Genomic DNA, 140,403 nt, shown 5'->3' with positions numbered 1-140,403 from the left:
ACACAGCCCTAGTGACAAAGCCACTGCTCCCTGCAGCACCAACGCTGCTGCTCACCCAGCTCCTGCAGCTTTGCTGCCACCCCTCCAGAGCTTCCAAGAATTAACCCTCTCCCACAGTGACAGTGCTGTGGGGCCACAACAGGCTCCTCAGCTGGCAGCTCTTGCCACTCACCCTGTCCCAGCTCTGCTGCATCAACACACCTTGTAAACACTGCATAAAGAAGTGCCTAATGCCCCTCTCAAAACATCCGCTGAATATTCAGTAGTGATGGGCTTTGGCACACATGTGGAGGAGTTTGTTCAGATCCCTACATAGCCATTAGTCTAGATTTTTACAGGAAGCTGAGCTAAATCTCAGCTGAAGTGATACACAGATCCTTTATGAATATCAACCCTGATGCTGTACAAAAAGTGGCTATCACAGGGCATTACCGTCAGGCCACAGATATCTTCCTGCACCGTATGCTTCCTCTGTAAGAAGTTCTCCATCTCCTTTTGACGAGCTTGCAAAGCATCTTCCAGGTGCTTCTGCAGGAATGAGGAAAAGAAGGTGAGGAAACCACTCCACTAATCTGCTGTGATGCAGGAGCAACCCCAATTCCTGAAGCCAGCATTAGAGGGTGGCTGCAACAGGATTTCTTATAAAGGCAGTAAGGAGAAGAATGCACCCGATGCACAGGCTTGAGAACTATATTTGTGTGCGCAAAATGAAACAAATCTATTTTTGAGACTGGGATCTCCAGCCCCGTGTATCTTTGCAGAAGGTTTGACCCCTGCATGCTGTTAACTGGCACCTCACACAGCGCACCCAGCACAAGCAGCCCTCGCTCCTGGTTGTGTGGGGAAACAAATGCCAGAAAAGAAAGTGTGCAAAAGGCAGACACCTGGAAGGAAACAGGGAGAGGGAATGAATCAGGAAGAGACGCAGATGCCATTGCAGGGGGGTCAGGTGAAGCACACGCAGGGCTGCGGGAGGAGTGGTTGCTGGGCTTGCGCTGGCTGCACAGGGCTCACACAGCTCACAGCTCCTTCTCCTCCAGCCAGAAGCCTCTCACCTGCATCTTTTGCCGGTGCTCCTGAGAGCTGCAGCGCCGCACCTTCTCCACCAGCCCTGACAGCAGGTAGTGGGTGCGGAACGCCCGGCCAGGGAACTCGCGGCGGCACTGGGGGCAGGAGGGGACGCGGGTGCAGCTGTCCCAGTAGCCCTGGATGCAGGCCTTGCAGAAGTGGTGCATGCAGTCCAGCATGACGGGCTCCCTGAAGAGGTCGCAGCAGATGGCACATGTCAGCTCCTCCCGCAGGCTCCGGTCCTGGCTCCTGCCGGCCATACCTGCTGGCACACCGGTCCCACACTGAGTTTCCTGCCACCCCCATCCCCAAGGCCCTTCCCCTCCCGGCTGGGGCAGACCTCCACCCTGCTCATACCGGGCTCTGCTGGGCGCTCCAGGGCACGGTCCGGTCACGGGAGCACGGGCAGGCGGCACAGGAGCTGCCCAGGTGCCGGCCCTGGAAAACCCCAAACGCTGGGAAGCGCGGGGAAGCTCCGGCAAAGGGTCAGTCCCTTTGCAAACAACTTTCGGTTTCACATCGCTTCAGCGAAACTAGTCAGCGTTCAGCAGGGCCCGGCCGCGTGTCCCTGACAGGGCCCCAGGGCAGAACACGGCCGCCCCGCAGCCCGGGGAGCCTTGGGCTGCACCCCAGGCCCGGCGGCACCGTGTGCTGCAGCCCCCCGGCTGCAAGGGGCCCCAGCCCCGCGCTGGGGAGAGCCCGCTGCACCCCCCGAGCCTTGAGCTGCGCACCCGGACCTGCACCGCGCAGCCCTGGGCACAGCCCCGACCACCCCGGGGGTCCCGCCGGCCCCCTCGATCCCCCCAGTACCGCCCCCGCGCCACCGGACACGCACCGCGCCGCTCGGGGCCCCCTGTGAGCCTCCGCCCCGCCCTCGGATTGACGCCCGCCTCGACCAATCGCAGCGTGGATGCACGGCCCGCCCGTCCTCTCATTGGACGGAAGCTGCGGCCGGGGGACTGGGCGGGGCTCCGGCATGTGATGGGGTCATGTGTGCGCGGGCGCAGGCGCTTGGCGGGGCTTCGCGCGCCGCCCGGGGGGCAGCCTGGTGCGGTGGGCGTGGAGTTGCGTGGAGTTGCGTGGAGTTGCGTGGAGTTGCGTGGAGTTGCGTGGAGTTGCGTGGAGTTGCGTGGCACCGCACGGCACCGCGCTGCACAGCATTGCGTGACACTGCGCTACCTTGCACTGCACGGCACGGCACCGTCCCTGTACTGCTCGGCTCCTGCACTGGCCCGCTGCTGCATTCAGCAACGGCAGCCTGGGAATGTGCCCAGTGAAATACGTTCCTCGCTGTTCCCCAGTTTTCCTTCCCCAGAGGTCTGATGCTTGCAGGAGCTGAGCCAGCTCTGCGGGTCACCACACCTTCAGAGAGCGAATCAGACCAGTGCTTCAGGGTCAGAGCTTCAGGTTTTGTCCAGTTCATCACAAGGGCTGCAGGGTTGTTAGCAGAAGAAAGAAGGATTTTCATCCTTATCTGGTCACATGGTGGACCCTGAGATGTCGTGGGAAGTCGCAAACACCGGTGAACATGTGGGAAAAATCGCAAGAGCTTTCAATACTGGATGATAAATAAAACTGACAGGAGGGGAGGCATAGGGACAAGCAAGAGTTGCCATCTACCTCCTAACCCCTGCAGAAGAGCAATGTGCCAGGCACTGTCCATCTACTGCCCTCCTCTTGCTTCTGCTTTTCTGCACCCTCCTGCTCTAGTTCCCGTGGTGGCAGTAGGACAGGGGTGCTCAGCCCCTGCCCTCACCAGGCACTGGGGACAAGAAGCACTCGCTGGGCAGGAAGTGTTTCCAACAAGCTGAACCTGCTCCTGTTGCCGCCCTTTTCCCCTCTCCACTGCACAACTCAGTGCAGTCGTCCTGGGAACGTCACTAGGACGGTGGCACCAGGACCGAGGGATGACACAGGGATCCGGGGATAAACGAACAATCTCCCCTTAGCTGTGACTTGATGCAGCAAAACCTCATTCCCCACAATTACAGAGTTTTGTGCTCCCAGTCGGCTGGATGTCCCTGTTTGAACGGGCCGGGGTTGCCGGGAGCAGTGGTGGGTGCCAGCCCATGCAGCAGCCGCTGTGCAGCAGGGAGCGCCCGCGCAGTGGGACAGCGGCTGCTCTTACGTGTCATCCTTCTGCCACGCACCGGCAATCCCCGAGAAATAGCTGCCTTTGAACTGGCGGATTTTGGATGGGAGATGAATCATCTTCCTCGGTGCATCCTTTCGAGAGGGAAATAGCTTCATCATCCGTGTCCAGCCTCTGATCTCCTGGCTTTGCCACCGTTTCTCCAGGAGGCAATTATAGACTATGCATAGACACACACATAGCAGCAGACAAGGTGCCCAGCCCAGGATGCGCAGCGCGGTGTGAGCCAGGGTGCAGCTTCCTGGCCTGTTGCAGCTTGCAGCGCCATGGTCCATTATTGGTGTGGCTCCGCACAGAGGTAAAAGCACCAATAATTGCTTTTCAGTAGAGATCTGGAATGTGCTGTGGAAGGTTATGTTCCCCCAGCAGCTCAAGCTATCAGTGCTGGGAGATGTCCTTGTGAATCAGCATCTGTGCTGTGTTTGGAGAGCTCATGCCTCCCCATGGGGCTGGTGACAGAGCCCAGGGAGGTGACATCCCCCAGCCGGCACCTCCATGCATGTAGAGACAGCTGCAGGCCTGTTGTTTGCAGAAGGTGAGTCCCTCTATAGCCAGATAACTGAAGCTTCACCCTTAAACAGCAGAATTTGGGATTGTTCAGCTGATGGTGAGCTCCCCAGTCAGCTCCCCTTAGTCGCAGCAGGACCTTGGTCCTGGGCGTTCTGTGCAGTGTGAGCAGCTGGAGCATCCCCTGCTGCAGCGCTGGGCTGGGGCTGCAGCAGCGGACACGCTGGCTCTGGGCTGGCACGGGGCTGCGGACGCTGCTCTCACAGGAGTGGTGCTCTGTGCCAGGGCACGGCACTGTCACCTGGGTGGCACCCAAGGGAGTCCAGAACCACTGGTGTCTTGACTCAGTTTTCCCCAGCAAATGATACTCTCCCCAGTAACTCTCCTTGCTGCCAACAGGACCATGAAAAATTACTTATCTTTGCAGATTTGAGCTGCAAACACAGGTTTGGGAGCCAAAGGAGGAGCGGCACCATTTTGCCATGCACTGCACAAATCCATAAATCCCAGCAGAAAGTTCTAATACAAGCAGGGATGTCCTTGTCATGGCCATTTAACTTTCTGGGACATCAGCTACGAGGTCTCAAGCTAACAGCGAGTGGCAGCCATTTCCCAATGAACACATCTCCCATCTGCGGATTGAAAACACGCGCCCGAGCGTCTCCTGGTCTGGAATTCTTGTTTAAGTGCTCCTGGCATCTCCCTCCTTTCAGCACTCGCTTCAGTTGGCAATCTAATGTTTTTCTTTCTTTTTTTAGCATGTTCCTCTTGGGAGGCTCCAAGCTCTGGGCTGGGACCTGAGAACGCCGTGTTTTGGAGAGCCTGATTATGCACTGGGGAGATGAAGGATAACGTGGATCAGGAAGGGTCTGGATGAAAGCTCATGGATTGGCTCCAAACCTCTTTGTGGTTCTCCACCCCCTGCAGTAATCACGTATTCTTGGAGACGGGTGTCAGAGGCATGGTTTGGCCTTACAGAAAGAGGGGGATGAAAAGGGGAGCGCCGTGGTCCGGAGGGTTTCACTGGGCTCCCAGTGATACACAAGTGGAAGGGGCAGAAACTGCTGATCCACAGTATCAGTCCCTTGTGTCAGCTCTCCAAACACAGACAGAAAAGCTCAACAGGGCTTGAGGAGCTTTGCACTTTGATTTCCCTTTTCCCCTTTGTCCTGAGGACTCGATTCCTCTCGATCCCGCACGGCTCTGCCTGAGGGGTGCGTGGTTGTGGGGCAGAGGGGTAAATTGGGGCTGGAGCACTGGGGTCCCGCAACAGGGAGGTGCTGGGCAGCCTCTCTGTGGGTGACTCTGGTCTGGGCCCCCCTGCACCCACCAACCCCTTCCCTGCAGACTGGAAACCTGGAGGCAGAGGGTCCTCCACACACGGACATCTGGCCGAGATGGTGGTTTTGGTGTGGCTGTAAGGGAACAAAGAGCAGCAGCACTTGGCAGTTCCCAGCTCAGCTGCCCTCTGGGGTTTGAAAGCCCATGTGTGGGAGTTTGTTTTAAACACAGTCAAAAGACTTATCAGTGCTATCAGTCCTATCCTCTGTCCTTGCCCTGGAACGCTTCAGCAGTCCTTATTTCTACATTTCAGGCACTGAGCTGAAGTAAATCTGGTCTTTTCCACATGCTGCCCCAGACAAGCCTCAGGGGAAGGGCTCCATGGGGGTGAGGATGGGGCAGCCTGGAGCCCTTCCCACTGCCCATGGCATCCCTGATGGGGTGGGAGCATGGTGAAAATCTCCTGACATCCACAAAAGCATCTTGCAACCCAGGAGACTCCGCTTCGGTGGGCTCCTGCCTGCTCTCTCCTGCACTGAGACCAGAAGGCAGGAAGAAATGGGAAGGGAAAACAGCAAATAGAAAGGAAAAAAGTGAAAGAAGAAGGGATGAGGTGAATCAAGGTAACAGCTGGATCACCGTTAATGAACATTACACATCCCTCCATGACCTCAGCTGTAGGGACATGATTTAAAAGTCTCGGTTAGAAAAGTGAGCAGGAAATGAAGCAATGCTCTGAGATATGATATCTTCACATAAATAACTGGAGGAGGAGGGTGACCAAAAGGAATGCCATTATTTGCCAATATTTTCTTCCCAGGCCCAAATGACAGTGCTGTTTTGCTTAGGCCAGAGCCTTGTGCTCAGAAAGCATCCAGCTGGTCTCAAGTACTCCTGTGAACCAGCAAGCACGGTTCAGATGAGAACCAGGTAGAGATGGTGAGAGGTGTTGAGCAGGTTCAAACCAACCCAAACATGAAAGGACCCAGGTCAAGTAAGGCCAGTGGTCTAAAGGTTTGTGTCACCTTGTACCTCCTGTGTGCAGGAGCTTTTGGAGAAGGGTTGGGGACCAGCTTGGACAAATCCAGCTCCTACTACATGGGGGTTTGCACAATGGGACTGGGGTTCTGTGAGTGCTGCATGGCTCTGGGAGCACCAGCATTGTGAGAGGGTTTAACCCACAGCCCTATAGGAATGGGTGATTCCCTATAGGAAACAGGTCCTGGAGCAGGCTCAGGAGGAGCAACACTGCTTTAATCACGGCTTTTGTTTTTTTCTCAGGGATGCTCAAATCGCTCATTTCCTAGAGATCAGATCCACATGGCTGCTGAACTTCTCAGCACTGTCTCCCTCCCCAGGACTCCTCGTGTAACCCATCACGAGCTGCGCTGCCAGGTGGTCTGACACGGCAGGATGTGAGATTCCCCATGCTATCCACGCAGGCAGCCAGGAATCCACGTTTGCATTCCACCAGCCTCCTTCAGATCCCCACACCCAGGCACCAAAACCAGGAGATTTCTGCAAATATTAACATTTCTGGCTGCCGCTTGTTTGCCTGTTCATTGTGAGTGATGCATGAAACCGCTCTGATATTACACACAGAGCACAAGGCTTGGTCAAAACAGCTTTGTCCTCTCAGCCTTCCCCACGATGCGATGCATCATGATTTGTCTCCCCAGCCAGCCCGTTACCTGGTCCCCAGGTGAAGGATGCGCTGTGATGCTGCTCTGCTGCACTTGGATGCCTGGTTCATGGTGAGGCTGCAAAGCTTTCATAGGTGTGCCAAGCTGCCTCTGCAGGGCCTGAATTATGTGGATTTTGGGTTTTTTTGAGGTTTCTGACCTCAGCTCTGTACGGTAGGGATGTGGGAATGGTCTTCATGAGCTCAGTCTACAAAACCGGGCTGGATAAGCTTGGCTGCTCAAGCTGCTTGAGTCTTTTGTGGGTTATCATCCATATTCCCTGGTCAGGACACAGTAACTGTGAAATCCAGCCCTGTGGCCACATCACATGCTCAGATTGCTTTCACCTGGCTGGTCTGAGGCTGTTTGCTGTGTTTATTACTTGCATTAAAGATGCCCGCAGACCCCAGTTTTCTGCAGCACCCTCAAATGTCACATGTGAAAATCTTCAGCCTATTCAGTGCAGACGGAGAGGATTCATCTACCCTCAAAAGTCAGGGGGTGTTTCTGTAGAAGACCCTGCAAGAAGAACAAAATCTCTCAGTGCAGCATTTTCTGCAAAGCACAGGTCACTGGGCAAAAATCTTGTCCCTTGCTATTTTCCTTGGGCTCTGCTATCATAGAAAGATGCAGATGTGCTCCAAAATCTCACTCATTCTGGAGAAACTGAGACTCACAACCGCTGCAGCTCAGCCACCTCCTATAACCTCAGCAGGATTTAAAAGCAGCTCTTTGCACTTGGCTCTGCCTTTCCCCTTTCATACTGTCATGCAGTGAAATCTGGAGCCTGAGCATTACCAAAGTGGTCACCAGAAACAAAACTAGAGAAATTCCATTGCCATTGAGTGAAATAACCATCTCCTTTAAGGAGAAGAATTAAAGTTGCTATATCTTTGTTAAAAAATCTGAAAGATACTCAAAAACATTTTCCTTCTGGAGCTGTCACCATAACAACGAGTTTGCAAAGGATGTGATGGGAAGGGAGCAGGGAGAGACGTGCCCCCTGTAAGCACATGGTGCCATGCCCGGCCATGCAGCCGATGGCCGCAGGCGATGCTGAGGATGAGGGTCAGGCGGCCGAGGAGGACAGACAGAGGGACAAGATGCTATTGATGGGGAGGAGTCCAGGAGGAGGAATCCTCTGGTCCCAAAACAGGGGAAAGGACAGATGGTCAAACCAGCACAGTCCTGGGAATACTGCGCAGATCTTCTGGCCCGTTCCCGTGTCTGTACTGGTGAGGCTGTGACAGTCTCGGTTGGGCAGCTTGCTGCCGCCCAAGCCCTGTGCTGGAGCTGCCCTGAGCGGCCCCGGGGCCACTGCAGGAGCCAGCCAGGCTGAAGCTGAGGTCAGGGCCAGGCGGTGGCTTTCGGGAGGCTGCACTTTCTCCCTCCAGTTTTGACAGCACGGTGAACACCGAGAGGGAGGATCTTACCACGGGGATGAATGGATCTTTTTCAGAGCCCTGCTCTTTGCTCCCCGTTCAAAGTTCATAGACTGTTTTATCTGTAATAGAAGCCAGGCAGGCTCTTTCTCCCTCCTTTTCCAGGGGAATAAGCCAGGACACGGCCTTGCCCAGGACAGCTGTCAAAACAGGGAATAACCCACCCCAGAGACACGGCACTGTGGCCCCTACCACCTTGCCCCTCTGTCCGGCTACCAAGGCTGGCTGTGCTCCTCCACTTCGATCTGCAAAATGACAATGCACACCACTCTGGTCCTCAAACAAGGGTGCCATGGGAGGCTGTGCATCTTCAGCCCAGAGCAAATGTCACCCTGAAGGAACGTGTTTTTCCCCCTGGGAAGTTTAGCATGACATGTGGCAGCATTTGGAAGCCCTGGACGCTCACAGAGGTGATGCTGTATTTCCCTTGGGACCTTAAATACATTTAATGCCTGGGGATAAATAAGCCTCTTCTCCTTCCAGCATGAAATGGCTTTTGAAGTGGATTTGCAGGCTCCAGACTCACCTCCCTTACGTGTCTGGTCTGAGCTCTTCAGTGGAGTCTGAGTGGAAATGCTGCTCATCGAATAATAAATTGCAGGCACATGCTCCCATGAGCAGTTGTTTGGAAAGTGTCCCACATGCCTCGTGCCAAATTTGCTGGCCAGGGAAGCTCAGTGGTATTAGCATGTTCCAGTTAATTAGGGTTGTGAGCCGTCCTTTTTGTCGCCTGGAAGAGCTGAAAGGACAAACCCAGAGCGCTGCCTTTATAAGGCTTTGTGCTTTCCAGCACTGTCTCTGCTTGGCTTGTGCATGCTCCGCTTGTACCCTGGGGACGCCGCTCTTTCTCCTGGAGGACTTGGTGACATACCCCTCTCTCAGTGTCACACGGTGGTTTCTGAGTCACATTTCTGGGGAACATGGAGCCAAATGGATTCCCAGCCAAACGCCTGGGTTTCTATCAGGAGTGGATCTGACCCTCCCACCCCGGTAGCACCGGTGTGCACTAACACTGCCGCCAGCCCAGCACCGCAGAGCTGAGCACGGCGTGGATGAGCTGCTCCTTGCTGACAGCTCAAGTGGGTCCCTGCAGGACTGGGCAAGATGGAGCAAGGTAATGAACCAGCAAACATGATCCTGCTGCTTCTGTGGTGGAGCTGAGCATCAGGGCTCAGTCCTGGCAACCTGGTGCCTTTTGGCAGCATCAAGCCCGTGAAAAACACGCCATGCTCTGAGTTTTTTGCAAGCACCTGCATCTCCTTCAGTCTTGACACTTAGGTACAGTTCAAGCTGGAGCTGCCATCAGCCCATCCAGCCATGCCTGCTCCTGTTGTCACAACCCAACATTTACAGCACCGTTTGTCATCTCAGGAGCAATGAGACTGACCACAGATTTGTAACTTCGTCATGGGAATATGAAGCAGGCATCTCCATCCTGGGACAACAAGACCCTGCTTGCAGAACACGCTACCTAAATGAGATGGGCAACGTAGGAAGCAATCCCACAGGGCAGAAGCGTCATCCCTCAGCTGTCGCAGCAGGGACTGCGCATCCCAGCAGCCAGTCCCCCGTAGCGCACGTCGTCCACTGCGCGTGTGCCGAGGTGAAGCATTTTTATCACCTCTTTTACGTACAGGGAATTGAGATACATCAAAGGATTTGCCCAAAGGCAGGCAGGGAGTCTGTGACAAACGGGGAAGCACACTCCTACCCAAAAATTCAGCCAGATTTCTAGTTTATCTGGACAACTCCTGGTGTACAATGTATCATATATTTGCGGTCCTGGCTCTGAAGAGCTTATCTGACTGCAGTTATCCTCTTTCACAGAAGCTGTTTTCTAGCTGGCTCGGTACACAAACAGCAAGCAACAACCCTCTAATAAATTAGCAAAGCTTTGAGTGCAGTGACTGACAGAAATGGCAGCTGAATGCAGGGGCTGGCTCTGGGGTCAGAGCTGCTGGTGTCTGCCTGGAGGGACCCTGCTGAGCTCCCGAGTCCTTCTGCCCTGATGTGAGGATTATCAAGGGAATTTTGCATGTTGGAGCGAGATCCGGTGGTAGGAAAGGAGCAGAAAGGGTAAACCCTCCTCGGCACTAATCAACTTAATCAAATGAGCCCTGTGGGTTTGCTTCAACTGTCCCTATCTGCTCACCGCTCTGCCAGGAGCTGAAGCTCGGTGATGTGTGTCCTCTCCAGCACACAAACCCCAGTAATCTCTTTCCATATGATCTCCTCATTCCTGGCTCACTGATCCTTGTCCTGAAGACACCCTCAGTGTCCCCTTCTCCTGTCTGCCCCGAAGGAGAGCAGAGCTGCGGCAGTTCCAGGGTCTCCTCCTGCTTCTCCCATGCCTTTCATTGCAGTACCAGATTGCTCAGGTATTTCAGCAAAACCTTGTTGCTGATGCTATCTCTGCTCCTCCACTAATTCCAGAAATGCTCATATTGGGACAAAAAGCAGTTACGAAATGAGAACCTGCTTTTACATTCAGAGAGGGTGCAGCCAGCTTTGCATCCTCCCTCCCACCTTTGAGCAGCTTTGTGGCTAATTTAGTTCCCAAATGCATCACAGCCTCCCAAATCCATGGCATCCGTGAACTCCAGGGCTCAAATGGAAAAGGGGCTTTCATGTTACCACAACATGCTGGTGCTCCTGAAGCTGCTCAGCAAAACACAGGCTTGACACCACAGGAAGGAGCAGTGGAAATATTTTGGTTACACGCAGGTGGAATTAAACAGATGTTTGAAAAATGAAAAGCTGCTTTTTAAAGTACGTGAGTGTTGCTGCTCCAGATGAAGCAGGATGAACTGGAGCATCTGGAAGCCTTGGTAACAGATTTCTTAGAGATTTCTCCCAGGGAACAATCAGATAATATGCCTTTCTTTATGACAGAAGTTGAGCTACAGAGTATGGTTTACAGCTGCAAAGTGTTCTGACCGAGGATCTGCCTGCGTTCTGAGGCAGAGCAGATCATGGGCTGATGAAAAGGCAGCCCTCTGCCCCACTTCTTGGCCTTTTGACATCATTTTTGCTCCCTGGAGCATAAAATCCATTGTTGTATACTCAGAAGAGCAGATGAGCAGATTCGCTTTTGCCTAATCAAAACCCAACCACTGGGAAAGGCTTTTGGGCTGGAAAGGTCCTTTGAACGATCCCATTGTGTTGGAAAGGACACGAGGCTACCAGCACACCTGTGCAGGTGTTTGTGTGTACCTTGTGTGTGCAAATATCTCAGGGTTTGAGGTCCTGGCACCTCTGTTTGGGGCTGTGGAGCCTTTGACACCTTGGGATCGTGCAAGGGACCATCCTTGTATTTCCCCATCTTTGTACTTTGGGCTGTAGTTGCGGATTGAGGCTGGGAAGACCCTCAGCTGCTTTGGGATCTGCTGTTAATAGCTGCATGAGGAGGTCTCTTTGCACCTTGGTGTTCATGCTTCCAGACAGGCTCTGCCACAACTGCTCCTCTCGACCCACCAAGAAGAGAGAGGCTCTGCCACAGCACACCTGGGGGCCCCTTCGCTGCCGAGAAGCCGGGGGCAGGGCAGCATCGGGGCTATGCTGCCTGTGCTCGCTGCCGGCAGTGGTTCTGCTGCAGCTGGGTGAGATGAGGCAGGCTGGCAGGCAGCCCGCATCTCTGGTGCTGGGAGAAGAGCCTGGATCCCGGAGAGGGAGCTGGAGGGTGCAGAGGGAGCGGGGGCCAAACTTCAGCTCCGCGGCTGCCAGCTGGAGTGACAGGCGTGTTGAGAGCTCGACCTTCCCGTCCGGCACTGCTCCATGTCGCAGATGGATCACTTGCAGGGGGATGATTTGTATCTGCATGCATCACCATGGATCATGGGCAGCTCTCACTTCACGGGCTCTGCCTGTTCTGCCACGCACAAGGTCTCTTTGGCTAAGTTATCTGGTCGAAGAGGTGAGCTGATGCTTGGGAGCATCGTGGGTTTTGGTGCTGACCTCTCTGCTGGACCCTTGAGACCGTGGGAAAGGACGGTCTTGGGGACTTGCACTGACTGATCCACAATTTAAGGGTTTGCATTTGCTGTCATCCAGCAAATACCATGTGCCAAAAATGACTGGCCCTGATGAAGGTTCACAGCTTCAGGCTGCAGCGAGTTTCTCTCTTGTCAGTCACTGCCTTTTCCCCAGGCACCTTACTCCAGCCCAAGGAAGAGAAAAGTGGGGAGCTGTAGCAAAGTACTGTGGGGAATGGGCGGAAAAATCTTAAGCCAGAAGAGAAAGGTGGAAAAAAATCTTTCTCTTGAGCAGAAATCAACCATCCAAGGCTGAGGAGCCTAGAGAGGAGTATCCATCCACTGGGAACACGTGGAATAGCACACACCACTCACATCCCATTAGCTGTGCCTTGCCTCTCCCTGTGGATTGCTGGGACACAGCAATGGCCCCTTTCAAGCGTGTTTGTCATGTCCCGCTCCCCTCCATGCTCTCCAGAGCAGCTACATCAACAGCCTCAGGGAAAACAAAGACACAAGACTCCCACAAAAATCCAGCTAGTGCAGCTGTTGGATTTGCCTGTCTGTCGGCGCCAACCTTTCCTTCCTCAAGGGGAGGTGGGGAGAGGAGAGGGAAGGATGAGACTCATGAGGACCCTTGTCTGAGTCTTGGGTTCAAATGCCACATTTTGTGTGATTTACTTCAGGAATGTTCTCACTCTCCTTTTTCTGCCGAGCCATTGGAACATTTTCTTTTTGCTGGTGTATTGTGACTTCTGTGGCACATAAAGCTGATTGAAAACCCTCTCTGTTTCCATTCTCACAGAGGAAAGGAAACCAACATACACTGTGGGGCTGAACAGCAAGGCTCCTCTGATAAACTTCTAGTTGTAGATACTCAAAGCCGAGAAGTGTCCTCCTCCCTAACCTCTGGGAGCATCCCAGCCTAGATGAGCTGCAAACTCGCAAGTTGCCCATGGTGGAAATCCTATGCTGGGAACACACTTGACATCTTCTCTTTGAAGGCAAAACCTATGGCCAGGTAGGGAGCTGTGTTTCTCCTGCTTCCCTGTGCTGCCTGCAGGATGCTTCCCTGGACTCTTATGAGCTTGGATTTGGCACATGAGGATGCTGCTTTTGTGCCTCTCCCTCTCTCTTGCTCCAGACATGTGGGCAGTGCTGAGCACCCTAAAATAGAAACTCACTTGGATTCTTAGCTCCACACTGAATCTGGCTCTGGAACAGACCGAGCCATTGCCAAGTGGCTAAAACTTCTCACCATTACTTTTATGTGCATCCCAAGAGTGCCTGGGGCCTGTCCCACAGCAGCAGACTGCTCTGCGTGGGGGGCTGTACGAACACACAGGCAGAGGTGGATGGGGGGAGGTCTGTGAAGGCTCTGCGGAGCTGCAGGACCTGCAGACCTTTTGCTGCAGGGGAGATCCACCCTTGGACAATACCACACCAGTCCTGATGAGTTTAAAGCCTGAGTGGATGGGAGAGCTGTAGAGTGAGGGTGGATGGACACTTGCCCAGGTCAATGCCGCCGATGAGGAGGCTGCAAACCTCCAGCTCCCACTACCTTTCCCTGGAGAGGGAATTGGATGTGATGGAAAAGCGTCTCTCTCCTTGATGCAAGAAGCCCCTCAGTGGCTGAACACTGTATAAACAGCAGCAGCAGGCTCCCTCCCCTTTTCCATTTCTGTTTGTTAAACACACGCTCCCTGCCTTTCTCTCATTCAGGAGCTAACACAGCATCCAGCTTTATAAGACGGGGGCTGCCAGTCACCCTGCAAAGAGGCTGCTCTCCGGATGCGCAGGCTGGGGTACCAAAGCTACCCCTGGCGATAAAGCATCCTCTGGCAGCCCAGATCCTCGCCTGACTTCCTCGCTTTTCAGAGCACAGTTGCAGAAAAGTGCTTTTCACCCCTTTGCCACAGGTTGATTGCCAGAGAGTGGAGAGGACGAAGCGCTCCATCCTGGCCAGCAATGAGACGATAACTCGAGGTGAGCGGCTCGGTTCCCGAAGGAGGACGACACTCTGGCCTTTGCAGGTGGGTCGGGGAGGGCTGATCCAAGCGGCAGGGCTGAGATGGAGCCAGGTCTTGGCCGTGCCACATGGTTTGAGCAAAAAGGGTCTGAGCATCTTTGGGAAGCTGAATTTGGGGATGGACAGCCCTGAGAGCTAGAATAGAGAAAAAGTGAACAAGAAATATCAGCAGGAGAGTTTTGAACGGTCCCCAAGCAGAAGCAGGGAGTCCGGGAAGCAGGATGCTGAGTGAACACCGTCAGGAGAGCAGGTTGCTCCAGGAGGCTGCAGAAACCAGGCACGTACAGCTACAGAAGCAGCATGCTGCAGGTGTGGGGCTGAGTTGCGCGGCTATCTGAGAAATCCTGATCTCTCCCACAATCTGCCTCCTTGTGTCTTGGTACAAACCTCCTGTCAGCTCCTCCGTGCTGGGACTGCACACGTTGCTGGCACTTGTCTTGCTGCCAAAGACAAGTGCTCTCAAAAACAGAGATGCAAAGGGAGATAGGGGGCTGCATGAATAAAACTGGTTCTTGTTTGCTCTCTGCACTCATTGCATATTAATTCTTGAACAGAGAGAGCCTCTTATAGTCCTGTTGTAGCCTGAATTTCACCTACAGAGTTTCTGGTTTGTCCCAAAGCAGGATACTGGGTTTGCTCCCTTGTTGTTCTGTTAATGGGTTGTTATTTCCCTTTCCTCCCTTGTCTTATCTACCCCAGACTCCCTAAATTTCAGGAGGTAACAGACTCCCCAGGTTAGCCAGGATCATTCCACCAAGCTATTTCTTCCCTTCTACAGCCCCAACAACTGTTGTGTCTCCATCGCAGTGTCACCCACTGAGCCCTGTCCCTGGCACCCTTGCTCTGCTCTCATGACATGTCCCACAGCGCAGAGGGACTCTGCACTGCTCCCTCCTGCCTTTTGCAGGAAAAAACTCCAGGAGAAAGCCTGTATCCCTGCCAAATCTCTTCTCATCACCTCCTTTATCACCTTGTCCTGAGCTGAGTGACTAAGACATCCTCCTTGCCTCGTCCCCTTCAGAGACTTTTGTGGCTCCAGCCTGGGCAAGGATGTGCAGATATTTAGAACAAGGAACCACAAGAAATTCCTGGTGTATTTCCTCCTCCTTGCACTTTGTCTCCTGGTGCCAGTTCTACCCTGGGTCCCCTGGGAGCAGCTCCGAGGCCCCAGAGTTTTGCAAGTGCAGGGGTGGCAGTACGTGTCTGATGCTGTTAGGTTTCTTCACCAATGGGCCTGATCTGGATAGATAATTTACAAAGCTGCAGCAGATGATGGGCAGGCCAGAGGGTCTTCCCTTCTGCCATAGCATCATAGTGGGGCAATTACCCCTTCACCAGAGATGGAAGCACCTGGGACAATTTCTGTCTGCTCTTTGGCTTCAGAAAGTCATCCTAGAGCTGCTATTTGCCCTGAAACCAGCCCATCAAACAGAGAAGGCAAAACACGCTCCCTTCCATCATTCACATTTTGCATTTTCATGCTGCTCCTGAGATCTATGTTCAGGTTTTATCCAGAGAGATGCAGAGTCCTCTCTGGTGGTGAGTGCAGGAGGCTGGAGTTAGCAAACTCAGGCTCTGTTCCCAGCCTGAGGGAACTCAGGCATGTTCAGGGCTGAATGCTGCTGCCTCTCCAGTGCCGCAGGGGAACATGAAGGTGGTAAAAGGTGGCTTGCCCCAAGGTGACAACTGGGTTCTGATGATGAGGAACAATCTCAGACCTCTTTGCCACAGACACCTGACTGCTGCCAGGTGTGGGGCTGGGGATGAGATGGGTCAGTGCTCCAGACTGGGCTGCTGGAGGTGAAGGGGTTTCATGGAGCTGAGCTGCTTTGGAGAAAGGACACAGCATGGAATAAATCTGTGAGCGAGACATGAAAAATTCCATCAGCCTCTGCCCTCACACCCCAGTGCTGCAGTAGAAAGAGACTGTGGCTGTCATTAGCCAAATTCAGAGCAGAGAGCAGAGGCTGGGCCAAGTCCTTCCACTCCTTCCTTTTAAATCAATGATAACTCTGATAGGATTTTAATTCCTGGCTACGGTCTGAACAATTTTTGTCCTTACCTCCCTCTTTTGTGCACCTCTTGTCCCCATGCTGGCTACAGCGATCCCAGTCTCACTCCTTGGGACAAAAAGCGAAATTTTAATGAACAAGCTCTGTTTCCTCCAGCCCTCCTGCCCACTCCTCCAGCCCTGCTTTCTGAACCCTGCCAGGCTTTGCGGATGGCTCTTCCAGGCCTGGATGTACCCTGACAGATCAGGACCGGGCTGGCTGCATGCCTGGGGCTGCAGCAGGGACACAGAGGGACCTGGGGCAGCCCCAGGGAGCAGAGGTCGATCCGAGTCCCGAGGATCTAGTCCAGTCTCTCTGTAAACATGTGCTCAGCAGAGGGCTTAGATTTTGCAGCTCCTCTGTGCTTCCCCCTCCCTTGGCACAGGGCGCAGTGCTTCTGCCTCATCCGGAGCCATCCCTGGGTCCCAGCCCTGCCTCAGGCTGAATCCCAGCTGGAGGAGAAGGTGAGAGCAGGATCCAGGCAATGCCCTGCTTCTGCATCCCTTCATGGCAGCCCAGTGCAGAGGAAAGGGCCTAGGGTAGTATTTCTGTGTCCTCCTGGTCTGCCTTGTTGATTTTTTCTCCCAAAAGCAGCTGGCTCTCAGCTCCAAGGATTTTTCCATCTAGCCTGGCAGGCCCGCTGGACATGGGAGCGTGTGCCTGGCATCAGCCTGCACATATGCCAGCACTCCCATTTCTGGCTGGAATGGACCTCAATCCACTCCTAGCAGCATCTCTGCGACCTCCAGGAAGCCCCTGGAGTGGCAACATTTATTATGACCATTTTGCTGCTTAATTAAAATGCCTTAATTGATTTTTAATAGTTCCCCTTTGGAAAAAAAAACAAAGCAAACCAAATCAAATAATAAGTCCATTAAGGTCATTTTGTTAGGAAGCGAAACAGCTCAAATAATCATGATGTTCCTGGCTCCTCTCAGATGGTGGGTAGCTGCCAGTCTCCAGTGAGAGGAAACAGCCTGAGATGTGAACACGGGAACTGGCAGCCAGCTGGTGGGTGAGATAGGGAAAAGGGAAAGAAGTGTCCACATGACTTGGGTACCAAAGATAAATGAGACAGGCAAGCCATAGAAAAGAGGATAGTGATAAAGAAAGTGATAAAGAAAGTAATGCTAGACAATATGGAAGGTAGAAAAAGCCAGATGGAGAGGAAGCAGGGAAAGCACAGACACTGAGAGTGTGCCCAGCCCTTGATGTCTCCTTCATAGATCTTGCTCTGCTGGCAGTGAGGTTTGCTTTGGGGCCTGGGGCAGCATAGGGAGGCTCCGGGCTGGGCTGTCTGGGTCAGGCTGGGCTGTGGCTGTGCCACCTGCCCAGGGTCCTGCCTGTTTCCTTGCTCTGTTTCCCGCTGTCTTGGATGAGCAGGGTGGCTTTGAGCTCCTCTCTCCTGCCTTAGAAGGTGGGGCACCCTTTTATCTTTGGGGTTACCTTCCCAGGGCTGGGTGCAACTGTGTCATGGCGGTCTGAGATCACCCTAAAGCAAACCGTCACCCCAGAAAATCCACCCATTTTTCTCCTCCTGCTGCTTAAAAGCTTACCTTCCTACCCTCTAACAGTAGCTACAAGGTCTCCATTATCAGAGTGTCTGAGCCCAACAACTGCTTTTACAGGAATCATTGGCATAAATCAGCTGTCAGAATCCAACAACTTGGGCAAGCCAACAGACGTGAGGAGGGCAGGAGAAAGAAGTGTGCAGGGATGTTCTACTGCAGGCAGCCCTTTTGCTGGGTCTCTGCAGGGGTCTGGGTTTGCAGCTGGCCAGGCAGGTTCCTGGGAGCAGCTCCCAAAGGGCAATCACAACTCTTGCTCTGAGGAGCGATAAGAGAACAAGCAGCCATTTATTTTTAATTACAATGTAATTGCTGCCACCTTTACCATCTTGCCACCATTATTTTACGTGATTTGTTTAAGGAACTAGCTGAAATGCAGGTGTTCTGCCGAGAAAGCATTCTCTCTTCCCAAGGACAGGCTCTCCTTAAACATTTGGACCTGAGGAACCCACCAGCACCCAGTCAGTAGTGCTCCCATCTAACAGGTACAAACCCAGAGCGGTTCATTCCTCAGGGAGGCTGAGAAGGCAGGCTGCCTCTAATTTCCAGCTTCATTTAAGCCCTGTGCCTCCCTCCCTCCGTGGCAGGGTATTATCCCCCTCTCTGCAGGTCGGAGAAAACATGATGCTCTGCAGACCACCCTGTTTGGGCAGAGCGATGAGTTTCGCTCACTTTTGATCAAGTGTGCAGTGAGAATGGAGGCCCCACACACAACGCTGGGGAGATGTGAGGGGCCACATCCACCCCAGTAGCAATTCTGAGACACGGAGGCTGAGAAGGAGCCAGGAACAGAGCTGGCTTTCCTCCTGCTGTGTTTGGACTGAACAAAAACCCTGCAGCGACAACACCACGCTGTTACAACGGCACCGAACGCCAGCTGCAGGTTCCAGACTGAGTCAGTTCTGGCTCATCAGTCGGTCCCCCTGCTCCTGAAGCCACACTCACGCAGATGTTGGAGCACCACGTGGCAGGAGTCTCGCTAACACTTGGACTTTGGCTCCCGGGCCTGTTTGCGCCTGGACGCTCAGCAGCAGCTCTGCGGGAGGCTTGTTCACAGCCTCGGCGGTCTGTCCCCTCCACATGCACGTCCCTGCGGGAGCTCCCTCCTCTGCAGAGCTGGCGGATGCCCGAGTGCCACCGACACTAAGGGGACAGACAGGTTCATTTAGAGATCCTCAGCAGAATGATGATGGCACTAAATGGTGGTTACAATTAAAGCTTTGGTTACAATTAAAGCTGTATTTTCTTAACAAGCTATTATGAATAGTATAGCACAGAATTTATTATTAGAATGGCACAGGATTTCTACAAGGTGAATCAATGTAGTACAATCTATAAGCAGCACAATACAGAATTTATAGTACAACTTATTATTTCTAATCACCTAGACCATATGATTTTTAATCATTTAAGAAATACAGAATTTATAATACAACTTATGATTTCTAATCACCTAAGTAACACAGAATTTATAATAGAACTTAAATTACGATTTCTAACCACCTGGACCCCCTGCAGATTGGGTCAAATCTTAGTACATGGTTTGCTGTATCTATATAACAATCAGAATCTAGACTCAAAAGTCATTAAAAAGATGAGTCACTCCATCCTCAGAGGAAGCAGAGGACAGTGGCAGTGTCCCTGGCCACAGCAGGGCACGGGTCTCACTGTACTTAGGACTTGTAACTGCTTGATTTTATGGACAGGGCTCTGGATGCTGTTCAGCTTCCCTGTTCATCTGATGGGGCCATCAAAACCTGTCTGGTCGGGTGTTTGTGGCTTTCAAGGCCAGCAAGGAAGGGAGTAATCATCCTGGTGCCCAGGAACCTTGAGGCTGGCAGGGAGGGGAAGAATAAAACTGTTTAGTTTGTCTGCTTGGTTCACAGGACCTGATAATGAGGGAAAGGGTATGAATATGTGACCCGTTTGGCCACAGAGAATGGCTGCTTAACTCATGAAATGGCATTAGTTATGCTAACCATGTTACCTGGGGTCATGAGCAGGGGGTACTGGTCTTAGGTAGTAGCATCACTAGCAGGAGCAGTGGCGGAGACCCATGCAGAGACAGGGTGGCAGATATTTTCACCTGGAGATGTGAGAAATAAGAAACTGAAAAAAACCACTACTGCATGATTTAGAAATAAATCGTTATGGGTAGGTGGAGAAGAACACCTTGAATTTGAGGTTATCTTGTTGTTTTTCTCCTTTCCCAGTTCTAAGGAGTTATGACGCAGGGCATTTTTGTAGGCAAGTAAATCTCATTCAAGATGACTGATGCCATCATAAATTTCTTCCATTAGCCCCAAGAGGTCCCAAATTTTGGCTTGTTTGAAGCGACTTCCCTGTTTTGCAAAGCCTGTCCCGAAGAAGTAGGAGAGGCTGTGTGTAAAGGGGCTTCATGAGCAGGAGATCTTTCCAGTACCTACCAGTCTGGCCCTGGCTGGTTGAGGGTTTTTTTCCTGTTCAGTTCAAACAAACAGAATCTCAGAAACTTGGGTGAAAAGTTGCATTTTCCCTTGACTTTTCCTTGGGGAATCGATCACAGGCTCTAACAGGAGGTGTAAGAGAGGTGAAAAGCCATTTGGTGTGAGGAAGGATGTGGGGTGAGGGAGAAGGAAGGAGGATGTCACTGCTGCTGCTGTTTAGCCTGAAATGGTGTGTGGGACATGCCCTTTGAGTCTCAGCTCTTGCAGATGCTCTGCTATCTCCTGTGCCCTCACTTCTGCTGTGTCTGTGTTCCAGACCTCCTTCTCCTCCTGACGGAAGGGCTCAGGCCAGCCATGGGACTGTTGGAGGGAGCCAACAGCACCCTCACCATGGAGAAGACAGCATTAGACGAGAAGCTGCCCCAGGGCTGGCATGCCAAGGACTTTGTCACACCTAGCCAGGATCTCGCAGGGTCCCGCAGTGTTATGATGGACAGCACCAAGATCCTGGGGGTCCAGGTTGTTCTGATTGCTGCCTACTCCCTCATCATTCTGCTGGGATTCATCGGCAACTCCTTGGTCATCTACATCATAGTGAAGTACAAGACTATGAGGACCGTCACAAACTTCTTCATAGCTAACTTGGCCCTGGCAGACCTGATGGTGGACACGCTCTGTCTGCCTTTCACCCTGGTGTACACACTCCTGGACGAGTGGAAGTTTGGAGCTGTTCTTTGTCATCTGGTCCCTTATGCTCAAGCTCTGAGTGTCCATGTGTCCATTCTCACCCTGACTGTGATTGCCCTGGATAGGTACCGGTGTATTGTTTTCCATCTGGACAGCAGGATTTCCAAAAGGCTCAGCTTCACCATCATCACCATCATGTGGCTAGCAGCAGCTGTCCTAGCAGGTCCTCTGGCCATCTTCAGAGAGTATCGGTATGAGGAAATCCCATCCATCAACCTCAAAATGGCTGTCTGCTCAGAAAAATGGCCCTCTGGTAATAACAGAGATGCCACTATCTACAGCCTGTCCATGCTCCTCCTGCAGTATGTTTTTCCTCTTGCCATTATTTGTTATGCTTATACCAGGATCTGGTTCAAGCTGAAAAACCATGTCAGTCCTACTTCTAGGAATGAAAACCAGTGCCGGAGGAGGAAGACAACCAAAATGCTAGTGATGGTAGTTGTGGTATTCGCAGTCTGTTGGCTCCCCTTCCACATATTCCAGCTTGCCATTGATCTTGATCTGGTTCTTATCTTCCATGAGTACAAACTCCTGTACACTGTCTTCCACGTCGGAGCCATGTGCTCTACATTTGTCAACCCCCTGCTCTATGGATGGATGAACAAGAACTACCGGAATGGTTTCCTTATGTTCTTCCGCTGCCAGAACAAGCCAGAAAGCATCCACACTGAAGGCTCAGTTAGAGGGAGGTCATACATCTTCAGGACCAACACCCTAAACGGGAGCATGAAACAGACTCCTGGCAATGGACCACTGCCCACAGAGGTTTAGGGCTGGGACATCCACCTCCAGGACTGAGCCCAGAGACATTCTTGGGTGAATGTCTTTTTATTTTGGTGGGATGTTGTGTTGCCAAAAACATTATAGCTACCACAGCCACATAGAAATTCTCCCCTGTATCTCTCAAAACAATAAATTTGATGTATTTCTGTCTGACCAAAGACATTAATTTGTCCTTTCTCTGTGTTCAAGTTATACATGCAGAAGCCTGAAAAATCACACACAGAGGAGGCTTTCATTTAGCCAGCAAAATATGCCCTTTTTGCTATTTCAATTTGCCAAAGTGGGTTTCTCAACCTTTTACCCCCTGGCATATTAGACATGACAAATGCAGAACCTATATTGTGTACGCTTGCTCATCTGTATGTCTCCTACCCAAAAGCCATAATGATCCACCTGGTTAATGCCTCCAAGGGGAGGGAGACTGACCCTCTTCTGCAAACAGGGGTAGTTAGTGCCATCACTCCACAGGCCTGGGAAGGAAACAGGCTGGTGCAGGTTGAAGCTGAGCAATCCAATATCTCTTGCAAAGCATTTGCGTGAATCTGCATCTGCAGCCCACAAAGTGAGCTCTGGTCCTCAGAAAGCCCAGGAGGTGGCAGTGACACTACTGACCACAGATTCCTCCAAAGCAAGGCTTTGGGGACACCTCATTAGGCAGGGAGCTTGTGAGCTGGTGCCCTGGATTTAGCGAGGAGAGAGCAGGCAAGGAAGGAGATAAGAAAGGTAAGAGCAGCTGATCAAGAGAACTGAAACTAAAGCCAGGGGTTTGGCAAAGGGGATTTCCTCCAGAGATGTGGCTCCTGCTGTGCAACAACTTGACGGGTGCTAGAATGACCAGAGAGGCAAAACTGCGAATGACACCACTCTCCAGGGCAGTCAGGGTTTTAAAGCTTTACTCTTTCTGGGCTTGGAGATATTATAGTATGGGTGCTTCAGTTCAGAAGATGGATATAACCTGCTTACATGGTTATCACAGATGTGTTGTCTTCTGGCAGAAGAGAACATGGAGACAAAGAAAGATGTATTCTTTCAATCTAAACTATACGTTCTCTTCCTTAAGGCTGTGTCAGCTGGGGAGCATATTTTTAGCTCCACCATCAAAGGAGGCTTGATTGCTACTGTGATCTCAGCAGCTCGTCATTGGTGTTGTCTCTAAAAGTCAGTGTTCATCAGATTGGAAAGCAACTCCCAGATGCAGGAAAGAGACTCAACAGACCTCCTCATTAAAGATAAAAAGAAAAACTTTGATTTGTAGGTCTTCACTGGAGCAAGGACAAGAGGTAAGAGGACTTGCAGCACTGAGCATGTCAGCCTGGATCAGGCTGCTGGCCTGTCACATCTGGAGTCCTCAAGAGATGAATTGTCAAAGGACTTATTTGAAAATCCAGCTCTCCTGCCTCCTCCCCAGCTTGACCTGCTTCTGGCCCTTGTTCTACAGCTCAGCTTCTCACTGCCACACTAGATTTTAATCTCTCTGTTTATTTCTTTCTCTTGTGCCCTGCTTCATTTTCCTAAACAGATGAAAGAAAGTGGTCCCTGGATCCCTCCTGAGAGGCATCGCTGCCAGGCAAGGGCTGCAGACCACACTTGTGGGCTCCACACTTGGAAGCACGGGCACGCTGATGTCTAATAACCTCCCCAGCACCTGATTCTGCAGATCACAGCCCGTTTTTCTTTTCAGGGAGCTTCAGACTCAATGAAGATCCTGTCAGGAAGTCATTGATGTTCCATTAAAAGGGTCATCTGCTTCCTGACAGGCCAAGACATGATGGAAGAGCCAAGACACAAGCAAACCTGCCCCACGAGAAGTGCCATGGCGTGACGGCGGGAATTTGCTGTTTCATCCTGACAGAAAGAGGAGGATATTCTCCTCCACAGTGCTGTTATTTCCGTCTCTGCCTAATGAACCGGTCACTTCTACAATCCATCCTCCCAAAGAACTCTCCCTGTGTTTCCATCAAACTCCAAGATACAAGGAAATGTTTATGTTTCAAAAGCAGCTTAAATGAGTGGAAAGAATTCAACTATTACCAATAAACACTTCAGAAAGTGATTTAACACTCAATATATGTCAGAGTAAAATAACACATCCAGAAATGCAAGCTTGGAAGCCAATCATGCTGCCAGCTGAGATGGATGAGGAGCTAAATTGCTCTTTTAGGGGCCTTGCCAAAGGTTTTGTCCTGTGACACCACACACAATATCTGACTACAGAGCAAGGCAGATAGTGACATTATGAATGACTGTTTAATTCTGAGCCCAAACTTTGAAACTATATATGGATAAATAAATAAATAGATCCCAGCTCTCCACAAATAAATACTGGCAATGGCATTTATAGGGCAGAGAGATTGTTATGTTGGAGCAAATGGAGAAGGAGAAACTATTTACTTGGAGTGTAACAGCAAAGTTCTGTTTGCTTTATTTAATACACTTGTTCAGCTTTACTGGTGGACTTCTGCCCGCGAACTTGCTGCTTTTTCCTTGCCATTGTAAAAAGCTACAGCCTTCCACATCCACTGCAAGCAGGAAAATCAGTTCTCGGTTGTGTAAACATGTCCCCGTGGAAAACCACAATGCCTCTATCAAGGGAAGGTGGCCCTAGTGTCCACTGCCGGACAGCACAAGAGAAGGTGGAGAACAAGGAAGCAAAGCTTCTTACCAAAGGTTGATTTGGAAAAATAAATGGTATGTTATAGACTGTCATGACTGCATGGAATACAGAAATGAATTTGTTTCCATGAAACACAAATCTGTTGGAGATGACAGTTCCCCAAATATTAAAACTTCACTAAAGATGGTCTTACTGCCATGATCAGTTCTGTGAAACAAAAGACCGGAAGCATTTTAAGTTTTTGAACTGTTTAGAGCTCAGGACAGGGTATGACCCTGTTATTTTGGTGTCAAGAGCAGATCCTCCAGTAGTTGCAGATATTCTTGGAGTGAAAGGCATCTTCCCACTGCCTGCTCCTTGTGGAAGGTCCATCAGTGAATGCCCGCCAAGCTGGGCTCCTCTCCGCAGAGCTGGCCCTGGTGTTACTGATGTGGGATGGAATGACTCATGCCAATGGCACAACAGCTGAGAGGGATAAGGTATTTCATTACAGAGTTAGAAACATGGTGACGAAAATGAAAATTAACAAGTGTTTCATCAAAGCTTGTCTGGAAGTCAGTGTTGCTCCTGGTGACCAAACAGATTTCCCCCAGGGCTCCTCCTGACATCATTCTTAAAGTGCTGCTTCACTGAACTGACCTGAGGATATTTCAGAGATTTTAGGAGACAGGTTCTGAATTCTATGTGAAACACCCTATTTCTTATGCTAGGACACTCTTTCTGGTCACATAATACAAATCTTGTATTATTAAAAGTACCGCTAAACAGTTCTTAATTGCCAAGTGAGCTCTAGCAGATGATTAACTCTGAATAGACACCACAGGTGGGGATGCCTCTAACTATCCCATGCAACCATTACTCACATACCAGACAAATACAGGAACAGCTGAGACATGGCAACATCATAATTTAAAAACAGCAGCATCAATAACTGTTGTTCTTTATTACACGCTGCTCTAAGATCTCTCAGGAGTCACAGAGTCTCTTATCAAACTTTCAGGCTTGACAAAGCACATAGAAATTTGCAGAGCAAAGGCTGAGCTTTGGACACAGAAGGCGCTCTGAGCACTAGAGATTTTACCTCTAGAACACTTAGTTTGCTCTGAAAATCCCTTCCCATTTGATTTCCAAAGCATATATGTCTGTAACAAGCTAATGTGCGTAAAGAAGGCAAAGGTCTGGGCTTTTTACTTCTCCTTGTCTTAAGGCAATAAATACAGCCAGCATTTAGATCAATGCAGGGAGAGCTGGTCCTTCGGTCAGGGCACTGTTAGAACCAAAGACGTGACACACTCCTGCGTAAGCCTGTGCTTCATTCCGCTCCTATAAAAGCCATTTTCATCCCCTCGTGGCTCTCTGCCCTGCAGTAACATGTGGCCTCTCCCATTACCCATGGCAGCCCAAGCCAACAATGTCAAATGGCACATGTTTTATTCAATAAGCGCATAAATGTATTGGCAGAAACATTGCTCTGAGCTTTTCACAAAGGTTCTGTAGGGAAATACATACTAGGAGCAGGAAAGAAGCAGTTCCTCTAACACATGCTAATATGTGCCATTCTGCTGAAGGAGGTCATGGACATTTCCCTTGGTATCAGGTGTTAATCTTATCATTGTTATAGCTAACATGTTCTGAAACCAAATTAGCTTTTGTTTGGGCAGGAGCTCTGGAGCTGGTGCTTTCTTCGCATGCCTTTGTCTTTCCGTTCTGTTATTCTGTGATATCACCAGGGTCTCAGAATATGCTGGGTTTTAAATAAGGCCTCGGGATCAGCTAGCCTGGTGAAAATCAGGAATTACCGCAATAATCCAGAAAAAAAGAAAAAAGGATTCTGGGTTTATATTAGTGAACAGAATTTGGTCCCTTGCATTTGATAAAACAGAGCTTTGTCTTCCTTTCAGTTTTCCCTTATCTAGCTCTAGATTCTTCAAGTGCCAAAAATAATACTGCATATTACTGCCAGAACATTTATCTTCTCTTTGAGCTCATTTCAGAAAAGGGATTTGTTCAGGAGGGTCGGGGAGGGGAAGAAGGCTAGGTTTTAAAAGCTCACCATTATCTCTAGTCTCAGTGTTTTGTTAAGTTAAAAGACAAATAAGAAAAAAGAGAAAGTCACTCACATGCACCAAGGGAGGTACAAATTTATCTTTAGACAACACAACCTCTATTTAATTTTCTATCCAGACACCCCAGCACCCTTTGCTGAAGTGTTGTATGTATATGGGGCTGAATGAGGTTGTGGGAAGAAAGCATTTTTCTGTGGCTAATAGCAATACTTTAGTGTCACTCATGATTTATAGCCAGCGAAAAATGCTTTTTCTGGTCTATGTTCTGCTCAGTGTAATGAGTACAGAAGGAATAGTGCAGATGTCTCATGGAGCTCACAGGAGGAGATCTTCATTAGTTCAGTCCTCTTCAGTGTGGTAGCAAAGACTGTGAACATTAGAAGAGAAACTCTTTTGTTTATAACTAGCTTATTGAAGTGCACAAGCATGGAGTTGTCACTGTGGCACTTTGCTAATGTGTCACAGACCTTCAGACACTGTTTGTCTGCAGGATGTGAAGGCAGCTCAGCTACAACGTGCTTTGCTTTGCTGCTGCGTGGAAGGAAGAAGGAAAATAAGTCACAGAACAAGATTTCAAGATTTTCAGGAGAAGATGAGCCCCCATGTGAAATTTAGAGTTTAATCAGATTCTCTGTGGAATGTGGGGGAGATTGTTGGCCCTGTTGGGACCAGGATGAATATCATCAAAAGGGGAAGGAACTCTGCCACAGTGCAGGAAGAACAGAGCCTCTATCAGACTAGAGACAAGTATGAAATAACAGCACTTCTGGATCCATCACATTCAGTATTCTGTCTTAGACTGAGGCAACAAAATATGCTGTTTAGGGAAAGCATGCTAATTTGGCCACTTTCGTGGGCCATTCCTCTCATACCCCTAGCAGCAGCCACAACTGTTGTATTAGAGATGTCAGAGGGGACATCCCTGTCTAGACCATTTGTATCCATTTCTAGACTGTTTATGATTTTGTCTAATGCCTCCTTGACCCTGACAATTCTGTCTGCTTCCACAGCCTCCTGTGACAGCCAGGTCCAGAATTTCAGTCCTCACAGTTTAAAGACGTACTTTCTTTTATCTGTTTAAACCAATCCCCTACTAGCTTCAGAAAATGCCCTCTGGTTCCAGTACTGTGAGACTTGCTGAACAGCAGCTGAACATCCAGTTTACCCAGAGCCACCTTCATTTTGTAAATCTTGATGCTCTCCTTCTCCAGCTTTCTCCTCTCTCAGCTCAAGCCACATCTTCTCCTAAGGCAAATTTTCATCCCTGATGCATTTTATTTGCTCTTCTGTGGACCTCCTCTGGCTCCATGAATATCACAAAGGGCTGAATTCTGCTCATAATTCCCATGCAGGAGTGGGATCTATCAGCTTTGTTCCAACCTTGTTGAGATCAGCCATATGAGTGCTTTTAGATATGTGTGGGGGAAGGACACCTCTTGATGAAATGTCGGGCTGCCTCTCCCTGGCTGCAGCATCGCTGTATTCTTAATGAAATCTCATTACACTGGTCACTGAGTCAGTTCAGTGAATCATGAAATGCATCCCCAGTTTTGTTTTTGAAGTCGAGAGCTACAAGGGCACTCAGATCCCTACCTCACCTTGAACCTTGTATCCGATAGATTTATTCAGCAGCAAGACCAAAGTACAAATGATCCTGAGCCCGGTCTAGTGTCCTAAATCACAGCTTCATCTGTCCATCCCACTAAACAGAAAAATGAGGAATTGTACATTTCAGGAAAAGAGTGTTGAGTTTTTGTTACTTGGCAACTGTCTCTCCCACAGATTTTGGAAGAATTTGAGAACATCCTGCACCTCAGAGAAATCAACCAGCTTAGGTGAGGAGGAAGGGAACTGGCAGCAGGTCCCCCAAACTTTGAGCTGGGAAGATGTCTTGGGGCTCATGGAAGCAAAAAGTGCTTTATGTCTGCATGCTCCTCAGCTCATCTCCTCAGCGTGACTGCATCAGTTCCTGGGCTTTTCATGGTGAAATAAGCCGTTGTTCTGCCATTTCTGTCTCACAGAAGCATTTCACAGCCATCTGAATGTGCTCTATCCACCTGCCAGCTGCAATCAGCACACAGCACGGTTGCATTCCTGTCAGCCAAGATTTGAACACCAGAAACAAACACCTTCAAAAGAAGCATCAGCAAGAGATCTGCATGTGAAAACTGGGGAGGGGGCAGTCAAACCTGGGGGCTTGGTGCCTGTATATACAGCGACAGCAAACCCAGGCAATGAGGCCAGAGTAAAATTTGACTTGTTTCCTGCAGCAGTAATCGACTTCAGACAGGAATTCAGACATGATTATTAAAACAATAATTGAGGGCTTTGGTTGCTGGGAGCTAATCTCCAAGGCTGGACTCAGCAGATGGCTGTGTAAGTGGACTCCAGATAATGCACTTACGCAGTGGTTCAGCGTTTTCAGTCTGGTTTTGTCACTGACAACTTTGCTATGCAAAATCCCATTTCTCTTTCCTAGGTTAGATTAAGGAATCCGATTGTTTCAAAGTGCAGATCTCAACTCTCCAAGACAGCTCTGCAGTACCCAATTAAGCAAAGCTAAGATAGCAAAACTAGCATGGCAAGAACTGATTGAAATTAATTGCTTCAAGGAGTGCGGTAACACCAGATTGCTATGGTGGCAAAGACATCTTACTAAAGCATAGGGTTCATTGGTCTTTGTAAGGTCTGCCTGGCACTGCAGTTGTCGCGTGAAATTCCACTTGGCTTCATGCAAATCAGTGAGAGTTGGGTCATTAATACCCAAGAATTTGTTTGGAACCTTGGTCTTTGTAATTATGTTATTAAAAGGACATGAGCTAATTTCACTGCAACCCAAGCAGGTAGAACAGCCTGGCAAGAACTTCTCTCCCTGAAACGCAGCTTTTAAAGTACTTCTTGTAGATCTCCCAGACAATGAGGACATGTTCTGGGGTATTTTAATCATGTACATAATATAAGAACAGTGCAAGAAAAGATGATAGGAAATAAAAGGAAGGGAGCTGGTACTCCTTTGGCTAAACCATTCCTGCTCACAGGGTGTCTCACCTCTTCCAAGGCTCCTTCGATGGAGATTTCATCCACTCCCAGCAGAGTATTCTAAGCCCTTCCTAATGTATAAACAATAAATCTTCCTTACTGCAATCTGCTACCTCTTGTCTTCTGGCAGGCACAGATAATAGTTTATTACCTTCTACACTGCATCTTTACATCTCTTCCAACCCCTCCAGACTAAACTAAGTCATTTTTTCTGTCCTTTCTCACAAGGCTCATTTGTTATACCCCTGTTTGCTCTTGCTTTTCCCCTCTGGACTTTGTGTTCCACAGCCAGTAATTTTTCAGGCAAACAAAAGGACTGAAGGATGTTAAAAGGTTCTGCAGAAATGTTAGGTTCTCTGAGCAATCAGTATGTGTACTAGAATGCATAATTGGGAACTGCTCTTTTCCAAACACAGTGACTGCCTCTACACTGTGGCAGGAGCCCAGGGTCTTTGTTTCGCTGTCAGCAGAGCTGTTTCCATGTTCTGACTCATGAACAGCTGTTTCTACACTGGTAAAAGCAACAGCACTTTGCAGCATTATTCAAGCCCTCACAGGTGAAAACAACCGTGAGGCAAAAGTTTCCCTACAAGTTGCATCAGTCACGTGGAGTTTTGCACCTTGTCTGTGTGCAGCTCTGGGTGTGTCCATGGAACATGGCCCTGTTCTCTAGGACACAGGAACACAAGTGACAGGAGGCCACAGCCATCATGGCCAAACTTGCCACTCCCAAGGAACCTGGTGCCTCACAAATGCGTCCCTCTCTGAGTCAACCTCTGGGCTATTCTTTCGCTGCCTGGCAGCTTTCTGCACTCCCCACCCCTGTTGTGAGCTCAGCAGTTGCTTCCTTGCCCCGTTACATATACAAACAGGCCCAGGGAAACTTCAGGCTGTGGCTGGACCCCCACTCTTGGGTTCAGTGGTGCTGGTGGAAGAGGTTGCAGCCCCCAGCCCCACTGAGGTGCTTGAGCAAACAGCTCTGCCAGCAGACCAGCAACACATGGGCAGTGTTGACTTCTCACTGTCCCTGTTATCTCCCCCTCAGTGGACCTTTAATTGCCATGTTTTCTCCTTTGCCTCAAAGAACGGCACAGATATTGTATTTCTTCATTTTGTGGATAGAAAGCAAAATTCCTTTCAGCTAGTTCTCTCTTCCAGCTTTGTTATATCCTAGATGAGCTGATCTTAAACTGCTGAGCCTTGCTTTCCTCTTTTGTGAAACAGGACAAGTGCAGCACCCAGAGGCTTGTAAAACATGTTGTATGTGCCAGCTGAACAGCACTACTGCAGTAAAAAGCATTATAATTGAACACATCTTACAATAATTATGTTTCTACCGGTCATGTATTAAAGCAGAGAGACCTTACTCAGAAAGTGCTGTTAAATACTCAGAGAAAAGCAATTTTTGAATTCTCAGGGGTAAATATTCCAGACTGTTAAAAAAGTAATGATTTGTGAATCCAGGTGTGGAAGGGGTTTTAATGGCGACAGTGCCTGGAATTCTTCAGCAGCATCTACTGCTTTCAGTGTGGAGTACGAGTATCGACTGAAGGATGACCACAGGCTTTGCTCCATTGCTCATAAGCATTTCTGAATTGCTTGAACAATGATTCTAAAGAAATACCAACACAGTTTCTGTTCCAAGGAAGCTAATTATTTTTAAAAAAGCAATTTTTAGCCATTTTTTATTGTTGTCTTGTGCTTCCCTCCCAGATGATTTCTAAGATGTGCAGTTGGAAGAAGGAGCCTCCTCTGCTGAAACCACTTTGGCAGATGACATGTTCTGGGCTGTAGCATCAGTGGACAGCTTGAAGAGAAGGATGGGGCACCCTGGCTGCAAAGCACATTTACAATGTTGTGTGCATACCCTAGGAGTCAGCATGACAAAAAATTGAATTTAGGGGCAGCGTGGAGGTGACCTCCTGAGGCACAGCATCTATCACAGCCAGATTAGGAAGCTAGAAGGCAACCTGCTGTCATGGTTTTTATTATCAGGTCATGCCTTCACTAATCTGTGGTCCGTGTTGCATCAGTTATTAGCAGACACATTTATTTCTCCTTTTTTTTAGTAAAATACTTCCTCCCACACCTATGATGTTTTTATTCAAGGGTCTCAACGTGACGCACGCTCCCCAGAAGCTGAAGTCTATCCTGGGAAGTGTTTGAACTGCTCCTTGTCAAAGTGTGAGTTGCAACTCAGAACAAATATATTTACAAGTAGTTCAGTGAGCCACAGAAGGAGGAAAGCCAGGTTTCCTAATGGCCTTACACCTGCTGCCTGTCTCTCTGGTGTCTAATAATGTGTCAGCTCACGGAAGTGGCACTCTCTACCCTGCTGTGTTCTTGCACAAAACTTCTAAAATGTAGCATCGTGGAGATCCTGACCTTTCTGTCAAATTTTGTTGAAATTCATTAAGTGGTTTAAAAGCTAAATGGGGCTTTCTACCCCATTGGCACTTCACAAATTCTGGAGCCACGGGGCATGATGGTAATTGGCTTTTTAGGGAACTGTATCTTAAAGTTACCCTTCACCACATGACACCTCAAAAGATGTCAGTTGTTACATGAGTGTTAGCAGCCCCTTTTTCCCTTTTTCCTTAGAGGCTCTTGTGGGTCCATCTCTGGAATTTTTAAGCTCTCTCTCCACTATTGAAGACAAATCACAAGTCTGAGCTCTGGCTGAGGCTTCTCATTAACAAGTACTAACAGGCATGGCACCAGCAGCACAGGAGTCCTACAAAATAGAAGAGCTGGGGCAGAATCTCCTTGTTCCTTCCAGTGCACTCATTACTGTTTTGTCTCTTCAAGTTCTATTTCAAGTCATGGGTTCCCCTTGGTTCTTTGTAGGACCATTCCATAGATTAATGGATCCAACTCTGAGAAGCTTCTTTCTGTTTCTTCGGCATATATTTCCCCTTTGTTACAGTGTATTCTGATATTTCTGGTACCCTGCACTGTCTTAGAAGAAATAAATGAATAACCTCCTTCCCCATGTGCATGCCTTTCACTGTGCCAACTCAAAAACTGGAATGCCTGTTCTGTGGCAAAAAATTCTTCAGTGATGCATGCAGATGACTGGTGACTTACAAAAGCAAGTTAAAATGAGCTTCCTAAACAGAATTTAATATATACTTGTTGTTGCAGTGGTTGTAACTCAGTGCAGATTTGATGTTTTCCATCCAGAATTACAAGGATATACAGTTTTTTTATCAGTCTATTTTAACTTAAAATCTTTTATCTTTATTGTACTGTAGGTATTAGGTTAGCTCAACCTGCTGTAGTAATAAACTATCTTTTGGATGTTTGTAGCCCTCTTATAGCAGCCAGGACTTCTTGAGCTTTATGGTTAGCACAACGCTATGCAGAGCTCATTCCTTCTATTCCCACGTGGTTGTGCTAATAAATATGACATACATGCCTTTTAGCATTAACAAACAGGTGCAACCCCTACAGTGTGACAAAGAAATAATTCTGGCTGGGACTTTCCAGGGACATATTATCAGAGGGGATCGTATAAACAAGCCAGCACTTGTGAGAAGGAAGCATGGGGATGTGATTTCATTCCTGGTTATCATCCTGCTTTACAATCCAAAAAAACCTCCATGAGACACTGGAGCTTTGAAGGCTGGAGGCAACTTGACTGTGTCTCTCCATGTGAACTGTGCTGCTAAGGGTCTGCTCAGGGACCCTCCAGAGTGACAAATATGACAAGTCACTCTGAGGCATTATATGAAAAGAGACCCTGGCACTGAGCTCTGCTTGGTAGGGACTTGCAGACATTTAGAAATGCTCTGTCATGAAAGGTGAACCACAACTCAATGTTCTTTTATTCTTGTAATCAGCAGACAACTGCTGAATGTGATAAGGTAAGAGTTTCAGCTCAGAATGGACTAGGGAGCAGGGAGGGGAGAGGAGAGAGGCAGCAGACAGATACCAAGTAGGAGGTGCAGATGTTAATGCTTTGATGTTCTCTGTCAGTGGAAAGGATGGAGATGAGATTAGCACTATTGCACTGAGTAATGGTTCAAAACACCAGGAGATACAGTTGGTCTGAATGTCACTGTGAAAACACGAGCTGTCAGGGTACTTGATTCTCCACTCAGTTGCTCTATTTGAAATGAGATTAACATCACAGAGACCAGGACTGTGCCTTTTGTGTTTGACAGTTGGAGCTACTTTCTGTATTCAAGAAAACTATCTCCTTGCTGGAGTGCGTGGCACGTCAGTGATTGTCACACAGCAGCGGTGTGGCGGAAGCCATCAGCTACCATGGGAGGGGAAGCTGGAGGCTTTCTGTCCTAGTCATGCTCCTGATGGTCAGCAGTGGTACATACCGTCAGCATCCCAGATGTATCTCAAACGTGACATCAGAGAGTAAACCAGAGCCTCCTTGTTTTCATGCACACTGCAGAGCAGGAGAATGAGCAGGACTCTGAAGGGATTCACACGTACCTACGTATTGCAGACTAGCTGTACTCATATCTGAGCTCTTTCCAATACGGCACTGAGTGCTTCACATCTCTCCTGCTGTTCCTTTTCCCAGTGTATCTCTAGGGAAAGATGTGAGTGCAAGGAGTGTTTTGTTCTGGTGGATATCTTTAAAAAAATATGTATTTAATTACCTTGCAGGAGGAAAGATTTTTAAAAAGAGCCTTATTGCTTTAGGATCAGAAATCAGTGGCGTTTATTCCTGAGGGAGCTCATTTTGAAATCCCAGCTCAGCTCCGAGAGGCTCTGCCATCTCCCACCCAGTCACACTTCACCTTTTATTCCAGCCATGCTGTGCCAGGAGAGAAGCTGTTGGCTCTTGCTTCACTCCTGGCACTGTGCTGCCTTTTACTCTACGTCCACACTGCAGTGAAAACTGTGGCCATAAGTTCTGTCAACCTGAGTAAGCTTGATTTTGGCAGCGATGAGTCCCAGCACTGCCGTGACACAGAAAGACTCAGTCACACAGCATCCCAAACCATTGCTGGTAAAGAGTGATATTAGAGCTGCAATTCCAAATGCCAAGTCTTTGAGTAGCTTTTCCTTCACGAACCACAAAGGCCAAGTCGAGCTTGTCATATTTAGCAGGCGAAGCACAAAGGAGACTAATTTCATAAGGTGGTGCCTTCATAAGGGGCAGGCCTTTATGAGTGAATGTGTTTACCACTTAGTGAAATGCATTTCTGTACTTTATGAGCTATGAAAGGATCTGAGCAAATACATTGCTTTGGGAAAAAACAGAAAAAATTCAACATGGCTCAAAATAATTAACAAGTTCATTAAAGGAAGGAGGCAGTTATCTTGATTGATTTCAAAAAAATGTTACATGCTACTTAACAAATGAAATAAAGTAATACATCCCATCAGAGAGAAAACTATGTACCATTTTAGGGGCTCCACTCACAGATAGTGGGAGAAAACTCAGAATCTGCTTCTTGAGGAAAGACCATTTTTCTGGCTTTCTGGAGAGGACACCAGGTAAAACAGGGAAAACGACACATTATTCCTGATGTTCCTGGGGAAAGAAATTAGTAGGACAAAGCTGTTTATTTAAAGAAAATATATTCAGGACCCTATAAAGTGTCAGACCTATCAACCCTCTGCCTTTAATAGCCACCAGCACTGTATTCAACCCTCTCTAATAGACTCTTATGGTGATATGGGGCCTTGGAGAACTTTTCCTGGTCCCTTAGATAGTGGTGGGTTTATTCTGTAAATGGGAAGAGGTTTAGCTTCTATTTGTTCATCCTGATGCAGTTTTCTAGATGGGTACACTGTCCATATTAAATTTTAGAGGGTTTGGATACTTGCTGATGTACTGTGCTGCTCTGCAATCAACTGGCAGCAAAGCTGGAGATATTTCTTCCTGTGAGCTTTGAATGGTTATGCTTCAATTTTGCTTTCCAAATCTGAATGAAATTAAAATTTTCAATTTGAAAAGCTATACCCTTTCCTTTATCTGCATTTGAGAAGGAATGGGAACACTTGTCTAGTCTTTCTGTACTGTTCATTATTCTACACAAATGTATCGCCAAGTTTCTCTTCCTCATCATAAACTCTCTAGACAGTCTTTTTAACTGTGCCTCTTCTCACAGCTTTCATTATTTTCATCACCTAGCACAAAATACTTCTATACCTCATTTAGTAGAAAACTGTATAGAGATCAAATTTTACTTTAAAAATATGAAGGTCACCTCTAAACCTTGTTAGCAATTTTATTGGAATAACTAGAATAGAGTAGTCATACGAATCATTGCTCCCATTTTACTCTTTAGGAAAAATTGAATAAATGTCTTGAAAATGTTTTATGTAACCTTTTTGAAAGAAACATATTTTACTGGCTGTAAAATATGTGCTAGTTTGACTACCATTGAATATATTTGGTCAGGAGGTGACTCAGAAACCAAAGCAATTTCAAAGAAGAGAGGCAGGTTCTGTTTTATAAACACAGAAACCCCAAGTACCATGTGTGGCTATGGCAGCCTCACAGAGAAATTGAAGTTCTTATGATCCTGGAAGATTGAGAGATTGGTACAATTTATCAGTTGAGCAGCTGCTTTGTTTTGGATAAAAAAAAAGAAAATACCTTTTGCTACCTAAATCAAATATATCACTTTTGGTGCCTTATTCAATAATTTTGTGCTGTAAGTTTCCTGTTCAATGACAGCCACAATTAAGAGCCAAAGTTTTGTTGTTTTGTAACCCCCACTCGCCTGAAACCTGTGAATATAATTTGAAACATTGAAAATGTTAACATTTCTGAGATCTGTGATGTTTGTACTTGCACACAGCTCCCAAACCAGAATTCATCAGAAATCTAACAAATCCCTTTTTCCTTTTCCACTGGCGCTATTTTAAAAATAGTGACATTTTTATTGCAGGATTTCTGAGGGAAAAGGGGCTCCTTTACCCTCTGCAGACAGACAGATGCTCCGTCTTTGTCTCCAGTCCTCTGACTGCTGCTTTATCACGCTGTTGCAGTTATTCCCAGCACAAAGACCACGAATGGCGCAGTGAAATGGGAGCTGTAGCAGATGTGTGCAGAGCCACAGAGGAACTAGTTCAGTGTGTTTTTACTCTCAAAGGAAAGCACGACCTCATGGTCACCAATGCAGCACCCTAGCAAACCTCAGGAAGGTTTAAAATTATTTAGAAGGGCTGATGAAAACAGTCCCTGGTGACTACAGCTATAACAGGCCTGCCTGACTGCTCTTACATCCCCTGCACGCCTCCCTCACCAAGGATGAGGCTCGGAATAGGTTCCATCGCAGATTTGATCCCTCCAATGTGAAAATGCCCCCCCGAAGTTCTTGCCAGTGTTCTCCTCCTTGCTGCTGCGCTGTCTCAGTCTCGCATGAGTTTCATTTCAGGAATTGGTGTCACAAAAGCCTCTTGGAAACTGGTGCTGTTTGAGCACTGACAGAGAGATGATGTCACATTGTGCTCAGAAAAGAGGCCTCAGCCCCACATCACTTGCATGACAAAGTTGTGTCGATGGAACAGGAGAAGAGATTGAGCCTTGGAAGGCTTTGTAGATGAGGGAGCTGTAGATGGATGGAACTAATAATAATCTGCTACACTTTCTAATCTATTTAAACAGACTCTGAAGTCAACTCCTCAAAAGCACATGCTGGTACCTGCTGTGGTTTGGTGTCCTTTGAAATCCTTCAAAGTGGCTCTTGTGCTTTTTCAGGGAAATGAACAGGGAGATCCCTGTGTAATATGCATCGTTACCTTTCATGTCTCGAGGTAATGACCCTTCAGGTGTCCTGAGGAGACAGCGCCTTTCCCTGCTGGCACAGCAGGTTCTCCTTTGTAACCTTCCTTGGGCTTACAATAGACAACGCCACACAGCAGCTTCCCCTGCTCTTCAAAATACTATTACAGCATACATAAAATCATTTACATGCTGTTAACATTTTTCTGAGATAAAACTGTTACATTCATGGAAGAGTCAAAATGCCCAATTTAGGAAGGAGTTTGTGTTTCTCATGCCATCAACAGCATGCACGCTGTTGAGAAACTCCTCTGTGAACGACGAGGAAAATACAGCTGCTTTCCTTCCTTTTTCTTTTCCTCTTATTTTTTCAGTTGTTCATTAGTCCTGTAAAGCAAATCAGCCCTTTTTACCAAATATTTGGCTTGGTGATTCCAACAAAATTCTACCAGTCATGTGTTGATCCAGATAAAAGTACAGACCTTCAGAAAATTACCCCGGATGGATGAAGCTGCGCAGCATTTGATGTAGAACAGACACTTTGCCAACATTTTTTGCACATAAACACTAGCAGAGCACATAAACGGCTGCAGGGCTTCAGAAGAATAAATAACTGATTGCAGATTTAATACTGGCTGTCATATCACTGCTTTATGGATTTTATTAATGACTTGCTAGACAAAAGGAGCCTTTATTTGGCTCCTACGAGATCTGAGAAGACATGTGATAGGTGTGGTTTACATTTCTCTAAAGTTAGAAGTCATGATGTAAAACATGGAAATACGACAGAAATAGAAGAAAACAAAAAAAAAAAGCCAAAAAGTGTAATTTGAAAAACGTGTTCAAGCAATAGCTGCACAATATCTCACTTTCCAAAAGGTTCAAAGGAAGAGGGTTATGGGTAGAGAGAGGCCATAAAATAATTAGTCACGTATGGAAACTTTCATTCTTCAAAACTGAGTGAAAAACATTGGTGAGCAAGTGCTGGGACCCAAAGATCCCATGAACACTTGTAGCAGCTGTTACACCTGTGCTGATATCACATTGCACACCAGGAAGATCTCCAGGGCCTCTTGTGCCGTGGTGGTGGCACCGGTGGAACAACCACTGCTCCAGCTGAGCGGCACTCAGCCTTCTTGCGTCTTCAGCTGGCTCCAGTTTTTGGATTGCCACTTCATCTGCCTCATTGCTGGGAACAGAGCAGACGGACAGCACTGCTGGGCTGATGTTATGGGAGCCAAGGAGCTTCGCTCTGCCCTGCTGCCTGTCTGCTCCAGGGGCCAGGCCTGTGCCTGCTGCTCCGAGCAGCCCACAAGGGAGAAAAGCTGTGGAAAATCAGACCAAAAGTTGGCCTAGCACCACTGGAATGACAAATGCAATGTGAACCAACAGTGTGTCCTGGCAGCCCAGGGGCCACCCGTGTCCTGGGTGCATCCAGCACAGCATTGCCAGCTGGGCAGGGAGGGGACTGTCCCACTCCGCTCTGCGGTGGCCTTGCCTGGAGCACCGTGTGCGGGTCTGGGCACCACAGGATAAAAAAGATAGAAAGGATAAAAAGGATATAAAGCTACTGGAGAGCGTCCATAAGAGGGCTATTAAGTTGGTGAGGGGTTTGGAGGGGAAGCCATATGAGAAGCAAATTAAAGTCATTTCGTTCAGCCTAGAGGAGACTGAGAGGAAACCTTATGGCAGCTACGGCTTCCTTACAAGGGGAGGAGGGACTGGCATCGAGCTCTTCTCTTTAGTGACCAGCGACAGAACCCGAGGGAATGGCAGAAGATGTGCCAGGGGAGGTTTAGGTTGGACATGAGGAAAAGGTTCTTCACGCAGAGGGTGCTGGACACTGAACAGGCTCCCCAGGGACGTGTCACAGCCCCAAGCCTGACAGTGTTCAAGAGACTGGACAACGTCCTCAGACACACGGTGTGAACTGTGGGGTGTCCTGTGCACGGACAGGACCTGGACTCGGTGATCCTTGTGGGTCCCTTCCAGCTGAGGACGTCTTAGGGTTCACTGGAGAACGCATGAAGATGGTGCTGCTCCTGCAGAGCGCACTCCCCGCTCCCAGCGCCCGCAGCCCTTGGCTGATTGCATTCTAACTGCGCTGCGCTCCCGCGTGACCGGCCCTGAGGAGAACTGGCGGGAAGCGGAGCCACGCGCGCCACCTCCCCCTCGCGCCCCGAAGCGAACAAACGCCGCGCACTCGCAGGCAACCTGACCCCTCCCGGCCACCGTCCCGCGCCGCGCCGGCCCTGCCCGGCGTCCGACCTCGCCTGTCCCCGGCGCGGCCCCGCCCCCGTCCCCGTCCCGCCGCCACCCGGATGCTGTTGCCACGAGCACTTCCGGCGGGGGTGGCGGCCGAGGCGGAGGGTCCGGTGCTGTCCCGCCCCGCGGCCCGGCCTGGCCCAGCATGCCGGGGCGGCCTGCCCCGCCGAGCCCGCCCGCCCGCTGCTCTCCATGCGGCTGGGCCTCAGCTCCGCCGCTGCCTCCTGCGCGCCGCTGCGCCCCGGCTGGGACGTGACCGCAGCTCGGTGCCTGCCCGACCGCCCGTCCCCGGTGCTGCCCGGTGAGTGGCCGAGGCGCCGGGGCCTTTCCTCGGGGGGCAGGGGCAAGATTCACCAGGGCCGGAGGGGACCCCGCCGCTTCCGTTCGCTTGCGGCGCTGTGGCGGTGACGGGGCCGCGGTTCAGCGGCGTTGGTGCCTGCGTGGGGCTGAGCGGCGGGTTCTGCGTGGGGTGGGTCTGCCCCTTATCCCTGAGGCTTCTCGTGCCCGCTCTGCCCCACCGCGCGGCAGAGGCCGGAGCTGTCGTGGGTGTTAAGCGAGGAGCCCCGGATGTCTTAGAATCATAGAATCATTTCTGTTGGAAAAGACCCCCAAAATCATCGAGTCCAACCATAACCCAGCCCAGCTCTAGCACTAAACCGTGTCCTGAAGAACCTAATCTACGTGTTTTCTAAACTCCTCCAGGGATGGTGACTCCACCACTTCCCTAGGCAGCCTGTTCCAATACCTGACAACCCCTTCCAGAAAGAATTTTTTCCTCATATCGGATCCGAACGTCCCCTGGTGCAACTTGTGGCTGTTTCCTCCCATCACTTGCTATTCCTGATACAAGCCAGGGTGCTGTTGGCCTTTTTGGCCATCTTCTGGTGGGTAAGAGGATTATGAGGCTGCCACACACCTTCAGCCTCTGCCCTTGATTTTGTGAATGTGGCCATGGTGTCTTGTAGCTGGACACCTGCTTGCTGGGTATGAGGCTCATTCAAGATTATCTGACTTACCTGAGAGGTTCCTGGGGAATTGCACCTTTTAAGTGCAGTGTGTCTGTGCTGAACTGATGGTAGTGAGGTCACAGTAGTAAAGGTGTTTTCTTCTAGAAATAGGTAAGTAGCAAACACATAGTCATATTGGTTCATTAACATCAAACTTACATGCCAATGATGCTGTCAGTTTGCAAAGGTGATTAAGAGCAGTCTTGGTTGGGAGGAATGTTGTATAACTTGGTAAGTATGTAACATAACGTATGTATTTTTAGCAATGGAGGCTCCATATGATGGCACTGAAGTAACTGTGGTAATGGAGGAAATAGAGGGCACTTACACTTATGCGTCGCCAGTGCCCTCTAAGAAGAAAAAGAAATATAAAAGTACTGGCGATCATGGAGAAAAAGCCAAAAAGCCTAGGTAAGTTCTTTCTGTCTTTATTTAGCTCCTGTGTAGGGCATGGGAGGAGTATTCCTTGTTTCTGATAAGAGGGAATTTTGTACTACACTTGGAACACTTAATAGTGTAAAACATCACATATAAAAAATGAGTTTGACACTTCAGGCTGCTCTAATGTCTTTGCCTTTGTGGGTACTACCGTTGCTTGATTTAAAGTTTGTGTATTCTCGAATAATTTGCTTTAGGTTCTTTCTCCTTACTACAGAGGTTCTTCTCAGAATCTTTGGTTAAATATAATGTGCTTGTCATTTTATCTTAAGACAAACATAAACCTTGCAAATTTCTTTTTCCAAAGGAATGACTTTAAGGTTTAAGTCTCTGGTTGCCTTTCAGGTCCGCTTACCTCCTCTACTATTATGACATTTACTTGAAAGTTCAGCAAGAACTGCCCCACCTCCCTCAATCTGAAATCAACAAAAAGATCAGTGAGAGCTGGAGGTTGCTCAGTGTGGCTGAAAAAAGCTATTACTTGGAGAAAGCCAAGCTAGAAAAAGAGGGATTGGACCCGGTAAGTCACCTTTCTAACAGTTCTTTGCCATGCGAAGAGAGTGCTTACCTGCTTACACAGTGCTCTGTGTGGGAGAGTCGCTTAACTGTGGATTCCAGTTTGTATTTCTGCATTTTTGTAAAGAATTGATGTGAGAGGCCACTGCCTCTTACTTTTGTGTTGTGTTCAGTCAAGGGATAATGTTTCAAAATTCAAAATGGGTATGTCTACTGCTCGCTGATGGGGATGGTGATTATTTGTGTGTTATGTCATCGGCCTGACAGCTGGTGAAGCGGACGATAAAACCAGGGCTGAGAGGGACTCCTCTGGCGCTGTCACATGGAGAAATTCCCAGCAAACTACCTCAGGAAACCATTTGAAATTTTAGCAGGATTGAGAACTGAATCCCTTCTTTTCTCATATTCATTTATTCCATACTGTGCTTTTGCCAACAGAACTCCAAGGTGTCCATGCGAACTGCAGTAGTTCCAGACATTCCAGGCTTCCGTAAGATTCTTCCTCGCTCAGATTATATAATTATTCCCAAAAGCACTCTGCAGGAGGACAGGAGCAGGCAGTCGCTGGAACTGTGTGTGGCACCGGGTCAGGCGGCATCCGAAGGGTTCACAGCTTCCACCAATCTCACAAACGTCTCTCGCGATGCTGTACAGAACATCCTGTCTGTGGACTCGGGCCACACTGGCGTGTCTGAGCAGTGCATTGCCATCGAAGGGCTGGCAGAAGAGGCGGCGTCCTTCGGTCAGCCAGATGCTGTGGAAGAAGTGGTGGCGTCAGAGGTTCTCTCTCACTACGTTGGGCCTGTGACAGAGAAAGTGGCTGGAGATATCCTCTTGGATGAGGCTTCTTTGGAAATAGAAGGGCAACCGTACGGAACAGCTCGGGTCGTTATTGAAGAGACTCTCGTTAGCAGCTCCACAGACATCTCCAACGGGAACATCGCGGTGGCCCCTCCTCAGGTTTCAGATGGTGTGTCTGTGGTGACAGTGGTGACTGGGAGGGTAAGTTGCTCTGATGACACTGAGCCTCCTGTCAGTGTCTCACCTGAAGTGTCCGAGTGCTGTTTCACACATTTTACTTGAGATCCTTAGTGGCTGCGGGTGATCCTGTGCTGCCCAGTGTGACGGAAAAGGCGACTTTTCTAACTCAGTGATTTCAGTGTCTCTGCAGGGTTGACTCTGCCATGTGCTGGTATCACTTCTGTTGTAAGATGACTGCTAGATGTTTTCTAAAATTATTTCTTATAGCAATACTTGGAGTGGGTTCCACAGTTGGGCTACAAGATTTTGGGGAGAATAAATGTTACTTCTCTGCTACTGATAGCTGTTTTCCTGCTTGCAGATAGGTAGCAGGGAGTCCTTTTAAGTTGAAATGTTAGGAATCAGTTCTAGAAAACCTTATTCTGTGAAGAATTTGATTTGCTATTTTCAGTTTACATCTGTGAAGAGTTTGGTAATTTCCAGTGAACCTGGTAAGCTCATTGCTTTTGAAACGATCACTCTTCTTTCCTACTTTCTGGTCTCATCAGTTCTTAAGGGATATGTTCAATGGTGGTATTCATGAGAGAGCGGGACACAGATTACCATGTCTCTTATTTTCTGCATGTATTTTTTGTTTTAGGATACTGAAGAGAATAGCTCCTCCACTCCTGCCACACAGTTTATTATGTTACCTTTGCCAGCTCATTCTGTTGTGGAGAACCCAGCTTCAATTAAATTGGTAAGAAATTCAGAGTCTTGTGTGGTATTACCAAGGGTTTGTCTTAAAGATGTTAAGCGTAAGAAGAGTTTGATCGTGGTCTAGTTCTTAGAGATAATCCAGTTTGGAGTCATTATCTTAGCTGATGTGTTTCTTGCCCCTGTTTTATGTATGTGCTGCTGAGGGTCTCTGGCTCCCCAGAGTATCTTAGTGGGCCTATTTCTGTTGCCTTCTTTCTCAAGGAGTTCTGGGAGACAGCTGGAGTAGTTAATGCTATCACAACACACCGGGCCAACAGCAGGTACTGTTTTGCCCTTTTCAGGGTCTGTGTAGCCATCTCTCCTCTACTTGGATGCATAATTGTCTTCATAAAATGCTGGTGCCCATCCCTTTAAGGGCAAATATCTGCTCTTGTGACAGAACACGTGAGCTCCCTGGTCTCGTGGTGTCACTTTGGCCACATGACAGGAGAGGAGCAATGACCTAAGGTTTTGAGAACCCATGTAAAAGGTTGTGTGGCCTGTTACATGAGGAGGAATAATATTATTTCTCTAATATAACAACTCCAGCCATCTCTACTTCCATAGTCATTGTAGAATTTCATTGTACAGTCAGCACTGCAGCTCCTTAAATTGTACAAGCTAGCACCGAGTCCTCTTTTCCAAGTTGTCCATGCTTCCAGCTGGTGGAACACTGCAGATATTTATAGTGGTGCATAGCATGATAGTCTTCCAGGTGTCTTAGGGAGAGTGGAAATACCTCAGGTTTCTGTTCCTGAGAAGTGCCTAGCTTAAGTTGTCTCATTTCTTTGACAACAGCACATGCATTTCTAGAAAAATCTATCTAGTTAGGGACTTACAGTACAACAGCTCCCTCGGGAGTGTTGAGTATAGAATATTGAGAATTGCTGCGCTGACAAAAACTCAGTGTGTTGATGCGGTTATCCAGGCAAAGATGACAAGTTCTGCTTTAGTTTCCTTTATAAATAGCACCTGGTGGCGCTGTTGAAGTTAGAGTAGTTTGTAGCAAGTTACAGTGAAGCACCAGGAATACTTGACCACTGCACAAATCACTGATGAAAACTGCCCATAAGTCATGAGTCCTTGTCTCCAAGTTTTGTCACCCTGTTGACATGAGTCAATCACATCTTGCCTCACTGCGGACTGCTCTTTGAATCCTTTTCTTACCGTCTTATTATGACTTTTTCATATTCATAGGAGAACTGTTACATCCCTGTAGAAATGTGTTGTTGATCTCTGCTCTGCAATTTGATATAAATTCTGGTAATACCAAAGGCTTTTGTAGAGACGGAGCATTTAGACTCAGAGCAGTTATGGTGCTGACTCACTCCAATCCAACTGTGTGGTGGCTGATCAGTGAAAGGAATAACAGTGTAGGACTGGTGATTTGCTGAGTAACGTTTGTAAAGTGCTTACGAGGAAAAAAGGAGTGATGAGCAGCACAGCTTCGTGTTTTTCAGCTCTGTCAAAAAATTATTGACAACTCTCATTTCAGACAACCACCTATACTCGCAGGGGACATGGAAATTGCACCAATCCTGGCTGTTCCTTCACTTACGTCACCAGGCATAAGCCACCAAAATGCCCGACATGTGGGAACTTCCTGGGAGGGAAATGGATCCCAAAGGTATATTTGCCTTTCCTTTCCTGATTTTCAGACAAAAAGTGCTGTTTCTGTGAATACCTGTGATGTTTCTAGACCTGTAGATGTAGCACAGGAGCTCAGATGCCGGAATTGATCCCTGCACTTGTGTTCCAGTGCTTGTGCTGGTCCAAGTCACCATTGCAGGGGACACTTGGCCAAGGTGAGATGGACCTGAAATCACCAAATATTGTGTAGACGCCACTTGTAATGGCATGAGGTACAATAGATGGGGCTGCGTTTGGTAACATTTTGAGAGGACACATTCCTGACCACCTGCCTGCATTATCGTTCTGTGGCTGGAAGGCATTGCCTGTTCTTCCTGTTACAGCCCTAGCGAAGGTCAGGAATTCAATTGAACCATTTCTGGTAATTCATCTGTGTTTGAAGTTCTACAAATTGAGGTTTTCTATGGTCTTTCAACATTGTTTTCCCAACAGAAAGGAGGAACAATTCTCAACTATAGCAAGTACATGATCCTTTGGGAGCTAGCTAATAAAGTTGATCTAGTGAAGCGAAGTGTTGCTGAGTATTGCTGACTCATGGCCATGTATCTGATCGTTCATGATGTTCTGACCTTTGGCTGGAAGGAAATTCCCAGGTGTTGATGGGCTTATGAAGTTTGTTTGAGTGGAAAAGTCTTTCTCCACGTGATACCTACTCTGCTGAAGTTATTGGCATCTCTACTAGCTGCACACAGCAAAAACCACTTGATCCTTAAACCTTGGCAACGTCATGGTAATTAGTCAGCTCTTAACAGATGTGCATTCATTACATTTCTGTCTGGAACAAGTTTCCTCAGGCACAAGTTAAAGGATGTTCTCGGTTTGAAAATTTGCATTTATGTTCGGTGGCTTTACATGGATTTGTTCGGAACCTCCTTTGTTTTGTGTCTAGACCCATTAAACATTTTTTAGGCAAGCATCTTTTAGGCAAGAAATGTTTAGGCACTGTACAAACTGTGTCGTGTCTGAACTGATGGCTGAAATGGCTGGCCTTCCTTTTTTTTTTGTTTTCTAGCTTTCAGTTTTATTCTGCTCTTTTGGGAACATGTTTGCATAAACAGTTCCACTTGTTTTTTGGCGTTATGCCTTGGAAAAAACATGCACCAGCAGTTTTTTTTAACCAGTAATAACATCAGTAGAACTGAAACTAAATATATGCGTACCTTCATCTTCCTTGTAAAGAAAAGGGACTAGGTTAGAAGAGAACTGTAGAGAACATAGAATTAATGTGTTTATCTTGCCAGAAACTCTTGATTCCATTTCTCATATGATTTTGCGTATTACTGATTCAGTGTTCCCTCATACCTTTGTTGACCCAAATACATGGCTTCTGTAGCCTTAGTCTTGAAAGTAACATTTTTCTTAACGTCAAAATACCTTCCTGAGTAATTCTGTCTCTTGACTTGCTCAAATCCATGCTTTTCTGACTGCATGTACCCAAAAGATACAAGTTCTCCATCCCTTTGGTTCCTCAGCAGTGTGGAGGAACAGGCAGCACCAGGCAGCTGCAGCTGTGAAAGAGGAACGTAGGACGTGGGGCCTTGTTACAGAGGGTGGTGGGTGAGTTTGTGATGTTGATGCTAATGGTGATATTGGAGAGAGTTTAAGACAGACCGATTATTCAAAGTAAATAGTGTCTAAAAATAGTACATGAAAGGCCAGGAGGCTTGGTAAAATGTTAACAGTGACTTTGCTGTTGTAGGAGATGAGGTATTTCTGGTCTTGTACAGTTCACTACTTAAACACTTAAAGATTTTGCTGGTTTGATCCAGCATTAAATAGGCTGTGGCAAACGTGGCATATGTGAAAGCCTAAAGCTCTGAAATGTGACTATCTCTTTCTTTTCAGGAAAAGCAACCAAAAAGCAAATCTGAAACAAATTCAGGCACCTCTCTTAAAACTCCAGTGGCTAAAAGAAGTCAACAGTCAATATTCACAGAACCGGCAGCTGTTAGCGAGAGCACCTCCAAGTCTGCCCTGGAAAGCTCCGAGGCGGTCAGCCAGCTGCTGAGTGCTGTGCCTGTCGGAGGGCAAGTGCAGGAGACGGAGTGGGAGGAAGTGATCATCTCGGAGGCTCACATTCTCGCAAACAACGTGCTTGCTGAAGACAGAGGGAGAGCTGTCGGAGTGATGCTGGGTCAGGGGAGCCAACGGCCAGGAGACTCTTCTTCAGAGCAGGCAGAAAAAGATAACACAGGGCTAGGGATTCCAGCATCTTCTGAGGTGCCAAGTCCAAACACCTCTGCAAAAAAGCCAATAGGGTGAGTCAGTTTTCCATATGTTATGGGAGCGTGAGGTGTCTGGTTTGTGCCGGTAGGACTAATCCAAGAAGTTGAAGGCTGTTGGCAGTGTTTCCTATAAGACTTGTTCTGTTTACTGTCTATTTTCTGCCACTTCAGGATTGTTCCTTTGAGATTGTTTTGTCCATCAGAGCTAATTTTGTTTTAAGTGATAAATTATAGTCACAGGGCAGATGTATCCTTAGTGCTATTTCTCTTTCTACAGCAATATTTGTGATTGTTGTGCTAATAAAGGGAAGAGATAAAAATTGAGGGTGAGAGGGAAACCATGGGATTTTCTTTCCAATTGTAGCTCTTGTCCTTTCAGAATTGATGCTTCAGCTGCTACACACAAAGGGCAAGAAGTAAAGAGTAAACCAAGACCTAAGCCCTCATTGCTGGCTGCAGCAAGACCCATGCGAGCCATTCTGCCCGCACCAGCCAGCGTGGGGAGAGAAGCCAGCGCTGAGCAGCCTACCAACAGACAGGCCTTTGCGAATACGGGTAAGAGCGGCATTCTCTGGTGTGCTTTGGGAGTGATTGTCTTTCCTCCCCACGTTGAATTGGACTCTGTCAAATAATAAGATGTGTCTGAAGGGAGATAGTGACCTATGCTAGAAAAAGCACACTCTCTGAGTGTACAGGGCCATGAAACACCTGCTTGGGCCATTACAAGTTCAGAGGGGAAATCTCACATGACTATGGTGGCAGTTACCAAAGATATAAGAATGAAACAGGACCTGTTTTCTCCTCTCTAACCTGGTACATCCTTTTCCTCCTTCAAGACAAGCATTCTCCTGTAAGAACATCAGGCTTGAAGCCCAGTACGTTGAAACAACTGGGTCAGTCAGTTCTGCAGCCACCAAGTGCCGAGGAGCGAAAGGTATCTGTGGTTTGTTCTTCAAATGCATATTATTTTCCTTTCAGATTTTTTTCCCCCAGGTGAGAGATATGCCCTAAGTGGTGAGAAATAGAACATAAAAATGCAGCAGCCTTATGATGATGGGATCTGTGACTGACAGTTTTTATGAGATGGCTCAGAAGCAGCACAAATACTGGATGGTTGAGTGTAGGAACTGATCTGATAGACGTGGTTGGACAATTCTTCTGGTGGCTCTTTGAGAACCTCCCAGCTACTTCCAGAAGATGTTTTTTGAGGATCTGCTAGTGCTTTGATAATCTGACAGGCAACACTGAATACTGAATCTTTCACCTGTGAAATATGACTGAGTATGCCAAGATGCTGGAATACTTCTGTTTGAATTATAATGACTTAGTATGCAAAACAGTGAGTTGTAGTCCTCTGATATTAAATGAACATTAATTGATTTCTTGAAGGTAAAAAATGCTAATAGGTATTGCTTACAGGATGTATGTATTCAGTAGTAGGTGTCTCATGGTTGATGTTTCTTCTGCTTTCAATCTCTAGCTCCACAGTGCTTTGACCAGCAAGGCGTCTCAGGTTAAAGTAGTGGAGGTCAAACCAGACATATTCCCTTCCTACAAGTACAGCTGCACTGTAACTTTGGTGAGAATTTTTGAAATGGTCTGACTTCTGCTGTGGGGAGTGTTATCTCTGGGATGAAACTGTTCGGTGACTGTGGTTTTACTGACTTGCAGAAATGTATCTCATATCTAATGTGAGACAATCTGTACTTTGTCATCTGTTGACCTAAGCCAGGGTGACTGTACTCTGTTGCGGTTGCGTTTGGGACCTTGTTAAGAGCAGATTTTTATTCTTCATGTCCTGGCATAATCCCCATCCTTCCTTGAGCTCAGCAGGGAGGATCAGTGGTTTCAGAATTAGTTTAATATGTGTTTGTGGTCTCTGGAACAGGCCCCAAAATGTTTGAGTGCCAGTTAAAAATGTTCTGTGCAAAGTGGCAGGACCTGCTCTTTCAGCTTTAAACGAGGTGTTATAAAGTGGTGAAAAAGCATGTGATATTTCAGCAGACTTTTCTAGAATCTTGTTGGCATCTGAAAGTCAAGGTCAGCAAACACCTTTTTTTGTGTCATTCAGGATTTGGGATTGGCAACATCGCGTGGCAGAGGGAAATGTAAGAACCCCTCTTGCAGTTACGTGTATACAAACAGGCACAAGCCCCGAATCTGCCCAAGCTGTGGATACAATCTTGCCAAAGGCAGAGCTGAGAAAACAGCGAAATCCCTGGTAAGATTCAGAATGGTTTGTTTCATCAAGTGGCTGTCGTGGGGTGGGCAGCAAAGTACCTTAGTTTGCAAGTGTCCGTGGGAACACATTACTTGGTTAGTAAAGCTTACCATAACAAAAAAAATTGTCTTCTTAAAAATACTTGGGATGGTGTTCGTACTATCCAGTTCCTGTAAGAATGGTGCTTCAGACAGAGGATGAGGCTGAGAGCGCTCGTCTCTGCCACTGGATGTCTCTGTAGCTTAAAAATGCTGAGGAAGTGTTGTACATGCTGGGGAAATCACCCTGAAGGCACATTCGTTGTGTCAGCTTTGCTGAACTTCAGACTTCTTCAACAAACTCCCAAGTATCCTCTGCTTTGTGCCCGGATTGTGGCTAATGTCAGTTGAGTTAGTACATCTAGTACTAGAGCTTCCTATTTTTAGGGTTTCGTAGTGCAACTTTACTTCCACCTGAATTTATTTCTGGAAATAGTATTTTTTCTACTGTACGAAGAAGTTTTTCAGTTGTCTGCACTTCTACATAGATGTAAATAATGAATTCTGGTTTTTTGTTTCATTTGGGGCTTTTTTACATTTGAAGTTTCAAATGTTAGCTCTTCTCATACAGAATTACTTTGTTTAAAAAGATTAAAATAGGAGCTGTCCTGTGCTTAGCCGAAGTGCCCATTCAGCACACAGACAGACTCCATTTTAGTCTATGTGGTCACAACTCTTCCACTTGTCTTTTTTTTTTTGAAGAACAGAACTTTGTGTATTGTTTAAAAAAAAAAAACCAAAACAACCCAAAACAAGAATAAACCCACCAAACTGAAAAACCACTACAACAAACTGAAATGGCCTGTGTGAAACTCAGACATTAATAGCTGTGTAAAGAACAGCAGTGTGCTTAGCTCAGCTTGCATTTTGAGAGGCATGTGTCTTGTTTCTTCCTCATTTACTTTTTTTCCTATTTTCTGGTTCTAGATGTGTTTAACATTCCTGTCACACAGTTCATGGTTGTCTCAGGGCTTTAGACTGATCATTTGTCTTGTTGCTGGACTAGACAGAAAAACAGCTTGAAGTGTTGCGGAAGAGTTTAAGTGATTACCCAGATGAACCTGTTTGCGTTCTCCCTCTTCTTCTGAGCCATAGAGTTTGATTGTCCGGTGCTTGTGCATTTTGTCTCGGTAGCACAAATGTGTTGTGTGGTGTGGCTAACAACTATAGCTGATGAATTGTAATTGATAGTGTATTCTTTACATCACAGCCCCTAGTTCTTGTTTAGCACTTGTCTTCTTTAACCTCTGGAGGGACAGACAGATGGTCAGCTGTCTGAGTATCTTATACAGGAGAACATGCTTGAGAGCCTATGGAGAAGGGCGCTGATGATTGCCGGAATTACCAAAGTGTTTACATACCTGTTGATGGTTGTCCTCACCCTCTTGCTTCTGCATCTCTGTACTAATGCTCCAGTTTGGTGACAAATCTGTGGTGGTCCCATAGTGTTACGAGTTCCTCAAGGGCTGGGCTGTAAAAAAGTATTTTTGGTAAAGTAACATGGGCTTGAAGCTACTGTCTGGAGTCAATGATTGAGCAGTGGAGTAGAAGTCAAGTTTACTGGGTACAAAGGTTACTGTGTTTTTTCTACCTTAAATGTCTTCTTTGGGCTTCTTAGTATTTCATCCCCATGCTCGCCTGGTTGAAAATGCGTTTGACTTGCTTTCTAGGAGGTCAGTCAAGGTCAGTCTGATGTGCTGAACACCAGCGAGCCCCTAACCCCAGCCCAGAAAGAGATCCAGCGTCAATCTACCCTGCAGCTGCTACGCAAGGTAATGCAGATCCCAGAGAACGAATCGGAGCTGGCCGAGGTCTTCACGCTCATCCATGAACTCAACAGCTCGCGGCTCATCCTCTCCAACGTGAGTGAGGAGACAGTCACCATAGAGCAGACCTCCTGGTCAAACTACTATGAGTCTCCGTCTGCACAGTGCCTCCTCTGTAACAGCCCGTTGTTCAAGGGGGGACAGAAGTAAGATTCTGTTTTAGACTTGTGACCCTTTCAAACTTGTGCTGATGTTCTATGTTAAAAGCGTGCCTGAAATAATATTTGCTTTAGCCCCTGGTACTGAAGCTGGTGTGACACTGAATAAGCTACTAAAGGGTTTAGCTGGTTAGTGAGAAGCTGTTACTCCTGTGCAATGTAGTTTGTCACAGCTACCATTTCTTTACAGCAGGAGAGGTTGGTCAAAGAGCGATTGCTAAGTCTAGATGTTGGTTTTTTTTCTTGAAACGGAATCTTTTTATTAGTCATCTCTTCTTTGTTTTCCAGTCTGATGTTTTGAGGCTGACAGAGGCAAAATTGTGGGATTATAGATGTGCATGATGTGACTTCCCTTTTCTCTCCCCGATCTGAGCATTTCATGTGTGGATCTTCTTGCTTATGATATTTTTGCTCATTTCATGGCTTAGTGTGGGCTTGAGTGAATCCTTTTTTTGGAACAAATATCCAAATTGAAACCTGAAGGACTTTCAGAAATTACCAGAGTATAGGCTAGATTACCTTAACTAGATTTGTATAAAAGCCCATAGTGTAGGATATCTCCTCACTGGATCTGCCAAATATCCTCCTGTTGCCAAAAGCCTGAGCTGAAACATTTCCTACAGCAAAATGTCAGGTAGTTCACTGTTCTTTTTTTTCTTCAACCAGAAAGATTTTCTTGATACCAATTAAGGATGTTTGCTTTGGTCAGACTCATACTAACTGAGTTTTTTTTCAGCAGAAACACTTTTTATACTCAGGAATATTTGCAGAACAGTGCTATCTTCCATCCTGTCCCTCGCCTTGTGACTTACTAACCCATGCATTGTAAATCTTTGCTGCAATGCTCCGAGCGTGGGACCCTCGTGTGTGCCTGCACAGGCTCTAATCAAACCCCTGCCAGCGGGAGGGAGATCGCTTTGACTTTGATTCCTATTTTCTCAGGTGCACAGCTATATTTCTGCCACTAGTGCACAACTGGCATTTTCCTGTCTGAACTTCCTCCTTGACAGCTGTACTGCAGGGGGGCAGAGGCTTTTCTGAACCTTGCTGTGTGCAGGGACAGGCTGTCACGTAGAATGTGTTATTAGTCACCACTTGTTGCCCCACAGCAACAGGGTTGACACTTCTCCCAGGGCAGCTGGGCGGTAGATTTTCTCTACCTCTAAAATACTCTGTGCCAAATGTAGGAAGCTGGAGACGTGCTGTAGCACTGTTAAAAGAATGTGAGCAATGACCTGGCTCTGCCAGGGGAATCCATTTTTAAATTTAACTTCTTTTTTTCTGGTGTGAAATGGTGTGAACTGCCTTAGACTGACATATTAATGAACTGACCTCAGCTAGAACATTTTAAGTTACTGCAGGAGAGGACTGTAAAAGCTGCTGACTTGCCTTTGAGTCGTCTTTTGTTGTCTGTTACAGTTCCCTTGCTGGTCCTCAGGAGTGCTGGCTGCTGACAGCCAACAGATTACAGGTGGTTACAGCTCAGGTCAAAGTGTGCTTGAACCCACAGTGTCTGGCCCTCCACAGCTTCACTGATATTTACACAGGTAGGAGAAATGTTAGCACACCAACTTAGCGCATGACTACTGCTTAAACCTTTCAGAAGCCTTAGGACTGTATCACAACATTGTCTTTGTACAGAAAAGTCTGTTCCCTGCCCCAGTATATTAAAATGGAACTATTTTTGACTTGCACTATTCTGCTTCTTCTGCAAGTCATTCTGTATTTGTGAGAAAAACACATGTGAATGCTTTGCTGAGGAAGACTCTGCTTTGCTTCACCAGTGTAGGACTCCTCTGTTTAAGTGGTAAATGTTGAATTCTGGAAGGCAGTAACTGAGATCATAGTCAAAGACGTCTGCAGAGTGCTGCTTCTCAGTGTTGACTGGTGGGAACTGGAGTGGCAGTCACTGTGCTGCTAGGCAGCGTGGAGCTGAGGAGATGGGTTGGCTGCTGTTCCTTGTAGCTTTTTAAATTTAAAGGCAAGGCTGTGAAAGGAGCTAATCTTGCTAATGTGCAGAGGGAACAGTCCCAGAAGCATTATCCACCTGCTTCTATTATCCTCTGAACCATACTCGTGTGAGTGTTTTGCATATCAGTATAGAATATATTTACTGGTAAGCAAGATCTGTAACCCTACAGACAATAACTGTCTTGTTTTAACTGCAGGCCTTTTCAATGTGGGTAACAAGTTGCTAGTGAGCTTGGATCTTCTGTTTGCAATCCGAAACCACATTAAACTTGGAGAGGATCCCAGAGTGGCTGTTGGCAATATTCTTGACTCTGTTCAGGAGCAAACTGGTGGGTTCTCCTACTTGTGGTGTGGGGTTTTTTTGCTTTTTTTTTTTACCATAATGTACCAAACTATGACCTACTGATGACTGTTAGGTTACAAAAGGGCAAAACTCACCTCTTCTGGTGTGGTGTGTTCCTATTAAATCACTTCCTAGACCAAACAGTGGTCACCTCTGTGACCAGTTCTCTGTAACAATTCTCTGGAACACAGTTTTATTTTATTCTTTATAGGAGAGTTCTTCTACCTCTCCACCGACTTTAGGAAGTGAAAGCTCTAACAGTGGCATGTTCTCTTTTCAGAAAAAAGCCTGAGCCCTGATGAGCAGGTTCAGCTCCAGGAACTGCTGTGCAATGGCTACTGGGCCTTTGAATGCCTCACAGTCCGGGATTACAATGATATGATCTGCGGAATCTGTGGCATAACCCCCAAGGTGGAAATAGCCCAGAGGAATGTGGAAAATGTCCTGGCACTGAAAAATATAGAGGTAGGCTTTTCGCAAACTTCACATTCTCTTTGTTTTCAAAGCAGATCACAGTGACTTTTGCTGACTCTGGGCTTTGTAATGTACGATAATTACACGAGAGCTTTGTGAGCAGTTTTCTGCTCATGCCTGGCAAGAGGATGTGGCTGGAGTGGTGATGCCTGCACTTCCTCTTAGAAGTGTTGATGTATGGTTTGGGAAAAACACAATCCTCTGGCCCTGGACCACAGCCTTTGTCCAGCAGCCTCTGACAGTAGAGACCTTGGATGAAAATTGCTGAACTTGACCTTCTTCCTTTGATGTGAAGATGTTCTTCTTTTTTTTCCCCTAACAGCAGTTTCCTTGAGGTGTTGTCTTCTCTAATGGGAAAAAAAAAGCCCCAGTAGTAGTATGTAGCATGTATGGCTTTTATGTCAAATAAATAGTTCTGACTATCACCCAGTGGAATGTGGTTGTGGTGAACTCTAAGAGCCTGGGGTCACCTTGTTATATTCAGGCTGAGGACTCTCCTGGATAATCCTCCTGCCTTGAGTGAGGCTGACACAGAACTGTCAGGTGAACTGTGGTTGTGTTTGACCAGTGTGTTTCTTGCTCTTTCCAGTTCACTTGGCCAGAATTCTTGCCATCAAGTGAAGTGAATGTAGAAGACTTCTGGTCCACAATGGAGACAGAGGTGATTGAGCAGGTGGCTTTTCCTTCTAGCATTCCCATCACAAAGTTTGATGCCTCTATTGTTGCTCCTTTCTTCCCTCCACTGATGAGAGGAGCGATGGTGATCAATACTGAGAAGGACAAGAACCTGGATGCACAGCCGGTGCCAGGTAACTGCTGAGGTTGTACTTATTAAGGAAGTGCTTTACGTGGCAGCAACTTAGGTCTTTTGGTGATGTTTAGAGTTGAGAACTGATGATTGTGTGACTCTTTAAACATTATGTCTGCTGACAGAAGGCAGGAACACTGGGGTGAGTTCAGCTGTTCTCAGAATACTGAGCAGTTTGAGCATTTTCCTGCGAGGTGTAGCTTGAATGCCCAGAGCAGGTGTGCTCTGGTATGTTTGAGACATGTGGGGTGTGAAAACACTGCGCCCCGAGTTAGATGTGGGTGGTTGCAGAGGGGATCATGCACAACGTGAATGCCAGTCAGTATTTGTTTCATCTTAAGCTGATACTTGGACTGTGATATGTCAAGGCTTGATCTGTCAATATCATTATGTCAATATAAAGGCTGAAAAAAGACTAGAAGACTAGAAGATGCATTTTTTAGTCTCGATCAGTATTATCAACACTCAGTATAACCAGAACATTGACTGCACATAACTGGAAACCATGAGATGAATAAGCTCAGATATATGTGAGCTAAATTTAGTTAGCACCTGGTTCCCTCAGCAGTTTAGGTATTAGGTATAAGAAGGAAAACTGGCTCTACGGTTTTAACAGATCTATGAGTTGGGTTTGCAGGCTAAGCTGCAGCTGTTTTAGAGGGTTGAACTGCTGAAGCGCTACGTGGGCTTTTGTGGAAGTGCAGCTCTGGAGAAAGAACCAGGGAGATGTGAAGGGTAATCCTGGAGCTGCTCAGTGCGAAGGTTGCAGGCACATTTCTCTGTGCTTCTCTGTCACTTGTTTATCCTCGCATCAGTCCAACAAGGTTACAAATGACAGGATACAGAAGTATTCATGGGGTCTGTGGCTCTGCTGGGCTCAGTCTGGTGACCCCCTGAGCGAAGGGTTTGAGAGAAGTGTGGGCTGTGACGCGCTGTGGAAATAGGTCTATTCACAGCTTTCTGTTGCTGGGAGTTGGTCACACAGTCTCTGCTGCTGTTGTCTTCAGGAGAAAATATTTTGGTGACTTCCCTTCCTGAGAATGAGTACTGAGACTTGTTTCCTTCTTTTACAGGTAATGGGAGTGCTTTGGTGAGGCTCCTTCAGGAAGAAAACTTGAGGCTTGAGATGATAAGCTCTTACAGTGAGGCAGAACTGCAGAGCTTTCTGACACGGTGTGGCATCCCCTGGAAGGTTTCGGATACAAAGGTAATGTCTTGTTTGCCCACATACACGCCTGCAGGAATGGAGCTTTTCTTCACTGTCTTGCGCTCATTCACAATTTGCCATCCTAGATAATTAACTCTTCATTTGACTGCATGAAGGGCAGGGGTGCGTTAGCAGTGAGTGCCTGCAGATTATAGGATAACTCGCACATGGTGAAAAAAATTGAGCCTTTGTGGGCTAGAAGAAAGGAAGCCTGTAATTACCTTGTCACAGGCTCAGCATCATGTAATTGCTTGTCATCCTTGCGGTGCTGAGTGTGGGATTAGGAAGTTATTGGATGAAGTGCAAATTAGGATTTGGGAGACCTTGCCTGCAGCCGTCTCTCTTTCTGGAGTCCATTAATTTTAGCCACATACAGACTTTCTCTGGGGCCTGTCTTTTCTAGGACCAGCTCTGCTACTCCCTCCTGGCTCTCTATGAGTTTGTACAGAATGGGACAAACATCACGAAAACTTCTGCTCATCACACAGGAGGGAAAATTTACAAAGTGTGTCCACATCAGGTAAGGAAGGCTGGAGTCAGCTATTCACTATTGTCTGATTTACCAGTGTGGAACTCATTAAATAGAAGCAATGGAGGGGGCCTCTCTGAGCCTTGGGAATGAAACACTTTGCCTCGGGGGTTTGGAGTGTGAGCACTTCTGCAGGAGATTTCAAGATCAGGTAGTGATGTGGAGCCTGGTTTTGATGTTGCTGCTGGTGTGGAATTGAAAATCACCTCTCTCTGAACAAGATGAAGTTAATGTGTATGAGGAGGAAACAATATCTTTCGCGAAAGTAACTGTCTGGTTACTGTATTGTCTGGAATACCTGAAAGGAAGCTTCATTTTTTTGTAAGACTATATTTTTTTTCCATAAGTTTTCAGTTTTATTTTGCTATTTGGTGATAAGCCTTTTTTTTTTTCCCCAGGTTATGTGTGGCTCGAAATACATAGTAAGAGGAGAAAATGCCCGGGATCATGTGGACTTGTTGGTTTCCTCACGTCACTGGCCTCCAGTGTATGTTGTTGATACAGCCTCTTCAGTGGCACTGTGTGCAGACATCTGCTGTCCTGGCCTGACTTCCCAGATGTGGGGGAAAAACCAGGGCTGCTTCTCTGACCCCATGGATCCTCCCATGGTTAGTTACGTCCACCCTTGCACTGTGCTGTGCCAGTCCAACATGGAATGGTTTCAAGTGAGATTTAAAATAAAAGAAAAATTTAAAAGTATATGTAACCTGCATTGTTCTTCAAGGTAATTGGACCTGATAAGTATCTCCTGACAAGGACCTTTACCAGTGAGCAGCTTTTGAGCATAGCAAAAGGTGTTCATTGTTGCTTGGGGCATGGTGTTAGGTCTGTGCTCCCTATTAGGAGGAGCTGTGCTGAAAGTGCGTGGTATAATGACAGTTCAAATCATGAACTGTGGAGGAAATAGCTTATTTTGACACACCAACTCACTTCTCTCAAACTACTGCTATTACTTGAGAAATGGGAGAGGAATAGGGTTGCTAGTGCCTTGGAATTATCTCTGGGGACACACGAGTGAGGATGGAGTGTACAGAAGCACCTTTGTGGCATTTAGTCACCTAAATCGGCCTGAATCAATTATCCCTCCCTCTGTCCTGGGTCATAGTGCTGGTTGGTGGTTTTGTCTTGTTCTTAGCTGTGGGGAATTTGCTTCATGTTCTATCTGATGTGTATTCTCTCTCCCAGTACGTGTCCTGCCCTGAACTGCAAGACCAGCACTACAGCGTAGATGTGACTGTGGCTGAGCATTCTGTTCAGCACCCGATCACCAAGTCGTCCACACGCCGAATTGTTCACGCGTGTTCGGAGCAGACCAGCCACCAAGATCCGACGGCTCAGCATCACTGCATCTCCCTTTGCCGAGAGCTGGAGCCTTATGGCGCTGTCATCGCTGCCATCAACGACAGCAAAACGAGCAACATCCGCCAAAGGCCCATCACCTTCGAGAACGCCACGCACTATTACCTCTACAACCGCCTCGTGGACTTCCTCACTAGCAGGGAAATTGTGAATCGGCAGATCCAGGAGATCGTGCAGAGCTGCCAGCCTGGGGAGGTGGTGATTCGCGATGCTCTCTACCGGCTTGGAGTGGCCCAGATCAAAACAGAAACAGAAGAGGATGAAGAGGGGAAGCAGGAGGATGATAAAGGTTGCTGAGTAACAGAACAGCTGGTTGGTTTCTCTCTCTGGTCATGTGGAGGGGTGGTTCTGGGCCAGCTTCTGCAAGGTTTGGGCAGCTGTCTGGCTTGAGAGTTTATTTTTACAGGTTGGAGATGTGTGCCGATGGCTTTGACTGCTGTTACTGACCAAAGAGCTGTGTGCTTCCAGAGTGTCACCATCGCTGCTGCTGCACGTGGGTCTGTCACCGCCTCGCTGAAGGCTGCAGCTGCCTCCCGAGGTGTGTGATGGACCTGCTGTTCCATGCTGGGAAATGTCGCCCTCCCTGCAGCTGCTGAGGTGGAGAAGGGAGAGATGTTTCTGGTAGCAGGGAGTACGCATGGTCAAGCGCACAGGTTTTTTAATTCTGAATCTTGCTTGCTGACTTCTTTGTGCATATTGGTGGCAGGGCTGGGGGGGTGGGAGCAGGTGTGGAAGGCAGATGGCTAATGAGAATTCCCCCAGAACATTGTGAGTGGATTAGCTTAGGACACCGACTCCTGCTTAGAAATCTTAGAGAGCTCATGCATCGGTTGCAAGGAGCCTTTAGTTGAGGAGGAGCCACGCAGCTTTAGGTGTCGCATCGGGGGACCTTCCCCTCAGGAAGGGACCTCCCTTCAGGATTGTGGGTGCTTTGGCTGCAGGAACTTTCTAGAATTGTTTATCCCTTCACATAAGCACTAATAATTTAGAAGCTGGAACATACAGTGAGTGAAAAGTGTTCTGTGTGTTAAGGGAGGAACTAATGGAGTGAGCCCCAGGTGAGCCAAGCTCATTGGTGGAGCTATATGAGCACTGGGTAAGCTGGCAGCTGGAGACAGGGAAAGGACAGTCAAAATTTCTGTGCTGTCTTCCTGGACAGTTTGGTTTTCTTTTTAATCAGCTTTATTCTGTTCAAGGACACGAGTTTGGTTTGTGTTGCCCTGCCCTTAGAACAGAATCACAAAGACTGTGGGTCAAGGAGAAATGATGCAGTGCCAGTGGAGCAGGCAGGGTTTGGTGTTCCTCCCTTGGAGGTGGCGCTGGGAGAGCTCCATCCACCTGTGCCATCTCAGCGCTCTGTTAGGTGTTGTGTTTGACCTGCCCCTGTCCATGCAGTGCTGTGCAGGTTAGAGAAGTCTCATCCTACCCAGTTTGCTTCACCAGCTCCTTGAGAGACATGGGGCTGAGGCGTCTGTCCCTGCAGCATGTCTGAAAAACATCTTGGGCTGCGGCTGTAAAGCTGTGTGTTAATTTTCTGCTGCCAGCTCCCTTTGCTCTTGCTGGCGCTGGATGTGGGTGCGTGTTTGCTGTGAGCCACAGGGGAGGGGGATGCTGGACTGTTAAGTTGCAATCCAGGGAGCTCATTTTGGCTGAGCAGCGGGGAAGATTCAGAGGCTTGCGGTGTGGTTGAAAACTCCCTTCTGTGAAGGGGAACTTATTGAGTACCATACTGTTAAAGTAAATGTATTAAGTCTGATCAAATGCAGTAATTATGGCTTGGGGTTTTTCTGTTAAGAACATTAACTTATTATAAGAGACATTAGTGACTTTTTTCAGTCAGTGATAAAGTTTAATAAATTATCTCCAATTTTGGGGGTGAAACTGTGGCCAAGTGACTTGTTTTTTGTGTGCAAGACATGGAGGACGGCAGTTGGAAAGGGCACCAGCACTGGGTGGATGTACCTGTGATTCCAGTCTGCACCCCATGGTGCTGGGGAAAAGCCTGGAGTCTCAGAAGCAAGGTGTCCCGAGAGGAGCAGCTCAAGAAATTACTTGGGCCACCTCACCCACCTCACCAGAGCATCAAATAAAGGTATCCTGCTACATATAGGTAAGGTATAGTTCTTATAAGTGGCAAGCAAGTTGCTTCTGCAGGTGGTTGACTCCCCTGCTTTACCTGCTCTTGTTCTGCAGCTTGTGCACAGGGCAGGTCCTGAGGTGACTTTTGTAGGTGCAAGTCTGCAGCAGCTGCCGGTAGCGTCTCTTCAGGATGTGTCTGAGAGCCTGGGCTGCAGCTCCTGCTGTGTCTAAGCTGTCGGTACAGATGGTTCTGCTGCTGTGATCTCCAGTCTGGTCACCGGGGCCCTGCCCTCAGCATTGCACAGACTCAAACACAGTGACTGTTGTCAGGTGTCCCATCACCACCATTGAAGTTACTCTGACATTATATCCGTGCATGGGTACTGCTTTGTTTTTTCCCAGTCACAGACAGGTCAGACAGAACAAAGTGCTTTAAAACCTTGCTTTTAATGTTTTTTTTCATTATACAAGATTGAATGCTTCTGAGAGCTGGTAGTAAGTATGTCTGAGGAACTGGACCAGAGCTGCAAGGTGTGAGGATGCGCCAGTGCATCACCCTTGCTCTGATCTGTTCCCCTCTGAGAATAGTCCTTAAAGCCCTGGAAGAGACTTGTTTTGTTAAACATCTTATTTTTATTCTTTATAATGCTGACAGATAGAAATATATTAGCAATTTGTTTAGTAAGGAGGAATGAATCACTTGGTGTTAGGATAAAACTGGGTTTAATATAATCAGAAGTGGCCCACAGTGTGATTGTTCACAGTGTGACAAAGGCCACCTGCCCCACAGTCACTCTGTCTCACTGTAGTTTGCCTGAGTCCTGTCAGTGCTTGTACCTGGAATACTGATCCCTCACCCACCCAGTCAGGTGAAGCTAAGAAGGTTCATTAGCTGCTTCTGGTAGCTACACAGGACCAGGCGGCTGTGGCATTAGTAACCCTCACCAAGAGCTAGGTGAGAAATAAGTTTAAGGGCATTAGGCCCTAGCTTATGAAAAATAATTACCTCAGCTGTACTATTAAAATACACTCAGGAAAATATGTACAAGAGCATATCTCTAATTGTGACAAAGGCAGTGACTGCTACATTTTTAATAATTCAAAAGGTTTATAGGGTATGTGTCACGTTGATCATCTCCAGATCTGTTTAAGCTGCCATTCTTTCCTGGATTGGGATTGTGTGCAGCATTCGCATGGAAGAACACTGGTTACATCTGTATTTTACCTGAGAAACAACTGCCCCTCTGTCCTGTCACTGGGGCACAAGTTCACATAACCCTGGGGTTGTCTTCTCTCAAACAATCCCTGCAGAAGCATCAGCTGCAGAGAGGTAGATTGAGGAAATGTAAAGGTTAATGCACATTTAATGCTAAGTGAAGGCTTTACCTATATCTAAACATTCACTCTGCAAAGGGAATAGAGCGGGACCACCAAGAAAGAGGGCTGCTGCTGGCATGTGGAGCAGTTGCAGGTTCAGGACTTTGTTCAAGGCACGTGAGTCATTTTTGGAAATGTCTTACTTGGCTGCAACTTGTATTTAAAAAAAACCTACAAAAAAACCAAAGCCCTGCACAGCATCCTCCGGGAGGTGAGTGGGCAGGTGACAAGGACCTCTGTACCTCACAGAGGGGGAGTTGTCCCAACAGCTCTATGCTACGCTTGAGATAAGACTTTAAGGACCCCCATGGTGAGTCTTGGTGTTGAGTCACTCCAGCGCTATCTTTTCAGTGAAGGAGTTGGTAACACTCATGGTTCAGAAAGCACAGAGGGAAGAGCCAAAGCAGGAGGCACCTGTGTCCTTGAGCAGAGCAGAACCCTGTGATCTGCAGAGCCAGGAGGACGGGGATCCACCCTGGGCGATGGTACCAGCTAACAGAACTGATAGTTGTTGCTCTTGAGAAGGGGCTGGCCACTCTCCTCTTGCTCGCAGGTCTCCTCGCAGCAGCCAGAGGTGTCACAGCCACTGTCTTCCTCAGCAGGGGAGGGGAGGTTGGTGTAGTCCTTGAAAGCAAAAACCACCCCAAGTGCGTTTCAGTCCTTTCAATGGTGTATGACACCTGTTTCTGCACAGGTGACCAGCTGGAGATGCCAACTCAACACTACCCTGCGCTCTGCCCACAGAGCAGGGCCAGCTGGCAGGACAGGTGTGCCCCTGTTTTCCTGGAGCCGCAGGACAGCCATAGCCAGGAGGCAGTACAGCTTCTGTCCAGCTGCACGCCAAATCCCAGGGCATGGGGCAAGGTTGTCCTATCGCTACACATATTGCTGCAAATCTGTATTTCTTTGTCTGGTCTCCTTTGGTCATGGTGGGGAGTGATGTAACCCTTCAGCGCAGGGAAATCTCGATTCCTCTCTCTGCTTTCCAGCAGCACTAAACTGCTCCCATCAGTTAAAGGTAAGGGACATCACCAGGAAAGCTGGCCAGGAGCTGTGTTCATGTAGGGAAAAAGCATATCTCCCCCGCCTCCCCTCTCCAAAGGTCCTCACCTGCTCCTTATGCACCTCCAGCTCCTTCTGAATGAAGCAGCCGATCTGATCGAAGGTGGGCCTCTCTGTGGGCTCCAGGCTCCAGCATGCCTGCATGATGCTGTACCTGCAGAGCCAGACAGGGACAGGGTGGTCACACTGAGCTACTGGAGGGTCTGTGCCCCCAGGCTCTTCCCTGCAGCACTTTGTATTTCAGGCATACAGTCCTGAGCTGTCCCTTCCCTTCCTGCCTACAAAACCCATGGTCAGTGCATGTGCAGTGCTCCAGAGGAAGGGGAGCACAGAAGTAGATGGAGCAAACTCATCTGTCAACAAGGGGCTTATGCCTCCACTACTTTTTTCTTTGAGCTTAATCTCATTCTCCTCCTCCAACCCACTCAGATTTGTCTTCTCATAGTCCTAGAGTCAAAAGTAGTGGACCCTTCCCCCCTAAAAAACAGAAATAATACTCTAGACATCAGCTCTTCCATCTTCCTGTCCATAAACAGAGGAAATATTGAATAGAGCATCATTTTTGACAGTCCCAGCTCTTACTTTCCAGCAGAAAGCAACACCCTGATAGGATCCAACCTGAGCCTCAAGGGCAGGCACACCTGGGAGCAGCAGGCACACCTGGGAGCAGCAGGCACACCTGGGAGCGGCAGGCACACCTGGGAGCGGCAGGCACACCTGTGACCAAGGTCTCTGTGCCCTCTCCCTGCCCACTCCCCACTAAGTGTCTCCAGCCACCCTGTCACCCTCAGTGCATACACTCACATTTCTAAGGGAGCGAAGTCGGGCCTGGCCATCTGGTACCCCTGCTTCACCATGCTGTAGAACTTGCTGTTCACCACCATGCCGGGATATGGACTTTTACCTGTGACAGTGACAGAAGGTGACTCTCAGATCAGAGGCTTTGACACAACAGCCTTGTGGGGTGGGAAGAGGCAGTCCGGAGCACTGTCTGAGCCAGTGCTACTTGATCTCAGGGAGTTCTGACTTAGAGCAAATCATCCAGGATCCATTGCTTTTAATGGTCCCTCTGGAAGTGTAACACAGTGTTTTATAGCCCTCATAAAACCCAGATTGTTGTCAATCTTCCTAATTTCTTAGAAACCTTTCTGCAGAGATGTTAGGGCAGTGGTAAGCCGTGGGAAACAAAAGAGGTTTGCAAGATAGCTTCTTTCTTACCAAGGGAGAAGATCTCCCAGAGCAGGATGCCGTAAGACCATACGTCGCTCTGCACTGTGTAGATGCAGTTGAAGATGCTCTCCGGGGCCATCCATTTCACAGGCAGGCGGGCCTGGAAGAACAGAGTCCTGCAGACTGGGACAACCTGGCAGCTTACACTACACCTTGTCATTCATGCTCCAGCCTCACCCCACCTCCAGTACCCTCTCTTGCCCTCATTTTAATTACTTACGTTGCCTTTCACAACGTAGTTTGAGTCGTTCATGATATCACGGGCCAGGCCAAAGTCGCAGATCTTGGCTACCCGTCCATCCGATACGAGCACGTTCCTGGCTGCTAAGTCACGGTGGATGCACTGGGGAGAAGAGAGTGCAGCTGAGGCCCAGGCAACATCCCCCAGCAGCCCCAGCCAACTCCCCACAGCCCAAACCTGTCACTGAAACAACACTTAAGGGGGCAAGCAGGTCACAGACTGCTTGAAAAGCCCATCAGAGGCACCATGTCACATACAAAGAGGACAGGCTCTCTGTCAACTGCTTCATTTGCAATGCTAAGACATGGTGACATTTCATGCCATGTCCTTTAACCACTCATGGGGCAGTCATTGTCCCCATGGTCGAAGCTCAGAGCCAGGGGCTGTTGACACCGGGTCCTCATCTCTGGAGTGGTCATACGGTTACTCTCTGGTGCCATAAATGAGCCAGCCCTGGCAGACAGCACAACGGCCACTTTCGTTTCCTTGTCCCTGGGGCAGCGGGGAAGCTGCCAATGTGAGAAAGCTTCTCAGAGTTCCTGCCCTCCCGTAAAAGCTGGGGAGAAAACGTTGAGACTAGCACAATGTACAGCTCTGGGCTCCCCCCGTAACACCACCCTGCCGTGATGGTCTGTCCCGAGCCCGTGGGAGAAAAAGGCTCTGAAGGGAACATCGGTCACCAGCATCTCTGAACCCAGCACATGGAGCAGAGAGGCTCATTTCCAGCAGCAGGGTGCTTGAGCTTGGCCACTCTGTCCAAAATCATCCCAAGCCTTGTGCAAATGGGGTGGTTGATGCTTGCTGGTTGGAATGGCATCTCCCAGTTGGGGATGCTGGGGCGGCTGTCTGCTCGGCACTCACGTTCTTGGATGCAAGGAATGCCATGCCCTGGGCCACCTGGCTAGAGAACTGTAGCAGATCAGAGAGGTTGAGGGGACGGAGGTCCTCCCTGGTTTCGTGTTCTTCTTCTGAGCTTCTCGCTGAAATTCAAAGCAAAGTTTTAGAATTGCTGCAAACCTGGTGAGTAACGCAAGCTATGCTGTATCCTGGTTCACCGGGCCTAAAGCAGGCAGGATGGCCAGAATAAAGAAATCATGAAAACACAGAAATGAAATTTTAACTCACCTCTGGCTTGCACAGAATCTGATGATGCTGAAGAAGATGATGATGACACAGGCTTCATTTCAACATATGTTTCCAAACCCTGGCTTGAAAAGCCGCTGTCACTGAGACAGAAGCAACAGAGATGGGGGCAGGCTGTTAGCAACCCTCCAGCAGCACCTTCTGCCCTTCTACACATCCACTGAGAGAAGAAACCACATCCCTGCCTGCAGGAAGTGGCTTAGCGAGAGGCTTGAGGGCAAAGGGAAAGTCAGCACTGAGGCTTATTTGGAAAGGGGACCTATGTGTCCTGTGGTACGGGGTTCCATGCACTGCCTCCCCAGAGCTTTGGCTTTAATCTCTCCCCAGCAGAGCCCTCTGCATGCTTCTCCCAGCAAGAACACAGACCTGCGTTGCTCAGCCCTGTGGCCACCAGAGCTCTGCTTTTACCTGCGGATGTATTTCTTCTCTAGGTCAATGTTTTTGTAATCAGCAGTGCTGTCTAAAGAGGTGTCCAGGGCAGAATCCTGAATAATTATGGATTCAGCCTTCTTCCGCAAGAAATTCAGCAGATCTCCATAGCGACAATACTCAGTGATAACAAGGATTGGGCCTGGCAGAGAGGCAGAAAGGGTTAATTAAGAAATGATATTACTGTGACCTGTCCTGTGGATTGCAGGTCATGGGGAGGGTCTGTGGGGAAAATAGGGCTGTGGGATTCTACCTCCATAGGTACATGCTCCCAGCAGGTTCACAATATTCTCGTGGTGTCCCAAGTGACTCATGATCTTCAGCTCAGACATGAGAGCCTCCTGCTCATCCGTGTCTGCCGATGCTGCAAGACAAGAGGAGAAGGGCTGCGTGAAGGAGGGACATGGAAGAGATGAAGGGGTGGAACAGAAAAAGCTGCGGACAGAGATATGGAATCAAATGAGGAGACACACTCAGAGAAGAAATTTCCTTCTCCGTCTGTGCCTCTGGCCACGCGTCCACAAAAATGGCAGCAGTGTGATTCCACCACCCAGCACTTAGCACAGAAACATCTAAATAAGTAGATGTTGCATCCTGGGAGCATGAAAACGTGGTGAACATGCGCTACATTCTGCACAAAGTTGATCTGGGCTTACACTTTAGCATCTTCACAGCCACTTTGAGGACCGAATCTTCTTTGCCCAGCCCAAAAGCAGTGGCTTCTACCACTTTTCCAAAGGCTCCTGCTCCAAGAGTTTTTCCTGTAGAGGGGGAAAAAAATATGCTTACAAGATGCTTTGTAGAAAGAGGTTGAGCAGTGGTCCTGCACGCAGCCTTGGGGAGGATGTCTGGTGGGTGGGGATTCCTGCTGAGCCCAGACAAGATGACACATCCCTTAGTCAGGAGCTGGTTAGTGTTTCAGGGGAACTCTACTGTGAGCAAAGATGGGATGGAAGAGGCCATGTCCAAACACAGGCTCACCAGCTCCACACTTTAGAAATGCAAGAGGGACACAATCCTCTCAGTCTTCCTTGCAGCAGTGGAGGGCTGGAGGGAGGGTGTACCCTCACTTTTGTAACTGTGGAAAAGGGCAGCAGGGCCGGTTAAGGATGTTGCTGTAATGTCTGGATGCAGCTTTGGATGTTGCCCGGTTGCTTTGGCTCTGTACTTCGGAGCACTCCAGCTCTGTGGTGAGCTGCGTGCTGCCATGCAATGAGCAAGGAAGGTTTCTTACCAAACTGGAGGTTATTCCTGGGAAATTCCCATTTTTCATTGTATGGCAGCTGAGTGGGATCAATGAAGATGTAGTTATTCCCTTCACAGGCCTCGATGATCTTCCACCGCACCTGGTACTTGGGTTTCTGTAAGGAAGAGGCTGCAGTTATTCAATGTCCCCCAAGTCCTGAGGGTTCCCCAGTCCCAGCATGCACTCTAGCTCTCACCCTGCAGGCATAGAGCAAAGACTTGGGTTTCAGCCCATCAAATACTTCTTGCTTTGAACCTGGACTGAGAGAGGCTTTGCCTGGACAGCCTGGTCCCTTTGCTGTTATGAAGTCCCCCTCAAGTCATCACCCATGACTGAAGGAGGCTCTCTTGCCTCTTACACTTAAAGCAGCCCACTACCCTCACTTGGGATGGCAGAGCTGGGACAGCCATCATGTCCCCCCACACAGTGGCTGAGCTGTGACCAGCTGGTGCCAGAAGATGTCCCTGCTCCGTCCCCTTCCTTGGTACCCTGTGCTGCCGAGCACAGCAGAATGGTGGAGCTGGCCCAGCCCGGACTCCCTTACAGGGGGGAAAAAAAGGCATGGGGAAAGAGAAGTAACATCTCTCTTTTCCACAAATCTCACAGCAGAAGCAACGAGGCAAGGACAGAGAAAAGTGGTGCTGGAGTCTGTGGGCAGAGGCAGTCTCCAGCTTTGCTGGGTGGTGTTGTTCATGTTGAGGGGGCTACAGAGGCAGGCTGGAGACACATACAGAGAAAGGCAGCAAAATAGCTTGTCATGAGAATACTGTGTGTGGGCTTTGCTCCTGTACAAAGAGACAGGAAAGGACCCACAACCAGAGTGGCAAAGGTGGTCTCAGGTCCACCAAGGCACGCAAGGGAAACACGGGTGGAGTGATCATGGCTGTGGTGAGTCACCTCATGTCCCAGATACGGGGAGGTGGGTCCTGAAATGCTTCTCCCCACCACTTCCCCTGGATAGTTGCAGAGAAGGATGCAGCATGCGGGTAGGTGCCCAAAGCTGGGTAGCACAGGCGTGAGGGACCATAACCGAGACAAACAGACCTGTGGGCATCTGGTTGTTTCCCCCCCAACACACACTGTTTCTTTTTTTATTGGCCTGAGAGTTGAACATCCATGCCCATGCAGGCTGTTGAAAAAAGGCCCAGACAGGAATGTTCCAAACCAGCACAGTTTCTGCTGGAGGTCTCTCATAAAGATTGCCACAGGCACTCAGTTTATTTGCTGTTGCCTGCTCCCAGAGGGTGAGAATTGCTGCTTTCTGCTCCACGGTTCACCTAGCACTGCAGCAACCAGCCATGGCTCAAGAAGCCCATGACTGAGAAAGATAAGATTGTTTATGAACATGTCCTGCTTCTCTTGGGCTGGCAAGGCCTTCCTGAAAACAGTTTCTTCTAAGCCATGCTTACATATCCATCCACCTCTTTATCTCTGGTCTACTGGCCAAAGACAGCTCTGCCTGCGAAGCTGTAGGTGCTTGTTTGGGAGAGAGGGCTGCTGGATCTTCTGACAAACAGCACCAGAACTTTGCTGCAAAATTTGCAGCCTTGATGGGCTGTCAAAGGAAGGATGTGAAAAGGCAGAGCTGAAAAACATGAGATATTTCACCCACTGATGAAGCAGAGGTGGCTACTGATTGGTACAGTTTATGGAAACAACAGAGAAGGAATCCAAATGCTGAAAATGAGTCTTGCAGAGAAAATGGGGCAAGTTCTTGTGTAAAAATAGTGACCAAGTCTTCCTGGAGACAAACACCTTCTAACATCATCCTGTTTCCTCATAAAGACAGCTTTTTATAAAGCACTGAGGAGAATAAAAAGTAGATGCAAGATGCAAACCACTTTTTTTTTTTATCTCTCTCTCCTTAATTTGGTTTGTGGATCATGGTGACCAGAGCAAAATCAGCTTCACGAGACAGCACAGAGCAAGCACCTTTGGCTCCAAGGAATATCTACATTGACTTATGGGCTGCAAGAGTGAGGCAGCAGGGTGGGAGAGTTGTAAACACTCTGGGTTTGGTGCATGAGCCTTGCCCTGCAGCAAGAAACTCCTGGGGGAAGTTGGGAGGCAGTGGAGGTGACCTGTGTGGTTACCTCCCAGCAGGACGGTCCCTGCCTGTGGCTGCCGGCAGAGCCAGCGAGGCTGGGCAGGCCCTGCAGCTCTTGCCGTGCAACAGGGAATCTGACCTGGTTGTACTTGTAGAGGAGGAAGAGGAGCAGGAGGAGCAGTAGGACCGACGTGCCTATGCAGGTAGAGAGAATGGGGCTGAAGAGCTTGTTTGGAGGAGCCATGATACTTCCTGGAGGAGCAAAAAAACACCAAAACCAGGGATGAGTAAAACACTCCTTTTTCAACCCTTACCGCCTCATCTCTAGACACATTTTGCTCAGGTGTTCACTTAGGCTTCCCCTGTATGCAACACAAACCACTGCAGGCCTTAAGGACACCCAAAAGAGCTGCTGGCAGCTGAGGGCAGTTCTTGGTGCCAAACTCAAGGCTGCCATGTTTCCCCCCGTGCACCCCAATTTCCACAGAAAGACAATCATGTGCAGGTCAGACTAACTGGGGACCCAGTTCTGTGCAGCAAGAAGAGTCCAATCAAAAGATGCAAGCCCTGTACTCCAGCTGGCTGAGCTATGCCCTGGAGCTGGACCCTGCAGTTATCAGATGTTCATGGTGTGGCTCAGCCTTTGGCACCAGGTTCTGCCCAGCCAGCAATTCCCACATGGTTGCTAGGACTGCCAAAAACCGAAGCCTCCCACCTCCTGTGAAGACAGAGGGCTTGTGGAATTTATGCCACCACTCTTACAAGACAATAGGGATGTATGTATATATGTATAGGAAGATGGGCCCTCAAATCCTCCCCCACTATGCGAAGCTACCAGTTTATATCTTACTTGTGATGGTGAGTGAGTGAAGCATGTCAGAAGAGTTCCCCTCTCGGTTAATGGCCAGACAGCAGAAGGTGAAGTTGGCACCCAGCTTCTGAAATGGGACAGTGCTCTCCACCTCCACCTCTTGGAAGGGCAATACATTCGTCACCTGGGGACTGGAGTCATTCAGTAGCAGCCTATACTCCTCGTTGTATCTGCAGAGACACCAAGCAGGAGAGAATGAGTGTTCCTCTGCAGCATAGTTGCTCTTAAGTTAATTGGAACCTGTATCAGACTGGAGATGAGACACTGGGAATTAGGGATGCAGCTCTATGAGACAAATTACTCACTGCCTGGTTAAAAGACCTTTCCCTGAACATCAAAGCACTATATAGATAGAGCTTTAACTACCTTTATGTAGCTACAGCTGTGTTCTTGCAGCAGTTCCCTCCTTGGACAGGGCTGGTACTGAGACACAACCACCCCTGTCCAGCCAGCTGCAGTTGCCCTCCATCACACTGTAGCTCAGTACGCCTGTGCTCTGCAGAGTTTCAAACCGGTGGAGGTCCTAGAAAAATTACTAAGACCAGCCAGCATTTAGCTCTACAGTAACCTCTTCAAGCTCAGGACTTCAGGAATAAGTACCTAGCCGCTGTCCTCAAACATTCCCCAAGAACCTCTTTTTTTTGGCAGAGCAGCCTCCTCATTGCCGTTACTGAACGGGGTCTGCTGTTTTGCCTGTAAGCAAGTCCACGTGGTGCTGGTGCTCAGCAAGTGCCAGCACAGCAAGAGCAAGCGCACGCCTTGGAGGTGCTCAGTCCTCTGGGCATTTCTTACCTGTCAGAGTGGATGGGGCACTGGTACCACTCGATGCGTGGGGCAGGGTAGCCGATGGCCATGCACTGAAGGATGCTGGAGTCATTGGCTGGCACCTTGATTTTGCAGACCCTTGGAGGAGCTGTTGGGGAAGGCAGATAAGCAGTGAGTGCTATGACCAGAGGAAGAACACATTCCCTGTGCTCTGATTTACTTTCTATGTGTGCAACAATAAAACATCAGGAACCCCTGTGCTACACGTAGGTTTGGGCTGGGTCCCAGATGCTGTCTGGCTATGTCCTGTGGGCGCTGGGCTGGAAGCATCCTGGTACCCAATGCTATTTGCTGCCAGCTGGGCAGCAGCCCCAGGGCAGGCAGGGTGAAGGAATGGGCATTGCCGAACACTTACATTTCACAGAGATACTGAAGGTAACTGATGCACTGGTCTCATTGTTGAGGGCATAAAATGTATAGAGACCTCCCTCTCCTTCCTGCAGGCGGTTCAGGAAGAGCGTGTTGTTATACCTGCTCACAAAGAGAGAGTAAACACCATGAAGAAAGCTGTGTTGAGGAAACACAAGCATTCAGTCTTTGCTCAGCAAGATACAGCTACTTCCCTTGCTTTGGAGTGGGCGAACACTTCCCAGCACTAATCCCAGCCCACAAGGGAAATCTGCTACTTGCTTCTTCAGGGGAAGGAGGGAAGGTCTGGTCTTCTTTTTGCCACCAAGTGCACAGCACTTCTGAAAGGCTACAGGTGAATGAATGCTCAGGAAGGAGAGTTTAACATCTAAATCTTGCCTTTGAAGGGAGAGAGGATGCTGGTCCCCCTGTCTTTGACAGAATGAGTTATTCCTCCCATTTCTTAGCCCATCAAGTCCTGGTCCCTAGTGCCCTCTGCCCCTCATTTCTCAGATACCAATGCAAGAAAAAGTTCTCCCTAAAGCCATCGTGCTTGCTGAGTGGCACAGTTCCTCTCCCGTGGATTATTCCAGGTTTCTAAGAAAATGAAAGGGTTATTGCCAAAACTCTGTAACAAATGGAATTATTCTCTTTGTTTCACTCTCCTTTTGGCCTCAGTTGGCTGTAGGCTTTGGAAGAGCAGGGCTGTTCCTTATCCAAGGCACCAGGTCTTATCCACACAATATTTCTGGCTTCACCTGACATGGGGCATACAGTCCCTCTCCAGACTGCAGAGAATGAGACAGTCTGAGCAGCAGCAAGGGGATTCAGGTTTTTGTACTGTTCATTCACCCCTGCAATGCCTTCCTGCACGGAGAGTGCAAATTTGAACAACCAGACCACAGATGTGATGCCACAAGGTTTTCTAAAGAGAAGGCTGCCAAGTTAGACAGAGGTGGTGTCCTCCTTGACCTGGTCAGACATGCTCACTGTGGTTTGCTAATAGTACTGGAAAGACAGAAAGGTACAACAGTTCCTTTCTTTAAAACCAGAGTTTTCTGTGAGTAGCATGAGGTCTGCCTGTCTCACACTGAAAGTGTTGCTAGAAACATGCCATTGCCAATGTAGAAGAGAGAGAGCACGTACCAGTTGTTTCCAGAAATCATTTGGCCCTTGAATGTGGTACTCCCAGAGTTCTTCAATGGGTTCGTGTGCTCCCAGCCCCAGTGGAGAAGTTTTGGGTAAGCCTCAATGTGGACCTGCAGCTTCAGACTCTCTCCCACAGCGACCTCCTGGCTGGTGGCTGTCACTGGCGTCAGGAGCACAAAACCTCTCTCTGCAGGATGGAGGAGAGCATGACCATGAGCAGGCATGGCCAGAGACCTGAAATAGGCTTATACCAGCTTCATAAATGGACCGTTATTGGAAAGGGCAGCCTCGGCTGGAAGGCTGGAGAAGGGAATGAGGCATTACACAGATTATGTTGCCAAAGGAGTACTTTTAAATTGCTTCTTTGTCAAGGTAGCTTGGACTAGTGTCTGCCTGAGGAGAGCTATAAAATCGTAGTGAACTCCCATGGGGAAAGAGGTTTTACATGCTGCATCCTAATGAGTGATGAGGCTAAAACTGTATCTCCTGATTGTCTGTAGAAAACAAGCCCCTTAGCTAAACTCCTGGCTTCTCACTTGGAAACAACTCAGACCACGTGCTGTTTCTGAGCCATGGCATGCAGCAGCCTCTGAGGACAAATTTTCTTTCTTGAGATACCAACAAGAGTATAATAGACCTGAGTCCTCCTATGTGGATCTGTTACTGGAAGAGAGAAAGCTCTATGCTCTGCTCATGTGGTTTGCCCTTCCTTCTAGCCACCCTTTTGTGATCTTCAGTGTAACCTTGCCCCGTTGTTGTTTTAAAGCTGTTTATAAACACAAAGAAATCGAGAAGAGATTTCCAGTTTTCATTCAGACTCCAAAACCTGTCCTCCTGCACCTTGAGATGTCAGGGGAACACCAGGTCCTTCCCTAGAGGTTCCACAGTTCTCATGTGAGCCTTCACACACAAGCAATAATGATGTTTCCAACAACAAAACCAGGAACAAGATGGAGGGTGGAGTGGCAAGTACTCAAGGTTACGTGTGATTCAGCCCACACCTTCCTGATCTTTTGGGCAAGCACTTACCTACTACCTGAAGCATCGTGGAGGCATTCCTGAATCCTGCTGAATTGTTAGCTATACAAGTGTACGTCCCAGTATCTTCCATGGTCACCGATGGAACAGACAGGATGTCACTGATTAAATAGTTCTCATTTTCAAAGCTAAGCCTTTTAGTTCTCCTGACCTGTCAGGCAGAAAAGGAACATCAGGCATTTTCTTGGAAGGGTAGAGCATGGGACTAAATAATATTTATGACAAACACACCCATCCCCTCCTGTTCTGGGCAACTGAGCTTTGTTATAGAGCCTCTGTCACTGAAAACTATCTCTGTGGAGACCAAAAACCATATTAAACCCAAGTATTCAGGACAGATATTCTACAGCAGTTAGGGCTGTAGCTATTGTCAGCCTTATAACTGCAAGCTGTGTGATCCAAACCTATTTTGTATGTTATTTCAACTCTTTAATAAAGGCATCAGACATGATAAGGACTTCTAGCAAACCTTATCTGACCATCTAGCAGTTAAAAGTCAGCACAACAGCGATTTTTGAAATGCATTGCTGTTCTTCACCCATATCTTTTCTCCAGGGAACTCTGTGTCCTGAACATGTTTGCTGCTTTATAAGCCCTGGCAGGGCTTGGTGGAAAAATGTTGCCTTAGTAGGTACTGTGGCTCCTGCTCCATGAAACCCAGCTGAATTTCTCTCTTGCAACAAGACCCTGATGATGGGCAGGTGTTTCTTAGCCCTGTGTCATCCCAAGGAAAGGTTGGTCACATTCAGACTTCTACAGATTGTTTAAATAGCTGCTTTGGTTGGGCAGTTCAAGACTTTGCTGCAGGTAGCTTCGGGCTGGGCAGTTCTTACCACCCCCAGTTTCTGGGAAAGCCCTATTCCCCTCTCAAAGGTGCACGACTTACGCTCTTTGCTGCTGTCACCCATCTGATGTCATACTTATGGGAAGGAGCAATTACTCTACACGTGACTTCGAAAGTTTCACCGACAATTCGCACATGGTCTATCGGGTCCATCATGACCGACACAGGCTTCTCCCGTGCTACACAAAGGCAAGCAGAGAGATATTCAATGACAGCTGGTCTGGTGACCCCGTGTGCTCTGGGGACTCCCCAGGGCCTGGCTACCTTCTCCTTTCCATCCTCTTCGGTCTCTTTACCCCCAGCCTTCTCCTTCCCCAGGGATCATCACTTCTTTTTGTGCACATGTCTATGGGAAGCAGTACAAGTGATGGAGAGCACAGCAGTCAGCACCATGGGTTGAAAGGGAAAGGGAACCTTCAGCCGTGGTTACATCCTGAGCATCAGAGTTTGAGGACTTGCAGAACATTGGGGAGATGGGTGGACTTTTTTCTCTGTTCTGTGATACTGCCTGCAAAGGTCTGAACACTGCTGAAACCATGGAGACCTGCCTGAAGGAGCCAGTTTACCAGAAGCTAATGGATTTTTGTCCCTATTAAATATCCTTTAAAGTTTGCAGGTCAGAAGGTCTTTCCTACCACTAGTGAGGAGATTTTCCTGAACTATCTACTGTAGCCAGCTTAGATATTGCTGCCTCCCTGAGGACAGCAGCAACACCAACCCTTTACCTTCTTCCACAATCAGTCTTATTCTTGATGACTTCTCTGTTTTTCCGTTAATCATTGCTTGACATCGGTAATAGCCCTTCTGCTTGCTTTGCACATTGTATAGTGTTATTCCTTTCTCAGTACTGAAAGAATAGTTTGTCCTGGGTGAGAGACGAGAGGCGTCATCCATTATCAGTGTCACGCTGGATCCGTACTCAGGCGCCGTGATGAGACAAGGGAGCTCAGCATTACCACCTTGGGTCACAAAGGTCCTGAAGGTTGGGACGTACCACACATTATTTGGATCTGCAGAGAAGACAAGGTAGGCCAGAGAATGGGATCAGAAAATGTATTGAAGCTGAGAAATACATTCCAGAAAAGGCAAGAGTCCAGCATTACTGCCCAGTGGGAGTTGGATGCTGGGGAAGCTCTGCTCAACACCTGCCTGGCTCAGCCTCCAAAAACTCACAGGACAAGCCCAATTCCAGCTAAGGCATTTGAGGAGAGCACAGCAATCAACTCACATAGGCACACAGGCAAGAGAGACTGAGAAGTGTGCTTACCTCTAATCAAACTTTTCACCATGGTGCTTTATTTATCAGACCTCCAGCTCCCCTGGTACAAGGGAAAGGGTGAACTCAAATGGTGGAGCTACCACAGCATAACTTCTTCTGAGGTAGAAGAATATCTGAGGCTCAGGTCATGTTGTGAGGATATGATTCATGTGACTCAGTCCCTTATCTGTGGTCCTGGTAATATGGTTCTCTGATTTCCCAGTCTCACTGCTCATTACAACACCAAAAAGACTTTCATCTCTGTTTTTTTTCAGGAGGGGAAGCCAAGGTAAATAGAATCATAGAATTCTTCTGGTTGGAAAAGACCTTTAATATAATTAAGTACAACCATTAACCTAGCACTGCCAAGTCCACCTCTAAACCATGTCCTTAAGAACCTCATGTACATGAAACATTTCATCTGTTAATCCTTTGTTTGAAGACCGTAATTTTCAAAGCACAGCAGCCAGGAGTCATTTCAGAGTGATCAGAAGAGTCCATGTTTCCCTCTGCACCAGGACAGGATCCCACCTGGGCAGTGTGAGCTGGCAAGCAGCACAGCCCTGTGCTCTGGATGCCTGGGCAGGTGACACTTTCCAAGTTCTTCACCCTCAGGGCTTTCCTGTGACACCTGGAGGGCAGTGGACATGCCAACACTGCTGTCACACTGCTTTGCACAAGCCCAAAGAGTAACAAGGTGGGGATGAGGTTCTCATGACCTCTTCACCAGCACCCCTGGATCAGCCTTTTGGGGCAGATGGAAGAAAGCTGGGTTCCTACTGCCCAAGCAAGGTGAGTTCTTGGTTGTATCAGCTTTATAGCTTGGATAGAATAATAGAATAGCATGAATAGGCTCATAGAATAGCATGAATAGAAATGAAGGGAGAGGTCCAGGCCATATGCATGACATGTAGATGCTCTGTACTCTACCCCAGTGCTTCAACCACAGACACCATTTTGTGTGGGCTTACATGGTTTTGGGTAAGCCACTGCCCCACCAGGAGCCTGTTCTGCTCCCCCAAATACACACAGAACCACAGATGACCTGCGTAATGGCTGTGCTCCCTGAAAGGCAGCTGCTCTGCCAGCACAGGTGGGAAGAGGGAAATGTGTTTACCTCGCACAAACAGATGTACGGTTGCAATGCCTTTGTCACTGCTGTTGAGATAAGCACACTTATAGGTGCCCGTATCCCTGTAAGTGGCCTTGGGAATACTGAGCGTGCTGCTGGTTTGGTTGCTGAACGTATCCTTTCGGCTTTTCCATTCAACTTTGGACTCTCCTGAGCAGTGCAAGGTGACTGGATCACCGGTGTTGACAACCAGAGACGGGAGGTCAGGGCTGATCACTGGGGATGCTGAGCCTAAAAAAAAAAAAACAAATGCAAGAAAAAGAGTGAGGATGCAAAAATGATGCTTAAAGATGTTCTACTGGAGTTCACACGGGTTGGTATGGAGTAGCTCAGCATCAGGAAGAAGCTGAGTTTGGGGTTCAGACTGGCCTTTTGGCTTACCTCACTCATTACTCACACATTCTCCATCCCATCAGACCAATATGGCCTGATACTCCAAGGAGTGAATTTCAGGGAATGGAGGAAACCCCACATGTGAACACAGAGAGCACTGGGATAGAAAAAAACAATAATCTGGAGCTGATTAGGCCAGATGCTAGCTTGGAAATTATTCCCATTGGGTTTTGTTCTTTGTTGCAACAGTTTCCCTTCTGTGGCAGAGCTGGAGTCACTGTATGAACTCGGTTAGTGTGCAACACCATTTGGTGAAGTTTAAGCCAAGTCCAGTGGATGGGACTCCCTTTCTTGCATTGGTGCTGTGCTGATCTAGAACAGACCTGGAAAACTTCTGCAGAGAAGGAGTTCAGAGCATTTTCCTCACAGATACTGTCAAATCGTTATGAAGCAAAGCAAACTGGGCCACAGAAAAGCTAAATGGCTCACGAAAGCTGCAGTCGTAAATACAGCACAACTAGCCATGCTGACACTGGCATTCCAACACAGCTGGATTTCGGATGTTATCTCCACTTTGAAGATGGTTTCTCCACTGGCTGAATAAAGGGGAACCAGGGTCCCAGTCCAGCCCTTAGCATCAGAGGGAAATATTTCCCCCCCCATTTTGCCACATCAGCGAGATCTTTGAGTCAGCATCTATATTTAGGGAGGGGGGAAGTGAGAAATGAATCAGTGCTGTGGGGCTGGGGAAGAAGCGGCACAGCCACCCCCACGCCAGGCCCTGGGCAGGACAGGAAACACATTGCGAATGGCTATCTGTGCTCGGGGGGCTCTGCACCCCCCTCCAGCCCCCATCGAGGGCTATTCTCCCACTTCTGCTTCCCTTCCTGGCTGCTAACCCATCCTCACATCTTAAAGAGACACATACTCAGGTTCAAAAAATAATAAGTGGAAAGGTAGCTGCCCAATTTATCAATTAAGTGCTGCTCTGGAGTGGTGGGAGCAGAAACAAGGGCTGAGTTTGGTCTTGCGATGTCTTACTTACAGCAGACTGCTCTGGACTCGCAGGGGCTCTTCAGTTGAAAGATTTGTTGTCCAAATGAACATAAACCCCGCAGTTTTCAGGAAATGGGAGAGAACAAAATACCCTATAATGGCACTATTAGTCCAGCTGCACCTGCATATCCTTCAGGGGAAAGGGGAATAGTGGCCAGATGTTACAGCCCTTCAACACCCAAACCTGTTGCAGAGAGGAGAGAAGAGAAGGTGGCTTCTGGCCATGGGTACCCAAGACAGTTTAAAATACGTCTCTTCCCAGGTGCTGTCTTGGACATGGTTAGCAGAAGCAACACACACCCATCCTCATCCAGCCCTGCTCACAGTTCTCCCTGTGCCTGAGGTACAGATGTGTCCTGTGCTACCAGCTGTGCTGGGGGCTGTAACACCAGAGCCTGGCCATCAGAGCTCCAAGGGCATCATTTAAGCAGTCTTGGGCTGCTGCCTCTCTCTGCGCAATGAAGCATTGGGAATATGAGACCTGAGGCCCTGAAGAGCATTTCTGGTGCCTGACAGTGAAGCAGTTGCCCAAGGGAAGCCCAGATGAGGTCTGGATCAAACTCCCTGGCCCTGCAGGAAGAAGCAGAGAACAGGGAGCTTCCGAGTATGGAATATTTGACATATTTGATGTTTTATTTCCCTAGGGTGTTGGTGGTTTTTTTGTTATTGTTGTGTTTTGTTTTTCTAAGTGATGTTTGTATCTTTCTGTGGAAAGAGGAAAAGCCTCATTTATTCCCAGAATGGAGAAAAACAGAATCCTTAGCAAAGCCACATTTTCCACATATCTGAGGTACAATGTTCCTCCCTTTTTGCTAAGCTGTGTTTTCTAGCGGGGCTTGACACATTTGTGTTGCTTTTGCTCTCTATCACAGGATGTTTTTCCCTCACCTACTCTCTGTTTTATCTATCCCTTCATGTCCAAGGCTTCAGCACCATTTAATGTGGGAGCCAAGCTCATTGACCTGCAGCTGTGTTCAAATTGGCTGAGGGAACAACCATGTTGTAGTTGGTCCTTGGTTTTGGGCACAGCAGTAGGACAAGACAGACAAGAGTCATATCACATTGTGTCCTTGTTGTCATCAGCCTCTAGTTACTCCTGAGATGCTCTGGCCAGAAAAGGCTCAGAGTAGTTGCTCTCCATAACAGTGAAGACACCAGCAGCCCTCAGGCTATCACTGGAGACTCCTGTCGATGGCACAAGCGAGGACAGACAGGGCAGAGATGCTAAATGCAATGCCAGGTGAAGGCCACCCAGGCGTCCCCTCCTTTGTGTGTTCTTGGGGACAAGTCAGACCAGCAGGTCCTTTTCCAGAATGGGGAAGCAGGGTTGCTGGGAGAGGCTTTCTGCCTGCTGACCAGTGTGCAAACTTGCACAGAGCCCAAGGATGTCTCTCTGCTGCTCTCCAGCAGCTTCCGCAGCATTGCTAGTAACTGCTGGCCAAAGGTTTTACCACACTGGAGTTGTGTAACCATGACCTCTAGTTACAGCTGCAGGCTCTGTCCCTGCCTCTCCCATGCCAGCCAAAACACTGCTTTCCTCTGCTGAGGGTTTGGAGAGGGTAAGGAAGGAGAAGCGAAGGTTTGCGTGACACAGAGGCTCAAGAGCCTTAGCACAGAAGCCAGCCATCAGGACCTTGAACTGGTCCTGGGGGATATCTAGGCTAAGGTCTGGCCCTAGGAGGGACCCATACTAGGCCTGAACTCTCCTTGCTCCCCACTCAGTGATGGGAGGGAAGAGCTTGGTCTCTCAGGACACCTTCCCCAGCGTCACCTGCAGTGTCTGGGCAGGGCAAAGGGGTACTCATCATGTCTCTGCCTGGGGCTTCTACCTCAGAGGTTTAGGTTCATCCACAACAAGAAAATTAAAGAAATCACTGGAAGAGCTCTCAACATGGCCAAGAACACAGATGGGAGCTGGTCAGATTTCAAATCCTTCCTCTGCTTGATCTGAACCTGGGATTTGGGACCCTGGCACTCCCCCGGCAAGAGCCCAGACCACAATGGTCATACCCTGGGTGCCCTCAGAAGATGCACTTGCAATCCAAGAGTTAGAAGAAGGAAGCCAGGCTTTAGCTTCAGCTTGAAGTTGTTGCTTTGGACAACCCTGGCATGCTGCTGCTTTGCGCTACAGATGGCCAACAGTGCTGGTACTCAGACAAACGTGTGTCTAACACCCTGACACAGCAGACAGCGTCTGGTGATAATGTCACAGCTTTTCCTAGTGCCTCAAGGAACCTTCAGAGAGATCCTCATGAGACATCATTACGATCTCTCACAAATCTTTGTCAGACCTGCCTTATTCCTATTGTCTTAAAGAAACAAACAAACAAACCCCACAACAACACAAGAGATTAAAAACACTGCAGCCTTCACAACCCCATTCCCAGCACAGCAGACCTGGAAAAATCCCATTCAGCACATGAAAGATGTGACTTGGAGTGAAACCACACAGTGCTACAGCCAGACGGATGCACATTTCCTGGGCTGAAAATATGGATGCAGCAGTGACTCAAGAGGGATACACTGCCTCCCTGTTACATGCCAAATCCTTTCCCCCCAGATTGCTTCCTTCCAGAGGGAACTTCCCACTAGTCTCATTGGGTGGGAAGCAAGCTCAAGATGAAAACAAAGGAAAGTGCCGCACAAGATCTGAGAAGCTGCGAGCACTTAAGGTCCAAGATTAGTAATACTGGTTTCTGTCTGTTTGGTTGAAAACCTCAAAATAAGCTTAGTGACTCTTGAGGTTGACGGATTATCACCTCTTGGCCATCTCTGCAGCCTCAAAAACCAGGTGTATTTACCTTTCCTCCTTGGCTGCCCAAGTTCCGTTTCCATCAAAAGGTCTAACAACTGGCTTTACAGACCTGGTGCGTCTGCCAGCACTACCAGAAAACATCAACCCTCAGACATCTCCAGCCAGGCACAAGGTGCATTGGACGGTGCCAACGCAGCCAGCTTTCCCAACTCTTCCACCTTAAGGCCAAACATCTTTGCCCCATTTAGTCAAAGTGCTATTTCAGACACTACCTCCCTCAGGGCACACTTTCAGCTGAGCCTTTCTTTCCTCCTAACCCACCCCAGACTCAAACAGTGGGAAGTTTCCCTTTCCCGTCTCCCCAGTGCCAAGGCTCTTCCTACACTATGTGCACCTCTCTGTACCCCTTGGCCTTGCCCCAGTAGTGCTCCAGGCAGCCACGAGTGAGCCCCCAGCACAGCCGGGCTCCAGAGCCAAAGCAGACTAGCAACACACCACTGTCCTCCCCCTACAGTGACAGCCAGTTCTGGGTGGTCTTCATGAAGCTACGACAACCCAGTCTGCACTAAAGCCAAGGCAGTGTCTCTTCCCTGCTGTGCCATGGAGCAAAAGTTCTCTTGCCTGCTCCCTGCCTCTGATGAGGCTCCTTGAACCCGCTCCACAGCAGCCGCGGCTGCCTCATTCAGCAGGATCCAGAAGCAGGAACCGCCCCATCCCACAGCAGGGTTTTGCTAGACACAATCAGGAGTCTGGCTTTGCGATCCCCTGCCAGGATCCAAATGCCCTTCGGTTCAACTTCAGCATTGCCCCGGCCCAAGCCCTGCTGAGGCTGTCACCCCTCCTTGCCCAAGGAGGGATGGAGCACTTAAACCAGATGTCCAGGAAACCCTTGCCGCATCCCAAAGCTGCTCCAGAGAGACATCAGAGGGCTTTGGGGGGCTGGTGGACCTACCGTGCCAGATGCCAGCTGCAATGAGCAGCAGGAGAGCAGGACCCATGTCCCCAGGGAGTGTGGCGTCCCCAGTGTGGAGTGGGAACACGGATGGAGGATCCTCTTGAGCAGCGGACACTTCTCCTCGCAGGCACCGTCCCCAGTACTCCCTCAGCAGGAGCTTCTCCTTTCTGAGTTGACCACAAGTTAAGAAATTCCCCTTTTTTTTTTGTTTGTTTTTGAAACAGGAGGAAAAAAAAAAAAAGCAAGCAATGTTTTGAGATGTCACTGGTGACAAACCCCCTCAGCAGAGGTGGGGCCAGGCATGCACCCCACTGTTGGGGCCACCTTGCTGTCACGGACCCTGTCTCAGGTAGGGGTTCAGCCCCAGACCACTCCTCAGGGCTGGCGGGGACCACTGCACCATGCCAGGGTTCAGGACAATCCCAGTCCACCCCGGCTACTGCCACCAAACCCCCAGGGACTGCTGTACACTCTCTTCTTGCTTGGGGACACAAAGAGCCCAGCCAGAAACTGCCCTGATAGCAGAGGTCTCCATCTCACCTCAGCAGGACAGGTTTTACCTCAGACCCTTTGGCTCTTGCTGGCTTTGGGTCCCACAGACACACACAGGAACATGGCCAGCTCCCCCACAACCAGCCCAGGGCAGCTCTCAGATGGGAAAAGGCCTGTGGAGATGACAAATTATTTTGTTTTAATCAAGAGCATGGTCCTTGGTGTAGAGAGGAGTCCTGTGGCCATACGAGATCACCCTCAAGCCTCACTCCAGCAGCATGCAGAGACAGGGCTGATCCCAGCTGCAGGCCACCTTCACCACCCTCTGCAGCTGGGAGACATGTTGGGGTCCAGCCTCCAGACCCTTCCCTGTCCCCAGCCAGACCCCTACTCTCCTCATGCCCCCAGGCTGGGGCTCACAGCTCCTTTGTCACCATGAGACAACAACAGAGCCCAGGCAAGAACCCCATCCTACTCAGTCCTCCTCTTTGCTGGTGGGGAGGCTTTTTGAAGTTGTTTCCTAATTGACAACCTGGCAGGCACCTGGGAGCAGTAATTAGGCACTTCATTAATCCTCCCCTGGACCATCCTTCTTCCAAAACAGAGAGTGAGGGTTGACTTGAAGCAAAACAGCTCTCCTGGGGCTGCTCAAGTCAGCAAGACATTAGCAGGTCAAGTTAGACACAGGGTGCCCCTTGCACTCTGCTTTTTCTCAGCATAACCTCACACTGCAGAAGAAGTTCATGATAGTTGCTGGCAGCTCTGAGGTGGGAAGTTATGGCCAGTGTCTGACAGAGCTGGGAAGCCCAGAGGAGGAAGGTCCTGCCTGGGGTGAGCCCTGGGGCTCTGCCTTATCTGCACCCAGCTGCAGCCCCATGGGCAGGGTGGTGACAGGGACATCAGCCGTGAAATGTGGGCAGAAAAAGACAGGCTATTCTAAAACATCTGCACAGAGGTGTATTTTGAATCTGCACTTGCAATGCAGAGGTGCCAGGCAGGAGTGCCCCTGGTCCCTCTGCAAACCGGACGGGAATGAGGTTCTCCAAAGGGGGCAATTAGAGAGGTACCAGCAAGTCAAGGTCCTGGGGCCAAGAGATGAGAGCATGGCTGACTGTGCTGAAGATGACTAAGAGTCATGGGAACATGGACAGAGCTCTTGGTTTTGGCTAGGGGGATAGCTGGAGAGCATGAGGGAGTCCAGAGAGAAGGAAAGGCAGCTTTTGGCTGGAGAAGATTTCCTCTCAGCAGTTTTTCCTGGCAGGGTACGGGGAAGAAGAACATGAAGCAGAGGCAGTGTGGTGCACTGAGGGGCTCCTGCCCAGAGCTGGGGGACTGTCGAGCGGCTGGGCTGCAGTAGACGTCTGCCTGATTGTTCTCTCTTCCTTTTGAAGGATGTTTGTTTCCCTCCTTCTTATTTTTAGAGTTTGTTTTTTGAGTGGGGTTTTTTTTTCAGTTTTGAATTTTTTTTTTCCAGGAACAAGTGCCAGCTCAGAGAAAACTGACTCACCAGCATGAACAAGTATTAAACCAGACACATTTAATATGGAGAAGGGAAACAATCTCTCAGCCTCCCTTCTCTTTGGAGAGACCCCTTACAGAGTGTCTCTGATGGCAGTGGTCCATAGGTGACAAGTCACAGCCCGTGCACACAGGTGTCCAAGCTGGGCTGGGCACACCTGGGGATGCTCAGGCTAGCGGGACAAGCTGTCTGCTGGGGTCCCCCCCTCACTGGTGGCCACCTCCTCCTGCCTGCAGGCTGCACCCCAAATCCTGTGGTTGCAAGCAGCAGCTCAGCCACAGGAGTGCTGCTGGGGCCTTTGTGCCCAAGCGGCTCTGAGCAAGGGACAGGGATGCTCTCAGGGGAGCTGCACCCTTCCTTGGAGACATCCAGGGATGTCTGTGGAGGCCCTGATGGCCAGGAAGGTGTGCTCGGAGATGACATGAGACTTGCTCAGTGCCTGGCTGTGGAAGCTGCTGTGAGCCCTGATTGAGAGCACTGGGAGCTCAGGCACGTTTCCCAGTCTGGGAGCAGGGCTGGCCCATTCCAGCCGGACAGCACTCCTGCACTGAGCACAGCTGGCCATGGTGTCACGGCTGCCTATACTGCCCTGCAGCAGTCTGGGGACACATGTGGAACACCCATCTCCCAAGTAAGCTGTTGATGCCCGAACTGCTAAAAACCCAGGGCTTGTCTCCACAACCTGAGGTTTTCCATGAGGTGCCTTTCTCATCACTGGAGAGAAGACTTGTCTTGGGGTGAGGAAAATGCCCTGCTGGGTGTTCCCATGTCTGCCTACTCATTCCTATCCCCAAGACCGCTCCTCAGTGCATCTTAACATGCAAAAAGCCTGCCAGACAGGCAGGGATTGAGTGGTGGGAGCTAGTTCAGGGCTGAGGTCTACTAGTTCCTCTCCCTGCTTCCCCCCAAGCCTTTGCTACAGCCTCTCTGGAGACAAGGTGACTTTTTTTTCCTGCTGATTCAGCTTCGGGAGAAAAATGCCTTGTCTGCCTGTCGTGGCTGAGCTGTGCCAGGTGACTCAGTGCATATCTGGGGAGAATCAGCCTGAGCTGGTCAGGGAGCCTGCAAACCCCCTCTCTGGCAAACTGAGCGAAGACAGAAGGCCAGAAAAGGCAATGATGGAGTGGGGAGCCTTGCTGGGACTTGGACATGTCTCCTGCTGCAGCCCGTGCCTTGAGCCTTTGGGTGCAGGAGGGGTTTCAAGGAGCTGAGGGAGGCACAACTGTTGCCAGAGGGGACTTGCACCGGGGCTGCCTCACACAGCCTGAAAACAGTGTAAACATTGGTATATTTGAATCTCAATTCAAAATCTCCTCTTTACAACAACCCTAGGCTTTCCAAGCATGTGGCTCAGTGCTGGCTGCAAACAGCTCAGCTCAGCAGCTGAGGTTGTTTTCAGGAGGAGCAGTTCCATTGCAACCAGAGAGAGGAGAAAACTTTGGGCTGGACTCAGGAGGTGCCTGGTCTCCTATGGGGCTGGGGGACCCCAGCACTTCTGTAGAGGGGTCTGGGGAAGGTGAGGGAAGCAGGGGGACATGTGGACATGAAGGAATGGTGGTGTGGGGAGCCGCTATTTTGGGGTTGCATCTTTAGAGAGTATCAGAGAGAGGGGAACCCAGCTCGGAGGAGAGCTGGACATGGGCATCCCTCTGTGCTGCAATGTGGCTCCTGCTGCTGCCCTGCCCCATTGCTACCTCCAGTCTCCCCCACTACCCTGAGCTATTGAACTGTGGACAAATTAACAGCTGTGGTGTACCCCAGTTCCTTCAAGCCAGCACTGGTCAGTCTGGCAGCTCCCACCTCCCTTCCTTGATCTGAGCACAGACCCAGCAACACATCAAGCCCTTGTTTGGGGCTGCTGGCCCCAACCTCTGGCACTGGGGATACACACAGGAACCATTCCCGGTGTCCTTTCCTCTATCCACCTCCTCCCAGCGCTGCACAACCCACAAGCTGCCCAGTTACCAGACAGACAGGGCAGATCCTGTCCTGTTTGCAGCCCCTTTTCCTTACCACATCTCTGGGCTCAGCTGTTGCCTTGCTGTGCTTCTCTCTGCCTGGCTCCCATCTTGGCTTTTGCTAAGCGTTGGGGTCACGCACAGCGTATTAACGTGCTTAGCCTTCACACACGACAGGGTTAAGCTGTATTCGCAGCCTCATATTAGTATGAGAAGGTGGCAGCAACCAGCACCAGGCAAACAAAGGAAGAGATGGAACTATGCAAAAAGAAAAACACCTTTATTTTATTTTTAAACTCTTTCTTTAAAAATGTATTTGTAAAAGTTTACAGCATAAAAATAATATCTCATGATTATAAATGTGACATAGTACAAATCCTAAAAATACATCTGTAAACCTAGGAAAATGTTAACTCTTTGGTACCTTAGTCCGAACTCTGTTTTTCCTTTGCCCTCAGGATGTTCTGACAGACAGTGTGGAGGCAGGCACTGCTTCTGTTCAGAGATGCTGCAGAGTAACAGTGTGGTGCCAGAAAGCCATCCCAGCACAATGGAGAGAGGGCAGAGGGCATGTTTTGGGCAAGCTTTGTGCTTTTGGTGCAACCCATGAAGCAGGAAAGGACAGGAATGATGGAATCCTGCAGGACTCCCACCACGAGTTGGCTTCCCTGCCTCCTCCCACCCCTACAAGAGTCACTGCTCCAAAAAGTCACTGGAGCTACACTGGAAGAGTTCCCCTGCCTTTGTCAAAGCCAACTGGATCCATCTCAGCACGTCGCAGAGACTTCAGCCCTCTAGGTGAAACGTGGGAATTACAGTGGGAGCCCAGCAACCCATGTGCTTGACCACAAAATCTGACTTTTAACAATACCTGGCCTGCCCTGGGCAAGTCCTGAAGAAAATGTGATGACTCCACTGTGGCAGTCAGCCCTGGCCGCTCAGCACCGAGGCTGGGCTGGGGTCTGCTGTGGGAAGGACCTGGAGCTGCAGCTGCCCTCTGCCCCTGCAATGGCCCAGGGCAAAGGCTGCCAAAAGGCTGAGTGGCAACCTTCATGTGCTCCTTCCTCATGCCTGTGCCCTGGAGAATGAGGTTTGCCTCCTTAGCACATTAGCTGACATATCATTTTAGAAAAAACCTCCAAAAAGAAGACATCTGTGAAATCCCCTTCTCCAGATCAGCCCAGCTTTACACAGGCAGATCTTGGGCTTTCCCCCAGCCAAAACCCAACCCGCTGCCCAGTACCCTGTATTTGAGGTGTTGTCTCTCCCTCAGCCCCGAGCCCTGACTGGGAAGAAGGGGAAGAGCCATTTCTCACTTCTGGCTTCCTCCTGGCTGCACATCTGCACTGCGCTTCTGCCTCCCATCCCCATGGGACTCCACCACAGTCCCCTTGGCAGGTGAACAGAGACAATTTAGTTACAAGTGAAATCCGCTGTGCTCTAGATTTCTCAACACAACACAAACAAACACTAAACGTGACACTCTCACTTAAAAAAATAACAACACGCTCAAACCGAGAAGGACAAAAGGATTAAAACCTGTGCACACATCAGTCTGAGAAGCATCTTAAATGTGAAAAGAAACACTGGAGTGTTACATTAGTTTCTGAGATACACTTATGAAATGTATGTATACTTTATGTATGAAATAGTGACTGGCAGTAGGATTATGCATATACTGGTGCTGATAATGATGTAACAGCTGTAGAGTAAAATATAATTTACAAATAAAAGATATTGCACTAGAGATGGGCCTGAGCTGTGTCCCTTTTTGGAGGGCTCAGTGTGGGTCCACCTCTAAACACACCCAAACAAAACCACTGATAATTGAAACTAAAACCACAGAAGGACCAGTTTCCTTCAGAGCCTCACCAGAGAAATTATGGCTACAAAAGTGATGGGCCCAGAACAGCCGATGACTTATCCTGACCCGCACCTATTGGGGCCACACAGGGACCGGAATGTTGGCAGCAGAGAGAGAGGGAGCAGAGCTGGAGCTGGTTCCCCGAGCAGAGAGCGCTTGCCTGGAGAAGACTTGCAAGGATTCTTAACAAAATAGTTTGGCTTTCCCCAGCTGCCAGCCTGTCCTGGCTGAGAAGACCCGCTTGCTGCAGTGGGTGTGCATGCCCTGGCAAAATGGTGATGGGAAAAGTTGGGGAAAGACAGAAAAGTACCACAAAGTGCAAGACTTGGCCCTTGCAATTACAGAGCCAAAGGCAAATGTTTGGTTATATCTCTCTGGAGCAGAGAACGGTACCATTGTACAGAGTCTGGCGTACCTACTTTAAGAAGGAAGAGGAAGGTGGAGATAGCACCCCATCAGCAGCCAGAACAGGTTTTGATGCAAAGAATAATTGCAATAAGTCTACAAATGGGCCAAAATGCAATAGGCATCCAAGTGTAGCTAATGCCCAGCTAATAGGACAGGATACCCGAGTTCCCCCAGCAGGGAGAAGAAATAGATCTCCTCTTTCAGGACCGTGGAAACTATGTGATAGTGGGAAATTAGTAATGTAATTAGTAATTAATCTGTACAAGAGATGGAGTTTAGTGTGGGATTTATGAAGTAAATAACCAAATGGCCAAAGGGAAGGTAAGGAGAAGTTAATTGATGGAGAAAACTTTGAGCTGGATGGAGGTAGTAAAAGTAGCTCTCCAGGGTTGTTCTTGATGCTGGAAGCGTATAATATTTTTATTAGTCAGTCCAGCCCCAAAATGAAAGCTTGTTAACAAAATGTGCTGATGACCCCATGTCTGGAACAGCAGGGAGTATCTTGGTTAGAAATGCTGGAAGAGTAGAAAGACGTAGGAGCTTAGACTGGTTAGAGGATGACTCCAAACTACCAGTATGTTGTGTCTGGGAAAAGGCCAACATTATCCAAAACTACACCAGCCAAGTCAAATCCAGTACAGACCAGAACTATTAATGCCCTATGCGAGGTCTAGATTTGACCTCACCTGGAGTACTGAGTACTTCTGGTCACTTTTGTCAAAGAAGGACTAATTAAAAATGGAGCTGGCGCAGATAGGGGCTACTAGGATGATCTGATGTGCCATCCTATGGGCTCAAGTTGCAGTGACATGGACCCTAACAAGCACCTTATATGTTAGAAAAATAAAGTGGTCTGATCCCAAGGATCTCATGAGTTACTGCTTCTCTGCAGTTAGGATCAGCTGTGGCCACAGAAGATGGCTCCTTCATTACAAGCAGGAAGAACAGAGTATGGAAAAACAGTTGTCATTCACAGTGTGTTTCCTATGGATGGTGGGGAATCTGACCACATGGGCTGAAAATATACTCCGCTGGCTGCCAATGAGAGTGTTATTTCTTATGTTCACATTTTACCAAGGACATCAGCCCACAAAATATCTACTATTTTAGCTGCATAAATGGCAGCATTGCAATGACAGAAAACTTAAAACGAAGCAAGCTGTTTTGCTGGGGATTTCTGGCAGAAGTTTCATACTTTAGAAAAATAAATTCTCAGTAGCTCTGAAGTGGCAGAAGCCCAGCAAGATGCTGATTGAATTTCTGAATTTGTAAACCTGCCTGTGCAGTTTTTTCTGTAGGATGCATAGAGAGATATGCATGAGAAGGGCAATGAAGGGGTTAATGGGAGTGGGGGGCATGCAGTGAACAGAGCTCTGTGCAAGGCAAAACTTCTCCTTTCAGAAAAAAAACCCCTGCTAGTTTCTGTAGTGTCAAGACCTGTCATTTTGGGGTCCAGCTTTAATCTCTGCAGAGGTGTCATTCACAACTGATTTCAAAAGCCTGGCATGCCTCCTGCTTTGAGTCTCCTCATGCAAGTGCCAGCTGAGAGCACGAGAAGTCCCAGGGGTGCCTGTGAGAAGCAAGGAAGGAGGCGAGAAGCTGGTCTCTGCCTTTTTGTTCTTCAAAACACTTTCCAAGAGAGAGGAATCCTCCACGATTCCTCTTGCTCTGCTTGGTTCCACATGACACTTCATCCCCAGCCCTGGCAGTCTGCAGGTGCTGTACCTGGCCCTCAGGAGGTGGCAGGTTGTGCAATACAGTTCAGCTGTGACCAAACAGCTTCACAGCCTCTCTCCCTCTCTCTCTCTTTTTGTTGGTGTCCCTGGGTTGGTGTTCTGGCATCCTTATTGCTCGCCATGGTCTTGCTATCACACAGGAGGGACTGCTGAGACCTCCCAGCCTGAGGAAGAGTGTTTGGGTGAACAGTCTATCAAAAGGGAGCCCTTGCTTCCCAAAGATAAGGCACAAAGATTCTGCAGCTGTCAGGGTTATATGATTGCCCAGCAGATGAGCTGGGCCTAGTGGCAGTAGATTAATGAATAGCCATATTGCTTCCTTATACTGGCCCTGGCTAGTGAATTAATATATTTGTTCCCTTTAAATCTTCAATGGAGAATTATTAGCTTAGTGACCACACAAACGACACGAACAACACTGGACTGCCCTCTTTGCTACTACAACAGTCATTGTGAGAGCATTTTGAGTTCCTCACATGCCCTTGGGGTCCTAGTGCCATGCTGGGCACAAAAGGTTTTGGGGTGTGACAGCCCCTGTAGATGGGTACAGAGCTGTGCCCCAGAGCCATGGGTACCTGTAGTGCTTGTGAGGCTCTATCCACCATAGAAGAGCTGTCAAGAAAGGAAAACAGTGATTCAGTATCTCTGAGACGCTGGCTTGTCTGTCCAGGACTTGGCTGTGCTTGGAGGAGAATCTACCCAATGTAGTCTTGATCTTCAGCAGCTGAAGGTTGGTGTTGCAAGTTCTCTACACCCCAGAAATGGGATCCAAGCAAGTCATCTATCCCAGAGGCATTTCACAGAACCACAGCGTGGCTGGTACTGAGACCATCAGAGAAGTGCTGGTACAGAGGAGATGAAACTCGTTGCCATCTAAAGACCATGGAGGGGGAAGAGGCTGGAGTATCATCTTAGCAATGCAGCAAGTGTCATGTCTTGTGGAGACCTAGCCCACATCTTCCACTTGAAAAGAAGATGTTGGTCTGTGAGATGTCTCTTTCCTGCAGTGGTTCGATCACTGAGGAGGATGTGGCAGTGATCTGGAAGGTTCCTAGCACTGAGCCACCTCTTTGCAAGGTGGAAGGGGATGACAGTGGGGAAAAGTCTCTAATTCCCCACCCAGTGCTGGGAGATGCGAGGGAAGGAAGAATGCTGGGACAGGTGGGGATATCCCCAGGTACAAGCATGAAGCATGGCTTTCTGCGATGTCTGGGTGAGCCCCTCAGCTGTCCTGGCCGTGGGGAGATGCAGACTCAGCCCAGGCTGACTACAGGAAGCTCTCCTCCACCTCTTGGTGCCCTGTGGTCAGCTCCTGGCAGCCTGCCTGGGGGTCACATTCCTGCTCCTCGTCCTGCCGAAGGCCCAGAGGGCTGTCACAGGATATTGTAGACGATGTGTTGGCCTCGTTCAGCGTAGAGCTGAAGGGAAACAGGAGAGAGAGAGAAATAAGTGCCTTGTCCCAAGAGTCCTGGTGAGAGAAGACTTCCAATGGCTGAAAAGCACGTCAGTCTCCTGACAGCCCCAGTCTGAGTATCTTTCTACAGGGGGACAGACAATATCACTTGGATCTATTCTATGATTCTATTCAGCCCTCAAATACGCCATGCAGCCAGTTGGGCTCTGCAGACTGTGTATCCTAGTGTGCCCTTCTCCTTGTAAGTGGTGTCTCTTGTCCCAGGTTGTGCCAGCTGATGTACATAGATGTGACAAGACATCTCAGTTCACATCCCAGCTCCTCTGGTTCATCTCTGTCCCTGCAGGTTCATGCAAGGTTGCAGCACCTCAGCTGGGGATGACACTGCCCTTCTCTCCTGGTAAACCCACTCCGGTCTGCCCACAGCAGAGCATCCCTATTTTCAGATCTGGGCACTCTGGGGATGGGACAACAATCAGAAGCGATATTTTTACCTGGCCCGGCTGATGGAGGCCTCCTGAGGGAGGTCAGAGGTTGCCTCAGGTTTGGGGTCAGGAAGAGGGATGATATAATCATTCTCGCCCCCGTTCTGGTGCACGGCTGTGTAGAGGATGCTGCTGGTGGGGGAGCTGGGAGGGAGCCTGGTGTTGTTCAGCCCAGGGATTGTGGGTCTTGTGCGGACAACAGCGGGGTGGTCACTCTTCATGAACTCTTCATCCACCTGCTGGTATCTCTGCTCTCACAGAGCAGGTTACCAAAGAAAAGGGAAGGTCTTGTGAGTGGAGAGAATACAGTCATGTTGTGTTTACTTTCCCCGTTAGCTAGGGTTTTTCTAGAGGGCCTGGCACCTTCTAGCTGGGTTCATCTACCCTGACTCCAACAAAGGCCATGAACATAAAGGAGAAATCATGGGCACAACTCCACAGTTCCAAACTACCAAACAGTTGGAGGCAGGTTTTTGATCTCCTGCCAGTTCTGATTTGTGTAGTTGCTGAGACACCAGCTGCCTGTCTGGTGATGCCAGTTGTCTCAGCAACATCCCTGGGATGCCCAAACCACCTTCATTGCCTGTTCAGACTAATGCAACCTCAGTCACAGCAAAATCCTTAGGCACAGCAGCACTAAACACTGTTTTCCAAACCCTGGTTGAGGGCCCTAACCAAAGCAGCATTCTCCTCAGAGCACTGACCTCCTCTGTCCCTCCAGCATGGGGTCCTTTGAACATACCTTTCTGTAGCAATCCACCAAGAGGTTTCCCATAAGCACCACCAGCTGTGAGAAGGATGGTCTGATCTCAAACTTCTCCTCCCAGCACTTCTGCATGATATCATAGCTAACAAGAGGGAAGGAAGAGCACTCCAGTGAGTGAGAGGGTGGGGAAAACATAGGCAGAAATGCTTCTGTAGTTTGTGCAGGGCAGGTCCAGTGCAAACATGTATGGGCAGCACTTACATTTCATCAGAGGCGTGAGTGGGTTTGGACATCCGATAGCCACGTTTGATGGCATTGTAGAACTGTTCATTCATGGGCAGTTCAGGGTATGGAGTCCCCCCTGTGTATAAAGGGAGAGCAGAAAATCAGGCTGGTGGATTGCCTGCTACCCCCATGCCAGCATGCATTTCACACTAAGGTTTCCTTTTTTCTTTATCTTTCCTGTTTCACTTAACTTCCAAATGGCAATGTCAGCATGGACAAGGAGAGGGAATGAAGTGCTAATTAATGCTGGTAAGGTTGGGACTTAGGGATTAGAAATGAATTTCTATTGCCTCAGTTTGAGAAGGGACCCTGCTAACCTATTAGAGCTATAGGCACCAACATGATCTCCAGGGCACTTACCTAGAGTGAATATCTCCCAGAGGAGAATCCCGAAAGACCACACATCACTCAGGGTGGTGTAGAGGTTGTTGAAAATGCTCTCTGGAGCCATCCACTTAAGGGGCAAGAAGGTCTAAGAGAAGAAAAAAAAATGGAACAAGAGAGTCAGCTTCATCTCCGGCACTTGTTTCAACAGGTGAGAGTCTGATACCCAATTTACAAGCAGAGAAGATCCTTCACAGCTGCCCATCCGCTCAACACATCCACTGACATCTGCTGTCAGTCACTTCTGAGAGGGATCAGTTTCCTTTTTCCTTGTGCGGGATGAACTCAGCAGGCAGGAGGAAAGAGTGGATGTGCTACATCTGTTTCCAACACTGTGTGCCATGGTGAGCTGTCATGAAGTGTGTTCTCTGTTCCCTAGTTCTTGGGGAGTTCGGGGGCTTGCACAACTTGACCGCAGCACTCCTGAAGGGAACACAGGCCCATCTGGACTTTGGAAACCTGAGACCAAGCTGGAGACAACTATGAGATGACCAGAAAAGCCAAAGGACACGTGCAGCTTTTGCCTGCTCTTTCTCACTCAGAGTGAAACCCAAAAAGAAGCCTTCACCAGCTTGTATGCAGCACTGGCTGTGCTGTTCCTGGGATTTGCTTGCACAATGAACACCAAAATAATCTCCAGGAAAGATTGCAAAGGGGCCCAGTTTCATTTCCCATTTTGGAAGGAAAAGCGGCTATGCCAAGGCTGGACTGGAAAACCCCAGCCCCTCTCTGTCGGAGGATCTCTCTGCCCAGGCACTGAGTGCCTGTCTGCCATCCCATGCAAATGGGAGAAAGCAGGAGAGAAGTTAACTAGTTCATAGAGTAGATAAAGATTGGGGTTTGAAGGGCCTGACTTCACTCTCAGCTCCCCCAGCCCCACTTTGTCTGTTTGGGAGTTACATGGTTGCTTTGCTTGGGGTTCCATGTTCCCAAATGCCCCAGGGAGTGGAGTGGAGTGGACACACTGTTGTTGAAGTTATAGGGGAGGTTTCTGGGGAAGCCAAATTACAGCCTCATCCTCTCCTGCCTGCAAAGACTGGAGATGCCTTTCTGGAAAGCTGGTCGCAGGGAAACGCTTCCTCTTGCCCTGTGGTCTAGCGGATAGAGCAGAAGTCTGTGAACCTCTTCCCAGAGCGGCCACTGACTCGCTGCAGAGCTGCCAGCTGCCCAACCTCGCTCTGCTCCTGCCTGCTGCTCTGGACCAGGCTCAGTGCCATGCGGGAAGGGATGCAGCTCTGCTGCCAGTGATGCCCACACAGGGGACAAGCCTTAGGTTTGCTGCTACTGCCCAGGTTCTTCTGTAAGAGCCTGGACACATCAGCATGCAATTCTGCTACTCCACAGCATGCAGAGCACATCAGGGGCAGCATGGTTGGCTGCTGACATTGTCTCCTGGGAGTCCTGCCCTGTCACAACGCTGGGCACAAGGATGGACATGCGACTCCCAGGAGAAACATGTAGGTGGTGCCAGGCCCAGAGCCCCAGGAAAAAGCGTCTTGCACGGCTCCTGGTACTCACACTGCCTTTGGAGATATAGTTGGAATCCCTCATGATGTCCCTCGCCAGGCCGAAGTCACATATCTTCACCAGCTTCCCCTCGCAGATAAGGACATTCCTGGCAGCCAGGTCACGATGCACACACTGTGAGGGGGACAGGGCAATGTCACTGTGAGGGGCCCCCAGGCAGCCCAAGGAAGCAGCCCAGCTCCAGCACTAGCCCATTTCTGGGGCTGCAGGGAGAGGAGTCACCTCACATGCTTTGGGGCATCTCCTCCATCTCTAGGGACAACCATGGCTCAAAGCCACTAGCAGAGCTACCACATTTTCTCTTCTGTGCTCCACGAGGGAGCACTGACCACGCACTTTTGATGATCAAACTGTCTGGCTGGAGCCAAAGAGCCAGGAATTTCTCTGCACACGTCACTGATGCCATCCCTACCCTGTCTTTTACCCTTGCACTGTGTGATGTTTCACACAGACCAACTATATTACTGCTTGCCCTGGGCTAAACCAGACCTTAGGAAATTCCAGAGCCTGGTCCTTTGTGGTGGCTTAATTTCCACTGAACAAGCTCTTCTGATGAGGCCTGTGGTGCAACAGGAGTGTCCATGGACAGTAGTAACTCTGCTGTGGAGTCCCTTGTGCTTTAGCGTGGAGATGCCATCACTGTTTGGTCATTCTGGCAAACATGAATTATATAACACCACAGCTGTGCTGCACAGGGCTTGGGAGGAGCTCAGAGTCAGGGCATTTGAGGTCCGAAGCTCAATCTAAGCCAGGCTTAGCTGTCACATGCAAATATAGTCATGCTGACGCCTAGGGCTGTGTTTCCAAAGAAAAGTGGTCAGCAGCTCTTCAATTGCATGGCCACTTCTCCCACGAGGAGGTCGGCATGAACAGAGGGACAGCGAGCAGAAGCTGACCACAGGACACAGTGGATCACTGTTGGCCTCCATCGCCACAGGCAGCACAGACCAGCTGACATACGTACATTTTTGGAAGCCAGGAACTCCATCCCATTGGCCACCTGGAAGCTGAAGCCCACCAAGTCCATGTAGCTGAGGAGCGGAGACTCATTTATCAGTGTCACTCGTTCTGTTCTTTCAGGAGCTAGAGGACAAGCGGAGATAGATGTTGGTGTTACTCGGCATACTGGTGGGCTGCCCAGCGGTGAAGGGGCAAAGGGACAGAGCCGGGAGCTCCCATAGTGAAGGCATCTGACACCACTGCTGGAGTCATCCCAAAGGTGACTTTTGCAATACAGACCATCAGTCTCTGCAAGCAAAGACATCCAGTGCCCAAAGTGCAAGCACCTCTCCCTCCCACTGTGGCTGAGCTGTTACCTGACGGGGAATAGCTGTCCAACTCATATGGGGTGCCATAGTTAGAGGACTCAATGTCAGCATACTTGATTTCACCCTTCATGTCAGACATGGGCACGTAATCCAGCGAGTCGTCCTTGCTCATGTCCATGTAGCCCCCATCGCTCTCAACAGATACGGAGAGATGACTGTTGGGGAAAGCAAAGAGGCTGTTCAGATCCAGGGAAGAGGAGAAGACACAGGGGATGGGGACGACAATTTGCAGGAGTGCAATACCTGAATCCTCAGCCCCACCCTGCATCATGCAGGGTGGCTGATGAAGTGCAAATAGCAATGGAGACCTCCTTCCACTACCTGAGAGCTCTGGTGTCCTCAGTGCTAGCTTTAAACAGCCCTGCCATGGTCCCCTGAGGGTCTCCATGTGTCCTGGCCCACAGGCTGAAGCTTCTCATGCTCACCTTGCCTGGCAGAGCACAGGCTTGGTTCAGCACATGAGCTCAGCCCTGGGGAGGGCAGGAAGCAGGGCCAGGGCAACGCAAGCTCCACAGGTGCCCACAGGACAGGAGAGCATGAGATCCAGGCATGTAAAACCCTCCACCTTGGCTGCGCGTGTTCCCAGGCTGGACAGGACTGGCTTGGAGAAGGATGAACTAAGTAGGCAGGACATGACCCTTTGTCCACAACAAACCTTCTCGTTTTGGATCAGCAAACACCTGCACCCTTGAGCATCTCTTCCTTGAGTGAGCAACAACTGCATCTGGGAAGCAGCATCTTGAGGGTTTCCATGTGCCAGTGCTGGGCAAGGGAAACCTGCTGCATGGCCAGAGGAATGGGCCACATTCCCATGGGCTTGGGAGGCTGCACTTAGTGCTTAGGAGGATCTCAGCTGCCTTCAAGCAGAAATGCAGGGGCCAGCTGTTCTGATGTCCTAACACTGTTCTATTTTACTATTGTTTGGTGTGCTGGAAGGAAATGCTGCTTTCTAACTTCCCATGGGACTATTTCTCTGCGCTGATGTGCTTGTATCCCTTACAGCTGGCAACTAGATGAAGGACTGTTCCCTTGTAGCACCTCTTGTGCAACCACACTCCTTCTAGCTCTTCTCCCTTATGCACAGTAGCAACACGACCTACCCTGAAAATGCAGAGCTGAGGTCCCCAAGGGTTAAGACATGCTGGGAAACCCTTTGCCTTTGTACTCCATGCATATCTATAGTTATGACAGTAAAGTTAACGATGCCAGGGAATATTCCCAACTGGCATGGAGCTGCCAGCATGTGTGCTAGCAAACTCAGCCTCCAGGACACACAGATTGCCTCTGCTAACTCCACATCTGCCAGGAGCTGTTTGGAGATGGCTGGTTGGCACATAGATTGGTCTCACAAAGCAACAGAGCATCCAGCTGTGTCCCAGTTCTGGGCCAGTATTTGTTTTACGAGTCTGGAGGAAAGGTGGGTACCCTTCCTGGCAGCACCAGCCCCCCTCATTGACGGAGGCCAGGATGGGGTAGGTACCAGGAAGGAGGAGAGTGCTGCTCTCCGGGTACCTCTGCACATGGTCCTCCTTAGGGGTGTTCCCATACAGCTCTGCCTCTCGCCGTGCCTTCTCCCCATAGGACTGCAGGAAGGTGTGCTTGTTGCGGTGCAGGTAGTCCACCAGGTCCCCATAGCGGCAGTACTCAGTGATGATATAGATGGGCCCTGGTAGGAGAGAGCACCTGTGTCAGCCCTGCCCACTCCCCAGAGCAATGAATTTCATCCCACAGTGACATTAACCAGGTTGCAGGATGTCTAGGCACAGCCAGAGGGAAAAGCTGCCTTTTCTGGTACCAACTGATTTTGGAATTCGAAATTTGTGTTTGTGGAGGGAGGTGGGGGTTAACAGAAACATGTCTTCTCAGTTTCAATCAGGTTGTAAAGAGAGGATTTATAGCCCCAAGAAGCTTCCCTAGGGGGAGGGTGAATCACTTTGCACCAGAAAACAGGAATTATTCTGAGGACAGTTCTCCTCCTCAGCACAACCCAGGACAGCAGAGAGATGAGACAAGGCACACAGGGCTCAGCTACCTCCTTTAGTGCAGGCCCCCAGCAAGTTGACGATGTTGAGGTGAGGTCCCAAGTGGCTCATGATCTTCAGCTCGGACATGAGGGCTTGCTTCTCGCTGCTGCGGGCAGTGGCTGTTGGAGAGAGCCGGTGTGAGTGGCAGGGGAGGAGAGGAGTGCGTGGGCACTGCTCAGCCTTGTGGCTTTGGGATGGGGGAAAGGGATAATGTGAGGGCAACTCACACTTGAGCATTTTGACTGCCACTTTCATGGTGGCCTGTGAATGGCTCAAGCCATGGGCTGTTGCCTCCACCACACGTCCAAAGGCACCGGAGCCAAGAGTGCGTCCTGCAAAGAAACAGTAAAGAGACAAGGTTGGTGATGGTCCTTGAGGAGAGGTGAGGAGAAGATCTTGGAGAAGACAAGTCTCCTGTCTGAAACCACACCAGCCTCACTACAGCCATACCAGTGGTCATGGAGGTGGTTGTGAACTATGATATCTGGGGTTGGGGCTGCTTTCCATCTGGCTGGGAAGGGAAGGAGCTGCCAGCCACATGAAAGGATAACCAGGAATAACCCAGTGCTTCATGCCAAAGGGGGCAGCCAGCTTCCCATCTTGGTCCCAAATGGTCCCCCTCTCCCAGGACCACATCGTATCTTCAAGGATCTTTGTGCCTTTTCTGGGTTGTCTCTTTTGGAGATCCCAAACCTATCATCCCCAGCAGCCAGGACCCTAGAAGGTCCATCGGTGAGACCTGCACAGGCTTTACCTAACACCAGCTTGTCCCTGGGCACCTCCCAGCTGGAGTCGTAAGGGAGCTGCATGGGATCCACATAGATGTACTCGTGCCCATCAGAGCTGACTGACTCGATCACCTTCCAGCGGATTTCATAACGAGGTTTCTGGAAAGGGGAGCAAAGGGGAAAGAGAGGTCTGAGAGACTGAGGGTCAGGGAGGGCGTGGGGGATGTGGATGGGCTTTGTCAGGGAAACTTTTGTGCCTGCAGCCACTGCTTCATTCCCAGTCTAGCCTACAGACTGGGGGGATGCAGGGGCTGATGGAGGCCCATGGTGCCTGGCATGGATGGGACATTATTAGGCTTATGCCAGCAGCAGCTCATAGCTTTGCTTTTCCCAGCCACTCTGACATGCAAGTACCACTGTGCGAGCCTGGGAACAGTCTCCTCTTTTACCTTCTGCCACAGGACGATCAGGATGATGAGAGAGATGACGGTGAGGACCAGCAAAGCCAGGATGACAGAGATGATGACCACTTTGAACGGCAAGGCTACAATGATAACAGGGATAGCAATGAGATTCTTCCAACCCTGCTTGGCCCAGGTACCCTGGGGAAAGGAGGGGTCAGCAGCACAGAGGGAGCCCTGCACCCTTCTCCTTTCCTCCTCTAGCCACCATCCCCAATCCTGCTACACACTTTACTCCCAGACATTGACCCTGAGCCCTTCTCTGGCTAGGGGTAGTCCCTGTCCTCTCCTTCTGGGCAGACCTGCTGGCACTTGCAGGACCAGCAGCCCAGGGTTGTTGGGGTGATGGGTTGTTACAGCCTGCTGAAGGGCTTGTTGCCTTGGGAGAGGTTTGACCATGGGAAGGTGTAAAGAGCCAGAGGGACGAGTTTGCTTGTGGGAGAGCTGGCAGCTCTGGGCCTGGGCATAGATCATCCTTCGTCATATATGGGATGTTCAGCGCATGGACGTTCAAGTCCGTGGCACCATCTAGTGACCCACATACTAACAACAAGACACCGGGGACCTGCTCAGGCACTCTCATCTTGCCACCCCACCACTGGTGAGAAGACGTCCATGGCCAGGGGACACATGGGCTCCAGACTCCTTCTGGAGGAGCCTTTCCTTCTCAGCTCAAACTGGGCTTCATTTCAGGCACAAATAACCAGGCTTCCTGCTCTGACAACTGCAGACATCAGAGGACAGTCCTGGTTCCTAGCACCTCCAGACTGGAAGCAGGGAGAGAAAAGCCTATCTCCTCACCACCAGCTCAAACACCTCCCACGGCACTCACCGTGTGGGACCAGAGTGATGTCCTGGGAGCTGGCACCCAGGAAGTTTTGCACGGTGCATCTCAGGAGCAGGGGCTCATCCACCCTGTGCAGCTGCAGGGTGCTGTTCACCCGGTACACCTGCAGCTCCGCATGGTATGTGGCGTTAGTCTGCAGACCGATCTCCGCAGACTCGTTCCCCAGCAGCCGGGTGGGCTGCCCCTTGGTGCTGCACCTGGCCAGGGGAGGATAAAGGCACCTGAGAAGCAGCTGGGACCACGCACTACCATGGTGTGCCTGGACATGTGGCCCAGCAGAATACAATAAAATAACAGCCTATTATTCTAAAAAATGTGAGAGCCCAGGTGTTCCTATGGGCTCCATCCCTCCACGTACCATTTGATGTCGCTGCAAGTAGACCAGCTGATCTCTGGCTGGGGCATCCCTTCGGCAGAGCATGTTACAGTCTGCTCCCCACTGCTGGCACTGCTGTTCTCCTTGAGATCTATCACTTTGGCTGGCACTGAAACCAAGAGACACTGGTGAGAATTCATCCTGTACTTTGACTGCAGGATGGAAGGGAAACATGATTCCCCTTTACCCCTAACATGGCTTGGGTGTGAGGGGACAATGAGGTAGGACTCATCACAGCAATCATGTTTCATTTTTGAAACCTAACAGCAAAAAGAGAAAGGTTTGAGGGGGTCACGGAGGAGACGTGCCCTCATGTAGCTTGCTAGGAGAGCGGAAGTGAGCACAGGGGAGACTCATGGACACCAGAGCTGCCCACCTGAACCTACATCTACTACCTTGGGTCAGGGCATGGAGGCCAGGCTTCTGATGTCTGCACTTCCTCCCTGTTACCTTTGCTTTGAGACCAACTGCGACATATTTCAAGTTAGCGTGTTTCTGGCTTTAATATTCTTCCTTTGTCCAAAACCAGTCCGTGGCAGTCAGAAGAGTGAGGTCTTCAGCCCAAGGGTCCTGCAGCAAAGGCTGGAGCCATGCCCTGAGACTGTCCCCACACTCCTCAGCCCCATGCTTGCAACATCCATACTCACCATTTATCTGCAGATGGAATGACAGTTCCTGCTCATCATCCTCATTGGAAGCCCGGATGGTGTAAAATCCTCCTTCTTCCTGCTTCACCCGCACCAGGACCAGAGCCGTCTGGTACCTGGAGGAGACACAGTCCCAGAGTGATGGGTGTCGGAAAGTACCTGGGGACTGACAATGCTCTGAGGCAACCAGCTCCTCACCCATCTGGAGCAGGTTCAAAATCCACTCACAGAAAAGCATTCAACCACAAACCATGTCCAACCAGGAATTTGGAGGCTGCTTTGTGAATTAACCCTTCCCTGCACCCTGGTGAAGAATGATGGGCCCTCACCTGGTTTCTGACAGGTTCCTGCTGGTGATGGTGAACTCGCTGTTGCTCTCCATGGTCAATGTCTTGTTGTTCTTCAGCCAGACGATGCTGGGTTGTGGGTAGGCCTCCAGCTCCACCTGGATGGTGCGGCTCTTGTGGACCTCAGCATACACCGTGCTGGGCAGGCGGGTGTGGAAGCGCACAAAGCCACGCTCTGAGAGGGAGCAGGAGGGATAGGGGTTTAGAGAGACAAACAAGCCCATCTCCAGCTCTTTGGCCAAACATAGATCTGGAACAAAACACTCTGAATAGCCAGAAGTAGTGGAGCAGCTCCAGATCCACCTCTCAGGGCTTTGGGCTCTTGTCTGAGGGGAGTGTGGGTGCAGAGCCACACTGGAGTGGAGCAGCTCATGACGCAGGCAGCATGCAGGGAAAAGGCTGTTATCCCATGGAGATGGGGCAGGTTCCCTCAAATTACATGAAAAGACAGATGCAGATGGGAGGTGACAGTGTGACCTCACATCACCCTGGCACTGCAACATGCAGAAGAGCTCTTATCCATACCCTCAAGTGTCTCAAGGTGTCACAAATGCAATGGTGGGAGATTTGGGATGTTTTGCAGCCAGGAAGTGGGCTGGAGTGACATGGGCTGAGGGTTGGTTTTTTGCCATGGTTACTTAGGGTGGAGGGGAGACAGCTGGAGGTGTTATGGAGAACAGAGGGTGCCACCCTTGGGCAGCCTGCCTGGACACCCATGTGGTTTGCTGGCCTTGGGTGTGCGGGTAGCAACATACCGATCACGTGGACCGTGATGTCTTTCCGGTCCGTTTTCTCGTGGTAGCCCTCAGACACATTGCAGACGTAGGTCCCACTGTCCTCCAGTTCTGCATTCTGGATGATGAGGATGGAGCGGATCTCATGGGTGGATCCGGGCAGGAAGTCGGTCACCGGCTCCACAGGCTTCCCTGCCTGCACAACAGGGACAGGAGGTACAGTCTGAGAAGTCAAGAGCATGTTCTGCCATTGGAGCTACAGAGCCGGGCTCACAGGGAGGAAGGAGGAGAGGGTAGAGGACCTCAGTCTGGATGCAACAGGAACAGGGAACATGCACTGATCAGAGGCCAGTGAGACAGACAGCCCTGATCCAATGATCTCCCCATAAAGTCTCCCCGTGTAGCAGCATCCCATAGCTTCTGCCCTGGGGCATAGCTTCCTATGAAGCTTTACTTAGGATTTTGATGACTGGTTGCCATGGGACATTCGGGCGAAGGCTGGACCTGCTGAGCAGAGCCCATGGGGCTGGAGCACTCACTTGTTTGCGGGGATAGTCCCAGTTGAAGTTGACCAGCTCATTTCCGCTCACTGTGCACATCAGGGTCACATTTTCTCCCTGCCGCACTATGGTCTGCACTGCACTGATGGAGACGTTCACAGATGAGACTGTGGGAAAGGTGAAAGAAAGGAATGAATAATGAGGGAAGGGATGAGTGGGCACCCACTCTATTTATCCTGAGTGAACTGGTCCTCTGGAAAGTCTCATCCCTGAGGGATGGAGCTGGCACTTTGTCAGAACCCATGCTCTAATGGAGACAGGGCTAAATCCAGCTCCAGGTTGTTCAGGAGTATTGCTAAGGAGACAGGGGGAGAGCTTTGCTGTCCCCTGCCACTGGGCTGAAGGAACAGCCACAGCAGGGGCAGAGGTATGTTAAGACAATGGCAGCTCACCCTGGATCCTGTAAACATAGAAGGTGTCTGAATCCACCTCCTGGTCATCCACAATTGTTCGGCAGAAATAGGTCCTGTCCTCAAAGAAGCCTTTGAATCCCTGTTGTGGGTCATAAGCAGCTGGGACGGGATTCTCCACCTTTTTCTCATAGAGGGTCACCTGCATCTGTGGGTTGGTCACACGGCATGGGATGACAGCCTCTGTGTAGCCCGTGATGAAGATGAAGAGCTCTTCAGAGGTGATTGTGGGGAGGAAGACTAGGGAGGGATCTGTGGGAGAGAAGGAACAGTGGTTTCAGAAAGCTTCTGAGATGGTGGAATGCTTCTTCCCTTACTCCTGTAAGGCTGCTGTGTTGTGGACTTGCCAAAGTTCTCCTGGGAGGGTAAGAGAGACCCAAATGCTGCTGCCTGACACCATTGCCTCCCCCACCACTTGTCCCAACACACCACACACAGGCCTCTCCCGTGACCTGCCATACCAGAGACATGCCATGGCCAGATCATCTGCAATGAGGGCTCTCCTGCCATGGCCGGAAGGATTTTGGGAGGCCTGGTACTTGTAGACAGAATGATTATTCAAAGTCCTCTTCCTCTCGGTTGCTAAACCCCATGGAAATGCAGAGACAAGGTCATGCTGTTCCCTACCTGGAACATAGATGTAGATGGTTTTCCTCTCTGCTGGCTCTGGAGCCTGGTCAGGGCTGTAGGTGCACACGTACTCCCCGGTGTGACGGCCCGTCACGTTCCTGAGGGTGAGGTTGCTGATGAAGACGCCATCCCTGTGCTCCAGCAAGGCAGCGAGGGGCTGACCCTCCCGTTCCCAGGCCAGGGCACCGTCCCCATAGCAAAAGAGGGAGAAGGTGCTGTGGAGCCCAAGGACGAGCTCAGCATCTCCGGGTTCAATGTGCAGCCCGCTGCCGCTTGATGTTACCTCCAGCAGACCTGGGAGAGGAGTGAGATGAGACCAAATTGGATTCCTCTGAAATCCAAGGAGATGCATGCTGGATCACAACCTCATGCTGATGTATGTGGTCTGTAGTGTCAGGCTTTATGCTGAAAAATAACTTCCCTGGATTTGTCCTCCTTGGTGCAGCTATCCCCGACAAAAACATGCTCTGTTGGAAATGTCCTGTCAACCGAGGCCTTGGTGGTTCACCCTTCATCCACTATAAGTCCCAAAACACAGACATCACAGGGTTTAGCAACATTCCATGTTGCCCTGGCTGTCTGTGGAAATGCTGAGTGGAGAAATCCCACTTTCATGCTTTCACTATGTCTGCCCCATTCAACCTTTCTGCAAGGTGAGTGCACCCCCAGTGCTGCCCAGTGTCATCAGGTGCTGAGGAGCAAGAGGGCGGCTCTGAAACAGCGGGTGCGAACAAAGCTGTGCTGGGGGCAGACGTGCTGTGATACTGTTGTACCAGCTCAAGGGGCATCCTTGGTCAGGACAAGGCTGGAAATGGGGGTGACCTGGTCCTCCCACATGTGTTTGCACCTTCAAAGGCTGGGAAAGGCCCCCATTTAGGGGGTACAGGGGAGAGGAGGAGATGAGGCAGTTCCTTGCTCTGTTGGCTGCCTCTCACAGAATGACAGAATGGTTGGGGTTGGAAAGGACCTCTGGAGATCATCTGGTCCAACCCACCTGCTAAAGCAGATTCACCAGAGCAGATCACACAGGAATGTGTCCAGGCAGGTTTTGAATGTCTCCAGAGGAGACTCCACAACCTGTCTGGACAGCCTGTTCCCTGGCTCTGGCACCCTCAAAGGAAAGAAGTTTCTCCTCTCCACAGGGACAGTGTCAGATAGGACACAGACAAGGCCGAAACAATGTCAGTTTACCACAAAGTGAAAAAGGAATGAAAGTAAAACCCTGCAGGAAATCCTACGGAAGCAATAGAGCAGACAAGGTCTTCCTGAACGGCTCCCCATGTCTCTCCCAGCCTCCTGGCTTCATCCTTTGCCCAGATATCCCAGTGACACTGAGTCATGTGCTTCCCCACACGGTGTCCCCATGGGTGGGCAACATAGTTGGGCACAGCCCCCAAGGACTTACAGCAACGCCGTGAACAGCCCAGATGCAGTTAGGTGCCCCGTTGCCTTCTTGTGGGGGGTTATTGTATATATGGAGTCTGACCAAATCCCTCCTGCTGTGGGGGTGTCTGTAATGTCCAGCTGATGTGGGTTCTCGGGTGTCTGCTGAGGGGTGAGCACACCTAGCAGTGTCTCCTCTGCAAAGGTCCCCTCCTGCCACCCAGCTGTGCGTCGCATGAAGCAGGCAGGGACTTTACATCCACCCTGCCATAGGATTGGGTCAGCATAAGCTGAGCGACCTGAGTCATTAGAAGGGGTGGATGCTCCTGGAGTGTGCTGTGCACCCCTGTGCCTCCCCACACCATCACCCCTTCCCTCCCCCTGGCCCTGGGATGAGCATCCTGGGGCAGCATTCCCACCCTGGGCCCAATCCTGCACACACCTCCCCACCCGCAGCACTCACCAGTGAGGACAAGGAGCCGGAGAGATGCTTCCAGAGAGGGGAGCAGCATGGTGGGCTTCACAGCTGGATGGCCAGATCCTGCCAAGAGCAAAGCAGGATGAGCACAGCACTGCCGGCAGAGAGGGCTCCCCCATCTACCCTGGGCAGGGGGGTCCCTAAGCCCCCAGTTGAGCCCCAGACTCACTTCTCCACCTCAGAAACTTCCCATCTCTTTCCAGTTTTCAGCTTTTCCCTCCCAGGAAGGTGGTCGGTTCCCCACCGAGCTGGATCTGCAGGAGGAGCTGTTTCTAAAGCATCTCCCACTGGTAAACAGGGATTTTGCTGGAGGATCCAGGAGTTGTGTCAGCTCTCGCTCATCTCTGCTGGCAATGCCGCTCCCCTCGCTGCAGAGCCCTCCCTTTCTCCCACTCTCTGTCCCACTGCCTGCCTTTTTTTCTTGTTTTTCGCTTCCCTCAGTCCCAGTGAGATGAAATTTGCTAGAAAACAGATCCCCCACCTGTCCTCCCACATTTTCTGCTCCTTCCAGTGGAATCAAACAAGCCCAAAAAAACCTCCAAAAAAAATGAGTTTCTTGTATTTAACTTTTAAGTATATATACTTTAAGGAAATATTCAGCAGAGCTTTTTAGTTAAAAATTCCTTTTAGCAACTTTGCTCAACGAATCTTTTCACTTTCAGCCCTTTCAAGAAGTCTTTTCCACAGACCATTTTCAGCCCTCTCTGGTGCAAACTGGCAGCTTAAAAGACTCGAGGCCAGAGGTCCCTAAGAGCAGTGGGGTCTGTCCCCTGTGTAATGGGGTGACAGGTAACCCCCCATTAGCGCCTGCAGGTATGGGGATAAGTATATTGGAAGAGCAAAATGAAGACACTAAGAAAGGGAAGAGTAAGGGGAAAAGGCTTCCTCTCTGCCCGGACAGAGTTGAGGGGAAAACAGTTCAGTAGCACTGAACCTGGGGATGCTCCTGCGTGAAGCTGAACTTCACGGTTCAGCCAGGCTGCAATCCGGGGCCAAGCTCCCGTCCTGCTCTGGGCCACCTCCTCTCTCCCAGCACAAGAGGCGTTTTGGACCTATTCCCATAGAAGACCCCAAGGAAAAGCCCCTGTGATGCTGGCACGGTGCTGAGGATGGTTAGTGGCAACCTGGGCTCACTGACCCAGCCCCAGGCACCATCTCTTACTGAGCGGCTCTGCTGCTTCTTGGCCCCGGAGTGGCCTCCTGGTTTGCTTGATGTGAAGGAGGAAATGGTTTTTAAATGACGTGCGTTTGTCAGATGTTTTTATTATTCTCTTGCTTTGGCTCAACAGAAGTCTGATCTCCCAGCAAACCCTTCCAGGTCTCCAGCTTATTCAGCAGCTTCCCTCTCCCTGCTCCAGAAAACCCCTCTGTGACTCCTTCTCTTTTCTGCATTTGCCAGAGGGGATGAGAGCCCTTCTGGGGCAGAGCTGGGGGTGGGTAGGATGAAAGGACAGAGGTGAAATTCAGGCTGTAAATGAATGTGACCTCCCTGCTCCCTCCTTCAGAGCACCAGCCTGCAGGAGAGAGGACAGACAACCTAATCTCGCTGCCCCCCAAGGCACTGCCATGAGAACAATTAGCTTTGTTTCCCAATTCTCCTTTACAGAGGTGTGTGATTCATCCATTATTCAATGTTCAAGGTTGCAAGGACAGTGGGATCCTCTCTCTTCCCCCCTCCCTGCCTGCATACACAAGCTGTATTCGCCTGCCCTCCCACCCGCCTCAGATCTCTGCCTGCCAGCACCTAAGATTTTCCCAAGCTCATGCCCAGCTTTGAGCTGCCTGCCCAGCTTCACGGCTGTCACTGTTAGTCCTGCTGCAGGTGAGATTTTGGCTTCCTCCACCCACGCAAAGAGGTCCCTCACTCCACCGGTGATCTCTGTGGAATCACCTATGGGGCAAACCGCAGCTTTGCCAGGGAGCTGGATGCGGGTGCATGGTGGTGCTGGGCTGGCACGGGTGTTGCTTCAGCAAGAAATGAGAGCCCTGCGGCCTCCGCCTGATGCCTCCCCCGTGTTCAGAGCCGATTTTAATAAAGCTGCTGGTTTTGCAGAAAGGCATTTCTCTCAGAGATGCTTCCCAAGCAGAGTGGGAGGTTGGCAACATCTCACAGAGAGTGCTGACCTCTCCCTTGTTTGTCTGCTCTGGTCAGGGCGAGAGGCACGCTCGAGATGCTGAGCTTTGCCTGTCTTGCAGGATGCACACAGAGCCTAGCTAGCAGAATGACAAACCTTTCTCTCCCTGCCACAGGGACACATGTGCTTGGACATGTGGGTGCACACAGGCATTTCACAAGGGGTGCAAATGCACCCAGATCACCGCCAGCCTTGAGAGCACTTGTTGTTTCTCTCCTCAATCACAGCTTTTGTTCTCAGCAAGAGCAATAAGATGCACTCTACAAGTGCCAGACAAGGAGGAGCTGAGGTGGGTGCAGCCCCACTCAGTGATCCAAAACCAGGCGCCCAGACATTATCCCAGCCAGGGACTCAAACACAAGCACCTACGCAATGCTCAACTGCTTCAGACTGTCTCCTCCCAGCCCTGTGTGTCAGCAAGATGCCTTGGACCCCTCAGACTCCCACATCGTTCCCAAGGGCCAAGACCTGTGCATCTTCAAGCCATGGGACCATTTGCCTCCACCCATCCTGGCACACGCCTGGAGGCCAGGGAGGTCCTGCAGCAATGCCACATGCCCTTTGCTCAGCGCTGCAGCTTTGCAGCAGCTTCCCACCTTGCAGCCGCCAAGGTGAAGTCCCAGCTCCCCATCACCGTGTTACATCCCTCACTACCCTCTCCTCCCCAACCCGCATGGGTACAGACTTTCTTTCTGCCCCTCTCCAGCACCGCAATGCAAGGGCCAGCTATCCCTGGCCTGGCAGGGAGCTTTTCTCTTGAGCTGCACTGTTTATTATTCTAAAAGAGGAATTTGGCTGGGAGAGGAGACAAGAGGTCAGCTGGCTTGCAGGGAGGCCAGGCTGGCTGGGTGATGCAGCCCCACGCTCAGCCCCACATGCCTGTGTGGTGGCTGTGCTCTCCTTGGGGACACGGGTCCACGGGGCCACACTGAGGCTTTTCTGAGTGCCGGGGGGAGGACGGGTCCCCCCAGCCTGCTTGCTGTGTCTCTGGTTGCCTTTGCGCTGCCGCCCGGTTAGGCTGGGAGCAGGACACTGAAAATCTGGGTGGGTTTCGTGTCCAAATGAGACACAGATACAGGCTACTGTCTCTGCCCCATGACACAGCCACATTGTCTGTCCTTATCTCTCCTCTGTAATCACATCAGCCTGGCCGGCTGGATGCACACCTTGCTGCAGGATTGCGCCCGGCAGCTGCTTCTCCTGCATGTGCCAAGAGCTGCATGGAAGGCTTGCAGGCAAGATGAAGGAGAGCTGTCCCAGCTCTAGGGATGCTGGGTTCCCCAGCTCTCTGCTGAAAGGAAAGCATCCCATAGCCAGGCACCATGGGGGCTGGCAGGGTACCCACTGAAAACCTGTTTAAGCATCTCTAGCTTCATGCTTTTCCTGTGTGTTGCATGGGGTGATGAGATAAATAAGGCCCTCCTTGCCATCCCTGAGCAGCAGCAGCACTGTGCAGAGGGCATCCCAGGCTGCAACAGACCATGGAACCTTTTACAGATGGGACATAGGTGAGAGAGCCAGACCACAGAGGTCAAACACCACAGCCAAGGCCATGCAGCAGGACCACAGCTGCACTAGGACCAGGATTCAAGTCTCATGCTTCCTTGTCTCATGACTTCGCAGCTTCTCCAGAGCAGCCCGCTCCCATTTCTCCTGCATCCCAAGCCTGATGACAGCTGAGCTTTCTCCTCCACCTCCTCTTCACTCCCCCACCCGCTGCTGCGAGCTGCAGCCAGTGGCTGATGCCTCTGTGACTGATGAACTTGGATGGGAATTTCTGTGGCTGGAGCAGGGTTACACCCAGGGCTTCGGACATGAGAAAGAGCTGTATCCAGCCTCTGCTGGGGATGGGCCCAGCTTTATTTCTGGAGGAGTGCTCCTTCAGCCATCTCTGCCATTCCTTCCACCTTGCAGCACCTTGCTCAGGAGCTCAAGCATCACCAAACGTTATTGATTCATTATCATTCCCCCACTCCTGACCAATCTCTTGCTTAAGGATGCTTGTAAGCCAAACACGCCTTTGCTAATGCCCAAAATATGTTGTGTGGGCTCAATCTTGACTATTCCCGGGTAACAAGGCAAGAATTTCCTTTGACTTTGCTCATCATGCCCTGCCAGACCTCTGAGCCCACTTCCCCCTGTGTTTGCTCCCAGCATGTGTATGGTGCAGTGCTCCTGGCAGAGCATCCCAGCAGGCATGGCAGCCCATCCCCAAACACAGATCATGTGGGACAGGGCCATTTCCAGCCCTGCAGACGCCTTAAACTGAGAGAGATCTATGCAAACAGGTACTCATGCCAAGAAGACCCTCCTGATCCACTGCCCTCTTCCCGAGCACACCTAGACCACATTTCTCACCTCTCCTCCGCAACTATTAATGCCCTATGGAGAACCAGCATAGGCGTCTCGCAAGCACCCCCAGAGCTGTGGGAGCTGGGAACAAGCCTGGTGCGCAGGGGAGGGGAAAAGCAGCCATGGCTGCCCTGATAGCCACCTTGGAAAGAGCTCTGGCCCCTACAGACCATTGATCACCAGCAAGGGGATGTGCTGTCTGCTGGCAATCAGTGTGCACAGTCCCCTCTCAGTAAATCCCCTTTGCATTTCCAGGGGCAATCCCTGCATCTGTTGCCCAACATTGCTCTTGTCCCCTGGCCATGTTCCGCTTGCCCGAGCCTCTCCACTCTGGTGATGCTGGGCAGAGGTGCTGGCTGCCATTCCAGCCCATAAGGGCATCTTGGCTGGTGGCAGCATGACTGTGGCAAAGGAAGGAGTGGAGAAGCAAAGCCAGACCTCTCACACAACCACTGGTCCTTTCTCTTCCTCTGCCTTCCTATTTTGAACCCCTTGTCTTGCTGGGGCTGTGCTCCCAGGCACTCCCACAACGCTTGCCGGCCCCGCTATCCTGCCAAGCAGGCCAGGGACATCTGGTGCAAATTAGCAGGAAGTACAATATATTTTATTTCTTTTCTGTCTAAGCACATCTGAGTCATTAAAGTGAGATCATGGGTGCCCGTATGCAACAAAATAAGCCCGTATAGATCCCATGATCTATGCCACTTGCAGCCAGGGGGTGAGGGCTTCTCCTGGCTGGGGGGGCACCATCCCCCCGCTTTTGAAGGTAAAGAGTTCCCCAGGCAAAGGCTGGTGACCCCTGAAATCCAAGCCCTGCCTGTCCTGCAGTGAAACTCCTTGGCTTGTCCTGTTTTCCTCTGCCACCCTCCCCCTGGCCTCTGCAACTGCTTCTTTCCCACCCTTTAATCTAAATAAAACTGTGCTGTTTTTTTCTCCCTCTCTTGGCTGGAGCTGTCCGGAGTTGCAACATCTCTCCTCTGGGGTCCCTCGGCTCCCATGACACCGAGTTTACTCACAGACCAGATGATCATCACAGAGCCCTTTTTCTTTTTCCCAGCACATGGCTAGAATTAGGCAGGGCACACACATGGGGAGCCTGTCGTCCCAAGGCCCATAAACAGCTGCTGATAAAACGCAGAGGTAGGAAATCTGAAACCAGGCTGAGGAGCAGAGGGGCTGGGGAGTCCCTGGGGTCTCACAGACCATTCCTGGCAGGGCTGAGGGGTCCTGAGGCTTTACCCAGGCACTGGTGAGGCCAAGGGGTGCCGAGAGCCCTGGGTGCCTGTTTGCAACGTGCTCGGGTTTGGGGGTTTCTTTCAGTCGCACCAGGCAGCATTGCAAACACCTAAGGCCCCTGAGCAGTTTTGCCAGAGCTCATTGATCTGCAAATACACGATTAAAGCCACAACCACTGATCCCTGCTATGGACCAAGCTCTCTAGATGGTCAAAGCAGGAGTAGATGCCACCTCTGGGGCAGTATGAGTTCAGAGCCACCATGCTCTTACAGGAGGACGGCTCTCCTGTCTGCTTCTGCTGCAGACAGCAGGGCTGGTGTGACCAGAACCCCTGTCCAGAACCACAGACCCTGGTCCCCAGCTTTGGTGTCACCTGAAGAAGGTGTTTGTGGTGATGCTGGTCCTGCAGCAGATGGCAGGACACAAGCTGGCACAGCCAGCCTGCCACAGGTTGTCATCAGCTCTGAAGGCATCTGCCAGAAAGCCAAAAATGAAGATCGTGACTCCAAAGCAGGGGGGAAGGCTGCTGGGAAGGATGACGAGTCCACATGGAGCCCCAGGAGTGTGATTCAGCAGCTCTGGGGTCAGCCATGCAAGGAATGGGGTGGGGAGGCAAGCCCCACACAGCCCCATTTCGGCTGCAGACACCCTCCCTCTCTGAGCACAGAGGGACCTCGACATCCATGCACATGATCCAGCACACATCCAGCCATGGGCTCTCCACAACGTATCGCTGTGAGGAGCTCTCACCGGGGGACGTGGGACCATGGCGAGCCCTGCTCTCTCACCCCTTATCCGCCCCGCTTTCTCCCTCTGTTAAGCCCATGGGAGACAGAAGAAACGAGTGACCTATTTAGTGCAAGTTCAAAATAAAATGAAACATCTGTTTGGAGAGTTGCCAGCGTTATAAATAATCCCCCAGCCCAGAGTGTTGGTATTCGTGGCCCTTTCGGCTGCGCATGCTCCCCCGCTTCCGCTGTCAGAGGAAAGGCTGAGCCCCAGGGCCGGCAGTAGCTGCTCCCCCGAGCCCGCGAGCTTGGCCCAGGCTGTGGGAAAACCCTGGGCGAAGACCAGAGCTTACCGGGGCTGAGGAAGGAGGGATGGGGGCGTTGGGAGGAATGGCTGCCCCATGCCGGGAAAGGCTGATGCGGTGCCTCGATGTCCCTTGCTGCACACCCCGGCCAAACCCCACTCCCCTTGGGCTTCCCAGGGCAGTGGGTGGGGGTCAGGGCCATGGTGATGCTGAGGCTGGCCCATGGTGGTGCTGGGGGCTGGCTGGTGTTTTGGAGCATGGTCCTGACGTCTGGTGTTGTGTGTGACTGGGGGGTGCTCACCAAGGGTATGGGGAGCAGAGCTCTGTTCAGCCTTGGGGTAATGACCCCCGGGAGAGGCACAAATATGCCCCTAGGGCGCATTTCAGCCTTTCCCAGTGCCCTTCTCCAGCAGGATGCTCTAAAGGACACAACAGAGCCCAGCTGGGACTGACCATGACTGTCCCCATCTTCTCCATTGCCCCAGCACACCATGCTGCTTCTCAAGCACACAAGCAACACAAGTAATGAACACGGCTGCAGGACACCCAAACCACAGGCCAGGACCCACACAGCTCCCTGCATTGCTTCACCACTGGCCCCTCCAACCAAACAGCAAAGCCTTGGGGCTGGGGGACAGCAGGGACTTAAAGACCTCTCTGGCTCCTGCACCCCCAAACTGGCAGATTCAGGGGTCCCATTTCGCCAAGACATGGGCCTGAGTAGGGCTTACCTCTCTGAGCAGAGTCCATATGCTCACCCACTGCTTTTCCCCACTGCCAGCAGAGTGGAAAGGGAAGCAGGGTGGGACCAAGGGTCAGGCACTATCCTGGCTGCTCCTTCCATGTCCTGGCACCCCCAGAGCTTTCATCACTCTTGTGCCACAGCTGCCAGAAAACCACATCTGCCTTCTCACAACAACTCAATAGAAGCATGCTACTAAAGCATACATGACAATAAAAGCATTTCCTAGCACGTTACCATCTCCACCACCTGCCTGTGGCCACTATTTGAGGGTGGATCTAGGGTGGGGCGAGGGTTGGAGCCAAACATCCCAGCTGGCTCTAATTAACCATCAATCATCAGCTGCAAGGGCAGGGTGGTAAAGGCAGGAGGAGAAAAAAAGTGCTCCTGAGCCCTAGTAGGATATAGAGGCTTTGCAAAGCCCCAGAAGCATTCAGTGTTGTGGTCTTACCAGCCTCACATCCAAGCAAAGGATAAGCAACCTGATCCTCCTCTGAAAATTTCTGTGAGACATAGATCTTCTGAGAAGGAGCAGACAATCTGCTTGAATGCATTGGCTCTTCTCTTCTCGGCTGCCTGCAAAGCATCCGAGATTAATCGCTTTGTTCTGGGGTTTTAGGCTCTCGTGGCTGGGATTAGGCACTCACCAGCTCTGTGGTCAGGGCACCCTTTGCCTGTCTGTGGGACCTGGAGCGGAGCCTGGCACCATGGCCAGAGTGGGAGAGAAGGGGCCAGGCAGTGCTGGCGTGCAAAGGGCAGAGGCTGCTTTCAGAGGGGGTTGTGTTTGATTTGGCCCCGCTACTTCTGAGTTCCTAAGAGGGAGCAAAAGGCAGCTGCTGGTGCAGCTCTTGGTGCCAGGGGCTGGTCCTGCCACCTCCTCCATAAGCCCAACTGTGGGGCGAGAAGACTGGGGTGGTGGAACCCAGTGTCAGCACTGCCGAGACAGCCAAACCGCAGCGCTGGGGACAGCCACCCTCACCCTGTGCCTGCCCACCAGGTCAGACCCCCAGCCAGCAGACACACTGATGGGGCTCTGGCCCTCATCTCCTTATAACAGGTCCTGGGGGCAGCGATAGAGCTTTCTGGAGTGGGAAGGTACAGAAAGCCAAGCACATCCCACGGGTTGCACGAGGGATGCCTCCCTCTTGGATGATCTCTTCCCACGTGTTCTGCTGAAGGAGCACAAGCCGTGGTCACCATCCTGCACATAGGGTCCTGTATAACCTCTGGTAGCTCCTCTCCCTGCAGTCATGGAGCAAAAATCAGCTTCCCTCTGCTTCCAGGCTCTGCAAACAGCCCCTGCCCCCAAAACCCCATGGATCCTCCAGAGGAGAAGCCAAGGCAGGAACCAATGCCAGGGCTGGCAGCTGCCAGCACCCCTTGCCCCTCCAGAGCGTGGCTTTAAAATGGGCACCGAGTCCTGCCAGGAATTCACCTCATTGAATCAGACCATATTCTCCCAGGCTGGAAAGGGAAACTTGGCAGCTGCCTGCAGGGATACAGGAGGGGATCCCTCTGGCGATGCCGGCAGCACTCGGCCCCAAGGAAAGCGGGGTTTCTGTTCTGCCACTGTTTGCTCGGCAAAGGCTGAAACCGAGGTGACTTCCAGTTTGCGAGCAGAGAATGTGCTTTCAGAGAGCGAGGCTCGAAATGGTGTATTTTCTGCTGGCCCCGGTTCAGACAAACCCACAAGCAAACATATTTTTTTGTATAAATAAGACAGTGTGTCTCGCCAGTTAAAGCAATTCAAACATGAATGTAGCAATTTAATTGGTGCCAATTACTGTGTCTCGGTAGCATTAAGATTTCAGTCACAGACTCTTGTGCATGGTGGAGAAGCCAGAAGGGAGAAGGCAGAGGGACTGGCAGGACGGGGCCTCACACCAAGGGGCAGATTTGCCTGTCACCTGCTCATCGCTTCCCTGCTTTGGGAGCCACATCTCTCCGAGCAGCCCTGGTGCTGCCCATTGGGATGTGCTGAGAAGTCCCCTTCCATAACAGGAAGAAGGTACATCCTACCCCATCTGTTTCCTAGTTTACAGCCTGGGGTTTGACAGCCAGCGCAGGGCCCTGGTTACAGCCCTGCTTTCTCCAACCCTCCCCTGCTTCTGCACCCCAAATCCTCCTGCGAGCCCCATCACACATCAGCTCTCGCTGAGCCCAGGGAGGTGCGCAGGTTGGGTGTCAGCAGAGACCTGGAATGATGAGCAGATGTCCCCACAGACATGTTCTGGAGGGGACAAGTTCTCCACGGGTGCAGGACATGCAGAACTTGTACCACACCAGCCTGGCTTTCCTGGCAGCAACCTTTCCGTGGGGGATTTTGTGAGCTGCCTTCTCCCTGTACGGGCTCTCCACACCTGGCACTGCAGGGTGGTGGTTGCAGAAGGAGGGTATGAACATAGATAAGGCCATGTCCCAGCCTGTGTCCCCAGTGTGCGCCCAGGGATGATGGAAGACCAGGGTGTGAGGGGCAGCACATCACTCTACGTCTCCTGCTACCAGACTGGGAGGGCGACAGACCTGTGGGACCACCTTGCTCAGTGCATGACCATGTTCCAGCACACCTCTGTGCATCCCCGGCACGTGTCCCTGTCCGGCTGGGTCTGTTCCGTGTCCCCTGAGGTGCTGGGAAAGCATTGCATTTCCAGGAACAGGCATCTCGGTGGGAGCGGAGCAGGGCAGAGGTGTGCTTGGCTCGGGGAACCTAATTAGGCAACCGGGGAGAGGAGGAGGGGAAACAGCCACCCCTAAAACAAGCCTTGTTATGTCCAATTTGCCTGGTGGAACGGAAGGAGCCTCCTGGAGCCACTCCAGCCTCTCAGGAAACAATACCCAGTCTATACCCTCCCCTCGCAGCTCCTCTCCAGGGGATTTCTTTCCCTTGGTTAAAGTACAAACAAACAAACCCCGTGAAGTGCTGGGCCCAGATCCTCCCTCGCAGCGATAGGATGCATCCAGCCAGCACCGAGCCCCCATGGTCCCCAGCAGCCTCCAGCTCTGGGCCAAAGGCAGCCCTCGCTGTCAGCCCTGGCGGCTGCGCTCCCATGGGATCTGGCCACTGCACAGCCCCTCTGCTCCCTGTCCTTTGCTGCTGCATCCCTGGAAGATGCCTTGACAGAGACAGACCCTATGAAGATCATTGCAATCCCATCCTGCCTCAGCATGGCATCAGATACCAGGGCCAGAGGGATTTTTGGGGACCATCTGGCCCTAGCATGGAGTCAGGTGCAGGGGTCCCTGCCCTGACCCTCCAGCAACCAGTCACACCTGTCTGTCACTTGGGTGATGCCATGTTTTTTCTTGCATGGCATCGCTCTTACGGTTAGAGAGCATTTCCCAATCTCAGCTTTTCCCTGGTGCTCGCTAAGATAATTTCATCTTTCCCTAGTGCTGATGAAGGGCTCAGTGCTCTCCTCTTCCTGACAGTTCTGTTCTGAACACGTTGGAAATCCTGTCACAGACCTATCAAAAATGGGTCTGAAAGAGATCATGGTGTCATTGCCCTGCTGCAGTGTCAACATCTCCTCAGCCAGAGGTTTTCCTGATGTGTCCTTTGAAACCTTTAGGGCTGAAGGCACCCAGCCTCATGACTTTAAACTTACAGATGTCTTCCCTAAAAGCTAACTTTTTTCTTTGCAGTGACCTTTCCTGTGCGTGAAGACTGTGCTACCTTCCCCCAGTGCCCAGCCAGCCCCATTAACCCCTCTCCCAGTCCTCCACAGACTATTCTGAGCTTCTCATCACCCCCCATGCTCACCCCAAGTCTTTCCACTCTGGTCACATCCTTGCTGAAGGGCCTGGCATTGCTCGCTGGGGAGGACCCGTTCCCTCCACCCCATGTGCTCAGCCTGCTTCCCACATGTCCCACGCTGCAGGTCTGCCTGCACCACTCCGCAATCTGTTTTGTGTCCACTGTAGCCCCCAGGTCCTTTCCCACCATACAAGCTGCTGGGTTGTCAGCTCCCAAGATGATGCACAGCCCTTTAATATTTCCTTCCCAAAGGCAGCATGCCGTCACAGCTCGCTGTTGCCTGGTTGACGCTGGACTCCTCTGGGATCCTCCCACGCTCTGATCTGCCTGCACACCAGCTGCCCACCCAGCGTGGTACCAGCCTAGAGTTTCATACATGTGCCAGAGCCCCACCAGACCCTACAAGAAATGCCCAGGGCTTCGGACAACAAGCTGTGGCTGTCTTTTCCCTGGCTGCAGAGTTACATGCATTGCATGCACACATGCATTTATGCAAATGGGTCACTGTGACTTGATGCTTCTCCAAAACAGTAATCCCTCTTGATGGACCAACTGAATTGAGGTTGTTTTCTGGACACATGAACACTGTCCAGGGATGAGAACTGCCACCAGGGCCACAGCACACCTGAGCCTGTGTGACAGCAATGTCAAGGAGTGACTTCAAACCTCATGTCAGGCCATGCCAAGGACTGGGTGCCAACTGGGGTGGGTACCTGGCAGCTCCCCTGCTGAGCCAGCTCGGCACGTGCCCTCTGCCAGGATGAGCCATGTCTTTGCCACCAGCTCTGGCTGCCTGAACGAAATGTGTCCCTTTTCTAAGAACATGAGGTGAATAGACACCTTCTCCCTGCAGCATGTTGAGGGAGAAATGACCCTTCAACCAACCTCTCAGTGGCCCCTGGGAAACTCTGGGACTCAACATTGCTGGTCTTTGTCATCAATGTGATACCCTCTGAAAAGATTTGAGACTGGAAAGACCCTGCAAACAGAGTTGCATGTCAAACCAACTGCTTATAGCTATTTGCACATCTCTTTAGCAGATGCCTCAAGTGCTGTGGGGCAGGGATGGAGGGAGCAGCACAACATCACCCTCCACCACAAGCCCTGCTTTGGAAGTCTCCCTGTTGGCAGGTGAGTGCAGGAGCTGGATGCTCTGAGCCCACAATGGCCCCAGTGTGAACACTAAAGCCACACAGGTCATGCAGCCCCCTGTCCTCGGGCTGGCAGGGCTGCCTGAGGTAGCACAGCTTCGCTTCAGACCAGCTCCAGCCTAGGACAGCAGAGAGGTTGCCCACATGCCTAGAAGGGTTTTACCAGGCTCTTCCCTCTCCAGTACCCACTGAGCGGGGCTTGCAGACATCCCTCAACACGCTGGCCTGGCCCATAGGGACAGGAGTCCCACTAGGAGCAGAAACCTGAGGGACGCGGTCTTAGGAGCACCCTGTGTTTAGGGATGACCATGGATGTGTTCAGATGGTCTGGCAATACAGTAACACTGCTCTGCAGCAGTGCACACATCTCTAAAAGATGTCTTGCTGTGGGGGGGTGAGCAGCCCCTTCCCCAAACACACCCCATCTTTCCAGCAGCTGCTGAGCTGAGAGAGCCGGGGTAACCCCCCAAACCAGAGTGGGACCTAGCGCTCCTCAGGGAAAAGCAGAAATGACCTGGGTCCCATTTCCTCTGCAGGGGGGTGCCTCTGCCTGCCCTACAGCCACAGTGTCCCCTTGTCTGGGACAGCTTTTCCTGCAGGATGCTGCAGAGCTCAGCCACTCTCCCCCAAACACCACCTCCCCAGGGCTTACAGGGGTGTTTTGGGGTGCCAGACCCTTGAAAGGGAGCAAAGTCCCTTCCAGAGCAACAGGGCCGGCTCAAGGAGAGGGTCCTTGGGGTCCTGCATCACCTCCAGTGCGAGGTTTCCTGGCTGGAGCAGAGCAGGAGGATGAGCCAGCACCCGGGTGGGCGACACGAGGGCTTACCTTGGGCAGGGTCCCACCAGGTGACTGTTGGTGCCACAAGTCCCACAGGCGCTGGCGGCACAAAATTCCTTCGTCTCTTCCTCCACACGCTATCTGCTGCCTGCCGAGGCTCTCCCTGCCCTCCCAGCCCTCCCCAGTTGGCAAGGCTTTTCCACTTAAAGGAGAAAGAGAGGGAAGGGAAGAAATGAAGTGGGGGGGAGGAGGGGGAGGAAAAAAAAAAGTAAAGTCAAATAAAAAGGCGAGACGAGGCTGTGCCAGGGCTGGGCTGCAGCCAAGCCCTTGCTCTGCTCCTCTAGCGCATCTCAGCAGCGCCCTGGGCAGCCCCCAGCCCACCTGGGAGGGGGTCCGGCCGCCCCGGCACAGGGATGTGCACGCGTGTGTGTGCGTGTATAAATAAAAGAGACCTCGGGAGGAGGAGAAGGGGGGAGTTGGCCTCGCCAATGAGGAGCGGAGTCCCTCCGACTTCCTCCCTCCACCCTCGGCGGAGACCCTTTGCAGAGCAAAACTTGTGGTTAAAGCCCGGCAGGCGAGCGCGATGGGGAAAAAATAAAGATTAAAAAATAAAAGTAGGAGAAGCCCAAGTGTCTGCAGGGAGAGGGGAGTTTTGCCGCCGGCTGCCGAGGGGGAGCGGCGAGGGCCCGGCAAACGGGAAACAAAAGGAGCCCGGACCGGACCGGCTCTCGCCTCCTTAAACCGGAGGGAAAGCGCTGCTCTCTCCCTGTGTCTGCTTTCAATTCTGGCCTTTTTCCCTGTTTTCTTTTTCTTTTTTTTTTTCCCCTCCCTTAGGCACCCCCTCCCGTTTTCTTTCTTTTTTTTTTTTTTGCTCCCTTTCTCAGGATATGAGGGGATGTTTAGAAAATCCACTGCCCACGCCAGCAGCTGACTCATGTTTTTATTAAAGAAGGCCTGTGCTGAGCCGACTCTGCATATTCCCCCCGGACGCCTCCCCGGGCCGTGCCGTGCCGGCTCCGTGCCTCCCACCCCACTGACCCCCGGCCGCCCGCGGCCACTTGGGGACCGCGAATGTGCCCTCCCAGCCCTGTTTTTTACTTTTTGGAAAGGGAAACAAAAGGTCTTGTGTGACTGGGATGCTGTGGCAGAAGGTGGGTTTGGTTGGGGACTCAGGGCTGGTCGAGCTGCCAAGGGGCACAGGACAAGAAGAGGTGTCAGGAGCTCCCATTTGCACCTCAACCAGGGCATCATCTCAGATGTCCTGCACCCCTCCTTCCCAGGGGGGTGGGGGTTGACTAATGAACCTGCTTTAAATCCTCCCCATACCCTGATGGGTTCAAATAAATTCTCTGAGATTCTGTCAACAGGAAGAACATTATCATTTGGCCAACAGGGAATTTATTTGCAATTAGTTTCAGCATTATAACAAGGTACAGAAGGTCTTTGGACCAAAACTGTCTTTTCACTCATCAGTTCTTGCCACCATTTCCATCTTGGGGATGTCCTTTTGTCTGATCCAAACAAGAAAAAGTGCAAAAATGCACTGGCTATCCTGAAAAGATGACTCTCCTGGAAAGATACCTTTCTGTCTTTTTTTTTTCTTTTCCAAGAATGAAAAAGTCCTTCCCATAAAGACAACACTGCTGAAATCTGTGTTCCTGGCTTGTTTGCAAGGCAGACTCATTCCCTCCTGCCTCCCTAACGAACACCTGCGCAATGGGCACAGCTAATGATTCCTGGCTGGCTAAACCCAGGAGATTGCTGCTTATCACCCATTATCTCGGTGTTTTCTTTGTACTGATTAAAAACTAAAGGGGAAAGTCTTTATTCTGTGCAGCCATGGAGGGCAAGGAGAGCCGGGCTGCAGCATTCCCGGTTATCTGCATGCAACAAATGGCATTTTGCATGAAGGTCCTCCTGGGCCAACTCCGTGCCCAGTGGGGTCAGGCAGCTGGGCAGGTACAGCCCGGGCAGGGCAGGGGAGATGGGGCCTGGCTGGGTCTGGGAGGAGAGGGGGACCAGGAGAGGAAGGGTGATGGAGAAATGGCCTCCCAGAGCTGGAGGGGCTGTTGCTCCAGGCTGTGTGGTGGGGCGAAGCTCTGACACCCCGCTGCTCCCCTGTGCCAGGCTGGCTGGGATCCCCGACTCCAGATGGGGGGACGGCCAAGTACAAGGGGGCTCCAGCAGCCCCCTCAGAGCCAAGACAGTCTGTCATGCAGAAGAGAAGTAGGCAAGTGTGAGAGTGGCTCATATGGGGGGCAGGCGGCAGAGGGGACGTGCTGTGCACATGGCCCCTCCTGACACTTTTCTCAAGGGATAAAGACATGTTTGACGGATCCCTCCGTGGAGACACGTGGGCTGCTGGGAATTGCTTGGCAGAGCTATTTCCCGGCAGTGTTCCCCCTCCAGGACCGCATTGCTGCTTGCGGCAGAGCGGGAGAGGGAAAAACCCTCTGGTGCAATCCTGCTGCGACCCTCACTCCAGGGACAGGCTACCAGGAGCTGATGCTTTCCCAAGACCCAGGACACCCAGTGTTCAGCCCTAGAATGTCTGTGTCTGTACTGCACGCCAAACCCTTCAAACAGGCTCTGAGAGGGGGATTGACTGGGAGCCCATGTCCAGGCATCCTAGGATGAGCAAGGGGTGGATAATGTAGCACAGACCATGCTGGAGGGCAGAGCATCCTGATCCTGAGGTGGGACATACTCCACTCCCTCTCCCTCCTGCAGACAGATGACCCCTACGCCCACTCCTGGGCTGGGAGCAGGGGCAACCTGCACAAACATAACCCTCTCCCAGGAGAAGTCTGCAAAGACCAGAGCTCATTGTTTTGGGATGCTGGGACAGCCCTGGAGAGCCCACAGCATCCCTGCAAGCACATGGCGGCCTGTGCTGTACGTCCCCAGGGAGCATCCAGGGCTCTGCACTTTGTTTTGGAACAGCACGTCAGGGTCACAGCAGCTCCTGGGAAAGGCCAGTTCAGAGGAAGCGCCGAAGCCAGAGAGACTCACTTGTGCAACTGTGTGGGTTTAGGGGAGCAGCTCAGCTACTTCTGCCTCATCCCCCTTTCATTGCTCACCTCTATTTTTGGTGCCTACACCCCCATTCGTGGTGCTTGCAGGACTTAGTGATTCCCCTAGGGCTGGGACAGCTGCAGTGTGGGCTGCCAGAGATGCTCTGAGCTGAGATTTCCAGCCTCAATAATCATCCCTAAGTGCTAGCGGGAGCTTGGGGTCACGCAGCGTCTCTGGTGGGGACAGCAGCCACTGACGCAGGAACACTCCAGGGTATTAGGACTGCTCTGGTGTCACCTGGATCAAAGCAGCTCTCTGACCTATTGCCCCATGCCAGGCAGAGCTCAACTATGGGGAAAATCCATATCCTGTGCCCACTGTGGAGAAGAGATGCCCAAGCCAGATTGACCCAAGGCGATGGTGGGAATGGCCGTGCTGGAGTCAGTGATAGGCAGGTGAGTTGTGTGTGGGCAGGTGAGAGGCAGGTAGGAAGAAGCAGCAGATGTCCGCCTTTCCCACTTCTCTGAAGGTTTAACAAGGGCCAGATTCACCTCTGGCTTCAGGTCCTCCAAGCCTTGACCGCCTCCAAGTCACCCCAGAAATTTCAGCATTGCTCTGATGTGATATTGAGCTGCAGACCACAAGAGAGGAGCGATGGGTGCTGGGGAGCACAGCACCACATTTGGGCAACACATTTGGTGTGACAGCTTCCAGCACTTGCTCCTGGCTGGATCTAGCTCTTGGGCCTCGAGGAGAGCTGCCTGGAGGCTTCATCCAGCCCTTTCCAAAGCTCTGTCCCAGCCTCTGGAGGAACCACTACCCTGTACATGGTCCTGCTTTGCCAGAGTGGTGGTGGGTGACAGCAGTGTCCAGGGAGGAAAGGGAGACAGAAAGTCCTGGGATCCTTCCAGTGACCATATGGCTGAGCACAACGCGCTGGGGATCATCCCAGACCACAGGGCATCCTGCAGCACCATGAACACTGGTCATGGACACCACACAGCAACAGTGGTGTCGGGAGGTAGCACTGAGCCATATGCCATACAGTGCTGCATCCCAACAGATGCTGGCCTGTCCCCTACACCCTCTGGGTTCGGGCACTTAGAGGGGACACTAGCCAGCAGCAGAAGATGCTAGCCCGCTGCCTCTCCTTGCACTGGGACCTTTCTGTCCCCATCCTACACACTCTTCCTAACCCCCACAACAAGCCTCAGTATTAAATGTGCTCCACAGAGCCCTGGGAGGCAGCGACAGGCTCCTGGGTGAATACTAATAGCGATGCCGTCCGGTCGCCCCAGACTTTCCCACACATCTGCAGTCACTTAATGTGGGAACTGTTAACCCTCTGCTTACGCAGTGCCTGAAATGTGGTGAAGGAGTGAAGCATGGCCAGGATGCTCCCTCCAGGCCCCAGCCACCTTCGGGACCCCATGTCTCTTGTCGCAGGCTGGGTTGGGCAAGATGAGTCCAGCGCCTATCGGCTGCATGGCGAGCACCCAGCTCGGTGCAGGGGGAATCGCAGTGAGAGCCAGGGGCCCCCCAGGTGCTGGAAGGCAACAAGAGATGCCAGTGTGTGCCCCTCTCCCCAGTGCCCTCTTGAGGATAGTCCTATCGTTTGTGACATTTGCATTTTGCCAGGAAAGCTGATCTAGATCCTGCAGAGTGAAACAGAGCCCTGGGGAGGGGAGAGGGGGCTGTACAACAGTGCTGGCAACACATTGATTTGGGCTGGTCCAGCACTGACACCTCTGGGGACCAGCTCTGCAGAGCCCTCCTCAGCACAGTGACACAAGTGCCAGCAGAGATGTGGTTCAAGCACCTGGGAAAAGCCAAAGGGCATGTGGGAGTCTGCAGTGGGGCTGATGGAGCCGGGGCAAGGCATTGTCCTCTGCAAGAGGGTTGCATCAAGAGGGTTGCCAGAGAGGAGGGGATACTTTTGGGGCATTTGGTGGGGTGGCTATGCTTGCCCCATCCCTCTCTTGCTCCCTGGGATGCTGCTCCAAAGGTGTAATTCAGGAAAGATGCAGAAGAGATTTGCTTTGCTTTCCCTTTCCTCCTGCAGCAGGAGAGTGGCAGGAGAAGCTGGGGAATGGGAGGAAGGTGTTGACTGGGCTGGGGTGTCCATGGCTTCATGCAGCTCTGGGATGAGCTGGTCTGAGGCCACAGGTTTGCCTTTGGGAGCAGCAGGAGCTGGGGTGAGCGGAGCGACCATGGGCCCATGAGGGTGCTGGGGAAGTGGTGGGGCAGGAGGAGCGAGGGGAGGCACCTACTCAGCCCTCTGTGGGCATCTCTGTGTCCTGCTGAAACCATGGTGGGGGCTCAGAGCAAGCCAGGAGACAAGGCAGGACTCAGTTTCCTGGGGTGAGTGACTTCTCCATGGAAGGAAAAGGTGGTGGGGTGGTGATCTCGTCCGCAAACCTGCTCCATGTGTGACAGCTGCTTGAAGCCTGGCCCTGGGGGCCTCCCGGCCCTCCCTTCTCCAGCCTCCTGCTTCCAGGAGATGGCATCACTCGATCATGGATTGCAGAGCCCAGCCCTAGGGAGCGGCTGGGGAACCCTGCCTGCTCTTCCCCTCCACTGCATCCGCCTGGTTTCCAGCAGGAATCTCAGGTCTGGAGGACTAGAAGGAGCTTCCCAGGCTGGGTTTGGTGCAGGGGGTTTCTGAGGTGGACGAAGAGGGTACTGCCACCTCCGCTTATCCAGCTGGTGATCCCTGAGGGCTCTGGCAGCCCCTGACCTGCTAACCCATGAGACCCTGGTATGGGTGGCATCCTGGGGCACCGAGTGTCCCCAGCAGCACCATTCAGCCCGTCTAGCAGCTGGGAGCCCAGCATAAACTTTGCCAACCATAATCCCCCCTAGCAATAAACAGGCCAAAGAAAAGGAAAAGAGGGAAGTTATAATCAGTGGAACTTTATGGCCTAATTGTCTCCCCTGCCCCCTTCGCCCCACACTGGAGAAGCTCACAGCACGGCTGTCAGCAGGCACCTGGCGATGCTGCACCACACTGAGCCCTTCACCTGCCGCGGGGAGGATGCAGGTGTGGGGTGCTGACCCCTGGACCGCAGTCCCCACCAGCTGCCTGAGCCCTGGGCCGTGGATCCACCAGCTGGGAAAAGGGAAAAGGGGACCTGGGCTGCCCATCACCGCCCGCTGGAAATAGCCAGCATCAGCCACTCGCATCCCTCCGTATCTCCCGCCATCCGCTCAGGGGAGATTTTCTTCTTCTTTTCTTTTTCCCACCCCCCTGAGCCAGTGTCAATTTGCTGGCAGGAGGAGGAGTAGGAGGAAGGTGGCCTTCGCTTTCTTGTCTAAACAAAGCCATGACTGTGTTGAGACCTTGGCAAAAAAACAGGGTAGATAGGGTCATATGGTAGATAGGGTCATCCATCAATCTGAACTGCAGCATGAGCTGGGATCATCATTGAATGGAGTGGTCGGCTTTGTCACAAGGCAGGGAGCTGGGACAAGGCTGGGTGAGGAGCAGGGGATGCTGGGGGGCACAGGGAGGAGAGCATGGCCAAATCACTCACCTCTCATGTTACGTCTGGCCGTGCCAGGTCTCAGGAGGCAAATTCAGGGTGATGTCAGCTTTGGGGGTGATTTCCCATTGCTGGGATTTTATTTTGCTCCCATCTTGCAAGCCAGATCCCCTATCACTTACTGTCCTCTTGGATCTCATCCTGACTCCCACCTCCTTGCAAGGGAGTGGATGTGGCATGAGTGTCTCCAATGATATACAATATTTTCACCCAGTTTCATCTGGAAATTGAGCTGCAGCAATGGCATGAGGTGCCCAGGACTGATGCAGAGCTGCTGCTGGTCCACACCTCTGGGGTTGGGGTGGCTGCCCCATTACAGTTCCAGCACAGCATGTGTGATTGCAGGGTGGGAACGGCAGCAGTCTGACCTGTGAGATGGGTACAGCCGGCTTTTGCAAAGTCCACCTTGAGCAAACAGATGACAGCAGCGCTGCGGGGGCTTGGGGACACTCCGATCCCTCCACAAATGCGGGTTTGCTCAGGGCGCCGTGGAGAGGGAGGGCTGGGGTGGCAGCGAGTGGGGCCCTGGAGAGCACTGGTGTCTAGGTGCTGTCCCCAACCCACTGGCTAATGCTGGGGACATCTGCCAGCTGCAGGAGGGGAAAAGCAAGAAATGGTTGTGCACCAAATGCACTGAGTTCCTGGATTCAGGGAGGCTTTGCTGGTTTTGTTACCATTTTCCTTGTAACCCCACAAATCTGGGAAGCAACTCGACACTGAAACACTTCCCAGGTTCATATCAGGAGAAAGATCTGAAAGTCTCCTGTTCTATTCCATCCTCTTATTTTTATCCTAAATTTTGTTTCTTTATTTTTGTTTCCTCTGTATTTTTTTTTTTTTTTTTTCAGTTTCTTATTGCAAATTCCAGGATGTTTCTGTCCCGGGAGGGTGAGGAACAACCAGTCCTTGTCCTGCTGATGTTTCCAGCAGGAGAAGGGGCTGGTGTGGAGAAAAGGGTAGAGGTGGCCTTGAGGAGGTGACAAAACACCCTCCTGGAGCCTCTGCAAAGCTGTGCTTTGGTTTGAGGAGAAAAAGCCAGACTACAAAGGACAACTGTGACCAAGTGGTGGTGGCCAGTGGAGCCTCTGTGTGACACCGGTGGGGAGGGGGATGTTGGCTGGGAGGAGGCTCCTGGCTGCAGATAATGGGTGTTTCTGGCTTGGATGACACAGAGCTGACCTGTGGTCCCTTGTCCCCCTCCAAAGCAGAGGTGTGTCTGTCCTGACAGGTGACAAGTGTGAGATCTGTTCTGGAGGGTGTTTCTGGCTGGTGGCCACCTCCTGCCTTACAGGCAGAGACACTGCACGAGGGTCCTGTTTCTGCCTGGTTTTCCCTATCAGAAAACATATGGAGATGGTTTCACTTCTTTAAGAGGGAAAACAGGTGAGAAACTCCTCTTGCTGCAAGGTCATGAGCCCCTTGGAGCCACGTCGGAGCCCAGGGGCTCCCCGTTGGGTGGGGGCATTCCCCCTGCACACAGCTGGCTCTGTCTGTCCTTCCATCCCGCTCTCTGAGGCTGGGCTGAGCTTTGCTGTCAGAGTTGGAGGGGTGCGTTTGGCCTCGGATGGAGTAGATGTAGGGGGACCTAGAGCCTCCTCTTCCCACCAGCCCCCCTTTTCCAAATGAGGCGGATGCTGCCACCGGGCCTGGGAAAGCACCACACCAGAGCGAGGGTTTGGTGTCCCCCAACATGGGGACAGGGCTGATGGCAGGCACAGCCCAGCTTGTCCCCTGCCCACAGACGGCAAGGGCTCAGCACAAGGCACCCTGCTTCTGGAGTACGGATGGCTGCAGCGACAGGGTGGGCACTTTTGGGGCATTCTGGTGGGTGACGCCCTGGATGCCCTAGTGTCCCCAAAGCCAGCTGCTACAAAGGGACCATGGCCAGTGGCATGGGGACAGCTGTGGGGTGGTGACAGCAGAGGGGACGTTGGGTCTTCGGTGCTCCCCAAGGTCACCCACCACCTCAGCCACCCTGCAGCCGGGATGGGAGGTTTGAATTCACCCCCCTCACCCTGCTGGGGTTCCTGCACTTTGAAATGCAAACCTGCCTTTCAATGCAAATGCTGCAAGAGGTTGGGCCCAATAAAAGCCGATGGGCAGGGAGGTGCCTGGCCCTGGGACACAGCTCCCCAAGGCGTCCAGGTGAGCGGCGGCGAAGGAGGGGCGGCCGCCTCCCCGCCAAACCCAACCGGCCCGCAGCCGGCAGCACGGCAGTGCAGCATGTGCGCGGAGCCGGCCAGGGAAGATGTATGTAGGTTATCTTTTGGATAAGGACACCAACATGTATCCCAGCCCTGTCCGGCATCCTAGCCTCAACATCAACCCCCAGAATTATGTGCCGGCGCCACCCCAGTACACGGACTTCGCCAGCTACCACCATGTGCCGGGGATTAACAACGACCCGCACCACGGGCAACCAGCGGCCGCCTGGGGTTCTCCCTACACCCCTGCCAAGGAGGACTGGCATTCCTACAGCACCGCCGCCGCGCCTTCCACCGCCAGCCCAGGGCAGTTTGGATTCAGCCCCCCAGATTTTAACTCCATCCAGCCCCCGGGCTCTGGACTCCTGCCTCCACCCATCAGCAGCTCGGTCCCCCAGCTCTCCCCTAATGCCCAGAGACGCACCCCGTATGAGTGGATGAGACGCAACATTCCCAGCACCAGCAGCAGTGGTAAGGAAAACCCCAACACCGCACCCCTGCGCCTTCCTCTGTGCGGAGGATCCCTGGGCTTCACATCCTGAGGGGCTGGATCCTGCTCCCATGGCTCTCCTGGCAAGGGGACAGCACGCTTGGCCTGCCTTCGGTATGGCCCTGGACCCCAAGGAGCAGGGGGATCCCACTGCTGAGGTGACAGGGGCTGAGGTGGGGACTGGTGTTGCTAGTGGCGGGGATTATATGGCTGGAAATTCGGTTTCCCTGGCCAGTCTCTGTCCCTGCAGCCCTGCCCTCTCCTGCCACCACCATGTTGGATGGGCAGAGCTGGAGAAGACCCCTGGGGTCCCACCAGCCCCGAGGGGGGTGTGGACGGGATGTCTCATGAGTGCAAGGGGAAGCGTGTGGGGCTGCGGCTGTGAGCTGGTGTGCAGCTGCATGTGAGAGCCCACGTATGGGGGGTGGATATATGCGTGTGTAAGGTGCTTTACGCTGTGTGCATGTGTAGTGTGTGCATATATGTGTGTAGGGAAGGTATCATACGCATATATGTAGAGGGAAGGGGCTGCATGTGCTATGTGCATGTCTTTAAGGTGTACACACAAGGTGCTATAGGCTCTGCGTGCATGTGCAAGGTGCCATAAGCAGCATATGTGCATGGGGCTTGCTGTATAGACCGTCAGTGAGAGCATACAGGGAATGCTGCACACTCACTGTGTGCGTGCAAGGCGGTGTGTGTTGAGAACAGTGCAAGGTGCAGTGTGTGTGTGTGCGTTGTGTGCTGTGTGTGCAAGGTGCAGAGTGTGTGTATGAAGTGTGTGCAAAGTGTGGTGTAATTGGGGACGGTGCCACGTGGAGGGTGCATGTGGGTGCTCCGGGTGTGACACGCCATGTGTGCGTGCACACAGCGTGTGTGTGCCATGCACTGCGTGAGCGCGTGTCCCCGCTCCTGTGCCTACCGCTGGCTTCGGCACTGAGCGGCTGCGCTGTTCACCTAGTCCTGTCCCCTTGTCCCCGGGGTCCTGTCCTCGCTGAACTCCTGACCTAGGGGTAGGGGGGGAGTGTTTGGGTGACCCCAGCCCCTTGCCCACGCTGGCCGGGGTGGCCCTGCTGCCCACTTCAAAGGCTGTGGGCAGATCCCCCCTTGGGGCCAGCCCAAATTGACAAGAGCTTTGCTTTGTCATGGAGATGGTGACCGGCTCCTTTGGCAGCGAGGTGAGGTGCGGGGCCCTTTGTCCTGCCCTGCCCGCGCCCTTTCATCTTCCCCTCCAGGCTGCGACTGCTGCTGCCAGCCCAGCCCGGACCCATCCTGCCCACAGCAAGACCCCCTGCCTGCCGGGCTTGCCCGGACCCATCACCCCTCTCCCTCTCCTGTGCTGGCCGTGAGCTCCACAGAGCACTGCTGGGGCCAAACTCGCTACTGGAGTGGCTCTGGGCATCTCTTGGGGATGAGTTTGCTTTTGGTTACTGCTGCTCCATATCCCCAGGATCGGGGCCAGGGCTCCCAGTTTGCAAAGTGTCTTTAATTTTAGGCTTGTTTCTGGTACCCCACTTGCCAAGTCCCATGCAAAAATCCTAATGCAAGGGAGGCTCATGCAGAGCTGCCTGGGGTCTCTTCCAGCATGGAAAATAGCTCCTCGTGTTCACCGGGTCCGTGTGGCAGGGATGGGGATGGGGCTGTCCCAGAAGGAGCAGTGGCTGTGGTGGAGCAGGTAGAACCTCACGATGAATGGAAAAAAACCAACTTCAGTCTGGGAAGAGGAGGGGAGAGGCAGGCTGGTATTTCCTGGCCCATTTTAATCACTGAATATACCTATTTAGGAAAAATGCCTTCCCCTGTACCCAGTGATGGGGACCCACAGGTGTGCTGGGGCTGAAGGCTTCGCTCTGCTCTGCAGTGGAAAGCAGGTGTGATCCTGCACTCCCCCCAATGCAGATGGGACCCTGCCACATCTGCAGGTTTCGTAGGTCCGAATGTCTCAGTTTCATCTGAGGAGAGAGGTGGGGGGGAAAATTAATGAGGGGGGAAAGACAACAGCACACCTTTCCTCTGCATCAAGGGCATGGTTTTACACCCAGCAGAGGGGCCGAGATAAAACAGGGGCTTGAAAGGGCCTTTGATTGAGTTAAATGACAATTGAGTTGATTGAATTCTGGAAAAATATCATTAGTTGCTTAGTTTGTATCTCTTAGATTAAATGCATACAAAGGGAGAAATAAGTCAGCCTTGTTCCCCTTGCATGCAGCCGAGGAGCTGCCCCAGCCCAGCCCCAGAGATGCAGGGATGGGTGCTGGGGTGAAAGCCACATTCTTATGGTGCTTCCCCAAGTTGGATGACCAGTGAAGTCCCTTTTTAAGGCACTTGCAGATTAAGGACCTGTCCTTGTGTCTCTGGTGGGTCCAAGCCCAGCACCGCTGGTGCCAAGCGGCTGCAGGATTTGGCCGCAGTGGGAACATGTGCTGAGAGATGCTGGGATGCAGCCTGTGTTTTCCATGGCTGCCTCTAAATTAAAAAAATAAATAAAGAAGAAACCTTTCTCCATTGAGCTTGAAAGGGAGTAGGGCAGAGATGGTTTTGACATAGATAAGGGTGAAATTCTTGGATGAATTGTTTTATTGAAATCAATAAACTGGACTTTAATCAGCCTTGATTGATTAACTACCTATCTCACCGCAGTGGGAAAAGGAAATGAATACACGGACTTTTTTGCTATAAATATCAACAGTTTTATTGTGAATGCTATAAATCATAATGCTTCGGAGGGTTGTAAATTAAGGTTCCCTCTCTGTCTTGCCTTGTATAAACAGCTCTTGGCTGCAGTTTGAAAGCTTTTGGGAAAGAGCTGTGTGGTGGTAAGAGAAAATGTTATGCAGGGAATATGAATGTGTTGGGGCTTCTGCAAATGTGATTCAGAGCCTGAGAAAAATCACTGAGAAATCTCCTAGTGACTCACTGCAGAGTCAGGCTTTACAGCGAGATGATTTAAGTACCCGTTGCTAAATGCGTGTGTGCTTCACCCAGCTGAGCCAAGATAACCCTGCAGCAGAAGGGGCTGCGACGCCAGAGTGTCGCTGGAAATCAGGGGTTAAAGGGAACCAAACTGGAAGATGTCCCCAGGCTTCACTTCTCTCTCCGATGTCACCTCTTTTTCTGCTCATAAAATCTTCATAAGCAGCGTGTCAGAGCCTCATGCTTCCTCCTTATTCACAATTATTTGCAAACTTCCCTGTGAATTGCACCCTGGCTCTATAAAAAGCTCAGGAAGGCGGCTGGAAACAGTGGCTTGCTGAACTTTGAAATTCACCCTCTGCTTGTTAGTTATGCAAATCCTCAGATACTGCCTCGGGTCTGGCTTTTAGGTCACTAATCGAGCCAGTGCCACGGTGCTAAATATTGCAAGTGAAAGTCCCACTGGGGCATCCCTTGGAATGTGCTTTGTGTGGTGTCAGTGCCCATGATGCCCGGGCAGGTTGTGGGGTGATGGAGAGCAAAGAGCAATGCTCCAAGCGTGGGCACGTGGTGATTTGGTGGGTGTGCAGCTTTCCATCTCAGTTTTCACTCTTTCCAGCTTGATTTTTCCAGCTCTATTTGTTCAGCCCTAGTGAGGTACATGAAAGTTGGAAGGAAGAGTAAAAAACCTGTTAGTGAAACAGAAACGTTTTCCCTGGATAGGTAGAGTACATGCTGTGCACAGTACATTTCAGAATGATGGTAGTGGCTGTAGAATGGTGCGTTTCCCTGGTCAGTCCTTGCATGGGGGACCTCTCTTCAGGACACAGTCACTCCCTGTGAGACATTTTACTCCTCCAGGTGCCTCCATGTATGCATGCGTTGAGGCCCATCAGTCTTCTCCCCTTGAATTATTAACCCACAACCTGCTCCTGGCCCCAGCTGGGATTTATTGACCGCTTAGCCTGCTGGCCAAGGTACAGGCCTTTTAAACTTTCCTAAAATCGACTTTCCTTGAACAAAAAGGGCTTTCCTGAAGCACCAGCGGTACCTACGTGATGGGCTTGGCTGGCTAATACCCTGGGATTAGCACAGGAACGTTTTAAACCTCTGGCCAATGGCAGATGTTTCCTACAGAGAACCCTTCAAGGACGCCCATGCCAGAGCTGTTAGCTTTGCGATCGATGGATAAGGGGCTGGATCCTTCCCCCTCACTGCCCCACGGTGAGGATGGGCTGAGCCCTATGAGGCTGTGAAGGGGGAGAGGATCCCTGGTATACAGCCGACCACACCACTGCCTCACCATCCTCCTCCTCCTGCTGCAGCCCAGCCAAATCCAGCCAGGTGGCAGACCCAGATGAGCTGGACCCAAGCTCAATGCCATGGGGCTGTTGTGAAGGTGACATTCTGAAACGGGTGGTTTCCCACCCACTCGCCACCCCAGCACTCCTCACCATCCTCTGCTGCTGTGGTCTTTGACCTGGCGCGGGAGCCTGGCTGGTGACGCTCATCTAGGTGCTCATAAAACCATGGGAGCAACTGAAGGAACCTGCCAGTTGCCAAAATAAAGGGTTGAATCACCGCAGCGCTGGAAAATACTTGCTCCAACGCCCAGCCTCAGGCTGCTGCCCCTGAGATTAAAGCATCTCCTGTTGTGTTGCTCCATGTCCGAGAACATGGGGTTGTATAGGGGATTCACCATCTCACTGCAACCACCAGCAACCTGCTCCTCATCCCCTTGGGGTTTGCACCTCCTGGGAGGAGGAGGAGGCTTGCAGGAGGGCTGCCTTCACCCCACGTGTGTGGGCGTGTGTGCAGAGCTGGCCCCATCCCATGGTGCCGGCAGCACGGAGCCCAGCCAGGGCCAGTCTGTGCTCCCGCACACCGGCCTGCGCTCCCCAAATCCGGCTCTTTGCCTACGTGTTTCTGCCCCTCCCCAGCAGCTGGGCTGTCCTGCACGGCTGTGCCAGGCACCAAACCCCAGTGTCTGCCTTCTGGCTCTGCCAGTCCCATAACCTACAAAGATAATCAGGGTTCTGGAGCATCTTCCTTATGAGGAGAGACTGAGAGAGCTGGGTCTGTTCAGCCTGGAGAAGAGATGACTGAGAGGGGATCTCATCAATGTTTATAAATATATCAATGGTGGATGTCAAGAGGATGGACCAGACTCTTTTCAGTGGTGCCCAATGATAGGATGAGGGGCAATGGGCACAGACCGAAGCACTGGAGGTTTATCTGAATATGAGGAGAAACTTCTTTCCTTTGAGGGTGCCAGAGCCCTGGAACAGGCTGCCCAGAGAGGTTGTGGAGTCTCCTTCTCTGGAGACATTCAAACCCACCTGGACACATTCATGTGAGATCTGCTCTGGTGAACCTGCTTTAGCAGGTGGGTTGGACCAGATGATCTCCAGAGGTCCCTTCCAACCCCAACCACTCTATGATTCTGTGAATCTCCAGGCAAGCAACCCCCAGCCATACACATAGCAAAGCTGTGGGGCTTTTTTTGAAGCATAAAGCTCAATTCTCTATGTTCAGAACACAAGGAATCAATCAGGACAAGTGATGTGTATTTTTAAGTGATACATAGACAGTGCATGACGTATTGAGCTGAATCAGGTTTTATTGCCAGTGGGTGCCCACAGGAGCACCACCATTTGTTCTGAAGTCTTTGACACCAGGAAGAAATCCCCAGGTTGGGTCAGTGTCAGACGAATAGCCATGCAAGGAGCTACCCTGGGTACAGGAGGGTTGTTGGGCTCCTTGGAGAGGCTCCTTGTGCCTGCAGGCACAGACGGGTCCTGCCTTCAGCCCCACAGCTCTGAAATGCCTGTTTCCCCGACCTGGAGCAGAGCTGGGGAAGCCTTGGGAGGATCCATTGCATGAGGGTTCATTCAGCATCCCCTCCCTCCACAGTACAGACACATTAAATGTACGGTGGGGGGTGGGGGAGAGTGTGGCAGGGGTGGCTCCTCTCAACCAGTTTTTGACACCCAGCTGTTGTCTAAATCCAGTGCCCTTTGGCAGAGCAGTGGTCTCAGGCAGGGGTCTCGGGAAGGATTGCCCTCCAGAGGGGTTTGTTTCTCGCTGGCGGTGATAAAGGAAGCCACATGGCTCCAGTCCATTGCCCCACACCAGTCGTCCCATCCATCACCCCTCTGCTTCCTGCGGTAGAGGAAAAATAGCTGACAATATTGAAGCATACATGGGAAGGGGGAGGCTTGTGAAAACCCTGATCTGCTGGTTCCCAGCATTCAGGGAGGATGGGGGGCTCAGGTTTATCCCCCCTCACTGGCCACAGAGGAGGTTGTGTGCTTTGGGATTGGTTGCTGAAGCTGGAGGGAAAGGGAGGGAACACGCGAGTGTGGGGCAGGAGAGGCAGAGGGAGGGATTCGGGGACTCAGCCCCTGCCGCTGTCAGTGCAGACTCTGGCGTTCCCATTTCCATTAGGTTTAGGGACAGTGAAATGAGCTGGGCTGTTTGTCCCAAGTGTCAGCATCACCTCTGCGTGGCACGGCTGCTCGGCAGAGGGAGCATTGACCCCTCTGCACAGAAGCAACTGGAGCACATCTGGCTGCCAGATGGGGTGACTCCAGCCAGCCAAGAGGCTTCTGGGCATTGGGAGCTGACCCCAGCCCTCTCCTGGTCTTGGTGTCTCTGTCATGGGGCATCGCTCTGCCGGCAGCCCTCCTGTCTTTGCAGTGGGGCGTTCCCCCCCTGGAGCTGCAGGAGAACCAGAGGGTTAAGGTACACAGGAGTCCCACCAGTGATCAGAGCCCACAGTGTTGACCCTGGGACTTCACTCTGCTTTGCATCTGCTTCTGTGCCTCAGTTTCTCCAGCTGTAGCATTGCTAAAGCTATGCCAGGGGTGGGGGGAAGTTTTCCCTGATGTTTTCCCTGGGGAGGAATGGCAAATCCTGATAAAGCACTGATTCCTTCTGGGATGGGAAGATTTTATCCTCTTTGCAAGTGATTGTTGCTCATTCAGAATGAAGCAGCTTTATCATGGGGAGGAAGCACCCACCCTGGGTGGGGGGACAGCCTTGCACCCTGTCTCACTGCACTTTAACTCCAGTGTGGACAAGTTTTTTCCCTGGTGCTCCCTGATGATGTGACTTTCACATCTGATGTTTCCCAGCATTAAAATATTGTAGGGTAGCCATCTAGCATGGAACCAGGCACCCAGTATAGACAGATGTGGTTGTATAGATGGAGTCAGAGCATCACTGGGAAGGTGAGACCACACCAGGTGGCTCCGGGAGCACGTTGCCCAGACTGTTCATGCCAGTCATGCGAGAAGCCGCCGTGCAGCGGGGCGTGCAGAGCCGCCGAGCCTCCGTCCCCCACGCCAGCACCTCCCGTGCAAAGCAATGTGCAATGTGCCCGTGTCCCCAGGCCTCGGGGACCTCTGCGGCTGGGGCGCGACAGCCAGCACCGCGGTGGGCTCTCATCTCGGTGGCTCTGGTGAGCGCGTTGGGGCTGTCGTACCCTGGCTGCTCTGATCGGAGCCCTGATGGCTGCGTAGCGGCTTCCCAGGGAGCTGCTGCTGCAATTTGGAGCTGCTTTGACCTGTGAAATAGAGACCTTTATGCTCCTCACTGCTGGCAGCTGTGCTGCTCCCGCTGTGTCTCAGGGATGGGGATGGAGCCTGACCCCCTCTTAGCTGTGCTGGACACACCGGGCTGGGTGAGTTGCTCTGTAGAACTGGGGAAAAGAAAAGCTCTGGAACACAGTGCCAGGTCTTGTTCCTTCACTACTTTCTGCCTCCTCTCAAGGTGCCACTGCCACCCCATGGTCTTCTTTCCTCTCTGTTTTGGAGCAGCCCCTTCCCCTATTCCTTTGCGAATAAAGCTGCGCAATGCCAGCTTCAAAATACTCCATCACCCTACAGCCTACCTGTTAGGGTGTTTGGGGCAGTTTCTTATTGAAAGCCATCCTTTGGGCAGGCCAGGGCTGGAGAGGGTGAATTACCCCCTCCCTGGCAGCCTCTGCCGTGGCCATGAAGGTACAGAGGCCAGAATGGTGGGAACAGAGATTTGGCTTTATTTTCTCTTCCCCTGCCAGGCTCCAGACCTGGTCCAGGGCAGGAGCACCAGCATCCCCATCCCCGGGCAGGGCTGCTGCAGGGAACTGATCTGGGCTGGGGGTCGGGACCCGTCCCCTTTCCCGTGTGTGGGTGCGTGTGCGTGCACACTCAGGAGCGCGTCCTTTTGGGTTTGCACAGCACATTAAAGCTATTCCCTTATCTAATCGCAGCTCAGGTGAGTGCTATTAGGGTTATACATTAACATTCGTAACGATACCCTCTCCCCATGCAGCCATTGGCCCTGCCTTGATCCCAAAGTCGAAACCATTCCCACTTGCCCTGCGAATGGCTCCTTTTGCCTGCCCAAGCAGTACCTTTGCCTGGTGTTCTGGGGACAAGCAGAAGGGACTTTAAATGCATAGCAGGGTTGGGAAGGGCTAACAGCTGTGCATCACCGGCACCCCCTTTGCACTCCACACACCCCATTCGCACAGCAGCTCCGGGCTGTCCTGGTCCCATCCACCTCTGAAGGGCTTCACTGGAAACACAGAAGCAGCTCCATCCCTCTTCCATCCCTCTGCTTGGTCGCGCTCCCTGCTGCAGCACCAGGGTTTCCCCATAGGTATGAGGGGTCCCCATAAGGAGCTGTGCTGGCTCATCCCAAATTTCCTCTTTCCTTTCACAAAGCCATAAAAAGTCTCCAGGAGAGAGCTAAGTGTAACCCAGCATTCATATTCAAGGCAGTTGAATTATTCATTGTCAATAGTATTTCTTGCAAATCCCTTTCTTTTCCTTGTGAATCACCCACGGTACATTCCCAAATTCAGCAAACACCACCAAAACCAGCAATGATTTGAGATGAATAACTTTCCATCTCTGGCTTGGTGGTGAGCCCTCTGCTTTGAGGCCTTGCTACCTGATCTTGGGCAGCGAGAGACTGATGCCCTGCTCAGATGGCAGCTGCTTGCTGGTGTCTGCAAAGCAGAGGCTTCATGAAGGATGAATGGTGAAGAGGGAATAACAAAGAACAAGCCGTGATGGATCTATTTACAGCTGCAGCAGGAAATAATAATTCTTGCTGAAATTCGTGACATATGTGGTATTCACAAACCGCCTTATTTCTTTATTCTTTAACTTTTTTTTTTACTTGATCTGTCAATTCATTTGCTTTTCAGCTGGTTTTTCTCTAAGCAGTGGTATTCAAATAGCAATATCACAAATAAGATAATTTTAATGTCATTATCTCTTCAGAAAGGTTTTTGCTTTCAAAAAAGAAAAATATATAAATATATGAGAAAGAAAAGAATTTGTAGGAGTCCCTGAGCCTGGAGCAGAGACAGAGGGAGCCGGTTTCTCATGGAGCTGCTAAACCTTGCATAAATCTCTGCTGGTGCCTCTGGTTTATTCTGTAACTCCCTGGGAATCGCTGTGTTTGCAGATTCCACATGGGTCCCTCCTGGGCTGGGATGCACAAGTCCTTCTTGTGCTGATGAACCCTTTGCCTGCGGGGTGACGAGAGGCAGCAGCGACCCCCTGGGTAGGGCAGGGGTCCCATGGGACAGCGAGGGGAGAGTGTGGGAAAGCGTCCCGCGTGGGACAGATGCCCCTGGCACCGCTCCAGCCCTGTGCTGTGCCAGAGAGGAGACCAACACCCAGCAACGCTGCCGTAGCTGGACGCTGTGCTTCAGCCTCGTGTCTGCATCCATCGCCATACACATCTTAGTCAGATTACCTTTTTTACCCCAATTTTACTTGCAGAGTCACACTATGTGGCCAGAGGCAGGTTTGCTCTCAGAGGTGCTGAGGAGGGATTCGCTGGGCTCCCCACTCTCTAAAGCAATGACTGAATTCATCACACCCCTCAAGTACCAGGCAGTAGCAAAAACCAAGCCCTGGTGCTGGAAGATTTGATTTCCATTCCCTTGCATCTGCCCTTCCCTGTGGATCGCTGGAGAGCTTCAGTGCTGCTTGGGACCATGCTAGGACCCTTGGCCATCCCGTACAGCCGCTGGCATCGCGCCACTCGCATCATGCTGAGCACATGTCAGCACCTGCTGCCAGGAGCAAGGGTGGGAGGACACGGAGAGTGACACAGTCACAGAAATCGGGCACCAAATTGAATTTCAGGGCTGCTGCTTTTGTGCCTGGGAGCATTAAGGTCAAGTCCTACCCCTCCTGTGCCCACCCCAGCTCCCACATGCGCCCAGGGGTGCACACATACACTCATGCATTTCTGCACATGGTTTGCCTGGTGGCCAATAGCAGGAGCTGGACCTTTGCTGGCTCTTGCTTATTTAGTAGAAAAACAGCTGCCTTTTGGCATCCCACAGGACAAAGCAAGGGAAATTATCCCAATGGAGCCGCTGTACCACTCGCAGCGTATCATGGCTGCAGTTTGTCCTGTCTCCGATGCTCTTTTACATTTACCTTTCAGCACCAGAGGTGGCTTAGGAAAGTCCCTGTCTTCTTGCAATGGGGAAGCAGGAGAGAGACATGCTTAAAAATAAAATTGAGTTGGTTAAGAAACAGATTTGCAGCCTGAGGGTTGGAGGTTTGCTGTGTGGACATCCTCTGTTGTCTGGTTAGGGTTGAGTCCACCCTGGAGTCTCTGAAGCACAGTTTTGCTCTGCACCAACCAAACTCCTGCTTCCACCAGGATGGTCACAATTTAATAATATTGCTGAGGTGCCCAGATGTCCATCAGATTTGGCTCAAACTGACTGATGTGCCAAGGAATTGTTAGGAGGAATGGATGAGCAGGATGGCAGTCACACAAAGATTCCGTTTCCCAGGGGAATCAGGCTGCAGGTGAGGGTATACGGGTTGCCAGGTCGCTAGAAATCCCTCCCTCTACCTCTGCAGCAGGGATGGGCAGTATCCTGCCCATGCTGGCACACCCCGGGCAGCCCCAGGGAAATGCAGAGAGCTGTTCCGGGCTTGCTCCTGCCCCTCAGCAGAAGAAATTCAGAAGATGCACAAACGTGTCTGCCAGGCAAACAAATTGCCATGTTCCCAGTCGGAAGGACAGTGGCTGCTCAGCTGAACACACAACTCCATCCCTCCCGATACCCTGGAACGGGAATTTGTTATTTCGGGTGGAGAAGCAAATATTCACAGCTGTGTTTATTCCCCACCCATGGGCTGTTCTGCAGAGGATAGCACCAGGGACTTGTCAGCAAACTGCCAGGCATGGACATCCTTCCTTAAAGTGCCACCCGCATCCCCCGGCACAGGCGGAGTTCAAGCCGCTGGCTCCTGCTCCGCCACTCACCCGGTGTGTGTGCAGATTGATGAAGGAGCTAATGGAGAAGCCTGCTGGGCTATTTGTGACTGTATTTTTTGACTAGAAAGCAGCAGGTGCCATTTGCAGTCCCACAGGATGTGCATCCATGTGCACGGAGATGTGAAGCTCTATGGCCCCGAGCTCTGTCCAGATCTGGGGTGACCTAAGGCAAGATTTGGGCTGGTATCAGCCAAGCACCGCTGGCCCATGGAGACAGTTCGCAAGAGTGATTGGGCACCATGTAGGCTTTCTCCAGAGCAACTTTAAAGACTGCTCGGAATGAATAAGTGCTGCTATTCATCTTAGCTTTGTGTGGGGATGAGAAAAATAACCCTCTTGGTGACAGAGAAATGCTGTCATCCTTGGGTTTTCCATCTTGTCCCTGTCCTGATCTGAGTGCCTGCAAGTGATTGCACCTTGGGTTTGGGCTTCGTGGCAAAGAGCTGGGCTTCCCTCAGTCCTCCCAGGCTGTAATTTTTCAGGCAGCTTGTCCTCAGCCCACCACAGGGCTTGCAGCTCTTCTCCTCTTAGTCCATCTTCTTGAGACGCCTCTGAATCCCTCCTCTTTCCACCAAGCAATTTCATAGAATCACAGAATCATTTTGGTTGTAAGAGACCCTTAAGATCATCAAGTCCAATTATAAACTAAATCTAGCACTAAACCATGTGCAGTGCCCAGGTGCTTTCCAACATGAAGAAACACCCCGATGCTACCCAGGATGTGCATTAAATGTAGTAGGACCCTCACAGCTTCTCCTGAGCTCGCCACAAGCACCTGTATAGCTCCTCCATCCTCTTGGGGATGCTCCTACCCCTCCACCGCTCCTCTCCATCCCTTTTCACCCCCTCTCTGCTCTCTCTGACAGGCAAGACAAGGACAAAAGACAAGTACCGGGTGGTCTACACAGACCACCAGCGCTTGGAGCTGGAGAAGGAATTTCACTACAGCCGCTACATCACCATCCGCCGCAAAGCTGAGCTGGCCGCTGCCCTCGGGCTCACCGAACGGCAGGTCAGTGCTGTGGTGTTCCAGGAAAACCCACGTCCTGGGTGGAGATGGGGCTGGGGAGGGGAAGGGCTGAAGCCCAAGCAGGCAGAGGTGGTTTCACCTTGCTCCATGTCTTCACCTTCTCTTCCAAACCCCAGGATGCTCTCCCTGCCCCAAGGGTTGTCATCCTCAGCTGCATCCATCACTGTCTTTGTCTTTCTGCAGGTGAAAATCTGGTTTCAAAATCGGAGGGCGAAGGAGAGGAAGGTGAACAAGAAGAAGATGCAGCAGCAAAGCCAGCCCACCAGCACCACCACACCCACCCCGCCGTCTGTTGGCACACCAGGACCCATCGGAGGCCTCTGCAGCAGCAGCACCCCAAACCTCGTCTCCTCGTCTCCACTGACAATTAAGGAGGAGTTCATGCCTTAGCCCCCTTTACCAGCTACAGACACCAAGAGATAAGCACTATGCAGCAGAGCCCAGCCGGTCCGTGTGCTCTGGAGTGACAGCCCCTTCCCAAAGACATGATGGCCCCTGAATGAACCAACGGAGCAGCAGGTGAAGCTGGGCAAGGTGGCACCAGCACCTTCCCAAGGGGCTGGTGTGCTCTCTCCTATGTAAATACCATAGATTAGGTCATATTGCTCTCCTGTAGGAAACACACACTGGTCTGGTCTCTGGTATTTGCTGCCCAAAGCAAGATCCTTAATGTCAGCAGAAAGAAGG

General features: G+C 50.7%; 6 protein-coding genes across 9 annotated transcripts in view; 3 read left to right on the top strand and 3 right to left on the bottom strand.

Annotated features, from left to right (window-relative positions):
- LOC308045665 (zinc-binding protein A33-like) overlaps positions 1-2,046 on the bottom strand; it is a gene marked incomplete at its 5' end in the record, with an annotated part of 5,938 nt that extends 3,892 nt beyond the window's left edge. Inside the window, 4 exon segments of the mRNA XM_080353096.1 lie at positions 433-528; positions 1,056-1,330; positions 1,904-2,024; positions 2,026-2,046. Of these exon segments, the coding sequence (XP_080209222.1) occupies positions 433-528; positions 1,056-1,330; positions 1,904-2,024; positions 2,026-2,046 (513 nt within the window).
- Positions 2,047-20,531: 18,485 nt separating this feature from the next.
- On the top strand, positions 20,532-21,695 carry LOC308045986 (neuropeptide Y receptor type 2-like; the record flags this gene model as incomplete). The annotated part of the gene is made up of 1 exon (XM_080353572.1): positions 20,532-21,695. One exon carries the CDS (start codon positions 20,532-20,534, stop codon positions 21,693-21,695), a length of 1,164 nt encoding a protein of 387 aa, XP_080209698.1.
- A 17,790-nt stretch (positions 21,696-39,485) lies between these two features.
- HMGXB3 (HMG-box containing 3) lies at positions 39,486-59,697 on the top strand. Of its 4 annotated transcripts, XM_080353479.1 has the most exons (21): positions 39,486-39,697; positions 40,667-40,814; positions 41,187-41,361; positions 41,796-42,359; positions 42,979-43,077; positions 44,572-44,703; positions 46,572-46,984; positions 47,331-47,506; positions 47,788-47,885; positions 48,432-48,530; positions 49,023-49,172; positions 50,881-51,182; positions 52,614-52,741; positions 53,363-53,494; positions 53,789-53,973; positions 54,572-54,791; positions 55,864-55,997; positions 56,401-56,517; positions 56,925-57,134; positions 57,712-58,197; positions 58,263-59,697. In XM_080353479.1, exons 1-20 carry the CDS (start codon positions 39,589-39,591, stop codon positions 58,180-58,182), a joined length of 4,062 nt encoding a protein of 1,353 aa, XP_080209605.1. In that variant the 5' UTR covers positions 39,486-39,588; the 3' UTR covers positions 58,183-58,197; positions 58,263-59,697. The 4 variants fall into 4 exon arrangements, with proteins under 4 accessions (XP_080209605.1, XP_080209604.1, XP_080209607.1 ...); XM_080353478.1 differs by having other exon boundaries at positions 57,712-59,697; XM_080353481.1 differs by lacking the exon at positions 58,263-59,697 and having other exon boundaries at positions 56,925-57,013; positions 57,712-57,885.
- Positions 59,698-61,833: 2,136 nt separating this feature from the next.
- On the bottom strand, positions 61,834-81,521 carry CSF1R (colony stimulating factor 1 receptor; the record flags this gene model as incomplete). The annotated part of the gene is made up of 21 exons (XM_080353388.1): positions 81,301-81,521; positions 76,190-76,435; positions 74,540-74,824; positions 73,857-73,993; positions 72,962-73,121; positions 71,930-72,119; positions 70,791-70,906; positions 70,403-70,523; positions 69,590-69,780; positions 68,879-68,991; positions 66,681-66,807; positions 66,103-66,207; positions 65,700-65,810; positions 65,426-65,588; positions 65,000-65,100; positions 64,736-64,854; positions 63,854-63,976; positions 63,622-63,733; positions 63,208-63,307; positions 62,452-62,557; positions 61,834-61,965 (listed from the first exon to the last, which is right to left on the bottom strand). Exons 1-21 carry the CDS (start codon positions 81,344-81,346, stop codon positions 61,834-61,836), a joined length of 2,904 nt encoding a protein of 967 aa, XP_080209514.1. The 5' UTR covers positions 81,347-81,521.
- A 9,026-nt stretch (positions 81,522-90,547) lies between these two features.
- PDGFRB (platelet derived growth factor receptor beta) lies at positions 90,548-105,068 on the bottom strand (the record flags this gene model as incomplete). Its single annotated transcript, XM_080353215.1, has 22 exons — positions 90,548-90,698; positions 91,189-91,427; positions 91,922-92,027; positions 92,147-92,246; positions 92,531-92,642; positions 94,073-94,195; positions 95,046-95,164; positions 95,398-95,564; positions 96,922-97,075; positions 97,442-97,552; positions 97,661-97,765; positions 98,188-98,320; positions 98,611-98,705; positions 99,455-99,666; positions 99,828-99,954; positions 100,493-100,608; positions 100,822-101,014; positions 101,595-101,769; positions 102,113-102,240; positions 102,526-102,795; positions 103,171-103,467; positions 105,020-105,068. The coding sequence occupies 22 exons, from the start codon at positions 105,066-105,068 to the stop codon at positions 90,548-90,550; spliced, it is 3,282 nt and encodes a 1,093-aa protein (XP_080209341.1).
- A 21,952-nt stretch (positions 105,069-127,020) lies between these two features.
- Positions 127,021-140,106, top strand: CDX1 (caudal type homeobox 1; the record flags this gene model as incomplete). Its single annotated transcript, XM_080352996.1, has 3 exons — positions 127,021-127,447; positions 139,553-139,698; positions 139,900-140,106. 3 exons carry the CDS (start codon positions 127,021-127,023, stop codon positions 140,104-140,106), a joined length of 780 nt encoding a protein of 259 aa, XP_080209122.1.
- Between the last annotated feature and the right edge of the window lie 297 nt (positions 140,107-140,403).

This window comes from Nesoenas mayeri (genome assembly GCF_963082525.1).
Source record: "Nesoenas mayeri genome assembly, chromosome: 14".
Classification (NCBI taxonomy): Eukaryota; Metazoa; Chordata; class Aves; order Columbiformes; family Columbidae; genus Nesoenas; species Nesoenas mayeri.
The sequence above is the reverse complement of the archived record's forward strand: the minus strand, read 5'-3'. Positions and strand labels throughout refer to the sequence as shown.

Coding starts and splice junctions, on each gene's coding strand:
- HMGXB3 (XM_080353479.1), top strand. CDS start 39,589: ATGCGGCTGGGCCTCAGCTCCGCCGCTGCCTCCTGCGCGCCGCTGCGC. Junction 51,183..52,613: donor TTGTTCAAGGGGGGACAGAA/GTAAGATTCTGT, acceptor TGTCTGTTACAG/TTCCCTTGCTGGTCCTCAGG. Junction 53,495..53,788: donor CTCTGTTCAGGAGCAAACTG/GTGGGTTCTCCT, acceptor TTCTCTTTTCAG/AAAAAAGCCTGAGCCCTGAT.